This window comes from Camelus ferus, chromosome 21 (genome assembly GCF_009834535.1).
Source record: "Camelus ferus isolate YT-003-E chromosome 21, BCGSAC_Cfer_1.0, whole genome shotgun sequence".
Taxonomy (NCBI): domain Eukaryota; kingdom Metazoa; phylum Chordata; class Mammalia; order Artiodactyla; family Camelidae; genus Camelus; species Camelus ferus.
Window position 1 is genome coordinate 11968023 of NC_045716.1, and position 133731 is coordinate 12101753.

The following is a 133731-nucleotide window of genomic DNA, read 5'->3' on the forward strand; positions in this document are numbered from 1 at the left end:
TTCTGCATCTTGTCTCTGAATTCTTTTTTGCAACAAGACAAGAACCTAATCACAGGCAATAGTAGGAAGCAAAAACTCATAGGGGCAGCCCAGCCTCTTAGGGACAATAGGAATATTGAATGGTGTGATTTCCTTAGTATTGCATAAATCGTGAACACTCTACTACAAACACAGACCTATACTCAGGTTGCTTTGAAGGAGGAGTTTCAGGTGAAGTTCCTGCTTCCTTAGTTGGGAAAATAGCAGATATGAAGGAACAGCCACAAAAAAGCAAAATTCAAGCAAAATATTTTGGCAGAAACAAAACATTTAGAAGAAAATCAGTACCACGGTGGGCACGAAAATTAAGTTCTCTGGGAATTTTGAGAACTCTTGGAGAGGGTTTGGGGCTTCCACAATGATCAGTATTTTAATTCATTGTACCATCTATTAATAATAATCCACAAAATCTTGATTTTAAGGGGCAGAGAGACCCCACGTGACATCTGGGTACATTCCTCATAGCATTAATCTTTGGCCACAGGTATTATTATTTCCATTTCAAATTTTAGGAAACTGAGGCTCAGAGACATTAAATAACTTGTTTAAGTCCATGTGCTTGTAAGTATCTGTTTAACAGGTAAGGAAAGGTGGCATTAAAAAGAGCTGTGTGTCTAATGCTGAAGAGAAAAGAGAATTAAAAAATTACTCAAAATAGATTTGATTTCAAAAACTAATGCTGGGCTGTTTGGGCAAGTCAAAAGAATATGGCCATTTCCTAATTCACAGCAAAATCAGCCAAGAAAGTGATCTTGAGAGAACAGACTGTGTCTCTTGATTGCAACATCCTTAGAACTAACCTCTATATCTAAAGGACAACTGATGCTCAAAATGGTTACTGAGTCATACACTACATGGGTATATTTAGTGTGAAGAGAGACTGATGGCATGGGATTGTGGTTTTCAACTAACCAATTAAATAAATACCTACTAAAAATTCACTATTGTAAGAAATGTTAACAGAGGCTGTGGACATACTGGGGCCGAGTCCTGCCCTGAAGGACCCAGCGTTGGGAGGTGGAGGGAGGAAAATCACCTCTAGCTGCACAGTGTGTGTAATGGCATGTGGAGCGTGCAAGCTCAGAGATGCTGTGGTCCAGGGGAGGGAGGTGCCCCTTCGCAAAAGGCAGCAGAATTTATAGGTAAAATTAGATCTTGGGTGAGGTCTAATTAGAAACCAGAAGGTGAGTTAAATATCTAAGACAGCAGTATTGAAGTCAGAGATGTCAGACAGGTTTATTGGCTTAGCCGAGAATCAGCAATGAAAAAGGCATAGAATAGCTTTAACCTCCAGACTAACACTTGTGACATTTACTTGGTAGTTGCTAGGAAAATTTGAGGGAAAAGATCACAGTGATATTCTGGGAAGATCAATGTGTCTGAGGGTTTAGGAGTGGAGAAAAACAGAAGCAGGGAGACTGGTCAGTAAGTGTGATCATTCAGGCACGATGATTAGGGCAGGGCCAGGAAGATTCCAAAGTGAAGCATTGTCAAGGCTTTGGTCCTTGACTAGTTGGGGTCCACGGACAAGGAGGGGGATTGCAAGGGAGTGTAACAAAGCATTCAGAAAGGAAAAACATAGAACAAAGACTCTGGCTAAAAATGGTTTATGCAAATATTCTTTTTTTTTTTTCTCAAAGATCTTGTAGGAAAGTCCCTCCTTTGTTATAGTTCCTCTGCATGAATGTATCACCTTTATTTATAATGTAGGATTGAGTCAAGGAGATGTCAAAACGGCTTTGAATTCATGAAGACAAATGATGGAGACTGAGGATGGAAAAATTGCCCTAACTAACGGCTCTTAAAGATGTGGGTTTGAATCAATTCTGACCTCTTAAATGAAAGCAATCTGAGTTTAGTTTCCGAGATGCAGTTTTGACAGAACTCTCAGGCAGACTGGCCTCCCCTCAATGTGCTTGGAACCTGTCCATTGGGCCCACCTTTGACTGTGTGGTCAGTTTTGAGTGGATTTAGAGTTAACGGGCAGGAGGCACGTTTGATGGTGCACATGGCATGCACAACTGAGCTAATTACTTCTGAAGCATTGTATAAGTGTTCTAGAGAAATCAGTATCTCTTTAGAAAGCATATACACACAGGAGTAGTTTCCAAACTTTTCTATTATGAGGGACACTCATTCAAGTTTAAAAAATTGCAAAGTAGTAGTTATTTTTACTACCCACTAATTGAGAAAATACAGATATATAAATATATATGGATGATAAAAATAAAGGTCTCCTTAACCAGAGAGAAGTTTAGGCCCGGAGATTAGAAACTACTGCTTGTTCTTACACTGCAATACGTTTAAAGGGCCCAATTTTACAGATATCAGACCTCTCATTATCATCAGACTGTATATTCATCTGCAATCCCCATGCAAAAACACTAATGTTTGCTTTCACACACGTGTATAGAATACTTCACTCAGCAATTAACCAACTGTATTACACATGGAACATGTACAGATATAGATCATATAACAGACTGTAAAGCAAGTGTCAATAAATTTTAAAGAACCAGAATCATACAGATCAGAGCCTCCTCTGTTTGTTATAAGTTAACAAAAGGATAAATTAAAAAAAAAATCCCAGCATGCTTAATAATTTAAAAATATTTAAATAACTCCTAAGTTATTAAATAACTCAAAAAATCACAAAAAATGAATTATTATAATTTAGTAATATTTAAGATACTACATATCAGTAATTGGGGAGAACAGCAAAAGAAAAGTCAAGGAAGCTTCACTTTAAAGCCTATCTTAGAAAAGCAAAGAAGGCTAAAAATTAAACACCTAACTTAAGAAGTTAGAGAAAAAAATGATAGAATAAATTATAAGACAGTAAAAAGAGGAAAATAATAGATTTAAGAGCAGAAATTCATATATAAAAACAAAGAACAATAGAGGATCACGAAATAGACAAACAGATCAAGAAAAAAAGAAAAATGGTATAAATATGCAAAATTAGTACAAAAAAGATAACATCTAAAGATATCACAGGTGATTTTTCTTTAATTAAATATGAAGAAAAGTTAATGAAAATATATTTGGCAATAGTCAAAATAAATTTGCTGGAAAAAATGAACTTGCCAAATTTATTCCTGAAGAAATGGAAAGCCTGAATGGTCTCCGATAATCATTAAAGAATTTGATCCTGGAGTTAAAACTCTTCCTACAAAGTAAACATCAAGCTCAGATAGTTTTACAGGTGAGTTCTATCAGTTGAAAAAAAAAAAAGATGTTTTACAAATATATTCAACATTTTCTAGAGATATAAAATGAAGAATTATTCCCCAATTATTCTATGAGGCCAATGTACCTTGATTTTAAAAAACAGAAAAAGACTTTTTAAGAAAAAGAAATTACAGTCCAATCTCACTCACAAACATATGTAGAAAAATCTTAAACACAGTATTAGCAAGCCAAATATAGCACAAAATAAAAAATATAACCTCATGCTCAATTTAAGTTCATTTCTGGAATATAAGGGTAGAATTTACATCAGAAAATTTCTAACCATAAATCACCATCTTAATAGCTTAGAGGATAAAAACCACATAATAATTTCAATTAATATTGCAAAAAAAAAATCATCGTTTTTAAAAAGGAAAAGAAAAGCTTTTAGCAAGCCAGAAGAGGGAATTTCCTTAACGAAAAAAGGATACCTAGTAAACACAATGACAAACATCATCCTTAATGGGGAATTGTTAGACGTGGTTCCTCTTTAACTGGGGGTCAAATCAGTGATGCTGACCTACTGTGGTAACCGAGAAATTCATCACTCAGATCTCTTGTGTCGGGAGCCAAGGTGACTGACAATCCTAGCTGCTACCCCTCTGGACCCACCACCGGATTCATGCTGAGTGTACACATCCCTCAGGCTGCTCTCAGTCAATGAGTGGCAACATTTGTGATATCCTGCAAGCCGATCATGTGGGTGTGGACCCTTCGAATGGGCAACTTTGCCTCAATAGTTTCCCCACTGGCCTGGCTGAAGCTGTCTCAGGGCTGTGCGGCCGTCTGAGATGCTTCCTACCCACTCCTCCTTCTGCCCCCCTTTCCTTTTATAGCTGCCGTGCTTATACCCCGTCCTGAAGGCCCTCCCTATCTACCGTTGCTCTGTTCCTGTTACGCTTCATGAGTGTTTCTTTTAAAGAAAACATTAAGAACAACTTAATGTTCAACACAGTTTTTGAATGTCTGCCCATCTAAGCGCCTGTTCCTTGGAGAACCTGAACTAACACTCTACCCACCACGACTTCTCTTCACCGCTGCACTGCACCCTGGCGGTCCGGCCAGCACAGTTTCTGAACCTTGACTTAGGCTCTAGACACACTAGACCGTGGGGTGCTTTTTCTTGAATTCACTCTGTGCTTTTCTGTTTCCAGATCTTTACTTGAGCGGTTGCCTCCACTTTCCCCAATCTCCATTTATTTAAGTCTAGTCTAACCTACAAGACCAAGCTCACAAAAGGGATTTTTTTCCCCTAAATTCCCAAATTGAAGTAATCTCTATGGAAATACAGCAGCACTCTGTGAACGTGATCACAGTCTGTCACACGTAACTCATTTATGTGTATGATTCTTCTACCAGATGATTAACTCCTGAAATATTGGCTACGGCCGGATAATTAACTCCTGAGAATTGCTGGCAGCTGTACTCATAAATGTTAGAACTGAATCAAGATCAAAACCTAATCCACTGATTTATTCCTTGTAAATAAAAATAAAGACATACTAATACAAAACATTTTCACTTATTTGACATTTCATTACAGGGATAACAGTATAAATGTCAGCGTGGATCCAAACCCTGCAGAGTTTTGGTCAACTACAAGATCATTTTAGCTTTTCTTCTTCAGGAAGGAACCCTACACAGTTCTTCCCTGAAAAAAATAGTTCCAACGTGTAATTGAGTATATGGGAAGTTCTTCTTTACATCTAATTTAAATCCCTCTTGCTGCAACCTCAGTATTTTTTCTGTTCTTTGTGGGAAATGGTGCAGACAGATGTGATTGACAGATTCTTCCACAAAGAGAAAGCCAATATTCTAGTAACAGTCAACCCAAGATCACTTATTTTCCCGAGACTTGAGCGCTTTTAAAATTTTTAATAGAATCTGGTGGTGGTCCTGAACTATTCCCACTGGGTGAGGGTCTGCTTCACCTGGTTAGGGTTTGCATTTCTCCCATGGGTGGTACTGTTCTGGGCTAGACCACTTCGCCAAAGCAGGAGGGAGATTGGGGTGGGCCATCTGGAAATAATCCAAGGTTATAGGCCACCACTTCCCCTTCCTGTTCTATTGAAATGCAATGCCCAGGCTCTGCCAAGCCTCCCTGGCCAAACCCTAGGGAGCCCCCAGTTTGGCCCTTTCCTGCATTAACCTATGACTTACTCATCAAACACTTTCAGGTCATGCCCATCAGAAAGGCCTGGGAAAAACCTGTGCGCCAGGGTCCTGATTCACGCATCCACAGCAACAACAGCAGATGTAAACAAACAAGGCATTTGGGCCACAGGGTGTGCTGCTATAAGTGAAGACAAACTTAGCTTTTGGCTTTGTAATGCTAATAAGGAACATGCCAAGAAACTCACTTTTCCTCAGAAGCAATTTGTTATTGCCAAATATCCTGTTCATCTGGCTGGAGAGGAGGTTCTCTTTCTGTAACGCCATCCTGACTGTGGACACCAGTGGAACATAATCTACCCCGGGATGCAGAAGGGAGATGGGGCACAGGATGGAGTTGATATCCTTAGCTCTCGGGCATCTGGCAGACGTGCAGTGAATGGTAAATAAGCAGATAGCTCAAATGTTGACAGTAGTTTTTTCAGAGTTTGCTTTTCTCTTCTTTCTCTGTCATTGTATTTATTGGGTTTTACAGAATAGTGAACTTGGAATTTAAAAGGTTTGAGCCAGGTCTCAAGTTTATAGCGACATCTTATTTTCCACGGCTTTAAAATGAAAATATCACCGCAGAAGGTCTCCCCAGCTATTGTCAACCCTAAATTGTTCTTTTGGATCCCAAGAAACATCCAACCCTGAGAGACTCTTATAAAGGGCTACTTTGTAATTTTTATAAACTGCAAAGTATACTGTGGATACACTCGAGGCTCCTGCATGGACTATTCCAGGGGACACCATTTCTGTTGAATGTTCTTGTGACTCCTGCCCCTTTGAGTTATGCAAAGCATGATAGCTCGGATACTATAATGTAATATTTATACAAGAAATAGTTACTATTTATTGCTAAACTAATGCAATTGTCTCAAATTCATGCAACAACGATTGCGAGAAGGAATTGTTATCTCCAGTTTATAGATGAGAAATCAACTCAGAAGAGTTCAGTCTGTTGTCCCCCCACCTCCACTGAGAAAGTCAATAGTTGAGGATGAGGAACTAAGGTTTTGAAATCTGTTTGTCTCATTCTAAAAGGTGGCCTTTTCCCACTATTCTGTCACTGTCAAATACCTTAGCAGTAAATGGGTATCCCTTCCTCCATGCAACGGATGTTTCTTGAATACCATTAATAATAATAGTCAACAACTATTGAACACACACCAGGTACCAGGCTGAGGATACAAAGTGGAACGAGACCGACACTGTCCCCGCATGTGTGGAGCTCAGTGGAAAGAAACATTAAGCAAGTAAGACAAAAGCTAATAAATACATTTGGGGTTAATACATGACAGACATTGTTCCATATGTTCTACATACATTTATTTAAACCTCACACCAACCCTGTGAGATAGACATTATTTTCCTGTTTTATGGATGACGAAGCTGAGGAACAAGAGTCATTTGCCCAGGATTACATAGCTGCTTGATGAAAGATCTGGGGTTAAAGTCCACGGAATTTAGCTCCAAAGTGCACTTAACTACTAGTGATATTAACAATGACAACATAAATCCTCATTTCATGACTGCTGGGATAAATGCTATACAGTAAAGATCAAGTGTTACATCATATAATACTGCATTTATTTTCATTCAAAGGGCATTAACCTCTCAGTTTTTATTAAAATCTATACATGCATTTCTACAGAGAAACATATAGGAATATGTGTGTGTGTGAGGGCATTTTTTTATATCAAATTCTTAACCACTATTTTCTAGGAGTTCAAGCAATTAAAAAATTTGTATTATGTATGATTTTTGGTGATATAATTTTTAAAAGGGATACTATATTAATTTTATCATTATAAAAAATGATAGAGCTCTTTGAATCTTGGAAAAATGCCCCATGTGCTATAAAAACCAGGTTTTGATTAAGAAATTATCTCTTAGTGGGGCTGAAGGAGATGTCCTTCATATAGGGTTTAGCTTAAAAATCAAAATATAAAAACAAGACTTAAATCTATTTTTGTCGAAAATTTATTTGTGAATATATGAATTTAAAAGTTCTGAAAGCCTATCAAGTTTACAGTGGTTGTCTCTGAGAGGATGATTATCAATTTTTCTTTTTGCCTTTCTGTATGGTATGGATCTTCTGTAAGAGAATATATTATTTTTATATTTTCATTTTAGCAAAAGACAATTTTTCTTATGGAAATTTATTTTAATTACATTGACAAATGAGCTTAAAAATTATAGTTTTATTGTAACAACAGAATAAAACAACAAACTCTAGCTGTAGAAAGAGAAGGAACACTTATTAAACACAGTTTAAGTACAAACAAGTCACCCAAATTAAAATCTCAAATGATGCGTTTTCCTGTCTCTTCATTGTTAAAAGGAAAGTAAATCCCTAAGAGGCTATTATGCCTCTTGGTAAGACAATTCCCTTTTATCAGGAGCCAGGCGCCTAGAATTATTTGAAGATGAAAAAATTGGACTTGATTTGATTACTTCCAGCTAAGTGACTTTATACAGCTCCTATTTTTCCGATTCTTTATTATAATCTACTGTTTAATGCCACGGTGGGAGTTTATATGTATTTTCAATTAATTACCCATTTTGATAACAAAGATATTTACAAGAAAGGGAAGCAATTTTTAAGCATATTTGTTAATAATTCTGAAACAGTTCAAAATTGCCTATCCTTACAGGACTCACTTAGGGACTCTCAGGCCAGTGGAAGGTACAATTAAAGTTGCATTAGTCCTATTCACACCTGGGGAATCTGCACCCTCTGTGTAAGAAGCAAACTCTTAGTCCCAACCTCAGAGCAGAGACATGGTTCAGGAAGCATTTGCAAAAATACATCACTGAATCTATCTGTCAAAAAAAAAAAATCTAGCGTGTCTTCAATTCTCTGTATTTTTGTCAAAGTGAAAAGTTGTGTAGGGGGGAAGTGTGTGGTGGGAGAGGACATGAGTTCTTGGCTCTGACTGCAAGGACATTCTATGGGCTAGCAGGAGCCATGGAGAGGGCGCCGGTGCCCACAGGGCTGTGGAGAAGCAGTGGTTTTTTACAGGTAAAGGAAATACCACTGCTCTGAGTGGACGGCTGGCTGAGAGAGAGAGACCCTCAGATGCAGGGAATCTGATATGACTTCAATTGGTCTTTAGTGAGTATACGAAGAGCCAGAGGATATAAAAACAACTAAGACATGGTCCTTGAATTGGAGAAACCCTTGCGGAGACTGGGGCCAGGCCCAACTGGCAGAGGCAGTAACAGGGTATTTGGCACCCAGACAAAAGGCCACAGCCTACCTCTCCTGACAGAGCCTGCAGCTGTCTGTGCAGCCTTTGCCCATCTGCCTGTCCCATGCCTGCCATTTCGGGCTCTGCAGAAAACACAGCTCCTCTTCCACACAGCAGTCCTTCAAGTAACTGAAGAGCGACTGCTGATGCCAAACCAGCATCACTTGCCTTCCCCAAACCCTTTGCTAAACTTTCCTTTCAGAATGAAGTCGATGGTGTTTCCTTTTCTGACACTCATCCAGACCTTCCTGAACGTAAGCCAGGCTGACCAAGGAGGGTGCTGGGCTCCCCACTTGCATTGCAGTCTGTCCACCCACAGTCCCTTGGTCTCCTCTCCCTTTCAAGGCCCCACCTCCCCTACTCTTAAGCCTGATGCTGTCTGTGCTTCCACGGTCTGACTTCTGACCTCCTTCAGGATTTGGCCCCAGACCCTCCTGTCTGACCCTTTCCTCTCAGGGCCTCTGTCATTCAGTTCCCTGGGACATAACCCTTAGCTGAAATTGGCCAGGCCTTGGCCCCTTAATGGGGTTCAGAGTCTTCCTGCCAGTACAAGGCAAAAGTCTTAAAGAAGATCATACATTTTGAGTCTGAATCTAGGATACTATCATAGGGGAATATATTAAAGAAAACGGAAAAATTCTACATTCACCAGACTCATAAACTCATTACAGTTAAAAATAACACTCTTTAAAAAAAAAGTGTGCAGTGTGTGTGCGTGTGTGTTGGGAGGAAGTGTAGAATGCATTTCTGCCTGCAATTCCTCTCTGCTTAATCTGAAGTTGTTGAATTTCTAAAACCTAAAAAATAATAGCATTTTAAATACAATTGACCCTTGAACAACATGGGTTTGAACTGTCAAGGTCCACTTAGACACAGATATTTTTCAGTAGTAAATACTATATAGTACCACAGGTCTGTGGTTGGTCGAATCTCCAGATGTGGAGGAACCCAGGATACCAGGGGGCCAACAATAAATTACATGCAAATCAACCCCTACATTGTTCAAGGTCAACTGTAATAGAATTGGCTGTCTGGGAACATTCACAGCTCTATGGGGAGCCATGGGAGGCTGACCTCATATAGACTTGCGAGGTTGGGGCAGAAAGCACAAGACGCACCTCCTGTTCTGTATCTTTGGTACCAGCTCCCTCTCTCCCTGAACCCTGGTTGCCCTCTCATCTGTCTCATGTAGGCATTTCTCCTTTCTTTGCATCTGACTTATATCTCTAACCAGACTGAAAGCACCTAGAGCAGCTTTCCATGTAGATTCCACAGACGGAGTCTCACGCCTTGTGAAGTCCCAAGACCTAGAACAATGTTCTATGTGTAACAGACATTCAACATATTGTTGTTGACTCTGCTGTTACACAGACAGATGTTGGTCTGAGAGGTCTTATTGCAAAAATTAATTAATCCTCAATTAAGCGAAAAGCTGAATTAACTGGAGGGGCACTTCTCTAGATTCATCTTTAATTAACAGAGATCTCAAGCACGGAATATCCACCAGAAAACCAAGGGAAGGGGGTCACCAGGACTTCTTCTTTTTCCAGATAGTGCACTTTGATGAGTTTAATGGAAACCCCACATTTTAGCGTAGTGTCATTTCAGCCAGACTTAGATTTGAATCCCGTTCTTTTTCATTTATCAGCTCTGTCATGGTATGAGAGACATTTAACCCCGCAAGCCACAATTTTCCTTTTTAATGAAATGTGTATTGTAATAATCTCTGAGTGGATGAGCCACCTGCTACAGATGGAACCTAACTCATAAGGTTGTTGCGAGGATTTAAATGAGATGCAAATGCTTAGCACAGGGTCTGGCTCAAGAATAAGGGCTCCACAATGGTAGCTCATAAATGTAACAATGTCTCTGCTTCCCTTCCTCAGCGACTTTGAAAGAGTCTATCCACAGTGTTCATCTACACACAGGTCACCCGTTTAACTTCTAGTGTTTAACTGGAGGTGATAGCCTTTCTGCGGTTATCACAGCCTTCAGGTGATCAAAGGGCCCCAGACACAATATGCTCTTGGAAGGACAAAAGTACTTCTAACACAAAAACCACTTCCTAATTCGTCTGCTGAGTTTACAGTATTTTCTGTGTACTCATGTCCAACCTCTGAGCTTGCACAAAAGAATCTGACTTAGTCTACTCAAGCTCAAGGGTCAACTCCTCTAAGCATCCTTTCCAACTACGTCTCCACTGCCGCCATCAGACTGAGTTAGGTGTGTTCTCATGCAGCTCACACAAGAGCATGCGCACAATACACCGTCTCCTCCGTGTTGTTACAGTTATGCCTCTAGCCCATCTCTTCACTAGTCTTTGAGCTCTTTCAGGACAGGGACTGCATCTTATTCATCTGTGTGTCTCCAGAGTGTAGCTTAGATGGTAGCACAGAATAGATCCTTACAAAAATGTGTAGAACAAATAAATGAACCATGGATGGAGTTAAGGGAGCATAAATATGGTAATGAGGAGTGTCCAGAGAATCTGATTTCCATTTAAGGTTATGCGGGTGGAGAGTTTTGTGAAAGTTCATGTTTACTATTTGAGACCTTTGCCCAGATGATAGATTCTCTTGTCTTTCCTTCCCTTTCAAAAACTGGAGAGCAGAGATAGAGAAATGAAATGCTTGAGTGTAATACCACAGACCAATTTAAATAGAACTTCAGCAGGAAGAGTTAGCAGTTCATGACGATTGTGTTAGATATCTTCCGAAGCTGTGTGGGGAGAGCTGACATCCTTGTCTACCGTGTCAGCCATCTGGAGAATGACAGACACTTGGGGTTTTTTCAGTTGTAACTAGAGCAGAAATATTACATCAGAATGGTTTATGATATATTATCAAACGAGAAAAGCATTGTACTGAATATATAACATGATTCCAATTCCATTGGTGACAGCATTATGATTTTTTTTCCTTCTCTGTAATTTTCTGAATTTTCTTTTCTTTACAACAAACGTGTACTATATGAACAATAAGGGGGAATAAAGCTCTGTGTTCTTTTTTTGAAGTTCTGACTTGTCATCCTATAGACTAATATGTAGAAAGTTCCTTAGTCTTCTCTGAGTAGAGGGACCAGCTATGCAGGTAGACCTTCCCAAGGAATTAGCTGCCTTCTCTTTGACCTGATGGCAGAGGCTACACACAAAGACACAGCCTTGACCCGGCCTGGGTGACTGGCGTGGTCTGGGCACTCCCTGACTCCCCAGCCTCCTTTCCCACCCTCCTGCCTGGCTGTCTGGTGGCTCCCAGCCTTGCGGTTAAGAATGTTCTCCCACATCATCTTCTTTTTCCCTTCTTGCATTTAACTGTGTGGTTCTTATCTAATGTCTAACACCACCCCACAAATAAAACAACTGTGAGCTCCACAAGGCACTTGCACATTATTGAATCCCTGGTGTTACCACATTGCTTGAAGCCCTGAAGGGGCTTAAATATTTCTTGTGTGTATGAACGCACCACTGAAATAAGATAGATAGAATTCAGAGAAGAAGATGAAAGGGAGCACTTTTACTGTATCTACTTAGAGCCATCAACCTAATCAACAAATCAACAAGTACTTGTTGGAAGTCTGTTTGCCCTCTGCTAGATACTACAGGTGAAGCAAGACCAATATGAAAAAGGGCCCCTGCCCTTTGGGAATTTGGAGCATGATGCAAAGAGATGAGAAAACATATATGAAAGAGGTAAATAACACTACTAATTAAATTATATTGGAATCATCATGTTTTTAGTGGCCACTTAAATAGAAACAATCTAAATTTTCCACCTAGATTAAATTCACATGAATAAATGGTATTCGGCCTGCACAGCTTTCTTGATTTCTTTCTTTCTTTTTTTTTTTGGTTGGGGGAGGTAATTAGGTTTGTTTGTTTGACTATTTTATATTCATTCATTCATTTTTAACAGAAGTGCTGGGGATTGAACCCAGGACCTTGTGCATACTAAGCTAACATTCTACCACTGAGCTACACCTTTCAAACAGTCTACTGGTATTTTCCTTTCATTCCTAGTCCTCGGAATCTTTTTCTACTTCCCTGATATTTCCTAAAATTGAACATTATTCTACTTAAAACACAGTGTTGGTAAGAACCTATAATCTACATAGCACCTTCCCTTATATCCATCTGAGAAATTGTTTTTTAAAAAATGAGGCAGTGTCAGGAAGAGCGTCTAGAGAGTGAAAATAAGAACAGGAGGAAGTACAGGCAAGTCTTATAAAAACAATAGCCAGCACATCCCCTGCACTTAACAGGGCGCCAGGTATTGTTCTAAGCACTTCACATGTAAATCCATTCAATTGTCCTAATGCTTCCATGTAATGATAACTGGTGACTATTACGTTTATTTGCTAACTGAGCTGAGGGAACTGCCCAGGTCCCACAGCTGACAGACGGAGACAGGCAGTCTGGCTCCGAACCCCCGCATTACGCTGCCCGAAGTCCCCCGGTGCTTCCCTCTCTCTCAGCATCCCCAGTCCCCCCACTACTATTCCTCCATCACCACCTCCTTCCCCAGGCTTTTGATTTCTACTATGTAGTCCCTTCCTCTTCAACCCAAATTCCTAAGTGCAAATGAAGCTCCAAGCACCTTAAATCATCTTTATCTTTGGACTCTCTCCAGATTTTCCCTTTTTATTCCATTTTTAATCTACCCATGAGATGCCTACCTACATGTTTTAGTAACCATAGAGTGAATGAAGACTAGCACTCACTTCTGCACGCTCAGAATTCTAAGAGGATAAATTGGGGTTATGGTTTTCTCACTCGACGCTAAATGCTGGACACTTGATTTTGCTGTCTCTTCAGCGAAACGGAAAAGTAATAATAATGGCCTACATTTGATGAGTTCCAACTGTAATCCAACTGTTTGCCAGATATTGTTTTAAGCACTCTCCATGTATTAACTCAATTACATAACAATCCCATAGGTAAGTTCTGTTATTACCATTCTGTTTCACAGTTGAAAAAAACCCAGAGTAATTTGCCTAATGGATACTCACACCTGGAGCCAAGACAGGTGGGTCTCAGGCAGTTTGATCACAGAGCCCAAGTCTTAACCACTATGTCACACAGTTTTTTACTCCCCTACATTAACCCCTCCATTTTTATATCTTTTTTTTTCTGATTTAAGAAGCAAAATTTCCTTTCTAACAATAACCTGTGTTTGGTTTATATTTCACTTCAAAACTCTTTCCAACAATCCCCCCACACCAAACCCCTGCCTCCAACTGCCAGAAAAGCCCCCTGGCTTTTCTCTTTCCCATCTAATTATTTTTTGTTACTATTTTTTGCTCCTTATCTCTCAAAAGGCAACTGGAATAGAAAATATGCCCTAAGATTTCACGATAACTGGAAAATTTACATGGAGACATGATTAACACAAAGTGTGTTTTATGAGTATGTGACCTTAAATTGGGGCTCAGAATAATCAAAGGAAACCCGACCCTTGGGGTTGTGGGTACTATCCCTGCACTACTCAGCCTGGGATATCCAGGAGTGATTCACACTTGCCCCATCTCCATGACCCCCTCCCATGGAAGTAGGTGACCCACCCCCCACTCCACCCCCACCCCCGCACACCTCCTCTGGTGACTATTATTTCAAAGCTGCCAGCTCTGCTCCCTGTATTATGATTATTCTAACTTCATGGGAAGTGATGTGGTGACTTTCAGGAAAGTGAATAGGAAGTTGCTTTTCTAAACAGCGTGACAGCTGAGGAGAGGCAATAAGACTGTAAGAAGTCTCGCTTGGACAGAAAGCAGAAAGCCAGCCGAGTTGCAGAAGAGATGGTGAGTTCATTTCTCTTTGCTATGGGAAGTGGCTGGGCTGAAGTGGTTTGGGGCTGAGTCAGGCAGGTAAAGGTTCCGAAAATGAGGAACAGCAACAGTCATGGGGCTTTATGTTGAATAGCCTTTCCGAGTTTGTAAGCATTTCAAAACCTGCTGTCCACTCTGACCTTCTCAGCATCCCTGTGAGTTTAGGTTGCTATTTTCATGTTCCAAATGAGGCCACTGTGCCTTCCAGAGGCTGGGGGCTTTACCTGAGGTGTGCTGTTAGACTGGATGTTGTCTGGATCTGAACTCCCTCCCTCCGGCTCCACACCTGCTGTTTTTCCTTCTAGGGCTTTCAGAGACTCTCTTGGAGCAGATCTTGGTAAACTCTTAACCCCTTCTCCAGGATTGCTCATCTGTCTGAGTTGAATGTGAGGCTGAGCCAGTGTCCTGGGCCTTGACGACAGTTGAATGGTTTCTCATCTCCAGCCCTTCTATTTCTTTCTCTGAGCCCCAGCAGCCTACTGGGACCCATGTGGAATACTCACATGGTTCCCATTTCTGCCCTAACTCTCAATCCTTTTAGTGACTCAGTGTCCTCATCTGTAAAATGGATAGGATGATAGTACTCTATTTTATAGTGTCATTGTGAGGATTAAATATGTTTACATCGAAAAGCATTTTGAGCCTAGCACATAGTTACTGATTAGTAAATGCTACCTGTTATTGTTACGGGAAAGATGAAACTTCTTGGGGTTGAGTGGAATTTGGGATCTCGGGAAGATCCAGAGAAAAAGGAATTTTTCCCAATTGTAAGAAATTTAATTTGGGTAGGATATTTTAGGGGAAAAAAAAATCAAATGTCACTTACACTGCAAATGTTAGTTACAACTGAGTATCTGTGAGATTCAAACTCTGCAATAATGTAACTTCTTAAAAAAGCAACTTTATTGTGGTATAATTTCTGGGCATTCCTGAACTCCGTGACCATTATCCTAGGTAAGACAAACATGGTTTTACCAGGAGTGTCTCAAACAGTCCCAGGGTCCAAAATCCTGCCCTCTATGGCTAGACACTGTCCCTGTTTTTGAGCCCCTTTCTGTGAGCTACCAGAAGAAAAGTAGCCCTTATACCTGGTTAACTCCATCTCTTTGCTTTACTATAGGACACTTTTCAAATACTTGTAATGAGAATACTTTTGTGTTGGGGAGGATAGGGATAAAAGGATGATGAAGAGAAGAGGAAGGAGTTTGAGTCTGTCCTGAGTTTGAACTCTAATGTACATAAGAATGGGATTACTTTTGTTATCTCTTACATATCATCCTTCTCCTGAATTGGTCAACTTAAATGAGTGAGCAGTTATTTCTTTCTTCCTTCTATTCTCTTTGGGATCTTCCTTCTATTTCAGAGGGATGTTCACATATTGAATCATAGACTTGTTTGAGATTCTGATGAAAGGCACAACTCCTCTTTCCAAATGAAAATGCAGACATCCACATAAACACTGAGCTTTACGGACAACCGCAGGGGGTTCCCAGACCTCCACATGGGTCCCTGGTTAAGAACCTCACCCTATGGCCTCTTCTGCTTTATGCTCAGAAGTTTCTCCAATGGCATCCTGAAACTAGGCTGGAACACTGCAATGAAGTACTAAGAAGTCCAGCTCTGGAATTCTTTTTCAGTATTCCAAAGACAAGGTCCTTTCCTTTGCTCCTGAACACACGTGGCTCTTGGAATTCAGGAACCTCAAACTCTGTATGTAAACTCGACTTCAAGTTCAGAGTGGACTCAATTAGCCTCTAGGGCCTGAGGAAAGATATTAAGGTTTATCTAGTGGGGTGTTTTCAATCAAATGGATCTCAGAGGGGGAGCTCAAGATGGAGGACTTACAGTTAAATTATGATGATGTTAGTCAGGGGCTGAGTGGGCAAGGGGGCAGGTACGGTGTCACTTCCATTCACACCTTTTAACCAGCTTAGGTCTATTGGTTCCAATTCTTACTCTTCCTTCCATTACCTGTTTTTCAAAATGTAATTAAATGGTTCTCACTCTCCTGGGCTTGAGAATTTTGTAAGTGGAAGGTTATCGATCAAATCCTCATAAATCAAAGTGACTCATTACATAACAGGTGGTACTGGGAAAAGAGCCTGGACTTGACCCCAAAGAGTAGGCACATGGTGGTTTCATGAATGACATTCGTTACATTGTCTTCTAAGGGTCTCACTTCTCTGACTGAAAAGCAAAACAGAAATATTGTGAAGTCAAATACCAAACAAATCCTTTATATTTGTAGAGATATACCTCAGTCATGGTCCAAAAGACTTAAAAAATTTTTTTAAGCATGCTACTTTATTTTTAATGATATTTCACCCTAAATAATGGTGATCAGTAGTCTAATTTAAATATATGTATGCTTTAATTCTTAAGTGTTGATGTTTTGGGTTCACTCTTGTCTTTATTTCTAATTTGCTGTTCGGCTTAGAGACCCCTTTTTTCACTGTTTCATTTTCTACCTTTAGGCTGGGGCTACTAATCTCTGTGCTATACCACCACCACCACTACCCTGCAACATAAGGGAAATAATATGATGTCAATTGTATTGTCTTGAAAATCTTGACTCTGCCAACAACAAGTTGTATCGTTCTGCCTCCTTAATGCCTCCCTCATCTACCTCTCCCTTTTGCATTCCCACTGGCCCTCTTTAACTTTCTTTTTTTCCCCAAAAGAAATTTCTAAGCCAAAGGAAACTGATTTTGTAGATACTATAATACCCAATATTTGCAAATATTTATTCAGTGGCCCAGCATGTACCTTGTAGTGTGCTAGAAGTGTATCTAAATAAATGCTCGAGATAATTAATTTAGAACCACTTGTAAACTTGCTGCTTTTTTAATTTGAAAGACTACCGATGATAATATTATCTCAAATTAAAAAAAAATACCATTGTTAGATGCATCTGTTCAGGACCCTTCTCTGTTCAGAATCATGGCAATTGGATCCCTTCTGCAACTACCATTTCAGACTCACACCATCTGGCCCCAACCTACCTCCTTTTCAGTTAACCTCTAGGACCTCCCACTTTTCAGCATTAGTCAGACCACATCACTACCTCTCTTAAAGTCCTCTTGCTGCCCCACTTCTTATTGCACTTATGACAGTCTCACCTCCTTATTTTGGTTCCCAAAGCCCAGAGTGGTCTGTCACCAGCTTTACTCACACTCTTCTTCCCCTCGCTCATTCCTTTCCAGCCACACTGATATCTTCGTGTTCTTTGAACACTCCACACTTTCCTCCACCTTAAAGCCTTCACATTAGTGTTTCCTTCTGTCTTTAATGCTCATCCTCCTGCTTCTTTTTTCTTTTTTAATTTTTATTTAGCTATTTATCTTTAATGGAGGTACTGAGGATTGAACCCAGGACCTTGTGCATGCTAAGCACGCGCTCTCCCACTGAGCTATACCCTTCCCCCTTGCTCCTGCTTCTTACTGGCTAGTTTCCTCTGGTCATCTGCTCTCAGCTTGAATGTCACCTCCTTAGAGGGGTCTCCTCTGATGGACATGTTTATCTATGGAATGTCTTATGTCACTCTATCACATCACCCGGCTTTAATTCTCTGCCTAGCACTTATCACTGTCTTCTATTTTTTGATATTTACTTGTTCAGTACTGTTGTGTATTTATTGGTGTTTGTTTCATTGTCTGTTTTCCATAGAATGAACATCTCATGAGGACAGGAATTGTGTCTGCTTTTATCATTTTAATGCCAATACCTAGAACAGTGTCTGACACATGGTAGGCACTTAATAAATCAATAGTTATGCAATTAAGTAATGGGAAAGAATGCAGGTGATAACAAGGGTGCACCTCTCTTGGAGTGGGGGAGAAGGGACTGGTTATAGGGAAGGCTCTGAGGAGGAGGAGATTTTTGGACTCATGAGCTAGGCACCCATAGAAGGAGAGGTGCTCTGGGCATAAGAAGAACATAGGGAAGATACAGAGCATTCTGGAAAGTACAAGATGTTTTGTTATAAATGCACTTTAGAATTGTGGTAGGGGCAGGGTTAACTAAGGAACAGTGGTTGGAGAGGAAATAGGGGCAAGCAAGTTAAGAAAACTGAACTGGAGAGGAAGGAGAGAACTCAGACAGGGCTAAGCAGAAGACAGACGGTCTAGGGAGGCACATTGTAGGTTCTGACTCTAAATGTGCAAAGCTGTGGTCTACAACATACCCAGGAGAACAGAATCTCCTTTCTGTGGTCCTATTCCTGCCAGCTTTGTAAGCCACCTAGGATGCTGGCAGCCAGAGGATCCCTACTGGCATCTACTATCTCTTTCTATGCAAAGTAACGTGGAGGGAGAAACACTTACTCCTCCTACTTTCTCTCTACCCTTCTCTTCATCCTACAATCACTGTTAGTTTCTTGGAAAGTAAAATGAAAGATAACCACGGTGCAAAGCAGCCTTAATGAAGGTTTATAGAGGTGCAGGATGTTATTCTAAAGACCTGGTCTCAGACTTCTTCCCAGTGACTTTCAGTTTGAAGCCAGCTGCCAGAGAACATTAAAGATTAGCAGAGCACGTGGCTGCTTCTCCTAAAGAGGCATTTCCTCTTGGGTCAGCATTTAACTTGCTTAGTAACAAACACAAGGACAGAGTCCTTAACTCTTCAGCATCCTAGATCCAGCACTGTCCTGTCCTTAGGACGACACTGAGATCAAGAGCAGACGTGACAAAGCTTGCCCACCTCAAGGAAGTTTCCAAGGAAAATGATTACTCGGAGGAAGATTTTGAAGCATCATCCGTCTTCCACATCCACACACAAAACCCTTGTCAGTTGTCAACATGTTACAGTTAACACAGGGATTTGAACTTTTGGGGTCCATTAAACACGGAAATTGTCTACGCATTTTCAAGTGTGCATTTTTTGAAGAATCCTGACTATGGCTTTTATCAGACTTTCAGAGAAGTTCACGAGTCCTATGAGAGTAAGAATCACTGTGTTAATCCGACATACATTCTGGTGAGCAAGTTTGGCAACTCAGATGAACTCACTAAGTCTCAGTGATGGAGAGTAATTCTGAGCATTCACGGTCCAAAAGACCTGCTGAAGAATGCTAGGGAAATGCTCCATTGATTGGAGTAATCCTACAGCTCGCAAATATTCTAGGAGAGGTGATTCTCGGTATTTGGTGATTCTAAAAAAACAGTTAAGTACGGTCAGATTTAAGCAGGGACACACAGTGACTTAGCATTTTCCTTTAATTAGATGTTGTACCTTGATCAGAAGCACCTATACGTCCTCTAACACTTTAAACTGTTTAAAATACAGTTTGCCTTCTCTCTTTCTCTCCACAACCCCCCTTGTCTCTCTTTCTCAATTTTGTTTCACCCAAACCATATTTAAAAGTTTACACGTGGGGGAGAAGGGTGTAGCTCAAGAGGCAGAGTGCATGCTTAGCATGCACAGGGTCCTGGGTTCAATCCCCAGCACCTCCTCTAAGAGTACACAAATAGGCTAAATTACCTCCCCCCACCAAAAAATAAAATAAAATAGTTATTTTAAAAGTTTACACAAACAAGCAAGTTAAAACATAAAATAGGCCTGTTGGGACGTGGGTGGGTGGAGTTGGGGAATGGGGATAGGGGATTCGGAGTCTCACCTCTTCACCGGTCCCAACACACTTCCTTGAGCTGGCCCTACAGCCAGAGAAACCCCTAGGAATACTCTGTGCAGGACGAAAGCCCCTTCTAAGGGCACAGGGAGAACACCACTAGCTTAAAAACACTGCGATCCTCTCCCAGTTGATCTGAGAAGAAACCCAGCTCAGGTTTGAAGGCAAATACTGGGGTCCCGTATATGAAGGGTAGATTATTGTGCTCCTCAGCCCCAATTTTTTTGCTTCTGTACCTGAAAAAATATTCTGGAAAATTACATAACCTCTAAGTGGAGAGCTAAAAAGTTTTTAGAGTAACAAAAGATGGGATTTTCCAGTCCATTGTAAAAATTGGTCTTTTGCGATAAATCAATGTTACAATATTTCCTAAAGTTTATTCAATGGAATTAAATAACATAGTGATCCAATCAACAAGCTAACCCTTATCACTTAAAAAAAAACAAACTAGTCCCTTAAAAATAGGAAGTTTTACTTTCTCTTCTTTAATACATATTTCTATTTCACTTCCTCTACAGAATTTTAGCCCAATATTTTTAAGCTTAAAGTCTTTTCTTGGTAACTATATCACACTTCTTTACAAAAATAAAAACATAATAGGCTGGAATGTAAGATTCAATTTTCTGAAACCATAAATCTCTATGTGTTATAATTTTTCATTATTGATTTAGTTAACATAAAAATTACTTTTAATACACAATTAAATAAAATAGTCTAAACATACTACAAACAATTTTGATAAGAAACTTAAACTTTCATATTTAAAATGCTACTTAAGATGCAGCTCTATATAAGAGGAAGGGCTTTTTTCCTACTCATGTAACTTGTATGAGTATTATGTATTGATACAATCAAGCAAGTTCAACATCAATTCTATCCCTGAATTTCATTTTGGAGGATTTAAACACTGAGGAACTTTATTCATATGAATAAATAAATTGGAATGGAAGCTTATTAGAGCATTATCTCTCAATTCTTTGAACTCCTTTCAAGTTACATGCCCTAAAGTACAGAATGATTTATTATCAACATTTAGGCAATGGTCTAGCATCTGACAGCTTAACTGGGTCTCCATCAAAGTTGATGAAAGAAGAGAAACAGAAACCACTGGGCTTGAAAGGATTTGTCACAATACCATTGGAGCATTCAAGTTCTCAAGATCTAAACCAATATTTTGGATGGTCTATGTTTGGCACACCAATGTTTATTACATAAAGGGGCAAGACCCCATAACAAATAAGAGTCAGATTTAGTAAAAGGTGTGATTTCTTTTGTAAAATGAGAGAAGATATATTCTTAAGCAGACTGGCTTTAGGAAAGTGTACATGGTGAGTTGGGAATCTGAACACAGATTTACTTAAATTCTCCTTGCTTGTTTACCCCTTGGGAAGCCAGGCTTATCCTGATTTAAAGATTTCTGCTATAGAACCTGGTATGGTACTTTTGGGGTATTGAATAGAAATATGGTGCTAATAATAGCTGGTGACACAATACAATCCAGAGAGGATTCAGCTGAATTAAGTTCCCACTAAGAGATTATCACTACATTTCCTGTGCAAATCAACAGCACCATCAATCATGACATGATAGTCTCAGTGTCTGACCATAGGTCCTGCGGAGGCCAGTTGATTAGTGTCCTAATTCATAAGAACACAAAATACATTTACTTATCCAAGCCAATATTCAGAAACTCTCGGATGAAAAAGTGCCAGGCTTCTTGCACAAAGATAACCCCACTGTCTAGGAGTCATGCACTGATTTGAGTTATCTCCACTTCACTATCTGGTCAAGCTGTAGTCAATAGGGCATGTGCACTGTGCACACATACACCATCACAACCACCATCACCATCACCACCCCATCTACCCTACATCATCCATCACTGGAGCCTGGTCTCTGGCAATTGAGAATTTCTATATAGGAGGGGATTGGGGTAGCAGTTTGGCTGGAAGAGTAATAAAGCTTCAGTTATAAAGCAAACGCACTATTTTAATGTTGGTGGTTATGCTGGTGGCTCTGGAGGGACACAGATGGGTCAGCTAAGCTTGGGTGTGTCACATAAGCTATCATCTACAACAACAGCGCAGGACGGATTTGGAAGCCGAGGATTATGAAGGCAAAACAGTAAAGTGGAAAAAAGCTTTTGTTTCAAAGTCAGACTCTGCTTCTGTCCTTTGGAATATGTATTTTAAGACTCTCCAAACTTCAGTATTTTCATATGTAACATGAGGGAGTTGGATGAGCATTTTGAGAACTTACTTGTCTAAAACTACTTGAAAAATGTTAACAGATTTGATGTAATCCCAGCAGAAGGGAGCTCATGAGAAATCATACTTGCTATAGATCTAAGGGGAATAAGTTTACTATACATATATGAATGAATATTACATGTAAATGAACATACACATATATTAAGCATTGAATAGTATTATAGATACATGGGAAAGTGGTAAAGCAAGAAGAGAAAACATAGAGCAATAATACAGAATAGACGGCATAGCTCAGCACAATTAGCTGATGTTCTGTGCATCAAAGTGTAGGTCAGACAACTGTGTGGATCAGGGAGTTTTCACGTGACCTCCTAGTTTTCCTGGGTATGGCATACCGGCTGTTACAGGGAGATTACTGCATAAAAATAATGACAGTGGCGTTTTTTACGTGTATATTACCAAATATGTCATAGAAGAAAAATACGAGTGGCACAAAGCAATTACTCAATAAATTTTTGCTGAGGGGGGTGGGTATGGCTCAGTGGTAGAGTGTGTGCTTATCATGCATGAGGTCCTGGGTTCAATCCCCAGTATCTCCATTAAAAAATTAAATAAACTGAATTACTTCCCTCCCCCCAAATAAATAAATAATAAAATGTTTGTTGAACGAGTGAAGAAATGAATTCTGTCCTCAGCCTTGGTGCAGTGTCCAACTAGGGCAGGACCAACAGATCAGTGAGAATTCAAAAAGGGAGCAGAGGGCTTCAGCCATCCCATAACAGAAACAGGCAGGATTATAACTCAATATAATGATTACTAACTCAATTTTTTTGGCCACATTGTTTGCACAGAGATACTAAAAAAAAAGTTTTCTTTTCTTATTTCAGGCCAGCTGCCTAAGAGCCATCTGGAACTGGAGATTTCAGAGAGCTGGTCTTCAGAACTGTCCAATTCCTTTGCTTCAGTGTCCTCATCACTGGTAAACTTTATGTGAACCCTTCACCTGGCCCTCAGTGATTAGGGTAACTTCTCCAAGTGGGAGATGTTAAGGACGTTAGCCAGTTGTGAGGCACAGGAAAACTGTCCAAGCCCAGATTCCTGGAGGGAAAATGCGTCCAAAACCATGATATTGGTAGAAAAGGCTTCATGAGGAACAGAAACAGATCTGTCCAGACCCATCTTATCCTTTAGGCTCCTTGGGCACAGGCCCACCTTACTCTGAGGGACCCACAAAAAAATGTTTAATTTCTTTAAAAATCATTTTCTGCTTGGTCAAAAAACATGGTTTAGTCTATACTGTTAATATGTTCATTTTTATTGCAATACAGTTGTAAAATGAAGGACGAAGGGGACTCCAAAGGCAAAACTGCCTGAAGTTCACACCAACAGAAACGCAGGCCCAGGGGGATCAGAAAAAGTCTTAACAGCAAAATAATGCCATCGAAGTGCCCACGAGGAGAAATAAAAACAACCTACCCTTGTGCGGGTAGCAGAGGAGAGGGGTGAATAGGAGCAAGACTTTATAAACAGGAAAGAGCCATTTCCAGGTCTGATGGCTTACACTGTACACCTCTCTGTGGGCTGGGGGCGAGCGCCCACCGGCTACAGTAACAATACCTTGCATCCTAGTTTACTTGATCCTCTGGAAGGGCACATTCTTTATTTCATTTGGTATATATCACAACTATTTTTTTTAAAGGCCTGTGTTAAGCCCAATTTTAACAAGTGAGTAAGCAGAGATGAAGGAAGTAATTTATCAAAGAGGAACAGCCAAGAGCAGTGGAAAGAATGTCGGACAGCAAACCAGGAGATCTGATTAGCCTCCCTAATCAGACCTGAGGTGTTTCACAAGTGTTCACTGAATGCCTGTTAAGTGCTAAGCTCTATTGGTGTAAAGTATCTGGTGGTAAAAAGAGACCCCCACCAGGATGCACAGTCTAGCAGGTGTGGCCCACATCATATGAATGGATGTCACAATACATGGCAGTAGGGGAGGTGGAGGCAGACACGGGGTGCGGTGGGAGCCTGGAAGCAGGAACACCGAGCCCACCTGGGGAAGTTATAAGAAGGAGGGGGACGAAGTTTACCAGGTGGAACTGGGATGGGCAGGCAGAATTGCAGGAATAGCACGTGCAAAGGCATGGAAGTGGGAGTTCTGTTTTGATAAAGAAGCAAACATGGTGGGTAATGAGGCTGTGTCAGCAGGTAGGCTCCAGGTCATAAGGCATTTTATTTTCCATGTGAAGAGGTAGTATCTGTAGATATGAGGCAGCCATCAAGACATTTTACACGTCATTTAATGTGGGCTTGGGCACATTATTCATAGATCTCCTCCAGTTACAGAAGGAGAAGATTAGACCATCTCTGAAGTCCCTTCCAACTCTGGGATCTTACGATTCCAAGTCTTTAACACCAGGGATCCTCAGAAGGGGACATTTTCTTATACTGACGTCACGTAGACTTTTAAGTGAAAGATGGAAACCACTCTTTTTCCTTAAAACAAGTAGATTAGACATAAAACAGTCTGTTCTCAGTATTGTCTTCCAGTCAAACTCATCATAAGTACATCGAAATAGACTTATACCCACAGCCTCCTTCTCCCCGGAGACGCTAACCTGGCCCTCTCTCTCCTCTGCTTAGAACTAGTGAACCAGAAAGGAGTGGCAGCATGGACCTACAACTACAGCATCAAACCATATTCGTGGGATTACTCCCGGGCCTACTGCCAGACGTTCTACACGGATTTAGTGGCCATCCAGAACAAAAATGAGATTGCTTACCTCAACGACGCCATACCTTACTACAGCTCTTACTACTGGATTGGAATCCGAAAGATAAACAATAAGTGGACCTGGGTGGGAACCAAAAAGACGCTCACCGAGGAGGCTGAGAACTGGGCTGACAATGAGCCCAACAACAAGAACAATGAGGACTGTGTGGAGATCTACATCAAGAGTGTGTCAGCCCCGGGCAAGTGGAATGACGAGCCCTGCTGGAAGAGAAAGCGGGCGCTGTGCTACACAGGTAGGGACTTCTCTTCTCTGAAATCTGCCTGCTTCCAAAAATGCCTTTCCCGGTCCTTAAGATAGCCCCCTGAGTCGCGAAAGTCAGGGACCTGAAACCAAGAGTAAACTGTCAATTGAGCAGCGTTATTGAGCACCTTGAAGGACAGAAGATCAGGATTAGAGAAAACTGGACTTTTGAAACCAGAAGGAAATTTTAATATCATCTGGTTCACCCTTCTAATTTATAACTGATGAAATAGAAGCTCGGGAAGCTGTAGTCTCCTAAAATTTATGCCCAGAGCTTTTTTGCACCACGGTGCCCTAGTATAAGAGACAGTATAAGCTGAGAGGGAACTTGGCCTTGCCTCTAGGAGACACAGCTGTAATGCCTACGGAATATCAGTAATTGTGATTAGTTCATGCATCGTTAGTCCATTTAATGTTAGTTGCAATGCAAAACATTGTCTGTCTTTGCATTCCTAGAGTTCTGAGATCCTGAGGAAGCTACAGCCGTGGTCCAAGAGCATAGGGCAGGCAGATACTGCTACTGTAAGGCATTGGTGGGTCAAGGTGAATAGGATGGAAGACGTGGACCAAACCTCTATCTAGGAGCTACTGCTGCCTCCTGCATCTTCTCTTTACTTGGAACCCTTCCCAGGGCCCCAGCGCAGCTTCACCAAACCCATGGGAACTTTCTGCTGTAGAACCTTGCATGGCTTATAGATTTACAGCATCTCAGAGCTGAGAGAGAACACAGAGATGACCTAGCACTACCAGTCTACATGACATACAAATTTCTTCCTGTGATGGCCCCAGTGTGGACCAGTGTGTGGCCAGGCTCAGGAAACAGCACCAGAAAACAGCTTGGCCACAGACCTAGCCCTCAACTATGACCTCAACAATAAAACCATTCTCTGTGCTTTCACAGTATCCATTCCAGTACTAACCTGCCACCAAGGGCATAGTGCCTACTTGCAGGAAAGAAAGCCTGGCCCTTCTCTGTTCTGTCACCTAAGTGTCACAGAGAAGGGACTGAGGGGTCAGTCATGCTCTGCACCATCGAACCCTGTCATATTTAAACCTGAGACACATCTACCCATAAGGCTGTTTGTCCTTGATCATGATTAACTCTTAAGCATCTTATTTAGCTCCACTGTATCTCCACCATGTGGTGCTGAGGGTAGATTTGAAACAAACAAAATGTGGAAGGGCTTTGGCCCTAACATTAAGCAGGTTGGGCTCAAAGAAGTAACTTGCCTGAGGTCATATAATAGTGGGGAACAGAGTGGATTCTGATCATCTATGTGTGACCTCCTTACCCACATCGGGTTCCTAACCTCCATGCTGTAATATCTGTCATAGAAGCTTCTGTAATAATACAACTCTGAATGGTCTTGGTTAAAAAAGCCACAACATATTTGTGCCACAAAGAGGAGTTTCTCCGTCTTAACATCTGTTGGTGGCTGCATTTGTCCCTCTGGGTCCATAGGAGGCCATCCCTCCTTAGGCAACACTAAATGCAGTGGAAAGTGGAAAGTGCTCAGTGCTCCAGCAGGCTCCTGCAATGCCCTTCACAGAGAACAGGCTGGCTCTGCAGAGGATGCTGGGGTTTTCTTCTGTCTAGCCAGCTCAATCTTACCCAAGTGGGGCTAAGTTTGCGGCTTGGAGCAAGAATCCAGCTTTTCTTTACATCTCTTGGGATTGCCCAGGATTCTGACCCTACTGTATACTTGCAGCCTCCTGCCAGGACACATCTTGCAGCAAGCAAGGAGAGTGCATTGAGACCATCGGGAACTACACCTGCTCCTGCTACCCTGGATTCTATGGACCAGAATGTGAATACGGTGAGGGCACTATTTTGTCAATGTTATTGTGGTCCGGTCTTGTGTTAGAGGTGATGCAGCGGACTGAATCACGTTGGAGACTCTCCAGTGAGTCAAGGCTAGTCCTAGCCCCTCTCCATGCCCTCTGTCAGTCTGCCTCATTCAAACTGTTTGAGACACACTCTGCGTTAAAAGACTTTATTCTTTGAGTGTTTGCTTGTAAAATCTCAAAAGGTAAAAGGCTACTTTTGCTTGTTTGAAGAAAAAAAAAAAACAGTGGAAGAATAATTATTTCTCCAAATGCAGCCAATACAAAGGAACCAAGTAAAGATGACAGGTTGGGTGAGAAGCCTAGTGAGATACAGTTCAGAGGATCATACAAACAGCTTCCAGCTTTCAGCAAACCTGACCATTGCCTTTGAATCAGCTAAGAAAGAAATCAATATTTTGTCCCCACAGTCAAAGAGTGTGGAGAACTTGAACTCCCTCAACACTGTACTCAAGAACTGCAGTCACCCTCTGGGAAACTTCTCTTTCAACTCACAGTGCAGTTTCCACTGTGCTGAAGGCTACACATTGAAGGGACCTCGCGAGCTGGAATGTTTGGCTTCTGGAATCTGGACGAATAAGCCCCCACAGTGTGTAGGTCTGTAGACTCAATCCTTACTGATAACTAGAATTTCAGAGGGGAAGAATAATCTTCTTCCATTAAAAAAGAGGAAATAATGAGGATCTACATTAGACGGGAAATTGTGGTTATTACGATTACCCATCAAACAGAGTAAGGCTAAGTTTGATTTTCATGGTATCTTGTATCTGTGGAATGAGGTAGTCAATTTAATTCTTGATTCTCAGGCAAAAGTATTACAAAGGGATTCCTCTCCCTTTGTTAATTGCAAAGGGAACAGAGTAGAATAATGATTTAGGGCTGGATATCACCTATCTGATTATTTTACCTTGCTTCTTTAAAAAGTAAATGAAAAATAAGGGTGTTTGGATCATTCCAATCACTAGAAGTACTATTTAACCAGCCAAGTTCATCACCTTGTCTGCTGTTGCAGCATCCTAAGGCTTCCAAGGTGCTGGACATAACCCGAGGTCTCACACCATTGCTCTGTGGTTGTTTTTAGCTGTCCAGTGTCCACCCCTGAAGACTCCTGAGCAAGGAAGCATGACCTGCCTCCACCCTGAAGAAGCATTCCAGTACCAGTCCAGCTGCAGCTTCAGTTGTGAAGAGGGATTTGCATTAGCTGGGCCAGAGGTGGTGCAGTGCACAGCCTCAGGGATGTGGACAGCCCCAGCTCCAGTGTGTAAAGGTGAGTTGCAGGCAGCTGCAGGTGTAGACTGTCCCCTGCACCCGGTTCTTGCTGAGAGTACAGATGAAACTAACCAGCTTATGGAGAAACACCTGAATCGCCCTAAGTTGATTCTCCTTTTATCTACCACTCAGCTGGACTGGGTACATCTAAGGTAGGAAGAGTGGCATGCTCTAGATAAATAACAGGCTGATTTTACTACTGATTTTAAACAAAATTTAAAAGTCCTCCTTTCCCGAAAACTCACTGCCCTCAAGCAGTTTCAGAAGGACTTCATTCATAAATTTCACAGAAGAGGGAAAAGGTGGCATCCTAGACACTCGAAGACCTTCCAGGATGGTAGCAGTAAAGGGAATAGAGGACATTAGAAAAAGCTTGAGGGAGTTTTTAAAAAAGAGGTTCAGGTCACCCTGGGGACTGGTACTCTTAAGTCTGGGTGAATATTGCTCAGGTCCCGTACCCTTAGAGATTTCTCGCTCCACCTGGATTTCCAGAGGCTGTTCCACCATTGCTCTCCAGCTGTGGGCACAGTTTTTTCCTTCCTCAGTACCTTTCTTTCTGTCCTCGGTTCTCTCCAGCTGTGCAGTGTCAGCCCTTAGCAAAGGAACCGTGGACTGTGTTCATGCCCTCACTGCCTCTGCATGTGGCTCCAGCTGCAAATTTGAGTGTGAAGCTGGCTATGGAGTGAGGAGCTAGGACACACTCCACTCCATTCACCCTGGTCAGGGGACCACACTCTTGCCAGCCTGTAAGGGTGGGATATTTTTTTAGCAGTCCTCAGTCCATCTGGGAAGGAGTCATGGCACAGTAGAAAGATAAAGGGCTCTTAATATCAGGATGACCTCCTCCGGGCTCTGACACTGAAACGGGTTGTTCAGCCTCCAGGAGGCAAGATTTTTCTCCTTTGTGAAATGAGCTACGAGTCGCAGGGAGCTTTCCTGAGGATGAAGTATATGAAAAGTATACAACAAAGTAGCATGTATAAAGTATCTAGCGAGAGCTGAGGAGTTGATCCTCCTTTGTTTCTGCCTCTTTTCTCCCTCCCTGCCTCACTGGCATATAGAAGCCACTGGGACAACATCCTATACCTGAGAGAGAGTCAGAACAGCGGCTATTAGGACAAAGAGAGAGATTGCTCATTGAGGGCCTTGGAGGTAGCCTTTGACAGAGAAGCAAAGGAACTACTGCATTGAAAAAGAGGCTGTGATACAATCCTAGGCAGTTACATAATCCTGCAAAACTGAATTCTGTGCAATTGCCTCACACCTTCATGTTGCAAAGCAGAAAGGGGGAATAGTATAGTGGGAAATTCCATGTTAAATTAGTGAATTCCGGGAGTCCTGGATTATGAGCCCAGCTCTACTACTGTCTAGATATCTGACCTTAGGGTTGTCACTTAACATTTCTGAACCTTCCACTTCTCATCTACAAAGTAAGAGAGAAACCCTAGAGAATCTTTGGTTCTTAAATGCCCTGATCCTATAAAAACCAGAGGTCTAAGGTCACAGTGTAAGGGTAGACTTTATATTTTGAAACATCCCCCTCCCCGCCGCCGCCGCCCAGGAATAGCCTGGAGATGAAATGCTTTATCAAGGAAGAGCATGAGGAAACCAGTCTTTACCAGAGTTGAGGTCACTTAATTGTGCTCAGGAACTGACCTTGGGCTGTACTCTCTTAGCAATAGAAGTCTGATTAGGATGACATCCTGTGTTTCAGAGATGTGGTTTGTTGGGGACCGTTTTATAGGGCTAGGTAGTAGAGTGTCAACAATAGCTGCATTCTGCCAGCTTTCTCCTTAAAAGTCCAGCCTGTTCAATTTCTACTCTGTCCAGATCCAATTTACAAATATTGCCAATAAATATTTAAAGAGCAACTTCGATATCTCAGCCACTGCCAGGCTCCTGGATACCACTAGGAGAACTCAAGGAGGGTGTGATCTAAGGCGCAGAATCACGATGGTGTATGAACAGCTCAAGAATGGGGGCTGTGGGAGCACGTTGGAAGAGCTTGTACCCTGAGCTGAGGTGGGCAGGGAAGGCTTCTTAAGGAAAGTGAAGTCTAAACTGAAACTTGAAGGGCAGGTCAGTGGTCCAGGTGAAGAAGGGCATGGCAAGGTGTTCCAGGCATATCCCCTTCTGGGAAAGGGAGGATTTGGGGTTCTGAATAGACTGACAATGTGGGTCAGAAAGATGTAGCATCTCTCAAGAGCTCTTCTGAGAAGGAACTGAGCCCTTCCATTACCTGGTTTCTAATGATCACTTTTTCCACTTAGCCATTGCATGTGAGCCACCAGAGAGTCCTGCCCATGGAAGCATGGACTGCTCCCCATCTTCAAGAGGATTTCAGTACAACACCAGCTGTAGCTTTCGTTGTGCAGAGGGTTTCAGGCTGAGGGGAGCTGACACAGTTCGATGTGCTGACTTGGGACAGTGGACTGCGCCAGCCCCGGTCTGTCAAGGTACTGCAATGTCCTAACGTTCCTTCTGTGCCTCTCAGCTTATTAAAGTTATCAGCATCTGCATTTAGTTCTGTCATTCATTTGTTATTCAGATATTCGCTAAGAACCTACTATGTGCCAGGCCCTTTGTGCTGGGCACTCGGAACGAAGTGGTGAGCGAAGGCAGGCTCAGACGCATGTATGGGACAGCACACTGAAATACGGGTGATGGTGGCATGGATAGACACGGATGTGATGAGTTGGAATGAGGGAGGATTGGGAGGAAGGAATGATGCGCGAGGAGCAGTACTGAATCGTGGAAGAGTAATGGACAAGGTATTTAGTCCAGTTCTGCCGTTTCCCGGCAGCAATTTGTCATCTCCTCTCTCTGAGGCTCAGTGTCATTTGCAAAATGAATACTATTATTTGCCTTATCTACCTGCCTCACTAGTGGTGATGGATTAATGTGTGTAAATAAAGCTTAAAACTGCTATAAGCTTTACAAATGCAGCTAAAATAATGATAATAACATCACCTTATAAATCATGTTTCTGATTTTACAAAATGAGCTTCTTTAAATAGTTCATGGTTTCAATATTTTGCTGTTGTAGAAGAACTCAGGCATAGGGAGGTCACTAGGATTATTTGTTTTTACAAAGGGTACCCCCCACAGAATTCATGTCCCAGAAGTGGAATACTGGCCTTTCACATGAGCTCCCTGAGCAATTTATGTGAATCCTCTGGGTCTAAATTTTAAAATGAGGCAGTAGTTTGAAAGCAAGGTTTCAAAGGGAGATTTATATATCCATGTTCACAGCAGCATTATTCAAAATAGTTAAAATGTAGAAGTAACCCAAGTGTCCAACACAGAGGAATGGATAAGAAAAGTGTATCTACATACAATGGAATATTATTCAACCATAAAAAGGAAGGACATTCTGACACATGCTACAATACGGGCGAAATCTCAAGGACATTATGCTGAATGTAATAAGGCAGGCACAAAAAGACAAGTACTGAATGGCTCCACATATGTCTTAAAGTAATCAAAATCACAGAGACCAAAAGTAGAATGGTGGTTGCCAGGGGGGCTGGAGGGAGGGGGCAGAGATAGTTACTGTTTAATGAATATGGAGTTTCAGCCTGAGATGATGAAAAACGTTCTGGAGATGGATGGTGGGTGATGGTTGCACAAAAATGTGAATGTACTTAATGCCACTGAAATGTACACTTAGAAATGGTTAAGTAGTAAATGATCAGTTTTATGCTATGTGTATTTTACCACAATAAAATATTGAAAAAAAGGGGGGGGCAGTAAGGGGAATAGATCATTGTGCACCATGTTGGTGGGGCTTAGTGGGGGTAATGGGATGTATTGCGGTGTACTGTCCGAGAGGCAAAGACACAGAGAGCCCTGGGACACGCTTAAAAAGGGGTGATCTTGGGGGTCCACTAGAGCCATTCTTGTCTCCAGGCAGGTGACATCTAATCATCTAGAAGAAGAATTGGCTCTTCTCTTAAGTATCCAGACATGTGGTTTCAATTACCCCCTTGAGAGGCCTTCCTAGCATTTTCCACCCTGACAATCGAGATCTGCACCTGATGCATAGCTGTAGCGATTTCATGACTATTGCTGCTGCTGCTACTATTAATAATAGTAATAATGGCAGATAATATTTATTGAGCATTTTAGTCTAACTCCAGGCGGGAATTAAAATTATTGCTCCCATTTCAAAGATGAGAAAAGACTTAACATGTATGGAATGCACGTGTTCTGTTTACGGTCACCTATTTTATGGATTGAGTTCATGGTATAGATATAATTTTTATTCTGCTTTTTCACTTAATATCACACATTGAGACACCTCCCATATCTTTTCAAAGTGAAATATATAATTTTTAGTGACCTTTAATATTTCTTTCATGGACCCAGCATACTTAATTTTCTGCCTCTTAATTCGTGGCATTTATGTTTGTTTTTAACATTTTGCTCTCACAAATAATATCATGATAGAAAACTCTGAACTGATTTTTGATATGCATTTCGTTTACATACTAAGCATAGATTCTTGGGTCCAAAAGTATGACATTTTTTAAATTACGGATACATTTTGCCAAAATTCTTAACAATGGCTCAGCATTTTCCTCATAAAGTCCTTCATTTGGCATTGTGATTAAATGACACTTTTCTCAACCTCCAGGTTAAACCGGCCCAACTCAGAAATCCCTCTTGTTGGCACTACTAGAAAGGGTCAAGGGGTTGAAATTAATGAGTACTTGTATATCACTGTTTCCTCATTCCCTTACTTTCTCAATTCCTCTCTTCCTAGCATTGCAGTGCCAGGATCTTCCAGTCCCAGACAAGGCCCGGGTGAACTGCTCCCATCCCTTTGGTGCCTTTAGGTACCAGTCAGCCTGCAGCTTCACCTGTGACAATGGCTTCTTGCTGGTGGGAGCAAGTGAGCTGCAATGCTTGGATACTGGGGACTGGAGTGATCCTTCTCCGGAATGCCAAGGTAAGATTCTTTCCAGCGTCTCAAAAATAAGTTGTAGGCTTATTGTAAAAAGCTATATTTTAGAGGTGGTAACTGCCTAGGGGACAGAAACTTGAAATGGACTGGAAAATTAATACACACTTCCATCACATAACCCAGGGATCCCAAATGCAGATGCCTTTGGGGGCTAGGCAGACACCACAAGTGACAGGAAGTTTTGCAACAGGTCATGGGGAGTGGCCCCCTGCCAACTCTGTATCTGACTTCACCAGGACCTGAAAGCTCCTGTCATGAACCAAGAGAACTGTACTCACTTGCCTAAAAATAGTATCTGGAAAGAAGACCAGAGGAAAAAGTAGCCTCAGGATGGCTGTCCCAAGGCTGACTGGGCACTTTCCTCCTAGGAAACATGGAGTATAATTCTGGAATAGGGGGCAACTAATGGGTTGAACAATGGAATGGGAGGGGCAGAATTTACAAGTGCCTGGTTGCAAACATCTTCCAAGGTCTGTGTAAGATTGAAGAAGTATAAAGTGAAGACTGATGAAAAGAGGAAAAACTAATCTATACATGCAAGGTTGCAGGGTCCTCAGAAGAGAAAAAAGTGCATATTCAACATAAGTCTGTATATCTGCCTTGTGCTTGACATAAGATAAAGCAGTTATTGTGTGAAATAGAACTGGGTCTAATCATCTGCATTTGCCAATCTAAGGACAGGTGCATACTATTTATACTCCCCACTCTTTTTTCTACTCAATGTATCCAATTATTTACTTATATTTATGGCAAATACTGCTTTTTAAAAATAAGATTTTTATTTATAAAAGCTACAGGAAAATAAGAAAATAGAAACAAAATATTCTCTTAAGTACCTCCCCTAAAATGCCCCACCCTAAAAAGATACTGGTTATGTTTTTACATTTCTGTATGAATTCTTCCAGTATTTTCCCTATTCACTTTTTACTTCACGCAAATGGTATTTTTATGTGCATATATATATACAATTTTAATAATAAAATGAAATAGGTAGAATACAAGGCAATTCTGCATTGTTTGCCTTTGCCTTTGCATTTCTCTTTGTACAGACTTCCAACATCTGAGTGAAAGCAGGCAAACCCATGTTTCTAATAAAAAGTAAACCATTGGCTATTCAGGTCACACATACCCATGCACACACTCACGGACACCACTGTTAAGTTAGGTCAACAGGGAATGAATGAATGAATGAATGAATGAATGAACCAATGAACAAATTCAACAGAATTTCATGTCCTCTATCCTCAGGCAGCAGAAAGCATGGCAAGCCACTGGGGCTGGGGCTGGGCACACCTTCTGAGCTGGGTCTGCAGAGACCCGGGTGAGGCTTTTGACCTTGGCCCCTCAGCTCTCACCCTGGCTACACTGAAGCCCAGATATACTGCAAAGTCTGCCCAGCTCTGGGGAAGAACTTGGGATCCCTGGGGAGGGTGTTACAGTGATGGGACCCCTTCTGGGCAACCTTGGGCTGTACAGGGCACAGATTGCAGTTCATTGCCCCATACTGCCCTGCCTGCTGGGTGTGTCACAGCAGGGAGGCTATCACTCACCACGGCTTCCTGTGACCTTCCAGTTCCCTTCCGCTTTTGGTTCTTTGTTTACTGTGACTGAACTTTCTCCTCCTGCTGTTGGGTGAGCATCAAGTGAAATACCCAAATGTGGTCTGGGCAGGAAGGTACCAAGAGGCTTGCAATCCACTAGCTGTTGTAATACTTCTGAGAGAGTGCTATCAGACATTTTTCCTTTTCAGTGTCCTCCTTGCCCCTGTATCCCCAGCCCAGCCATCAGAAGGCAAGGCCAGAAAAGAGCTGCAAATGGGCTCCAGGGCTCCAACACCCTCCTGATTTGTCCTTACAGTTTATAGGCTCCTCGGCTTGTGTCCTCTCCCTGGCCCACCACACACACACACACGCACACACACACACAAACATACACGCACTGAATACAGAAAGACCCAAGTGGTAGAAAATAACTAGGTCTTTGGACAAACTGATGAGATTAGGGAGAATGAAGCTGGAGAGGGGAGGGGATGAAGGGAATAGAAAGGTATAGAACATGCTCTTGAAACCTCAAGCAGTTCAAATCTGTGGCCAAAAAACAGCCCTCAGTTTATCCATACCACCACCATCTCTTGTCTAAAGCCACATACTACTCAGTCAGGCTGAACAGTGAAGAAGAAACACCCTAAACCATCCACATGTTCTCTTAGTCTTCATTTTTTTATTATTATTATTTTTTAAATGGAGGTACTGGGGATTGAACCTGGGACCTTGTGCATGCTAAGTACACACTCTACCACTGAGGTATACCCCCCACCCCAGTCTTCATTTTTTAATGTCAACATGTTTAACCTAGTTTTATTTCATTAACTGGCAGAGGGATATCTTGACAGCTATTAACATTTGTTTACAGAGTGTTTTCACTTTTGAGCCTTGTAAAAATCATAGGAGCTCTGTAATGCTATTCTCCATATTTTAAAGGTAATGCTATCGAGATTCAGAGAGGTTAAGTGACTTGCCAAAAGTCACAGAACATGATCTCCAACCAAATCAAATCCTCTAGCACCACAAACTCTACATGTACAAACTGTGACAAAGAACCATGAGGTCTCATTTACCTCTTTCGTAAGTGAACAACTTGGGGCTGGTCACTGTACCACTGCAGGAAGAACATCTGCATTGCACGTGGCCAATTACATTGTGTCCCTACTTTGTGTCAGGATTTTAAAAATATTTTTAAATTTAATTTTTACATGTGATTCAGTTAACTTATTTTATATAACTGAGGATCACTGCAAGGCAAGGATTATTATTTTTCCCATTTCATAGATGAAGCAACTGAGGTTCAGAAAGCTTATTGTCCAGAGATGATACGTTGCTAGTAAGTAACAGAGGCAGGATTTGGACCCGGATTCTTTCTACCACTTGGTTGGGGGAAGGAGCTTTTGGAGGGAGAGAAAGTATTTCACTCTAGGTCCCTATTTCCAATCATTTGTCATTGTTTTCTGGCAAGGTCCTTAGGTCTGGCTCTGAATTAGGAATCCAGGAAGTAGCCATTCCCACTCCTGCTCAGGGCAACTGACATGAGCCGCATCACTACCTTTCCCAACTGAGCACCAGCTCCCCTTTAAATCACCTCTAAAGCTCTTTGTGGGTGAGCGTTTCAGGATGCCAGTCCACTGTACGCTGCTATGTTACACAGCCACGGCCTCTAACTAATGATAGAGCACTATGAAAATCAAACAATCATTTCTAACCAAATATTGCCTTTGTGTGTTAAGGACACACACACACACACAAACACAAACACAAACACACACACAATCATTTCAGGTTGCTGTGTTCTGAAACAATCTCCTCTCTCCTCCTCTGCCACGCCCACGGTAGCCATTACCTGCACACCTCTGCTAAGCCCTCAGAATGGAACAAAGACCTGCATCCAACCTCTTGGAGATTCCAGTTACAGATCCACATGCCACTTCATCTGTGATGAGGGATTCTCCTTATCTGGGCCAGAAAGATTGGATTGCACCCCATCCGGACACTGGACAGGTTCCCCACCAACGTGTGAAGGTAGGATCATGGGTCTGTCCTTTTTTATGGCTTCTTAGATAACATTATAGAATGGAGATTCATGTAAAACTGTTCTTAACCTAAAGAGAGCTTTCTCCACAAAGCATAATAATCTAGATCAACATCTCTCTCTCTGAATATTCTCGTAACAATAACTTCAAACATTTCACAGTTGTGTAACATGTTTGAGTGTCATCTGATGTTTACCACAATTCTGGAATAATGAGGAAAGACAGGATCATCTCCATTTTATAGATGAGAAAATAGAGTTTCAGAGAGATTAAGTAACTTGTGGAAATTCACGCTGTCAGTAAGTGACGAAGCTCAGCTATGTTGCTGGGACTTTTACTTCATTGTAGAGAATTTCTCTACTGTGCTCTTACTCATTCACTCCTCCACTCACCCTCACTGAGCACTACCAAGCCCCAGACACTGAGCTCATTCAAGGATGGATGTGATTTCGTCCCAGCCCCTCCAGGATCTCACAGTCTGTTTATGTGCGACTCTCCTTGCTCCACTTCTGTATGGATTATGAGCTCCTTGAGGGTGGGACTGTGCTTTCTTCATCTCTGCATTTCCTGCAGCAACTAGACAGAATAAAAAGTGGGGGTGTGACAAGTATCTGTTGACTTGAAGCTTATCATTTGCCAATTAAATTTTCTCATGCTCAAGCCCTCTTGACAAGGAATTAGCAGCCCCTTAAAAGCAGGGGCCAGATCTTATCTGCCTGTGAGTCCCCTAAAACATCTGTCTGATAGTATCCAGCATAGATTATGCTCTAAGTGTACTGAAGTTGTTAATTTATAGCTCATGTCTACTTTCAAAAGTCACCATTGTTCTAACTTCCTGTTCCATGTCCTGCACTCAGTAAAAATAAAGCCAGCAACAATAGCTAATATTTATTGCTTGTGTAAGTACCAGCTATTTCATATGCATCTTTGCATTCGATCCATACAACAATCTTTAACATGGTTATTACTGCCCCCGTTTTAAAGATGAAGAAACAGAGGCTTTGAGACGATAAATAGCTGGCAAAGATCAAATAGCTAGGAAGTATGGAGTTAGGATTCAAACCTAGGTGTCCCTGGAGTCTGGCTAGTGCTTTTATCACTGCACTACACTGCCACCCAGTGGCGGGTTTCTGAATCCCGGGTCAGTCGCTTGTAATTTGACTCTCTTCCACTGCGCTTTTCTAGTTGCAGCTGTAACCGGCGAAGTGAACTTTAGAGAAGGCAGTGCCTGGTGATCAAATGAGAGGATATGTTGATAGAAATATATCAGTGTTATATGAAAAGAGCGAAACACTTATTCCTTCCGGTGGAATGAGCACTAGATTAATATCCAAAGACCTGTGTTGCTCTTCCCCGAAGTCACATGTCATGTAGATCATGTTCACACCCCTGGTTTTCCCCATTCCCAAAGGGGAAGAGTGGGCAAGATCAACTCTGAGGTCTCTTCCCTGGACAAGAATTCTGTAGGTTAAAGGACATAAAATGATATTATCTGCCGTCAAAAAGATATACTACAAGCCACCTGAGCAATCTAGAACATTTACAGCTGATATCATTAAGGTTTGTGTTTCATCACTTATTTCTCAGTCACTCATTCATGTATTCTATGGACAGTTATCACGAGCTCTGGTTTTCCACATTAAGTTTCAAGGCTAAATAATAAAACAATCCCTAAGAAGTATCTCACTAAAGTTTTAAATCACATATGCAACCAGCATGGTTGTTAACTCTGTAATCTCTAAAGCCCCTGTTCCCCTCACTCCTTTCTAGACCCCTTTTTCCACAAGAGGCAGCAGTTGCCCCCCACCCTGCAGGTATAGCCGCACTCAGTGTCTAGAACCAACCTTGCCCCTGGGCAGCAGCTGAAGTCAACAATGGGCCTTGGAACTGTCAACCTCGTCTGAGCCTGATCATCAGCTCTGGATCTGCACCTGTGTTTCTACCGCATTCTCCAAATTTACTCTCTGTATTTAGCCAAATAGTTTCTCTTCTTTTCCCACACACCAGAGTCTGTGAATTTTTAACCCTTCAGAACCCTGATTTTCACATGGTGTTTTGCAGAGTCCGAGGCTATATCAGAGGGGCTTGAGGGCCACCAAGTAAGCAGGGGTGGTGGGGCAGGTGGAACACTCAGTCTCCACTTCACAGTGCAATGTGAGGTTCCATCTTTTGAGTGGTTCCATAGACCGTTCCTTTTTAGTTAGAATGTCAGTTCCCTGTCTAGGACTTGATCTCTGCCTGTATTTCCCAGTCTCCTCCCTGCCTTTGCCCTCCAGGACCTGAATCCATTTCCCTGAACCTAAGTGGTGCTGAATTGCTTGTCTCTGGTTGCTGTGTCCCTCCTGCCCCCGCCTGTTGGGACACTATCCTGATGCAGATTACTGATCTCCCATTCACTTTGTCATTGACACTCTGGAGACCCAACTCCTAATGGCCAACCTCACCTTGGTGGGGAGAGGTGGGTCCTGGCACCAAGTCCCAATCCTAGCCCTGCCCTTCTGCCATGTCCCTACTCATCCAAGTTCTAAAATATAGCAAATGTGTGCCCTTGAAGCCCTGGCCTGGCTCACATCTATAGTTTACTTCTGCATTCCTCTGATTCCATGAAGACTCCTAGTCTTTATTTTTATCATTTGAGTTCAGACCAGCCGACTCATTTAAATTGATTATTTATACTATATCTTTGCAAAAAAATCTTGATAAAATTATATCCAACTCAAGTAAAAAGAGATTATACAAAAGAACAGAGGAGAATCAGCTAAATAGGTTGTAAGTTGATAACTGAGTGTCAGTGAATCCAGTAACTTACGAATTCACATGCAATCATGCACATCTACTTCATGGGTCACAGAAAAACATCCCTGAAGACCTTTCCAGTGGACAGCACTGCCTTGAAGTCCATGAAAATGGAGCATTAAGTATGGTGATAAAAACAACCCTTATCAATCTTCTGTTCTTTTTGGAGTGACTCAGTTTTTTGGCAGTTTTAGAGTAGGCTCAAGAGTATGACGACTTTCTAAAGTTACCCACAGATGTGATTCCTTGGTAAAAATCTCTTCCTCTACATCTGCACTTGGCCATTCCACTCCAGCAGCTCCCTTGGTATCACTACGAATTTAATTCAGCCCATGGTTGCTGGGTGCCCACCATTCACCAGATCTGGGTTAGGTTTCCATGTACCTCACCACACTGCCCTTCAGACAGGAAAACATGGTTCCCTATGTGAGTTAGTCAAATCCTTATTAAGGGCCTTAGATGGGACAGGTTAGTGTTTACAGAAGAGGGTTCAGAGCCTTTCATAGGTAACAAAAGGCTGTATCTATAACCCTGGCAGAACAAGACTGACGAAATTGAGACCAAAGCAATATCCCCAAGTGCATTTAATGCTGTAGTAATTCTCTGTGTATACTAGGAGTCACTTAACTCAGTTTTTTAAAATAGTAATGCCTCTTGTTTATTTTCAGACCATGTAAAAACACTTGTTAGAACGCATCCAATTTAAATTGTGCTTACTGACTTATTCATTCATTTGACAATTATTTTCAGACCCCCTTCCTTGGTGCCAGGCCCTGTTGCCTGGGATACAGTGTTGAAAAGAGCTGACAAGTTCCCTGCTCTCATGTGGTTGACATTATGTATTTTCTTGGGCTTAAATATGAAATTCTGGGAGATTCTGAAGAAGTTATTTTAGTGAAAATGTTCACTGATGATTTAATGTCTATGACTTACACCAATAGGTATACTTAATAAATGTTTGATAAATGGAGTTTATCTGCCAGATCCATGGATTTATTAATTACTCAAAAAGTTGAGCATTTCAAACTAAAATTCAGTATGTTAACTGGGCTATTTGTATGGATTCATACACTAAGGACCCACAATTGTCTGATGAGCAGGGGGGAGGGTATAGCTCAAGTGGCAGAGCACATGCCTAGCATGCCTGAGGTCCTGGGTTTAATCCCCAGTACCTCCACTGAAAAATCAAATAAGTAAGTAAACCTAATTACCTACCCCCTGCAAAACAAAAGAAAAAAAAAAAAAAAGAAAAGAAAAAAGTTTTAAAAACAAAAACAAATAAAACAGGTGGGCAAATACATAAAAGCCAATATATATTACTTTTCCATGAGGCATCACATAGGACTTCAAGAGGTTTTTTTTTTTTTAAAAAGGAAAATAGCTAAGCAAAATGAGCCTTACCCAATTAAAGCATTGCTTTGAGATAGCCTTGGATTTAAAGAAAGAATAGTCAATCAGTTTGTCAATAACCCAGCATTTGTTGATAAATAATAGACTATGTCAGAGAATTTAATGGTGAGAAAGACAGGATCCTAAGAGAAATACATAATGGCAATAATTTGTAGAAACCGTTTTTGAGGGAAATGGTAAATTAAAAATTCATTTCCTCATCCACTTGGCAAGAGCACCACCTCTTGAGATCCTGCAGTGTGAACTGTGGGAGACACAAAGATTTCTGGTTCTTGGGTTTTAGGAGCTCCCCATCCAGCAGGAGAGGGAAGAGATGACATGAGATATGACAGCATACGAGTTCAAGCAAAAAAATGGATGCCTTCAGGGGAGGGGACTTCAGGCTGCAGAGATCTGGAGAGGCTGTGTTCAGTTGGATCCTAGAGGGCAGGTGGGATTTTATTCAGTGAAAATAGAAAGAACTTTAGAGCAGTGTGAGCCAGGAACCAGAGGCAACAATACATGAGGTCAGTTCAGGGAATTCCTGGGGACTAATCTAGCTTGACCAGGAGGTTTTGAGGTTTCCTATGCTACAAAACTGTGGTTAAAAAAAACAAAAAACAACAACAACAAAAAAAGTGGGGATCTAAATGGAGGAAATAGTATTCTAGGACAGAAGATGATCGTCACAGTTTTAGATGTGTTGGGTTGAATTTGCAGGGACACCAGGATACTATAGAAAGTAGTCTCAGGCAGGAGGAAAGGGCAAAAATGAAATCCTGGGCTGCATTTACACAGAGAGGACAGTGAGAGTCAGGGGTGGCTGCAAGGTCTCTGAAGCAGCGGGTGTGGAGGGAAGAGGATGAAACTGAATTCTTCAGTGTGACTTCTACCTACACTCCTCTCTGCAAGCCCACCACCCTTCTCCCTGCCCTGGTACTTAACCACCTGTTGTGTTTGTTGGGAAATGCTGGCGACCTAGCAAAACACCAGACTTAGTGGGAGCGCCATCAGGATTTGTTGAGTACGTGAATGAACAAATCTGGTGCAAAACCAAGCTTCCACATCAACTTGGAGATCGTGACATTCTTGATTTGATTCTCCAGCCATCAAGTGCCCAGAACTGTTTGCCCCAGAGCGCGGAAGCCTGGATTGTTCTGACACTCGGGGAGAATTCATCGTTGGCTCCACCTGCCATTTCTCCTGTAACAAGGGCTTTCGGCTGGAGGGGTCCGACCACGTGGAATGCACAGCTTCTGGCAGATGGACAGCCCCTCCACCGACCTGTGAAGGTAAAGTAGGATACCCTCACTGAGACAGCTCTTTTTCTGGAAATTCCTTCAGCAAAAATAACACACACATACACTCTTCTGATGGGACAGGTACATGTTATATTATTATTCTTGTGAGAGCTCCACTTCTTGTCATTAAATGGGTTACCTATTGGGGTCTAGGAAACACAGCATATGAGTCAAAAATTTATAAGGAGTGAAAGGACTTTTTCACACTTGTGGATAAAAGATACACTGATCCTTAGGCACACATTTTCTTTACTCATTTTGGCCTCTTTTTCTCAAAGAGCTTTGAGAGTCGATTGAATGGTCTCCGTTGCTTCACTGCCAGGAGGGAGTACTAGGGTGCAGTCACTGGTCCAGTCTTTCAAATCAAGGAACTGAGGCTTAGAGAAATCAACTGTCATCTTTCTGCCACATGGCAAGTTAGTGACAAAGCCAGTGGCATCATCCACACTTCGTATTTCATGCCGACTTTTGGCCAGAGGACAATGCCACCTCTTAATGAGGCAGCAATGGGCAATCAATTGGCCTGTGCATATTTTGCTTTATACGGATTCTTATATTCCTGCACCAATTATTCTGGTTTTGTTTTCTTTTGTTTTGAACGTCAGTAACACTGATGTCCCCTCTCTCCCAATTTCTTCTGGCCAGGAGAATCATCTCTCTCAGGACAGTTTTAAATCACTGTTTTCGCCTGGTTTTCCACACCTGAGATGAATGGTTTTCCTTAAGTTCCTTGAAGAGCTATTGCTAGAGCCTCTCTGATTATGAAAGGAGTGCAAGTTGGTTATTCCTTGTCAGTCTTAACTCTGTTATGCTCTTTTTAATGGGAGGCTCTCTAAATTGCAACATTTTCTCAAAACAGACATAGTAGCAGCTTCTAATCTGGAGGTGCAATGTCCAGCCCTCATTCCTCCAGAGAAGGGAAGAATGTCCTGCCAGCATCACCTGGGAAACTTTGGTTTAAATACCACTTGTCACTTTGGATGCAAAGCTGGATTCACACTCATGGGAGACAGCACTCTCAGATGCAGACCTTCTGGACAATGGACAGCAGCAGCGCCAGCATGCAGAGGTAATGTGAAAAGAAGCAGGCAGTCCTGATGCTATCTTCTAGCAAGCTAGTCATTGTGTGTGACTGTCGAAATTGCATCCAACTCCAAGACCACTTCTAGCGTCTGCTTCTCCATGAAACTCACATCAATCCCAATTAGAAGGGATGTATAGCAGGCATACCGCTTGTCCCCTTCCTTATGTCACAAGCTAATGGCCTGGTACTCAAAGACCTAAAGGAGGAAACATTTGTAACTGTCCAAAATGTGTTAGAACAATAAGCTTGCTGAACACGAAACCAGCTACATGAAATGTGAAATACAAGTTGCGATTCTGTTAATGATGCAACAGTGTAGACATCTCATATTTTCATAATTGGAACCTAAATAAAAAGAGAAATCATGTATGATACCTCTTGAAGACCTGTCGCCCTACGCATGAAGCACGACGTCTCTTTGATCATTGCATTCCCTGTGAAACACAGTACAGCACTTTGCAAATGGCATTATGACTCAATAACATTTATTTGGGCTAAATTCAGATTTCCGAGTTGAGTTAAATTTGAGTAAAATTTAGTTCCCTATCCACAAATTTGGGGGAACAACCTGAAATTCTCTGAAAAATAGTTTAAAGAGGGTGGCAGTCTCTACTTCTTTCAAACTTTCAGAGGCCAGCTGTGCTGAACACTTATTACTTTAGAAAACATGTGTTCACATGACAGCTAATTGCCAATGGTAGTAATGATAACATTTAGAACAGCATTTTTAAGGAGCAAAATTTTGTTTTTTAATATTTTTTTCTTTTTTGTATTTTTTTTGTTGGAGGGGAGGTAATTAGGTTTATTTACTTACTTATTTTAAGAGGAGGTACTGGGGATTGAACCCAGGACATCAGGCATAGCTAAACATGCTCTCTACCACTGAGCTATACCCCCCAACCCTGAAAGGCAGGGATTTATTGAATGTTACTATGTGCCCATCCTCATCTACTGGCAATACTAGCCTGGTTTCACATGAAACCATAATCTCTTTACTTTCATTCTATGTTTGTTATTCATGCATTCTTTTTTTCTGCAGCTGTCAAATGCTCTGAGCTACACATTATTGAGCCAATAGTGATGAACTGCTCCAGCCCCTGGGGGAAGTTCAGCTACGGAACAACCTGCAGCTTCTATTGTCCAGGGGGTCAATCACTTAATGGCTCAGAGAGAACAGCCTGTCAAGAGAATGGCTGGTGGTCGACTTCTGTGCCAACCTGCCAAGGTATATTTCTCAGATGGGTTAGGAAGTCACTTTGATATGGGAAATAATAAAATCAGAATTTCTCCTCTGTGTATTTTTGACAATGGTCTCATTTTCCATCACTGGGTTTCCCCTGCGTTTAATAAGTGCTTCACAATGACTCAAACGGAAGCTCCTTGCCTTATGCAGAGCAGTGGGAATCAAATTCAGTGACTCTGTTGACAATCACCATTCCTTTTTCAAAGCTCCAGCTTGTGAAATGAATCCTCTCATTTCTTTACAATCTGTGTGTGTTACACCTTGAAGTTTCAAAATGTTTTAAACTGGAGGTGATTTAAGGCAGACTCCTAATTTATTATCTCAGAAGACTTTTGTTTACCATATTCCTCTACCATAGGCTTTCTTTAATTAAGCTCCATCTGTTTGTAAGGTTTATTTCACCCTCCTCCCATTTTTTTTTCACTTTTTTTCTCCAGCAGCTTGTTTTAACTACTTTTTCTTTCTTTCTTTCTTTTTTTTGGGCACAACTGAATCTTCAATTGTCCCCCGTAAAATTACCTACAGTTTCATTTATCGAAACTTCCACTTATTCTGTCTATCATTTAATCACTGAATTCCTTCTGTTGGGTCCTTACCCTGACTCCTTCAGAAATTATGTTTGATATTTAAGCATTAGGAAGAAAATTAGGCCCTGTGTCCCATTCTGTTGCAGTGATTTTATGACTTCCAGATCTTCTTGTGCTGGGCTGTTAGCTCTGCCAGGAATCTTTGATGACCTACTTCATCTCACCTCTTAGAGTTCTGGGGACCCTCCTGGGGGAATGATGGTCTTCTGCACAATACACTTCTTATGTCTTGCACGTGTGTGTGTTTGCTTTACAGCAGGGCCACTGACTGTCAAGGAAGCCCTGACTTATTTTGGTGGAGCAGTGGCTTCTACAACAGGTTTAGTGGTGTGTGGGACGCTCCTGGCTCTGCTAAGAAGGCGGTGCAGACAAAAAGGTAAATAGGAAAGAGTATTCTTATTTTCTTCCCTCATGTGATTTTGGGTGGGGCAGTGAAACCACAGCTTCAGTAGTACCTGTCTAAAAACATTTGCATTGAAAGAAAACAAGACTAAGATAACTGATCTTGAGAACCAACTGCACATCAGAACCTTTTAGAAAAATAGAGAATTTTTATAAAAATATAGGTCCTCATAATATGGAGATCTGGTGATGGGCCTATAAATCTGAATTTTTCAAAAGCCCCCCGCCCCTCCACCAGATTTTGATGAAGACAAGTTGCACGTTGGCATTTGGGGGCCTCTGAGTTACGGCCAAAACTAATTAGAAAGGAGTTACTCTTACTTCCTTCACTCATTTTTTCATGCAATAGCCATTTATTGATCATCTGTGTTAGGTAGTGAGACACAGAATGATGGTCCCTGACGTTAAGGAATGTATAATCTAGTAGGAGAGATAGACAAGTTAAATCAGTGCTAACACTGAAGTGTAGCAAGTGTGTTTGGGCAAAAATACAACCCAAGTTATTACAGGAACACAAAATAAAGGAGTCCTAACCAACTGATAGGGCAGAAAGACTCTTTTAAGCTTACCTTTGAAGAATAAGAGGGATTTTTCCTAAGAGAGAAAACTGAAAAAGAGCTCCAGCAGAAATAATGGCATGTGAAAAGACCTAAAACAGTGAAATAGCTAGAAAAGTGCTATGTTCCACAGTTTTTTTTTTTGCATCTGAATCAGAAAAAAAAAAAAAAAACTGGTGGAGGAAGTGAAAAACGAAGCTAGTGTGAAGAGCTGCTGCTTTATCAATGATTTAGTATGAAAAGCTAAGAGATATATACATGCTCACGAAAACTTGTGGGGCTACTTCAGGCTTTAAGCAAGAAAGGGACCAAAATGGATGAAGACCTTCTATAAGGGAAACTGTGTTTACCAGACTGTTCATCAAAAAATAGATCTAGCCTAGGAATAAAAAAGAGAGACTCATCCCGTAAGGGTTACAACATCCTTTCACTGCCTGCCCCAGATGTTGGGCCTGCCCATACGCTGAGAAACCTCTTTTAATAAGACGCTGGGGACCATCACTATTCTTCATGGAAAGTAATGAGGGGTGTCAGAGCGGTCAGGATGCTCAAATCCAAGAACTGAAAGTGGCGATGTTAATAGTACCTGACAGCGTTCTCATGGAGTTGAGGAGTTTCAAGACCTATTTTTAAGTGCTCGGCGGAAGAACCCCTGGTTCCCTCCTCACATGCTCTCTTCCTTCACAAAGGCACCATTGCATTAGGCTGGTTTTCTAAAGCTGCTTCATACACTCTGTAAGTGGGTGAATAGGGCAATGGACAAACAGCAACACTGCTTCAAGATCAAAGAGCTACAACCAATCCCTCCATGTAACATTCGTGCTTGCTTAACCAAATCCAGAAGCAGAGGCGAGAGCTCCTAAGACCTGGGTCTTAATTTCTGCCACTATGTAGGAGTCATTTTCCCCAAGTCCTTTTTTTCCCTTAGTTTTGAGACATTTCCAGGGAACCCTCTGAACCATGCAGAGGGACCAGCAGCCACCCATCCTCTAATATCTTTATACGAAATAAATTCCTTTGTAGGGAGGGGGAATTTTCCCTTGACCTGTCCCAATTTGATTTTAAACTTTCTAGGACTCTATGTTCCCACACTAGGATAATGCTGTATACTATATCCCCCTCCTGCAAATTCAAAATGCACATTATTAGCACATTGAAGGCTCAATCATCCCCTGGAATAAATATACTTGTTCATCTTCACTTCACTTAATATTTTCTAAACTTATTTAGCCAGGAGATGCTTTTCTCCTTTTATCTACCCATGGGATGATTGACAGACTTGCTGCCATGTTTGAAGCTTCCACTATCAGAGTCCATTGTTTGGATTAAGACAGAAGGCCCCTGATCACATATGTGACCAGGGAAGGAAAATATCCACTGTTATGTCGACTTGGATTTGTTTATGTGATTATCTAGTCCCACTAATGGCTGAGGGAGTGTGACAGGATGCAAAGATAGGGGCCCTCAAGTGCCAAAGAAATGGATTTCGAGAACCAATGATCTCAACAACCACCAAGAGTAGCCAAGAGACTGAAGGCAGGGACCAGAGGTAGGAGAAGAGGTTGAAAGGGAAGAGGGAGAAAGACGAGAGGTCTCTGGAGTTACATATTATCAAATATTTAACTTAGCCTTAAAAAGGTCCTAGCTCTCAGGGGGGGATTGTTCCCCATACGTCCCTTATAATGAGCCCATCTGAAAATCAGCCTGCTGACTTTCCCCAGTAATTCCTATCACTGATGACCTTTCTCCTCCATCCCATTTTTTTCTTTTAAACCAATCTTTTGTGTCTTCTTGCTTATTTCAGATGAGGGGGAAAGTCCCTTGAATCCTCAAAGGTAAGATGGAAAATTTTCATGATTAAGTGTTTCTAGTTTGGCTTTTTAATTCACTGTAATATGTCAGAAGGATTATACATACACTACCACCTCTCTTCTGCAACAGATCTTTGGCAATGTCCCCTTTACTAAATTCTGGAGCAAAATATACACATAATATATCTTAACAACACATGATGTTTGTAAGGAACAGTAAGTGCCCTAATCATAATATAAAGGAGAAATACAAGGGAAAGTGACTTGTAATAGAAATAAAATGCGAAAGCTGGGGCATCTCACTGGCAGACGCTGTGAGGTTATCAGAGGCCTGCACCTTCGTTCAATTAGAATCACTATGAAGGCAACAACCTTAAAGGCCAACTGACAAGAATATTCCACTTAGTGACTCAAACAGTATCAGAAGTGTTGCCAGAACCAACCTGATTTTTCAAAATGATGAGAGACTCTGGTAAAGAGTTGGAAAACCTGTCATTATCTTCCCTCAGATGGCAGGTGCATTTTTAAAGATGCACCAAAAAACTAACATTTATGTATAAAGCAGTTAAGTTCCGGGCTCAGAGATTTTTCGCCTCCTTGAATATTGAGTAGAAATTCGAAAGTTACATGGAGTGTGCAAGACAGTTCTTTTGTGGCCCATGCCTATTAGACCATCCAGCACCCCTGGCCCCTGCCCTAATGTCAATAGTAAGTCTTGATCACTATGAAAATTAAAAAAAAAAAATGCCCGTAGGGAGCAGTAATACCATTCTTTGAAAACTATAGCCAAAACAACACGGATGGGCCTGGAGACTGTCATTCTAAGTGAAGTAAGCCAGAGAGAGAAAGAAAAATACCATATGACATCACTTATATGTGGAATCAAAAAAAAAAAAAAAAAGACAAACGAACTTATTTACAAAACAGAAACAGACTCACAGACATAGAAAACAAACTTAGGGTTACTAGGGAGGAAGGGCATGGGAGGGGGTAAACTAGGAGTTTGAGATTTGCAGATACTAGCTAATATATATAAAATAGATAAACAACAAGTTTATAGTGTATAGCACGGGGAACTATATTCAATATCTTGTAGTAACTTACGGTGAAAAAGAATATGAAATGAATTATATGTCTGTTCCTATATGACTAAAGCATTGTGCTGTACACCAGAAATTGACACAGCATTGTAAACTGACTATACTTCAATAAAAATATATTTAAAAAAAAACCCATAGCCAAATGATCAAGTATCAAGGCTTGAATTTTGTAAGGATTTCCTCTCACCAAGAAGAGGCTGCAGTAGGGGGGATAGCAGGTGCTCAGGACCTAAATCATCAACACTAATTTAACCTGGGTATAAGCTGCAGTGCAAATTATCCAGGGCTGTTAAGTGGGATCTAGAAAATTTCTTTGGCTATTCTTCTCCTCTAAAAGCAGAGCATTCCAGGGGTGGGGTGGTAATCCACAGTCTCTGGAGGAACTCTGTGCAGGATTGTGGTCAAGAACTGAGCATCATATGGAAGGTCATCCTTGTGTTTCTGTTCTTCAGCCACCCAGGAAAATATGGAGTTTTTACAAATGCTGCCTTTGACCCCACCCCTTAAGGTAAGTTACCTCTGAAGGTATTTTTGGAGGAAATAGAAGAGTAGGGGAAAGAGGAAGAATATAAAGTTTGACTTTTCTTTATCATGAGTTAAATTTTAAGTGTGTATTATATTTCCAAGCCGTGGAGGAAGCTGTGGTGGCAGTCGGGGACAGATATGGCAGTGGAGTGACAGCATTAAGTGAGTTCATAGGAGGATTTCCATTTCCTCCAGGATAGAAATGTTCTAATAAGATGTAACTTATTTCAGGATGTATGACATCTCCGTGAGATGGCCCGTAGGTGGTACTGACACTGTGACCTTGCTTGATAACCAGAAGTCATGACTGCTGGAAAGAGTTTATGGAGTCAATTCCCTATGTAGCTTTCCGGGAAAACAAAGATAATCTGACCCCTCTTTCCCAAAAGCTCCAGGAGTCTTTGAGCTTCCAAAGGAAAGTAGCCCAGATGGCAGAGTATCTAGAATCTAGGAAAAAATTATACTGAGCCTCAGGGGGTACATATGAAGAGAGCTTTTTCTTTTTTTAAGGAAAATATAATTATTTTTATTTTTTGTCTCATTTTCAGAGAACTGTCCTCTTGGTCACCTCACTCAACCTCTACAGGATCCTAGTTTTGAACTTCAGGCTTCCTGATAGACTTGACTGTAACTGTTGCATATTTGCTGCAGTTTTCTGTAAATATTTGTGAATAAAGGACATGGAATTTCCTTTAGAGTAGCTCTGGAACAGAGCAGAAGGATTGTACCACAAGCCCACCCTCTCCACCCCCCACCCCTTCCTGCTTCATTTCCTCTTCCTCTGACATGAGCCTCAGAAGCTAGGACGGAATGTTTCCTTGGTTGGTCTGCGGGCTTTGCCCCAGCTGTCACCTGAGATACTAATTAGCTAGAGCCGGGAACATCTGACTCACCAGAAGACCAGGCTGTGTAAAAATAAAATTGCCTCTTTACTTTGGGGTTGGAGGAAGGCATCCTCTACTTTGTTGGAAGGCAGGTGGCGTCTCTGACTTGAGGGAGTTTCTGGAGGATCTCCTGGGGTCTTCAGTGCTTGCTATTTGTGAAGTCTTTTAAACCTCTGCTGTAAGGTTTCCAGAGAAGCCTCTGGATGGCACCAGAGGCTGCAGATGACCAAGAATTAAGACAGGGAGGTACACATCACTCTCCCCCAAAGAACCCAAAGACTGATACTTCAAATTTCTAAATAAAATGATTCACCCAAATGCCATGTTATATTATTTGATGCTTTGTTCAATAAGGTCTGTGTCCATCAGTCTGTTTACATCAATGTAATGAATGCACAATTACATTTGTCCCAATTACAACTCAGCCCTTCAGCCAGCAAATATATACTGTACCATCCCCTCAAACACACAAGAAGAAAACCAGAGAAGCAGAAAAAGTCCTCATCACCTGAATGTTCTATAGGAAAGAAGAGTGGGGTTTTACTCATTCTTTAAATCTCATGTTTAATAAATAGATTGTTGAAAGTTACATACTGGTTATCTGAAACGGATGCAAAAAATAGAGAGCCAATGTAACTGTCGTGGCTCTGTGAAATGTGAGGCAATGAACATGTCACAAAGACTAGGTAAACATGCAAATAAAATGCAAATAAAACATGGAAATAAAAATGGTGAAACAGTCCAACTAAAGGTTACAAGAATTTTGCAAGAATTTTGGTAGAAGCTTGGGATTTAGGGACACATTGCTTTTAAAAAGCTTCTCTGCTATACTGTCAACAGCATCTCTAACTGCTAATTTTATGCCAATCGCTAAGCTCGGAATTACAGGATGATGATTATCAGCCCTGTCTCCTGAGTCAGAATCTACATTTTGTAAAATCTTCCCAGGGAATTCTAGTGGTTTACCAGCTTTGTGAACCACTGATATTATAGATACAGAAGAAAAAGGCACTGTTCCTGCTGTTGACTAGTTTATAATCTAGTTGGGGATACAACAGACACCCAAATAAAGTGACAGAGGGTAATCAACATGAGCATATTATTGGAAGAGTGTGGGAGGAATTCATAAAATGGAAAAGTCAGTTTGGTTCAGAATCAAGGAGAGAGCTAGAACTCCGACTGGACTTTAAAAGAGTGGACAGCCAAGAGGAAAAAAGAATGGCATTCTAAGTTGATCAGATAATATCAGACCAGGGGCTAAGACAGAAGACTGTGTGTAGGAGAGCAATGCTATTGAGGAGACTGACATGATGGAGACCTCACGTCAGGTGCTAGATTACAATTTATTCAATCTGTTGACACAAATCTTAAGACAGAAGATTGGAGGCATGCAGATTCAGGAGACCCGCGAAAGTCATGATGATGCTTCAGATGATATAATTCTGAGATTCCCTATAAATAGCAAAATCATATCTTACGGCCGTGTGAAACAGTCAAATTCTCCAAGATATACAAGGGGCCCTGCAGGCAGGAAAAACATAATCATAGTAATAAGTACGTGCTGTGTGCTTTCCAACTGCTAGGAATTATACACTTCACAGTGTTCTTTTATCCTTCCAGCAACCCTTTCGGGGAAAACTATTTATCCCTCCTGATTTTGCAGATGTCAAAACTGAGCTCCAGACAGGCTGTGTGACCTATCCAAGAGAACACAGCCAGTACAGTGAAATTGAAATCTGGTCTCATTCTCTCAGTGAAGAATCTCTAAGCCCTCTGCTCTGTCGCTGCCTTTGCTGGCCACAGGCTTTTACCAAAACAGACCTGTGCGTGGGTAGAAGTCAGCAAAGTGGGGCGGGCAGCAGACCCCAGTTCATGTGCTCATCCCCTTGCCTCCTCACCACCTGAAAATACAGTATTTCTGTGCCCTGTAATAGGGCACAATGCCCTTTCCCAGATCAGAAGGAGTGGTGTGGTTAAGGGTTTTGGGTCCCATTACACTGGGAAGTGCAGAGGGTCTGGCAAGTGTGCACTTTGCCCCAGGTGGTTTTTATGATGGCTGGTGAGGGGCTAGTGCTCCGTGGGGTGAGCAGGGGGAAGCGTGGGAGGACAGTTCTGCTCCGCCTGCTGGAGCCTCTGATCTCTGCCCTTTCTTCATCTGTAGTAAAACAGTCACTAGCCTGGTGGCCCTCCCTAATCCCTCCTGTCTTCTGGGGCAGTGACCTAGCCAACCCCTAGCCTGGAAAGGTCCCGGGAGGTGGGGACAGCCCCAGGCTGCAGCTGCCGCAGCGCCTGGGGGAGCTGAAGGGGAGGAGGACGCTGCCACCCGCAGCCTCCCGGAGCGCACTGCAGCCCCGACGGTGGACAACCCCGAGGAGCCGGGGGACGCTCGCTCTGCTGAGGCAGCCCTACTCACCCCTGGGTGGTGGCGGCGGGCAGGAGCAGGAAAGGAGCCATGCTTCCAGGTTGCCCTTGCCTCTGGGTCCTCCTGGTCTTGGGCACCAGCTGGGCAGGCTGGGGGAGCCCAGGGGCTGAGGCAGCGCGGCTAAGGCAGTTCTACGTGGCTGCTCAGAGCATCAGCTGGAACTACCACCCTGAGCCCACACACACTAGGTAAGGCAGGTGTGGTGTCCGGGTGGGCTTCTCTAGGGAGGATAAGCCATTTCTTTTAGAGAGCACTCTTTGCAATTCCACGGCTTTTTTTTTTTTTTTTTTACACTTCAAGTAAGTAAATACAATTAATAGGAGAGCATAGTAAATAAAATAAACTTGGTGGATGCCACTCTTGCCTCCAGTAATACAGTTTATCATTCTGAGGATATAGAAAATATTCAGTTTGATGGCGAGATGCTGCTTTCAAGAGTTTGTTGTTGATAAAGTTTTGTTAGTATGATTGATTGATGGTTAAATATATTAATTGATTCAAAAGCACCAGGCAACTACCTCCTCATTAGCCCTTCCTGCAAACTCCTGTTCCAGATTTTTAGTATTCCAGTGTTTTTCTTAAACTTCTAGTTACATCTTAGTTTTTTCATTGTCCACATAGCTTTATCTTCTAAAACTAAAGATGTACACCTTGTACTTTATTATAAGCAGATTATTTAACAACAATTGCCATAATTTTGTTGCTTTCTTATAAATGACTTTCAAAACATCATCAGTCCATAAAAATGCAACACTGTTGTTCTTTTACCTTTTTTCTGCTTCATGTGACAATTTTTCTCTCATTCTTAATCACTTTTTCAGATATAGTCTACTCTGGCTGTTTTGGTAGAGTCACTATTAAGGCACATATAACTAAGAGGGGGGTTAAATTATAAAACTATATTTGAGTTGCAAACTATTCTTCCTAATTGAAAGGTTAAAAATAAGACTTCTCAAAAATGTAACAAATCATAGGTTCTACTCAATATTTCCAGTTACTCATATTTTTATTTAGTTTAATGGTAAACCTCTTAGTGTGGCTGAGTTTTTTTTTAACTTAGCATTACAGTTTAAATGATTGTGAAAGATGTGTTCCTCTTTTACAATTTCGAAACAAAAGCAATCTGTCAAGAAAATAGTGTAATATTTTAAGTCTTTTAATGTATCACATCAACCCTTTTAAAATCTTTTCCTTATAACTGGGTTATTTTGAACGGCATTACATACTACACATACTATGGTCTTGTAATAATAAGAAATCCCTCTTTTTAAAAAACGATTTAAAATATTGCATCTCAAGGTGATAATCTAGGTCACACCCTCACCGTTAGGGAACTGCCACTAGCTAAAACCCCAAAGGAAATAACAGTCTTTCCAACATTAATTTTTCTTGCTCATGGGTAGAACTCTAACTTGGTTGCTGGCTTTCCTGTGTCATGCTGTGCTCATGCTCATGCTCAGAGTTTGTTCTTTCTTCTGTAGTTAACGCTGAGAATAACAAGCAGAATACTGGAGGCAGAACCACAAAGGGCAGAAACCTGATTCACATGGTGAATTCACATAGGGAGCCATGACTGGTCATCCTATCCTCTCAGTTGAGTTTCCAGAATTCTTGATGAGCTGTTCCTCTGGTATCAATACTGAGTCAAAAATCATACAGTGATAATCCAGAACAAATGTCAATGTTTTTGAACCTCAAATGACATAATTTATTTCTACTATTTGTATGTGAAAAATCTAACCTGTATTTCTGGCTGCTTAAACTAAGAACTTGTTCTAAATTATCCTACACCTAGAGCTTATGATACTATAAGGAAATCAACACAGACAACTCTATTCTTTGCTAAAGTATATTTTAGTACAAAGCAAAGATTTTTCTTCTGATTTCATATAATGTTAGCAGGACAATGCCTTTTAGAGGTGAAATATATCTTTTAGTCTTGCTCCAGGTCTGGAATGAATATTTTTGAAAATTTCCCTAAAGAAACATGTTCAATCACGTACATGTACATAGTAACAGGTATTGAAAATATATATATATATTTTTTTTCCCTCTAGGATTCTAGTTTATATGATTTTTATTATGAAAAATCATCTTTAAATAGTCCTTATAAATGCAAAATTAACATGTATATATAGTTTGAATTCATATCATCTTTAATTTTCTTTTCAGACAGATTTTTCAATAGCAATTCAATTGTTCAAATCAAAATAAATATACCTTAGTATGCACATACAATATACACAAGGAAATATATTAAGAAACATACCTCTATTAAAATTATTCCACATAAAAGACTGATTTTTCTTAGTAAAGATTTTACATCATCACCTATATTCCTGTATTTAAATATTTAGGGTTAGGGAAGGGAGCTACTTTTCAATTATACCGAAAAAAAAGACAAATAAATAAAAATAGATGTCCATGTTAAGGACACAAGCTAACATATAGAGTCCTATGGTTTTTGGGCTATAAAACTCTAAGAGGTTGTTTAATTCATTTTCAACTTTCATGTTTTAACGTCCTACTTTTCCCCACACCCTAAGCACCAACACCCCTAGCAAAGAGTTGTCTAATTTCCACTTGAATGCTTCCAGTGACTGACAACCCACTACCTTCAATAGCTAGCCATTCCCCAAATACTCATGCCTCCTTTAATTCTGCCTCCAAATATTAACACATTTTAAAAATTATGAGAATTACTACAATTACAGATTTTTTTTTCTGCGAGGAAAACCTGAAAACCAACTTTTGTTATACTTTTAAAATATTATTAGCTAACAAGCATTGAATATTTACAATATGCCAGCTCTAAACCCCTGCAAGTATCAATTTATTTAAAACTTGTAACAATTCCATGAGGGAGCTTTTACTATTATTCCCAGCTCACAATTTATAGAAACAGAGGCATAAATGGATTAAATAAACTTTTCAAGATTATACAGCTAACAAGGGGTAGATACAGGAGTCAAACCCAGACACTGAGTCTACTGCCAGTTCTCTTAGCTTCTGTGCTTCATAGACGTCATGGCACATGTGATTCGTATCCCTCTCTGTTATGCCCTAGTTAGGGCTGGGGCCATTCTCTGGATTACGAAGCATAACAAAGCCAATATGGTCAACTGGTTTAGATATTTGTAAGAAATTTCCCCCAATTCTCTTTCCTTTTACCTTCATCTTTGAGTTTAAGACAAGGATAGGAATGATGTGCTCATCTTTAGACACAGAAGAAAAAAGATAGGCAATTATTCCAGTACTCTCCCAGCCTCTCTCCCTCTCTCTCTGAATTCCTTTCCATGAAAACAGTCAGTCCTATGAATCTATGGAGGTGAAACCTGCAGATACGGAGGGCTGACTTTACTACTCTGTTTTATATAAAAGACCTGAACACCCACAGATTTTGGTGTCCACAGTGGGGGAGGGGGTGGTTCCTGGAACCAACGCCCCTCCTGCCCCCACCCCGTGGATCCCAAGGGATAACTGTACAATGGATTCACCTTTTCAAATCTTGCTCTGCCATTGATCAACAGTTTCTCCTCCAACAAGTTAAACTTTCCAAGACTTAGTTTGTTCATTTGTTTGTTTCTAATGCGAATTCCAGGGCTTTTACTCTATTAGCCATTTTCTACTTCCCAACTAGTAACAGTTCAGCAAATCAATAGTTCTTTACAATGTTCCCCACTAGCTTAAAACTGTATTTGATTGATGAGTTGAAAAATAGCTCACATATTTATCCATAAAGGATTTGGTCACATCTTTAATCATTGAAAATCTAAACCTAAAGTTTGGGCTCACACTATGATCTTGGGTTCTTTTTTAGCAAATTGATTCTGAGTAATAGGATTAGTGAAGGCAGACTAAATTTCTGAAAGAATGGCTATCACAACAGAATATTCTTGAAAAAACCAGTAATTATTTTAACCTCACTTATGGTTCATATTTATAAAATCTAGTTTCTAAAATGAAGTTAAAATTCTGTTATTCCTAGTACAAATCTGAGGACATGAGAGATCTATTTTTTTTTTTTTTGTAATGTGAGCAGTAGATGTCACATAAGCCTTTCAAATTCATTTGGTATTTGATTTTCAGTTTAAATTCTTCTGCAACCTCCTTTAAGAAAATTGTCTACAGAGAGTATGAAGCATATTTTCAGAAAGAAAAACCACGATCCAGAACTTCAGGTAAGCCTGAAATGTATTTTGTAATTTTAAAGAGAAAGCTCTATGGATAACTTGATATTCATAAAATGTACAAAATATTACTTAGTGACATTTATAGAAATGTGTGTTTTTATCCAGTGTGGCTGGATGGTTTGTAGGGTCCTTATTCATAATACTGAATTTCAAAACAGTGACAGCAAAGTATTAAGCCAGGCAGGGAGCTTTTCTGAGCGTGGGGCCCTGTGCAATTGCGCGGGTCACTTGCCCTTGAAGCTGGCTGTTTTCAACCTTGATAAAAAAGCTCAACAAAACCTTTAAGTGTTTTAATTTTATTCGCTCATCTAACAGACTATTAATGAGCACCTACTGTGTGCCGGGCACTGAACTAGGCACTACGGATGCCACAGTGGACAAGACACACACATCTCTTGCCTTCCTGGAGCTTACGGTCCAGTTTAAGGAGCACAGATGAGGCTTAACAAATGGTCTTTTGCTTCCATCTGGCTCCCTAGACTCATTTAAAGGAACTGTATGTGGCTGAATCTTTTGCATCTGTCTTTCCTATCTCTTTTGTTTTATTTAGTGTGATATACACAATAGCTATCACTTTTAAAGAAAAAAAATCTCTTCCGTTTCCCCCATCTCTTATTTAATGAAGAAAAGTATATTGAATGGGTTTCTGGGATCTTAAGTATGGTACCGTAGTCCACAGGGATGATAAAGGCTGTTAAGAGAACTTTTTCCAGTTGGTTCCCCTCGTTAGTAATTCACTCATTCTTCTGCCTAATCAGCCCTTTTTCGCTCCCTCCTCTTTGGAGATGGCCCGCACTCTGTCTATGGAGTGTGTACCTACTTTTACTTTAATTTGAGCACCCATTCCCGCACCTCTTTCCTTGCCTTTACACTCTATGCAGTATGTATCTCTCTAAATAAAATCTACCTTTACTCAACAGTGGCTCGCACTTGAATTCTTTCCTGCGAGAAGCCAAGGACCTGTATCTTATCCAGACTCATCCCTCTATCTCTCTTATTCATTTCATCCTGTCCTGCCTCCTCCTTGGATCTTCCTCTATCTTCAATCTTTCCTTTCCTTCTCTTCCATCAAAAATCGTCAACCACAAAACAGAATACAACTCATGTTCAGCTTACCCCCATCTAGAAAATAATCTCCCCTTGACTCTAATAGCCTTTTCTCTCCCTTTCTTTTACTACCAATTTCCTGTATGATTGATCCATTTCATTCTCTATCACATCATTTCTTCTCCTTACCTTTCCTCCCTAATCTGCTTTAATGTGAGTCCACTAAAATTACTCTCAAAAAAAGGGCACTCATGACCTCTGAGATGCCAGAGCCAATGGTTTACTTCCAGTTCTTTACACTTGACATTACTGGGAAATGTCTTTCTCCTTGAAACTGTTTATCTGGTTTCCCTGGTGCCACTTCTCTTGGTGAATGGAAATGAGAAAGAATGGAAGATGAGGAAATGGAAGCAGGAGGAACTTACATAGATAACTCTTTACTGAACCTCGGCTCCAAATGGGAGGAAAGGCAGGGTAGTTCTGGAAGGGAATGAGGGATTTAAGAGTATTTTAAGAGTTTAAAAAAAAAAATAGAATGAGAGTGACTTAAAATATCTAAGTGCTCAAGGGAAGAATTCAATATAAAAGGAGAAGATAAAGACATCTGAGGGAGAACAACTGATGGATCCAGGCTCAGAAGGCACAGGAAGTGATGGGATTCAAAGCTGGGCTGGATCAGCCTGAGGTAGAAGAGATACGGCCTTCATCAGGGTCTGCGTGAGGGGCTGGGCAAGGGGCCAGTGAGTGACCTTTTACTAGCAAGATGACTAATAAGTCTAAGTTTGTAGTTTCGGGCAGGAAATTAAAGGATCTCCTGTCCTCCGTCACAAAGTCTATTCGTTTTCATAGCTCCAGCTTCAAGCTTAGTGTGTACAATAGATACTTAAGAACTGCTTAATTAAATGAAGTTGTAGGCGGGTAAAGGGAAAATGAGCTGGGAAACACATTCATTAGGCCTGGGAAAAGAGGAACTGGGCAGATATTTAGAGCTCTACCTTTTGTGACTTTTGCCAAGTTAACTGAATTTGAATGTCTATGCTGTGCCCACCGTTGTGCTGAGCGCAATAAGCCACTGAAGGACCACTGCCAGGCTGCAGACTGTTAAGCAATACAGAGGCACTGATAATTTTGGAAGAGGAGAGGACTGTGATCAAAATCTTTTGAGATGATTCACTTTTGCAGTGGTGTCCTGATTCAACCTCGTCCGTTAGAAGTAAGACTTTGATAGCTGATTTATGTTTTAAGCACGAGGCACTTAAAATATTACCTTTCTGTCCACCCCTGTGAATCTCATATTTGTTTTATGTGAACTCTGAGCCATTTTAACAACCATTTTTTATGCAGCCTCTTCCTGAACTCGCAAAGTTGCTAAATTATGAACCCCTGGAGTAGAGGGGTGGTATCTTACTCATCTTTGTATCCCTATAGTAGGGGATATAAGGAGGCAAATCTGGTGTAAAGGAAAAGCCTCAGATTTTTAATATGATGTGGTGTGAACACTGCCATTGACTAAGTGGCCTTCCGCATTCTGTTGCCTAATCCCTTGTTTCCTGCTCCACCCAACTGGTGGGTATGATTTTAGCCATGTGCCCATTTCTGCAGCAAAGCCCAGAAGGTATTGTAGTAGCAGGTGGGGATAGGCTGCAAGACTAGAGATCTGAAGACACCTGTCCAGTGAGGTTTATGGACATGTGGACAGGTGGAGGGGCCAGGCTCTTTTTCAGGAATACTGTCAGGCTTTAAAATGGCTAGTATTGAGTCTCTGTGTATTTTCAAGGAAGATTATGAAATGTTTGCCCCAAAAGGGGTTTTATCACAGCAGCTGCATGGGCTGCCCTGTGTTCTGTAACTCATTATTCACCTGAGAGCAGGGAATTGGATTAGCTGACCTCCTGTAGCCCTCTCCAACTCCAAAATTGCGTGAAATTGGGAACAGGCTGTGCTACCCTCCTAGGATCTAAAGATAGGCCACTTCTTTCCCCAGTTTGGCTTTGGGCACTGAGGAGAGGGTGGGAAAGGTCTTAGACCATCTGGCTGATGAGAACTAAACGGCAGCTCAGACAACATTCAGCCATGTGTTTGCCTACATGCATGAAGGAATGTGATCTGCATTCAGAAAAACTGCTTGAAGTCTGAAGAAGCAGAAAGGGAGGCTAAATAAATATTCCAAACTACTACTTGCTGTAAGAGGTTAAATAACTTAGGAGACTTACTCTGGGCATCTGGCATTTGCAGCCATGTGATGCCAACAAACAAATCAACCAAGCAAAGCAACCATGGCAACAAAATGCAGTGCACAATGTGACAGAAGAGTCAGCTTCCCACTGGGCTCCAGGGCATTCCAGGCAGGTGGGAGTGGCCACTGAGGGCTTCCGTTGGGAGCTAGGACTGAGGGTAACAGCCAGAAGAGAGGGGTCAGTGGGCTGGTGGAGTCAGATGTGACCAGGAATGGAAAATGGTGTAGATGTTGTGACTATTCCAGGAAAGAGGACGGTCTGACCTGCCCTGCAGAAGGTGATAAAGAAAGTTTTGGTTCAGGAGTTCAGAGACCTAGTTTCAGAAACGCCACCCAATCACTGACGGACCTTAGGCAAGCCACTGTCCCCAACCCCTCTTCCCAAGCTTTGTAACCATCTCTAAAATGAGGATTAAATTATGTGGCCTCCATGGTCCTGTGCAGAACTAACATGAAAACAAACAAAAAGCTTCAGGCATGAGATCAGTATAAACTCTAGGACTGGGAGTGCAGTGAAAGGAATAAGACAACAGTGGGTGGAAAGACAGGAGTCAGTGAAGACAGGACCTCTATCTCAGAGACCGTATTTTCTCATTGCTAGCAGGAAATTATTTTCCTATTGTTGCTGTAACAAATCACCACAAACTCAGTGGCTTAAAACAACACAAATTTATTATCTTGCAGTTCTTGAGGCAAGAAGTCCAAAATGAGTTTCCCTGGGTTAAAATCAAGGTGTTTATAGAGCTCTGTTCCTTCTGAAGGCTCTAGGGGAGAATTGCTTCCTTGCCTTTTCCAGTTACCAGAAGCCACCCATGCTCATGGGTTCATGGCCCCTTCCTCCATCTTCAAAGCCATCGGGTAGCATCTTTCTACGTAATTTAGTTCCTCCTGTTTCTCTTTTGTGAGGACCTTTATGATGACATCGGGTCCCCTGGACAATCCAGGAAACTCTCCCCATCTCAACATGCTTAACTTAATCACATCCCCAGAGTCCATTTTGCCATATAAGGTAGCATATTCATAGGTCTCAGATATTAGGACATGGACCTCTCTTGGAGGCCATTATCCCGTCTGCCACACCCACAAACAAAACCCTCCCACAATGTCCTCCATTTCAGAGAATGGCACCCTCATCCTCCCAGCCCTCTAAGCCAGAACCTCACCAGCCATCCATGGCAATGTGATCTCCCTTGCCCTCCACCCCATATCCAATCCATCAAGTCCTGACAGTTTGGTCTCCTAAACAGCTCCCTAACATGTTTTCTCCTCAGTATCCCAAGTGCCCTAACCTTAAACTAAGTACTCACCAACATTCTCTCCTGGAGCCTTCCATCTTTTCTCTCAATGTTCACTCTGGCTTCTCCCCAGATCATACTCCACAAATGCAGCCAGAAATTTAAAAACCAATATATGGTTCATGTCGCACCTCTGCTTCCAGATACTCCTAGGTTAAAGGCCTTGTGTGACTGTATCTCTGACCATGCCATTGGCTTTGCTTTCTGCCTGTCTCTCTTACCTACTAAGCTCTACCTTCCTTATGGTTATCTGTCAGTTCTCTGAATAGGCCAAGTTTTCTGGCACCTCAGGGCCTTTGCACATGCTAATCCCACTCCCTGGAATGCCCTTGTCCATCCCTCAGCCTCTTTGCCTTTGGACTTCAGTTAATGCATTGCTTCCTCAGGGAAGTATTTCCCAACCCTAGTCCCCTCTCTTCCTCTAAGATATTAGATGCCTCCGTCAAATCTCTTCAGAGAATTCTGTACTTTTCTTTCATAATACAAACCACAGTTTGCAATTAAATATTTGTGTGATCATTTGTTAAAAGCTGTCTTTCCTTCTGTTTTATAAGCTCTAGAAAGCTGTATCTATTTTACTCACAGTTGCAATTCTGACATCTAGGATAAAGTAAGCACTGAATTAGCATTTGCTACTACACTTAATCTTAGCCAAAAGGCCGAGAAGTGATCAGTTAGTATTTGTTGAATAAATGAATAAATACAAGGTGGGGGGTGCAATACAAAGGGGTGGTTAAAAGCTCAATATCTAGAATCAGACAGATTTAATTTTAAATCATGGCTTTGCTTCTAATTAGCTACGCAATATTGGACAAGATATTTAAAACTCTGAGGCTCAGTTTCCTCATTAAATAAGGATCTTAATATCTACCTTAAAGATTTACTGGGGGGTTTAATGTAAGGATGTAGAGTGCTTGAATATATCAAGGGGGACAATAAGTGGAAGCCTTGTTATAATTACCACCAATGCAAACAAATGCCCATTGAACTCCATGCCTACTGTAATTTCCTTCTCCTGCTCCTGTGATTCTTAATGGGCAGAAGCCAACTCCAGAAGAGGTTATGGATGGCTTGGAAGTGAGAACAGTCAATTCCTGTCACTTGTCTGAAATAGGGCTTTGAGTGATAGGTTCTCAAGCTTTAGAGGACATCAGAATCACTCATGTTTAAAATGCACATTCCCAAACCCCACCTCCAGGGACTCAGAGGATTCACTGGGTCTGAGATAGTCCTTGGGAATCTGCCTTTAAAACTGCCCCTGGTGATTCTGATGCAGAGAATCCAAGAACTATACTTCGCGAAATTCTAGTATATGATTGGTCAGTAATCTGACTCAGATATCACCTCTTCCCCTAACTCCTCAGAGAGAATTGGTCCTTCATCCTCTCTGCTCCTGTAGCATTTTGCCCATATCTTAGCAGTAGCTTCTACCATATGTCTTATTTCCGAACAAGCTTGTGTGCTCCTTAAGGACAGGGACTGTGTCTTATTTATCCATGTGGCCCCTGAACCTAGCCCAGCGCCTGGCTTATAGTAAATGACACCTCACTGTTGATTTCTGCACCCCAACCTGCTATCTCTACTGTGTGTCCCATCTAAGTAACTGAAAACATTATTTACTCAGTTGCTCAGATCAAAAACTTTGGGGGTCATCCTTGATTTCTCTCTCTCTCCCTCAAGTGCTGCATCCAACCCTTCAGCAAATTTTGCTGGCCCTACTTTCAAAATGCCCAGAATCCAACCTCTTCTCACCATTTCACTGCTACACACGTTGGCCTAATACACTGGTGTCTCTTGTCTACACCACCTGATCTGCTCCTCTTGTCACTACACAGACTGTTTTCTGCACAACAGCTAAGATGAACTTTTTGTCTCTTTTCTTTTAGGATGAACTTTTAAAACATATCAGACCACATCTCTCTGCTGCACAAAGCTCCAGGGATTTCCCATTCCACTTAGAAGAAAATCCAAAGTCCTTATCATGGCCCATAGCTCCTTACCTGATGTGCACCCCCACCCAACCCCAACTCTTCTCACTCTGGCCACACTGTTTGTCTGACTGTTCTTTGGATACATCAAGCTCACTTCTGCCTCAGGGACTTTGAACTTCCCACAGGGCCAGAGAACTGTCTGATTTGCTCCCTTGCTTCATTTAGGTCTCTCAGGTCTCCCATTTCAGAGAGATCTGAAGAAGTCAGTCAACCTCCCTCACATCACCCTGTATAAATGAAAATGAACATCCCTCTTTTCTTGACCAAAGATAGTAGTTACCCCAGAAATGACAGTGGGTCAGAATGGGGTGGACATGGTCAGAACTATTTCTTCTAGTCTCTCTCTCTCTCTTTTTTGAAGTCTTTTTTTTTTTTAATGAATGGACTTGAGAATCCGTTTTTTGTTTGTTTGTTTGTTTGTTTGTTTTAAGGGTAGGTAAGTAGGTTTATTTATTTATTTAATTCTAATGGAGGGACTAGGGATTGAATCCAGGACTTCATGCATGCTAAGCATGCACCTTACCACTTGATCTGTACCCTCCCCAACTCCTACTCTCTTAACTGGTTTTGGGCCCAAGCCATGTATTTCTACCTTCCTGTCCTTATCTGACTGCATGTAACACAGAGTTAATGAGCTAGCATAGACTTCTAGGTTGAAGATAACTAGGTCAACTTCAGGACTGGGAGGAATAACAGCAATCACCCATGGGGTTTTCTGCATGTTTTTCTTGCTTAGCAGCTCTGTCTTGATAATCCTGAACACAGACATATTTTAAATCCTTGTTTTCACAGGACTTCTTGGGCCTACTTTATATGCTGAAGTTGGAGACATCATGAAAGTTCACTTTAAGAATAAGGCAGACAAGCCCTTAAGCATCCATCCTCAAGGAATTAAGTACAGTAAATTCTCAGAAGGTAAGAGGAATTTAATATCCTTCTGATGAGGGAAAATGTACAACTCTTTACCACCAGTGCCAAACATTCAAAACCATGTTAGAGAAATCTCCTTTCCTGCAACTGGTAATTATAAAAATGATTGCTTTTATAGATTTCAGAGAGGAAAATGAAAAAGTTATGGAGTCATCTAGACCTCAGTTTTTTTGCTAGCTTCTTATTTTTTAAAAGTTGCATGGGCAAGTTACCTAATTCTGAATTCTAATAAGTTCACCTGCAAAATGAGAATGGTGATGCCTATATTGTTAGATGGATTAAGGTGGCGGTCTGCAGAATTTTCTGTGAAGAGCCAGGCTGCAAATATTTTGGGCTTTGTGAGCCGTGGAATCTCTGTTTCAACTACTCAACTCTACCTTTTAGTACAGAAACAGGGATAGATGGTATATAAATAGATGAGCATGGCTGTGTCCCAATAAAACTTTATTTTAAAAAACAGGCTGCTGGCTAGATTTGGCCCACGAGCCATAGTTTGAAATACTGACATAAGATTAGCCTGACATAGGGCTAGCCTGGCACAAAGATGATACTTAATAAGTGATATTTTGTGGTGGTTGTGGTGATAGTAGTAGGGAAAGGAATATTAAAGGTTTGGACATAGTGAAGTGATTAAGAACATAAGCTTTGAAGGAAGATTTAGGCTCAAATTCCAGCTTTACAATTTCTGGTTCTGTGATCTTAGCATTTCTGAGCCTCATTTTTCTCATCTATAAAATGGGAATGGTTATACCCACTCTATCAGATTTCTTTGAGGACCAAATGTGATGACTTAGGTAATGTACTAAACATGGTTCCTGGAACCTGGTAAGCCCTGAATAAATGATGACAGTGATAATGATGATAATGATGACAATGATGGTGAAGATCACCATGATGGTGATAAAGTGACCACATCAGCCACAGGACAGTAAGTGCCTGTTGTTGATATTGTTCTGATTATTTCCATTATGTTGATGTTTCAGACCACAATATGCAGATGGAGTTCTGTTAGGAATTGATGTAAGAAAATTATATCCGTATTGTAATAGATATTGGTATAATAACATTTAAAGGTATAATAAACTTCAGACCTTCGATGATTCACAAATCATTTTTTCCCACGTGTTTCAGCCATTATACCTTTGAAGAGAAGAATTAAGTAGGACAGTGGTTTACAATGTAGGTTCTGGAACTAGATTCCTGGTACAAATCCTGACTCAGACACTTATTAGCTATGTGACTTTTAGAAAGTTACTTAACATCTCTGTGCTTCATCATTCTCATCTGTAAAAGGGGGATGATAATCATACCTACTTCATATAGGTTTGTTGTCATGAAATCTTAGAACAATGCCTAGCATACAATAGGCACTTGATAAATATTAGCTATGACAGTAAAGGTAATTCTTCAATCAAAATGTTTCCAAACTATGTTATATGTCAATTACATCTCAATTAAAAAATTAAAAATATGTCCAAATAATTTAATATTTATCTGAGAATATATGGATTAGAAAGTGGCCTTTACATGTATTATTTCCTATGTAAATTGTTATCAAACCCATTCTGACAAGGTATAGATGACTGACAATAAGTCAATGAACTAACCTCCCCAGGACTATTAGCATTATCATTTAATCTTTGGCTTGAGGGAAAACAATAAAGCAGTAACTGTGAAATTCCAGGCATCTTAAAGATCCAATTTGGCAAGACTCTGGGTGAGGCAGCATGCAGTGACACAGTGAACAACCGTTTAACCTATTTATGAGGATTCCAGATGGCTGCTTCGGGAATTCAGCAATGTCATGCATGAAGGGGTAATCTTCAAAATGTCCCATGCAGGTTCTATTTCAAATGTTGGAGGAGGTAGGTGCTGAGGACTTTGTACCCCAGCGAAGCTGTTTGCACAATGAATGAACCTTGCAACATTATCCCCCTTCCTTCTCTGTTTATTTGTCCCTACACTGCCCTACAGCCAGAATAATTTGTGAGCAGTTGTTGAAAATGCTCCCACCACTTCCACTGGCCACCTGGTTATTGCCCCTGGTTGCATGAGTCTGAGAAAGGTAAATACAGATTGATGAGGAAAGTCAAATGTTATCTTGGAAATGAGATGCAAATCTAGTATATAGATTAAAACTGTCTTTAGTGGTAAAAAAATAATAATAATAATAACAATTAAAAGTAAAACAAGCCTTCCATTCATTTTATTGTGCCTCCTGTTAAAATAAAACATTCCTATCTTCATGTCTGACATTCACCCTTGCTCACAGCTTCCTATGATTTGAACAATTTTTTCAGGAGTGGAGATAAACTAACTACATGCTGAGTCAGCTACACGAGAATCCAGATTCCTTTATCTCAGAGGTAGATATTTGAAAGCTAGTCAGCTAACTTTCTTATCCGGGAATTAATCCTTGAGCCCCACCACAAATTTAGAATAGAAGAGAAAAACAGCCATGGAAAGAATGCTGGCTTTGGAGCCAGAATGACCTGGATCTGAACCCTACGTTAACCAGGGAAATTTCCTTTACCTCTAACCCTCAGTTTTATATCTATAAAATGGGGATAGCAATTTCACTCATCTAAAGTTATTGCAAGGATTAGTCATAATATATGTAAAGTTTCTGGCATGTAGTTGCACACAATAATGATGGCTGTTGTTGCTATAGTTATTTCATGGCTATTTATAGTGCAGGCACTAAATTTTGTTTCCAGAAGCTTAGATTGAATGAAGGCCTTGGCCTTAGATAGTGCTCATCATTTTATTTCTACTCTAATGAAATAAAACTCTACTAGAACTGAGATGACAAAATAAACTAAAATTGCATAGAAAACTTCAGTTATCCAGAGCATATAAGAGTCATTTTGAAAAATTATGTATTCTGGATAGTTTGAGGTTTACTTTCTCAAGTGTAAGATATTTTCATTAAGTCACTTTGGCTATAAATCTTTCTAAATGTTATACTTACCCAGATTTTTTTAAAACAGAATATGAGTAAAATGCTAATCCCTTTCTAAACCATTACTTCAAGTCTACTATGAGATTTTTAAAATATTCACAAACATTAGAATTGTGTGCAATCTAAGAGTAAACAGACTCTAAATGAAGGCTCACATTGTTAGCTATGGTACTGCCTACAGGTAAAGACCCTGAGCTTTCATTCATGGATTTTATAACTTTTATTTTGGTTTTCCGGGAACCTTGTTGCTTTTTTAATTCTTGGTTATGCATTAGTTAGGAGATGATTGGAAATCTGAGTTCTGGCCAGAAAGATGTTACTGTTTTTAGTGTGGAAGTCTCATACTGGCTTTTTACCCATAAATTGGCAGTTTCATTATGAGTAACACACACAAAATTAGTTCTATAACATCCAGCTGTCTGCTGATAAGCCAACTCTCTGAATGAATGAATGAATGAATGAGTGAATGAATGAATTTTCCACCAGAGATTGTTCTTTGCACCTAAGTATCGCCAAATTCTCTTTATGAAAACTCAGTCTTCTAGGTTTTTCCAAACATCCCAATGCTTGACACAATGCAGTCAATTACATTTTTCACTTTGCATCTGAATATTCTCACCTTATTTAGACACTCATTTGAGTATACAATAAATATCTGAAACAAATTATAAGGGCTAATACATTAATTCTCAGAAATCTAAAAACTGTGAACTCTCCTTTGAAAGAGACTTGCATGCCCTGTGCAATGAAACCAGGCTCTTTACAAAGCATCGGCACTCTAATTTGCCCACTGCCTAAATTATAGCTTTTAAAAGAATGTTCTGAATCTGTGAATGCACACTGAAGCATTCACTAAGTTTTTTAAATGGAGAGGAAAAAAAAAGCTGTCCAAAAAAAGTAAGTAACAAGGGAGAAGTTCACAAACAAGCATCCTAATGGGTGACCAAAATGGCTCTTTATGGAACTTCACTTTTCCAAAGCTTGAACGTTCCATTTTACATTTGGAAAAAAAAATCCTGAGAGCCTTTTGGCAAATAATTAGTTCATGATGACAAGAGTAAACAAATTACAAAGCTACGGACTGAGCAGGAAGTGAACAGAATTGAGAAAATATAAATTGAAGGGCTGCCCTTGTGTAAAGAATTTATTCTAGCAAGAGGCTGAACAAGAATTTTTTGTGCTCTAGCATAATAGTCTTTCCTGTCCATTTATCCTCTTTTCAGTTGAGTTTTAATTTTAATTTTTTATTTAATTTATTAATTATTAAAGTATAGCTTATTTACAATGTTGTGTTAGTTTCAAGTGTAGACCAAAATGGTTCAGTTTGTCTATCTATGGATAGATATATATCTACATATGGATAGACATACTGTTTTTCAGATTCTTTTTCATTATAGGTTATTACAAGATATTGAATATAGTTCCTGTGCTGTAGAGTAGGTCTTTGTTTATCTAATATATATATATATATATGCATTTATTAATCCCAAACCCCGTATTTATCCCTCCCTACCCCCTTTCTCCTTTGGCAACCATAAGTTTGTTTTCTATGTCTACAAGTTGATTTCTGTTTTGTAAATAAGTTCATTTGTATCATTTTTTTAGATTCCCCATGTAGTGATATCATATGATGTTTGTCTTTCTCTGACTTAACTTCATTTAGTATGAAAATGTCTAGGCCCATTCATATGGCTGCAAATGGCATTATTTCATTCTTTTTATGGCTGAGTAGTATGCCATTATATATATATATATCTTCTTTATCCAATCATCAGTCAGTGGACATTTAGGTTGCTTCCATGTCTTGGCTACTGTAAATAGTGCTGCTGTGAACATGGGGGATGCACGCGTCTTTTCAAATTACAGTTTTCTCTGGATATATGTCCAGGAGTGGGATTGCTGGATCATATGGAGACTATTTTTAGTTTTTTAAGGAACCTCCATACAGTTCTCCATAGTGGCTGCACCAATTTACATTCTCACCAACAGCATAGGAGGGTTCCCTTTTCTCCACACCCTCTCCAATATTTATTATTTGTAGACTTTTTGATGATGGCCATTCTGACTGGTGTGAGGTGATACCTCATTGTAGTTTTGATTTTCATTTTTCTGATAATTAGTGAGTTGAGCACCTTGTCATGTGCCTGTTGGCCATCTGCATGTCTACTTTGGAGAAATTTCTATTTAGGTCTTCTGCCCATTCTTCAATTGGGTTGTTTGGTGTTTTTGATATTGAGTATGCACTGCTTGTATATTTTAGAAATTAATCCCTTGTCAGTCGTATTATTTGCAAATATTTTCTCCCATTCTGTAGGTAGTTTTTTCATTTTGTTGGTGGCTTCCTTTGCTGTGCTAAATTTTTTAAGTTTAATTAGGTCCCATTTGTTTATTTTTGCTTTTATTTCCATTGCTCTAGGACATGGATCCAAAAAAATATTCTTGTGACTTATGTCAGAGTTTTCTGCCTATTTAACTTTTTATTTTGATTACAGAGTCAAAATCAGATTTGCCAAAAACGTATTTCATAAATACTCTCTCTAAATAATGATTTATATTTCACATTTCATGTTATATAGTTTGTAAAATCAAAGATACAACATGCTTGTTTTATTCTAGACAAAAGGTAAAATAAAATACTTTAAAGTGAAAAGAATAAAGGCTTTGATAAAATTATCGCCAAACTATCTCATTAGTAATCCTTACTCAGTATATAATCACAGAATTTATCCCTTTATGCAAACCTATTTGTTTCAAGATGCCCATAATTCACTTTTTAGTAGTATAGTAAACAATTGAAATTACTCATTTAATTATTTGAAATTTATATTTAACTAACATATGAATGTGAAATGCTCAGTAATTTACTCTGGTAAATTAGGTGGACATTAAAAACCACTGTGTTCATATAAACCTGTATATGAAATTCTGACCATTTAAAAATAAGTTTGATATTGTTGGACAACCAGTTACACTACTATATCTAGCATGTGTTAGAGCCTCTTAAGTGATTCTTGGATAATTATATTGGTTGGTCTCATTACAGATGAACAATGTGTTCTGACTGGGGCTTCTCCATTGAGATGGCCCTAGAAGAAATCTAGAAGTGAAATCCATCTCAATTAGCGCACCAGCCTGTCGCCTATTATTAACTGGGTTGTCAGCCCTGCAAGGTCTCAGGCTGTCTTCTTTACGTTTGTGCCCTGGCACCTAACACAGAGTCTGGAACATAGACGAATGACGAAGATGATAATCATTACTGAACAAAATTAAGGGACTGAGGACTAGACTAGAAAGTAGAGACTATGTGATTTTCCCTGTGCTTGGAAACATTAATTTTGCTGATGATTGTGAGCATTTACCTAATCTTGTTGCCAGTTTTCACCCCCTTTAGAATAAATGCATTAGCCTTTCTCACATGTGTCAAGAGAACTTAAGAACACTTAATTGATCTCAAAGCTAGATGATGTTTCTTCTAGCTAGAATATTCTAGAATAAAAATTTAATCCCATAAATGTTGCCTTCAGATGTCTTCACTCTTAGATATGTTTATCATTTAGAGGCAGAGGGAGTATGTAAGATGAAGGCAGCAGGAAAACAGATAAAATTAAGGCGTATTGGGTTGATGGATACAAACTACTATATATCAAATAGATAAGCAATAAGGACCTACTGTACAGCACAGGGAATTGTACCCATTATTTTGTAATGACCTAAAATGGGGTAGAATCTTCAAAAATACTGAATCACTATGCTGTATGCCTGGAACTAACATAATATTGTAAACCAATTATACTTTAACTTAAAAAACCCAGAAACGAATAAATGTTACATGAAAAAAAAAGAACACTTAAGATATATCACATCAGAAGTAAAATATAAATCAAAGAGGCTATATCAATTATAAAATGGCTGGGAAAGAAAATAGACAAAATACTAAAGTGCATTACCACAGGTTACCTGAACACTGGTTACGTGCCAGACATTTTACATATACTTTTCAGTTCTCATAACCCATCAAAAGTGACAATAATATTGCTAGAAAGTGAGAATATTATCTTAAGTTATGTATAAGAAAACTGAGGCTAAATGGGAGGTTAAGGAACTTTCTCAAATTCACACAGTTAGCAAGTGGTACAAGCAAGAAATTTCATTTTTGGCTTCCAAATTCACATACTTTCTCCCACAGTCTAGCAGGAGAAAGTATCGTCAGTGATATAATTTCATAAATACTTAATTATAGTATCACCAGAATTTTAATTAAATATTTGTGAAATTACATGATCTATATAGGAGATTAGGGAATGAGTAAACTGACATTTACAATGACATCTAAAATATGAGCATGCACTTAGCCAGAGAAAGACAGGAAGAACTTTGAAAATTGTTTCTCACCCTAGAAGGAATATCACACTTTGTCCTACTGAGAGCTTATGAACGCCATTTTCTACTATAGGAACTCCTATTATGACAGTTGGAACAGTGGAAGCATTGCGTCCAGTAACATCACTTTTTAACATGAGGCCATAAAGCATGAAGCATTGAATAAGGGCCATTGTGCTTGATTCAGGATAGCCCTAATCAGCAACTCGCCATGCAAGTTCCAGTCAATAGACAAGTTCGACCTAAGAGGACAACTCTCCTTATCGGTCCTGTTTGTGCTTTGCTATCAAAGCTATTTTGCAACTCTCTAGAGATAATCCTTCCTGTTTGTTAGCAAAGACGCTTCCTTATAAACTCTTTTTTTTTTCTTTTTGATGTAGACTGGAATAATTTTATTACTCACAGGAAGTTATTTCAGCTTTTAACTCAGCTCCTGATTATTTTAACACTCAAAACCTTTTTATCAACAGAGTGAACGTTCAGCTTATCAAATATTGGTGAGCAGTGTCAAAAAGATATCTTTTGTTGGGGGCGGGAATATACAACAGAGTCCCACGTTAAGCTTTTCACTAGCACAAGGGTCACAAACTCAGATGCCTAGAAAAGCCAGGAAGGTAATTCAATTAAAAAAAAATTGAGTCCAGTAGGGACTGGTGAACAGATAGGCACTATCCTATCTGAAGGGGGCAGGCAGGACCCAGATCCAGTCAAATTCCAAGCAGGAATTTGATCCAATGTCACCAGATCTCCAGGCTTTATTTGTTGTTGTTGTTGTTGTTGTTATTGTTGTTGTTGTTGTTTTTAAGAGAAACCAACAATCCAGATTCTTATATAATATCTCCATACTGTTAATGTTGGCATTTAGTTTGTTTTAACATGCAATTCTAACAAAACACACCCATGAGCTTAGATTCAATGAACTTGCTTCTAGCCCATAGGACCTTAAATCTTATGAGTTCAGTAAACATTCACTGAGCACCTTCTCCATGCCAGGTAGTGTGAAAAGGCACCAGAGATAATAAGACAAATACAATCCAACACCTGTCTTTGCATTGCTCACATTCCAGTGACAGAAATGGCATGGTGCAAATAATTATTATCTAGTAGGAAAAAATGAAATTAATCATATAAGCTCACACATATTTAATTATAAATTGTGATGATGAGTACTGTAAAAGAAAAAATATATACAGCATAATCAGAGATCAGGGAAGAAGTAAGCTTACACTGAAGTTGACATCTGAAGGATGAGCACACATTTATCCAAAGGAAGAAAGGGAGGAAGAACACTGTAGGCAAAGGGAATAATATCTGCAAAGACCCTGAGCTCAGATGGCACTTGGCATGTCTGGGAAATTACAAGGTGGTCCAAGTGACTGACCCATAGGACGCAAGGGGAAAAAAGTCACACATTGATGAGAACGGAGAGATAAGCAAGGGTAGATTATAAATGGACTTATGGCCATGTTAAGGATTTTGTGAAATAAGAAGCTGTTGTCAGGATGTTAAGCAGAAACATGAAAAAGTAAGATCTGGGGTTTTAAGGGATCATCCTGTCCACAGACTGGGAAATAGATTGGGAGAGTATTTTTGTGCCAGAGTCCCAATGACCAGTTAATAGGATAATTCTGGAGTCTAGACTTGTCCTAAAGTGATGACTGTAGAGATACAGAGAGGAGTGCAAACTTGGAATGTATTTTAGAGATAATAGATTGCTGTGGAGAACAAACTGCACATGGCATAGAGGTCCAAAGGGAAATGACGCTGGAGAGGTAGACTGGGCGAACTCATGAGTGACTTCAGCTGCCACGGTAACAAACCTGGACTTTATCCTGTAGGTAAGACAAAACTCTTGAAAGTTTTATGGAATGAGTTGACACAGTTGGATTTGTGTCGTGCTAACAGTAACCTGGTTCAGTCTCCTGCCTTCAATAAAGAATTTATGGTCCATCCATAACTAGTCATTTTTTCCCCTATGCTGCCATCAACAATAAATTGGCAGCTTCTGAGGGTATTAAAGTCCATCTTTGTTTCCCATCAGCAAGGCAAATAAAATCTTATTTCTATAATATTATTTCAAGTTTGGTTGTATTATCTTCCATACACAGAAGATGATGCTCTGTCCTATGGAGAGCATGTCAATAAATCTAGATAAAAACTACTCAACTCTTCTCCCTTATGGCTTCCAGGCTCAGAACCTCATGTGGTAATGGATGCAGTAATGCATGTTGCTGCAGTGCCTGAATGCTCCCTTGCTGATGGATGCATACGCCTTGTTTCTCTAGTCATCTCAGCTTTCACCTCAAGGAATTTCTCAAGCCAGTATACTAAACAAAGAGAACTATATCCCAAAGAGAAGTTCAGGCACCAGCTGATGATGTGACACTTCCACCTAATTAAATGAGGAATGCCTCTGACAGAAGAAACTGCCCTTCCCACTTGCTACACATGATACCAATCTCTGCCCTTTCTGACCGCACTTGCTCCATCTCTAGCCACATCTTCCTTCTGTTGTTGAAAGCCCCACCCAACCCTCTGCACTTCTTTTAATCTTCAGCATCACAGTTCCCTTTCTTCAATAAGGAAGACAAATTTCTACATCCTCTCCCCTCCCACCAGTAGGGAAAGTTGAATACACATGAAAGTGTTACTGGTGGGTCTTTGGGCACACGAAGGACTGAAGTAAGACATGCAAACTTCAGAGGGTAGATGCATTTCATACTCACAAGGACAACTAGACCCTAAGACTAGGGGGCAAGAGTTGGGATGATCAGATGGTGGGGATGTGATAAACTGATGAAACAGAGCTAAGGGTGGTAGCAGTTGGAAAGAAGATACGAAATATAGAGCAAAACAATACATAAACAGACCTGAGTGTACTTACATCCCACACTAACAGGCGATTAGACATTAAGATGTCTTGTCAATTGCCATAGAGAAAATATAGCCCAGTCTCTCATTCTGAGATGATTTACTGATCTAAGGTGACTCACTTTTCCGATTTTATTTAAATAATAATTATTTAGATTGACTGGAAAACTAACTTGCTAAACTTTAAATAATGTACTAGTAACATTTCTTACTCACTTTAGGTCACTATAGACACAAAGATTTTATAATTACATAGATACAGAAGTGGACAGACGTGAGTCTCTCCAAATAATGAAGGTTTGCTATAGAAAGGCATATATAGCTTTAACAGAGATCCTATATTCCCCCAGACTTGAGAAGTGCTGAAAAAGTAGTCTCAGAACTATCCAGATGTTTTCATGGCTGTTGCTTCTCCAGGTGCTTCTTACCCTGACCACACATTCCCTGTGGAAAGGATGGATGATGCGGTGGCTCCGGGCCAAGAGTACACCTACGAGTGGAGTATCAGTGAGGACAGTGGGCCCACACACGATGACCCTCCATGCCTCACACATATCTACTACTCCTATGAAAATCTGATACAGGACTTCAACTCTGGGCTGATTGGACCTCTGCTTATTTGTAAGAAAGGTAAATAAAAAAAAATCAACAGCAAGAAAGATGTTGGACTAGTGAGGAGAACTATAATGGAATGAGGGTCTGGAGTGTCTTGGTATATTTTTGTAAAGCAAGCAGAGAGAGACGGTTGCAGAAACCAGATCACTGACATTGATACCTGAGGGCTTGGAATCATTCTCTGTTTCTTCAGCCCCTCCTTCATCTTGGTCCTGGTTCTGATACCATGCCTGTATGATCCGTAACATTTACCTCAAGGCCACATCTTTCTAAAAGTATACAGTAGCCTATACACTGCTGAGAGTCCTTGGAGAGAACTTTGACTAATGTGTCTGAGGTTTGGGTTGGTAATTTGGTCTGTAAACACAAAAAACTCCAGGTTCCTTTCTTGTAAATAAGCTGAACACATTGAGTGGTAGGTTTTAAACACACTCAGTTGACTTTATAAGAAATTTCATTGGCTGGGCTTCTTAAGAGCAAGCTTGGATTTTCATTTTACCCCAAAAGAATTCAGCCCATCTTTCATTAAAACAAACAACCTCAGTGAACTGCACTGTGGAAATAATGTGATGGATTCACCATCTGTCTATACATATACACATTCTATATCTACGTACATTCCTAATTCATTTATTCACTACTCACTTACATGTTTGCATTGCCTGGTATATAGAAGATACTGTGATGGCACTGAAAAAAACTTAGAACTTATAAAAAGCTCCTCTTTCATTTTACTATCAGCTGCATTTTTCACACATATGAGAATGGATTAATCTTGACCCTCTCAACCAATTCTAGTGTCTAGTGTCTAGTGTCCCGGTACATGGACTAGCAAGATGACTGTATTAAATTTGGAGTGTGATGCTTTTACCAAATGAGATACAATCCTTATGTATTGACTTATTGACACTGGAGGAAATGGATAGTCTTACTAAAGACTTGACAGTCACCAAATGTTTTCTCTCTGTTGCAGATCAAATTAACCTTTAAAGCCCCATTCCTCAAGACTACGAGGTGCCAGAGAAAACAATGTGGCACCAGGATTTGAATAAGCCTCCAATCACCATTTCTTGATAGATGCTATTTAAAAAAAACAAGAACATCTTATAGTTCTTATCATTTTGCTTGGCTGCTTATCACAAACTCTGCTATCTAGGAATAGCTAATGAGAGCCTTCTACCCGGGATACTATTAAAAGTATGTCTCTTTTCACAGGCACCCTAACTGAGGATGGGATTCAGAAGATGTTTGACAAGCAACAGGTACTGATGTTTGCTGTGTTTGATGAAAGTAAAAGCTGGAACCAGTCATCATCCCTAATGTACACAGTCAATGGCTACGTGAATGGGACAATACCAGGTAACATGTGGGCTGTGCACACTATCCAACAGTTGAAGCATTAGTACCGTTGGTCCTGTTGTTTTCCTCAAGGCACTAGGGATGTTGACCATACTCACTATTTTTTAACTCCTACTCTGAAAGGTACTATTATCCAGTTCAGTGGTTCTCAAGATTTTTTCATCTTAAAAAAAAAAAAAAAAAACTAGGAAGTATAACAGACAAATTAGAAGCTACCTAAGAGAAGAAGTGTGCAGTCTTATTAGATGTAGTGCTCTGAGCAGGGTTCACCTTGGGCTGCCTCTCCGGGACCTCCAGGATATAATCTTAGTCTCTTTCAGTGAGTTGTGTAGTCCCTGCTGCATGGTGACTACACCTTCTTCCACAGAAGAAGCCCTATAGACAAACTCCCAGGTCAATCCCTGCAGGAAGGGTCAAGCAGGAAGAATGCAATGAAGACACTTACAGTGAAGATGAATAGATTAGAAGAAATATGCAACATACAAAAATACTATTAGCATTTCAGAAGGTGATGGCTGAGCAACATTCAACTGCATATAGGATGCTTTTCTCTTTTCATTTGCATGTAGACTCTTGTGAACAAGCAAAACTATAACAATTGTTAAAAGAAAAAACAATTGGCTCCCACTTCTACCTCTTCTACTTCTCTCTGATAGAAATGACCTAGAACCAAAGCTCTTGTACGGGGAAAAAATTGGAAAAAATGAAAATATAACTTTATTAAGTAAACTATGCTTCAAAACACTAAGTTTCTCAGAGGCCATACTCTATATTTGAAAATCACAATGGCTTCTTTTACTAAAAATAACACTTCAAGAGTTGAGGTCTAAATGGTTGTCTGGGACTAAGAGTGGGATAGTGTTGCTGCAGAGGGTCATGAGGGAACTATTTGGGGTGATGCAAATATCCTAAATCTTGATTGTGATGATGGTAATACGGGCATAGACATTTGTCACAACTCATTGAGCTTTACACTAAGAATAGATGCATCTTATTGTGTATAATTTATACCTCAATAAAGCTTATGGGAAAGAAAAAAAAAGTTGAGGTCTAGACACTGCTTTTAAATTGCATTCTTCTATTTCATTTGATTCCATCTCTCCACCTAGGTTATTATAAATACAACCCAGATGACTCTGGGTTGTAATTCAGAGTTTTAAAGCTCAGTTAACTGACATCTCCCTTAGGACATCTGGGCTCACACCTTGCTCACTTTTCTACCTTAGTGTGGTCAATGTGCTTACTTACAAAAATGGATTAACCATCTATCCTGGTGCAGAGGGTGTTTAAGATTTTTTTTTTTTTTTTTTTTTTTTTAGATAAAATAGCATGTCTAGTACTATGGGCCTTAGAGGGGAGTGGTCAAAAGAGAAATTGTATCTGTATCCTGGCAGAGTGAATCATCTATGTAAATATAGAGAGAAGCCAAAAAATACACACAAAAGCAAAAAATTAATAACTCAGGATATAGAGTTCATAAATTTATAGTTGGAAAAGACAGAGTAGTTGGGGTTAATAAGGGCAAGGTAAGAAAATGTCATTAGTAGAAACTAAGAAAAGCTAATCAATGCCTGTAAAACTGCCTATGGAGCAGTGTAAATTGAATAAATATGATAAATGCTAATATAGATATATTAAATGCTGAGCCCAATATAAGCATTGATTTGGGGTAGATAAATGCTTCCACCTAAGCCTTCTACCTTCTAGCCTCCTGTTCTTACCTGTGAGAACAGGAATCTGCCTTGTTACAACAGTCTAAAAAAGGCACGCTCTTTGCCCCTCTTTGGGTAAGGGAATGATTCACAGCTTCAGGGTCTAGTATCTAATTATTATAGATCTGAAATTTAAAACCCAAGCCAAGGATAGAAGCCAGGGTTGGAATCTCCCACAGAGCAAATTAGCATTTTCTCAGTTGCTGTGGGAGCAAAGAAGGAGCAAAACAGCTTTTGTACTCAGTTCTCATTACTCCCTCCATGAAATGTTCCCAGCGGCCCAGCATAATGAGGATTTGTCCACTACATTTTAAGGAGATCCTATAACCCACAGAGTAGCTCGTTGCCTTGTCATTAAAACAATCAACAAGTAGGTAAAGAGGCAATATAAAATCCTTAAAGCATCTTCACATCTTCTTCCTCTTAGGATCAGGCCCTTTATAATTACAGGATTAGACCCTTAAACTCAGTCCTATTAGAGGCTCTGGTAACTCCCTCCAGCTGAGCCCAGATTGGTTTTAGAGTGGCCAACTTCTCAGCTTGCCCAGGACTTCCTCAGTTCTAACACAGAGTCCTGCACCCTGGGAAAGCCCTCAGTCCTGGGTAAACCAGGATGGTGGGTCACTACTTGCTTCTCTCTTGGGCCTAATTCCTTAGCAATCCCTGCATTTCTGAGCTAACACTCCCTGTCTCTGGGCTCTGTAGTACCACATATTGCAATGAGTTCTGGCTGCTTGTTTGCCCTCCTCTCAGATGTCTGCTTTTTTAGGGCAGGAACCACAATTGGAGTGTCTATACCCTCAGAACCTTGCACAATACTTGATGTATAGCAGGCACTCAATATGTATCTGGTGAGTGATTTTTTTTTTTAATCACAGACTGCTAATTGCCTGTTTTGGCCACCATCTCTCCCTCTCCTTCAGATATAACAGTTTGTGCCTATGATCACATCAGTTGGCATCTGATTGGAATGAGCTCTGGACCAGAACTGTTCTCCATTCATTTCAATGGCCAGGTCCTGGAGCAGAACCATCATAAGATCTCAGCCATCACTCTCGTCAGTGCTACATCCACTACTGCGAACATGACTGCGAGCCCACAAGGAAAGTGGATCATATCTTCTCTCATCCCAAAACATTTTCAAGGCAAGAAATTCTTCCAACAGTCTTGCTTATGAATGTAGGATCCTTTCTTCCTAGGCACAAACTCCCTCATTCTCCTTTGCCCTTTCAGTCCACCCACACTCCAAACGTACATGCCTTGGTCCCTGAGAACAGAATTTAGATACTTTGCTTTTAGACTTCTAATCCATTAGTTGGGAAATGGAGGAAGTAGAGAAATTGACAGATTTTTTTTAAACTGAAGCAAAAGCCAAAGAGGTCTCTACTTCCTTGAAAGGAGAAAGGAAACAAAAACATACATATATTCTTTCTTGGGGTATTTAATATGCAGCTAAAGCAAAAGAACTAGGTATTGGAACAAGTCAAAGATCTGCATATTTATAGAAGCACCAAGATACAGAAAGTGTAAAGTTTTAACATGAAAAGATTATCTTTTATAATAAGATAAGCACAAAGCCTGGCACAAAGAGGAACCCAAGATATGTATGTTGCAAGGAAAAAAAAAAATCTCTAACCAGCTGAGGAGTGAGCTTTAAAGAACATTGGTGAGTTCTGGTGGGGGAAAAAAATCAGCATAGGTTATTATATAGAATCACAAAAACAAACTAACTAATTATTCTATCACACATTTTTGTTATAAGACTGTTGGGAGGAGGGTTCCTGTAAACAGACTAAAATAAAAGTAAATAATATCACTATAGGAAATCATTGTGTTACCAACATAATGTGTATAAAAGCAAGACACATAAGAGGCACTTTATGGGGTCATTTCATTTTCCATTCACACTGAATAGTCAAAACTATATTTGAAGTAATGAAATTGTCACAATATCCCTGGGAGATAGAATTCCAGATAATAATAAAACAGTAACAACAAAACTAACACTATTGAGGTTAAGTGCTTTTTGTACTATCTTAATTTTAACAATAATTTTATACAGTACATACTAGCAATATCTTCATTTTATGAATAAAGGAATAGATGACAGGAAAAATGAGAAATCGATAAGACTTAAGTCATAAGGTATTAAGGATCTGGAATTATGAGAAATTTTCCTTCTCTGGAAGAAACAAAGGAAATCTTCCCAAGTTTTTCCCTGACCTACCCTCTCTTTCTTTTGCTTTTTATTCTTGTCCTTCTCTACTGTACTAAAAGAGCTCCAAACCAAAATGTTCCAGTTGCCTATGCATTACTTTCACTGCTATTATTTAAACCTTCCACAAATTTATTTAAAAGGTATGCATTTTGATGAGCCTTAATTTCTTCTCTCAAATTCTTTCGTTGTCTTTATGTCCTAACTCAGCTGGGATGCAGGCTTACATAGACATTAAAAACTGTGCAAAGAAAACCAGGAATCCTAAGAAACTAACCCGAGACCAGAGGCGGCACATTAAGAGGTGGGAATACTTCATTGCTGCAGAGGAAGTCATTTGGGACTATGCACCTATAATACCAGCAAACATGGACAAGTGAGTTTTGGGGGTTCTTACCAATGTGCAAAGGCTCAAGACATGTCCCATAGGGTCCTAGATACGTGGGGGGAGATGTCATGAATTGACAGCTTTCAAGATAATACATTTATTGGATTCCATTTGGGTCTTCCTTTTTTTTTTTTAACGAAGTACAGTTACAATATGTCAATTTCTGGTGTATAGCACAATGTCCCAGTCATGCACATACATACATATATTTGCTTTCATATTCTTTTTCATTATAGGTTTTCTTTCCTAATTTATTTATTTATTTATTTATTTTTAACTTTTTTAATTGAGTTATAGTCATTTTACAATGTTGTGTCACTCATTATAGGTTATTACATGGTATTGAATATAGTTCCCTGTACTATATGGAAGAAACTTGTTTTTTTTAATCTGTTTTTATATATAGTGGCTAACATTTGCAAATTTATCCCTTCCTCCCCTTTCCCCCAGTAATCATAAGATTGTTTACTGTGTCTGTGAGTCTGTTTCTGTTTTGTAGATGAGTTCATTAGTGTCCTTTTTTTTTTCTTTTTTTTTAGATTCCACATATGAGTGATATTATATGGTATTTTTCTTTCTCTTTCTGGCTTACTTCACTTAGAATGATGATCTCTAGGTCCATCCATGTTGCTGCAAATGGCATTATTTTATTCTTTTTTATGGCTGAGTAATATTCCATCATATAAATATACCACAACTTTTTTATCCAATTGTCAATGGGCATTTAGGCTGCTTCCATGTCTTGGCTATTGTATATAGCAGGGCTATGAACATTGGGGTGCATGTATCTTTTTGAATTAGAGTTCCCTCCAGATATATGCCCAGGAGTGGCATTGCCGGATTATATGCTAAGTCTATTTTTAGTTTTTTGAGGAATCTCCCAGGTCTTCTTTTTCAAATCAGTCTGGAATTACTCCAAACTCACCAAGAGAGCTTAGTATAATAACAGTAGTAGTAGTAGTAGTAACAATAATAATACTAATAATAGCAGCTACCATTTGTTGATTGCTTGCTATTGCCAAGCACTGTGTTAAACCCTTTCTAATAGCTTTGTTTTAAGTCCACAAGTTAGAAACAGCTCTTATGTATTTTGTAGATTAGAAAATGTGTCGGTGAGATTAAGAAATTTGGAAATTCCAATAGCTCTTAAACACTTGAAAAAATACTCAAGTTTACTCCCAGTTAGAGAAATATACAAATTAAGTTTCTCTGAAATACTGTTTTTCACCTGTCAGACTCACAAGTTCAGATGACATAATCTATTGGCAAGGCTGTGGGAAACAAGCTCTATCATATATTGCTGGTGAAAGAGTAAACTGGAAAAGCCACTTTAGAAGATCATTTGGCAATATGTGTTAAAATTACAAATGCATATATATATATCTTTCGACTGAGCAATCTCACTCTGGGAATTTACTATATAAATATACTAGTTTACAGGTGAAGTGATGTATGTATAGAATGTTCACTGCTGCACTGTTAGTAGTAGCAAAAGATTGGAAGCTACCCAAAATATCTGTCAATAGGAAATTAGTTTCATAAATCATGGTACATCCATATAATGGAATACTATGCAACTGTTTTTAAAAGTATGCAAACACTCTCTACGTACTAACATAAAAAGTTCTCCAAGAAATATTTTAAAGTTAGAGAGTCAAGGGAGCAAGATGATAGAATAGCAGGCCCCCCATTTGTATCTCCTCACAGCGAAAATAATTTGGCAGCCAAATTACACAATCACAAACACAAGTGCCTTTGTGAAAGCTTTGAGATCAAAGTGGGAACTTGCAAAATCCCAGTGAAAGCCGCAACCAAGGAAGGCTGTTTTGAAAAAGCAAACGCATGCTCAAATGGAAGGTACACTGACTGTGATCCCAGCTACAAACCTGGAAATAGTCTCATCCTCTTATAGGCTCAGCTACAGCCCCGCTTAACCTTGGTCCTGCCACTAGCACCACTTGACAAGGGATCCAAGATGAATCCCACCTGTCCATGACCCTGGAGGCTGACCTGCAAACCTCAGTCTGACTATGGACCTTAAAGCAGCCCCATAACTAGATCCAGCCCCATCCCAGCCATGGTCCAAGAGTAGTCCTGCCTGCTCAGGGGCCTGCTGACAGTCACACCCATTCATGCCCCTGGAGGCTGGCCTGCAAGCCTTGGTCCTACTACAGATTTTGAAGTGGCCCTGTCATCTAGCTCCAGCCCTCCAAACTGCAGTTCAGAAGCAGTCCTGCCAACTAAGGGACCCAGCCAGTGACCCAGGGGGAGCCCTCCAAAGGCTCAGATGGGAGTGACATCCATCTACACACCTCTAACAGGCTTACCATTTGCAAATCCAACTGTGAACCTTGGAGCGTACCGTTATCCCAGTGCCAGCTCTGGGACTGAGCAAGGTCTTGAAGGCAATTCCATCTTCCCAGGGATCCAGCCAGGGTCTGTGCCCATCTGAGCCCCTGGCAAAAGGCCTGCCAACCACAGATGCTGCTGCAGGCTCAGCAGCAGCCCTTATGATCTGGTTCCAAGCTCATGCAACTGTGATCCTAGAGGCAATTCTATCAACCTGAAAACCTGTCAGAAGAAGGTCTTTACCTGCCAAAATCTGTCCATAAAGACAGGAAGAGGGTAGTTTGCTCCTTCAAATGCATAGACACCAACATAAGGCTACATAAATCACAAAGAATCAGACAATACGACATCACCAAAGGGAGCTAATAAAGCTCCAGTAACCAATGAAAAAGAAATAGAGATCTACAAACTGCCTGACAAAGAATTTAAAATGATCATCTTAAAGAAGCTCAGTGAGGTACAAGATAATGTAGATAGACAACTATATGAAATCAGGAAAACAATGCATGAACAAAATAAGAAGTTTAATAAAGAAAAAAGGCATTTGACAAAATTCCACATCCTTTCAAGATTAAAAACTCTCAACAAGTTAGGTATTTAAGGAATGTATATATACAATGGAATATTATTCAGCCTCAAAAAAGAAGGAAATCCTGCCATTGGCAACAACATGGATGAACCTTCAGGGCATCAGGCTAAGTGAAATATTCCAGACACAGAATGATAAACACCACATGAGCTCACTTATATGTGGAATCTAAACAAGTTGAACTCATTGAAGCAGAGAGCATAATGGTGGTTTCCAGGGGCTGGCAGGTGAGAAGAATAGGGAGATATTGATCTGGATACCTGATACACAGTGTGGTATATTACTATAGTTAATAACATTGTATTGTATACTTGAAATTTGTTAAGATAACAGATCTTAAGTATTTTCACCACAAAATTAAAAAAAAATAGTACCAGATAATGTGATGGAAATGGTAATTAGCTTGATTGTGGTAATCACATATATATATATATAAAAATCATTATGTTGTACACCTCAAATACATAAATTTGTTGATTATACCACAACAAAGCTGGAAAAATGCCAAAAAATGTCAAGGTGTAGCACAAAATATATACATATCTGCCTTTTGCTAAAGGAGTGAGAGGATAATATTATTTATATGTGCAAGTCATATTTGCATAAAGGTGCTCTGGCATGATATACATGAAATTAGCACAAGTGAATATTAAGAAAATGCAGGGAGGGTTAGTGAAGTTAATGTTGAGATAAGAATCCAGGACTCTATAGCAATAGTCAGTGCTTTTCATTGTATAAAAAAATGCATAAACTCTATCATGGAGCTTCTGCTTTTGTAAATGAAGGCAATAAAAAGGACCAAAGGGGAAAGTGGTTGCCTTCATGTTTCTGCCCCTAAGTCATTTAGTGCAGTAGCTACAGAAAATTGGTGATGGCAGTTGGTTTACAATTGGCATCAGAATTGGGCAGATAGTAGAAAGGATAGTGCAACAGCACAGAACTATGTCTAATAAAGACAGTAAAAGCTTCCTGGAATACGAAAGTGCTTTTAGAGATTGAGAAATACCTGGGAAGCCAATAGATACCATAAATTAAGCAATAAGAAAGACTTAATATTCTAATAAGCCAGAAAGAGAAAGAAAAATGCCGTATGATACTGCTTACATGTGAAATCTAGAAAAAAGGACACAGATGAACTTATCTACAAAACAGAAACAGACTCACAGACATAGAGAACAAACTTATGGTTACAAGGGGGTAAAGAGGGTGAGAAGGGATAAATTGGGAATTCGAAAGTTGCACCTCTTAGGGAGTGATGGAGATGTTAGATATCTTGATTGTGGTAGTGGTTTCACTGCTGCATACATATATCAAAATTGTACATCTGAAATATGTATAGTTTACTATACAGAAACCATACCACAATAAAGGCACTTTTTTAAAAAACAGAAAGACTTAAGAAAAATTTGTAGTGTATCTTATCCTTTCATCCAGGTAGACCTTTCCCCAGAGATAGTTAATGTCTACTCTAGCAACCAGAGTAACAGGAAGATCTAAGTAGCTACTTCTAACCATAATTATGATTTTATCAGTGGTGGAGGAGACAGATCAGAGGTTTCCAGTTTTCCAGCCAGAGAGAAAATATCAGGACTTTGCAAACCACATGAAGTTTTTTAAAAAGAAAATTTAGCATTTTAGCTATTTCAAGAGCAGAACTTCTAAGCACAAGAGTTTCCCCATCCTATTTGGGGTCTCTACTTGAGAAGATAATTTAATTTTAAAAATTCCATTTCACTTTAAGAAAATATAGGTCTCTGCATTTGGATAATTTCTCAAACCAAATTGGAAAACATTATAAGAAGGTTGTCTACAAACAGTACCAAGATGAGTCCTTCACCAAACGCATCGAGAATCCCAATATCAAAGAAGATGGGCTCTTGGGCCCTGTTATCAGAGCCCAGGTCAGAGACACACTTAAAGTAAGTAACAGAAATACAGAACCATGGAAGAAATTAAACAGTGACTAACAGGTTAAAAGTACTGGTTATTTATTTACTTTTTAATGTGTCCACATAATTTTTAATTCAAATGCAGCTTTTCGTCTTTATTTAGTATTTGCAGTTATTATAGCCTGTCTCATAATACAAAGAATCTGAGACAGTTTATCAAATCATAAAGGAATAAAACAAAGAGTTGATGTAACTGGGGTGAAGGATAATATGGAGACAAAGAAAATAAAGTCAAGGATAAATATAATGAAACACATCCCATATGCTCCTATAATGTTGTCTGCAAATCTTGTCCTAAGCTTTCTAGCAGCCAAGGTAAAAAATGGAAATAAGTCAGGGCAAAATTCACAGTCGTCATAAAAGAAGCACAATTTCCCCTGACACTAAGACTGAAAAGGAATTTCTCCCATGGATCCTTACAAAGAGGATGCTGTGTGATGTAATAGGTGGGATCCTTGATTAAAATCCCTACGACTGGTACAATACATTTAAAAGTTTGTAAAGCTTTTTAAGATAATGTTTCTTACTATAGCTGAGAGCATAACCCAATTGAATGAAAGAAATCATCATCAGTGTAGTCTAGATATGTAGTTCTCTGATGACTGATCTCTGATGGAGGTAAATTTTGATTTACCTTTTGACATCAAGAGCACTGAACCTTCTTCAGTTTTCCTTAAATGTTGCATCACGTCATCACATTATCTTTTGACAAGAACTAGACAGCAGAGAATTGAAAGGCGCAATCTTTGGCAAGATACTAGAAAGCAGATAAGCTTCAGATTAAGGATGATTCAAATGCTTTGGCAAGCAAACAAGTAGAAGATAAGATTAAGGGTCTCTTTTGAAGCTTAAGGAGCCCAACTAGGACTCCTATGTGAATAAACTCCTCCCTTCACCTCTTCATAGAAATGAACTAAGAGAATGGCTGCAGACAAGGCCATTTCTGCTCACTTAAAGAATAACAAAAGGACAGAAAGCAGCATGTCTCTGTTTCTCTTTTCCTTTCCTCATTTCTGATCCCTTTTAGGTACTCTTAGCAAGTGTAAATATAGCTCATTGGAAATTCAGGATCTGTCTATTTTTTTGTCATGCCCCATCAAGAAGATGGCTTCAAGGACAGAGGTTCTGGAACATCTGGCAGGCTGGAGAAGGGGATCATGGTTTAGAGAAGAGAAGCAGCAGAATCAAAGGCAGCTGTGGTCCTAGCTGAAAGGGGAGGGGAAGAGGGATGAGGACCAACTTGGAGAGGGTGTTACACTATGAGGAAAATGTCACTTCTAAGATCAGACATCTCTTTCCATTTCTCACCTTACTGTGTGAGTGAAACTATCTCAAATGCATCTGTCAGGTGATGAGGAGAGGGGAGAGGTTGCCTCTCAGATAAACAAAATTAATTTGCATTTCACACTAACACACATACCCACACACCATCCAACAAGTGAATATACAAAGCTAGCATCCTCTATTCTCATGATTGACCTTAAATCATGAAATAATGAATTTGAGTTAATTTTGTAGATCGTGTTCAAAAATATGGCCAGCCGCACCTACAGCATTTATCCTCATGGAGTGACCTTCTCTCCTTATGAAGATGAAATCAACTCTTCCTCCACCTCAGGTTTGGACCTTTCACTTCTAATGAATGAAACTATTGACCTCAGAGAGGCTGCCAGAATTTTCTGTTATCCTCCTTGCCCAGTAGGATAACTTGTACAGTCAGGTAGTATGCATGGAGGGGCATCCTCAAAGTCACAACCAAACACTGCTAATAACTTCAGAAGGATTTTGTTTACCCTACTGATTACAAAATATGGTGTCCTTTGTTTGTCCCATAGCGACCTCTAGTGGAGAAACATCTAATAGCTACATGCTACCCAGAGTTCTATCAAGTGGAGCTTAATATAAAAAGAATATTCCTTTCCCAATATTAATTGATACTAACGAGAGCTCAATTATTTTTCATTAATTCATTAATTCATTCATTATTTATTTATTTATTTTCATGAAATAATTTTGAAAATGAAAATAATTTGACTATATTTTTCTTTCAGGCAGTAACACCATGATCAGAGCAGTTCAACCAGGGGAAACCTACACTTACAAGTGGAACATCCTAGAGTCTGATGAACCCACAGAAAACGATGCTCAGTGCTTAACAAGACCATACTACAGTAATGTGGACATCACACGGGACATTGCCTCCGGGCTGATAGGGCTACTTCTAATTTGTAAGAGCAGATCCTTGGATAAGCGAGGCATACAGGTACTTTGTCCTTGAAGTAACCTTTGAGAAATTCCAGGAATTTCTTCTGACTGGAAAAGATTAGTTTCTCCTTGTTAAATAATGGGGCTTTTGCTTCTAGAGAACAGAAAATATTAAGTAGTCCTTTTTAACAGGAATGTAACAATGTTTATTCCTTTGGTTACTTTTTTGTCTTGTCTATTTTCCTACAACTTCACTGGATAAGGCAAGTCTACAGTGTGATACTGTATTTTTGTTTGTTTTTTTCAAATTGAAGATCTGTTGGTACCGGCTATGTGATGAGCAAATCACTTAGCTTCTCTTAATTTCTTCCTTTCATCAAATGGATATTATCCCCTCCTAAAAATGTATAGGATTGTTCTGGGGCTCAATGAGATACCACTGGGTAAAAGCGTAAAGCTCTGGACTAATCCTTATTATTACAGGTTATTTGTGGAGACCTGCAATAGGGGGAGGAGAGATACACTTAGGGTCATAGCTTCTTGTGAAGTTGAACTCGGACAATGGTCTACCTCTAGTGAGACTAAATTATACAGAAGAATGTGAACAAAGATATGGATCTTCTGACTTTATCTCCATTGAAGAATAAAAGTCTCACATTATTAACTTAGAATTCCCAATCAGTCTTAGCTATAATCGAAACAGTCTCATCTGAAGGCATACAAAATATATGTCTAGAAAAATCAGAGCTATACATTTGGAAGACCCTCATTTATTGAGCTAGGAAAGGAAGCAGGTAGGGAGAGGTATAAAACTTTCCTACTGAACTCTTCTTTTTTATCCTTTGCAACTATTTGGAGCACATCCAAGCATTCAGGTTGAAAGGTCTTCATTCATAGAGATAAGCAGGATAACAGTTGCCATGTTGAAATGGAATTTTTCTGTTAGGATATTTTAGTCTGAATTTTCTGATCTGCCCTGTTTGCTTTTATATGCTACCTTTGGCTCTAACAAGGGCTCCGTACACGATACGCACTTAGAGATGCCTGAATTTTTTGGCTTCGTTGGCCCCAAGGGCTGTGCCCCTTTGGTTTCTGGGAACTCAAGTGTTGTATGTAATCGGCTAAGACATTACTCACTGACCACAGCACTTTTACCCACCAGAGGGCAGCAGACATTGAGCAGCAGGCTGTGTTTGCTGTGTTTGATGAAAACAAGAGCTGGTACATCGAGGACAACATCTACAAATTTTGTGAAAATCCCGAGGGGGTGATCCGCGATGACCCCAAGTTTTATGAGTCAAACATCATGAGCAGTAAGTTGGAGGACTGTTTCTGCCCATCAGTTTTTCACTCCTGTGGTTGAAGTGTGACTGTGCCTAGAGGCAGAGATGTGAATTAGAATCCACTTACTTCTTATCTTCACTTTCAGTGTAACGATTTGGTGATGAAATTACTGGGTGATGTTATAGCAAACTTTTTTCACAGCAAGAGGTCAAAAGTTTGTTATCCTTAGATGTCTTCTTGGTCTCCTATTTCAAATATGTGTGTATGCACACATATGCACCTACTCTGAGCAGGGAAGAACGGGGTAGGGTGGGGGCTGGTGAGGGAAGAGGCTATATAGGCCTTGGTCAGAGGTATCTGGGGATTTTAGACTGGGTGCAGCGTGAATATTCTTTATGACCAGGGCAGAAACAAGGTAAGTAATCCAAAGCTAGACTGTCAAATCAAACTAATGCAAAACGCAACTCGGGAGCCAAGAGCCTTGGAAAGTCAGTCCACAAAGAGGTGTGATGTGAGCGGTAAGAAGTTCAGAAAAGAAGGAATGTCCTGAGCCAAAGTCCAGGCATTTGTTGCAGTTTTAAAGTCAGTACCCAAAGCCACTGCTGTGGGAAGTCTGGGAGAGATTTCACCGAGCCAGCAGGAAGCCAACTTCTCCACGATGGTCGGGGGCCTTCCTCAGAGTTGAGAGTCACCATGATCACCTTCTCTGATAAGTAACCACAGATATGAGGATGATTTCTCCACAGTCTGTTCATAGAGCTTCAGATGACTGACAAGTGGGGATTATCAGACTTGGCAGAAAATGGTTTCAAACAGGGAGTTAGTCTCAGCTTTCTTGGCTTAATTTCATTTTGGCAGTGAATATGTCATAGTTCTAGACCAGTGCTGTCTGTCAGAAATTACGTGAGCCAAAAATATAATTTTAAATGTTCTAGTAGACATATTAAAAATTAAAAAGAGATGAAATTTATTTTAATGTTTTATTTAATACAATATATCATAAATATTATCATTTCAAAATATAATAAATATTAAAAATCATTGAGTTTTGTCTTAGTTCTTAATAAGTCTTTGAAGTCCAGTGTGTATTTTATACTCATAGCATGTCTCAATTCAGATTACCCATATTTCAAGTGCTCAATAGCCACTTGGAACTAGTGGCTTCCATGCTAGACAGCACAGCTATCAACCATTTAGAAAAGCTTCCTGAAGGAGGTATGAACTAAAAACACATTACGTCAGTTATTCGATAAATATTTAAGTCCTCACTGGTACCAGGCATCATCCTAGGACTAGGGCTAGTGGAGTAAACCAGACAGATGTGGACTCTGCCTCACAGAAATGTTATGTGTGATTTTATGACCATGCTTAATGTGTAAATAAATAATGAGACTGCCTAACGCTGTATCCCTTGGAAAGAGAAGGAAAATGTCTAAACTTGATACTTGAATGCCAATGATAGATTATATAAATGCTAAGGTGGAGCAATAAAAATTGTCATATGTGTTAAATAGGCCTCATTTTTAGGGACATTATGTCTTACTCAGTAACTCCTGAGTTGAGAAGATGAATTTCTTATATTACGCTTTTCCTCCAGGTAAAATTACTCTAGATAATATTCTAAGTTGATCTTCAGAATATCTTTAAAAGCAGAACCTGGAGTACAAAATATTTGAGATACATTTAACAAATGAATAATTAAATCAATATGAATGAAAGACTTTATCTCTATCCTGATGTTTCTCCCTTGGCTAACTTAGGAGAATGAGCTCTCATTTGAAAAGTCTGAGTTTGATCTTCCAGTCACATGTTAGATTTGGGAAAGCTTATCTCAGAAAAGCTGCTTTGATACAACCCAATTAACACTGGGACATTTGTCTTGTCAACATTGCCTTCCGTTGGCCTAGGCCTGATGTTTTAACAGATGTTACTCTTTCAGCTATCAATGGCTATGTGCCTGATAGCATACCTACACTAGGATTCTGCTTTGATGACACTGTCCAGTGGCACTTCTGCAGTGTGGGAACCCAGAATGATATTTTGACCATTCACTTCACCGGGCACTCATTCATCTATGGAAAGAGGCATGAGGACACCTTGACCCTTTTCCCCATGCGTGGGGAATCTGTGACCGTCCCAATGGATAATGTTGGTAAGAGCTTGGACACTGAGAGGGGACTCTCTGGTCTATGCCATGTGCGGCTCTCCAGACTGCCACAGCTCCTGGGTTTCTCTCTCTGATCCCTTGCAGGCTTTCCTCTCAATACTTCTCATGATTTTTATTTGGGGAATTAATTACTTAATGGGGTGTAGTCCTTTAATGTGGGTTCCATTTATCCTTCTTTGGGCTAAGTGAGAAGTAAAGACACAACAGTAGAAAGAAGGCATGACTTTGAGGAGAAAGAATGGGTCTTCAGCCACTGAAGAGCGTTTCTTTTATCAGAATGCCTTTTTCAGTTTTTTAAGATGGCCATCCCATCCTAGGGTTAGTGATCATCTGATATAGTGCCTTAGAGACTGGCCTCAGAGACACCAGTGTCATGGAAAACATGTGGGCTTTGGAGTTCATCAGACCTGCGTTCACATCCTGCTCTGCCCCTCGATATCTGTGTAACCTTAGACAAGTTATTCAACCTCACTGAGCCTCAGTTTATTCATCTGAAAAATAGAATAACAACACCTTACAGAGATGCTTTGACCATTCATTGTAATATATGCCAAGTGCCTAGGACTCAGTAGAAAATTAACATGTGGTAACTATTGAAGACTTCCCAGGAAATCTTCAGTGTGCCAGCAAATCATACTACTTCAAAGAGACTCAAAAATGCCCTGAATTATTTATTACTTAGAAATATCTAAGTGTCTCTTATTTGTCTGGATAAACATCATCACCCTCCCCCTAGCTCCAGCTGTCTGACAAAATGTGCAGCTCACAAGACGTTTATGATATTCAAAGTCCATTTCATTCTTGATACATCCTTGCTTAAATATATTCCAAAATAGTGACTCTCAATCTGTCTGTGCTGAAAGTTTTTTCTCTCTAATCTCCACTGACCAATACTTTTGGTCTATATTCTGTTAAATGATGAGTACACTGATCACATGCTTAGATGTCATAGAAATGTCAAATCGCTAAAAAATTTCCTACGTACTTTACTCTTTCCTTATGTCACTGTGGAGCAGTAACCAACAGTTCACAGATCATTGGTGGTCCACAGACCACAGTATCCCTGATGAAAGTTCACTGGAAATTACCTGCCACAATGGACTGCTGGATTTTTATATCTTTTTCTGTACTTAGAGCTCTCGTTCTCTGTCTCTTTTTTGTAGGAACTTGGATGTTAACTACCATGAATTTCAATCGAAGAAGCAAAAAGCTACGGCTGAGATTCAGGGACGTTAAGTGTATCCGGAATGAGGAGGATTCATATGAGATCACTTACGAATATTTAGCATCTACAGACATGACTACAAGGAAAATGCATGATTCTTTAGAAAACAAAGATGAAGAGGATGATGCTGATTACCAGAACACACTGGCTTCATCATTAGGAATTAGGTCATTCAGAAATTCATCACTGAATCAGGAAGAAGAAGAGTTGAATCTTACTGCCCTAGCTCTGGAGAACAACTCTGAATTCATTCCTCCAAGTACCAATACAGCTGTTGGTTCAAATTCTTCTTCCCCAGGCAACATCAGCAGGCTTATTGTCAATAACTTTGCAGAACCTCAGAAAACGCTTCCTCACCCAGAAGGCACAACAGCTGGTCCTCACCTAGGACACGCTGGCTTAGACAAGACCTCAGTTCTCAACTCTCCCACAGCAGAGCATTCCAGCCCTTATTCTGAAGACCCTGTGGAAGATCCTCTACAGTCAGATATCACAGGGATAAGCCTGCTTCCATTTGGTACAAAAGGATTAAAAAGTCAAGAATATGCTAAACATAAAAGATTCAAGGCAGGAAGAGACCAAGCAGCAAAGCACAGGTCCTCCCAGATGGAATTCCCAGCGCATAAAACTGGAAGACATTTAAGCCAGGACAACATTCCTTCCTCCAGAATGGGATCCTGGGAGAACCTTCCCAGTGATCTGTTACTCTTACAACAAAAGGATCCGTCTAAGATTTTGAATGGGAAATGGCATTTGGTTTCTGAGAAAGGTAGTTATGAAATAATCCAAGATGCTGATAAAGACACAGCCATTGAAAAGCTGCCAAACAGCACCCAGAATGCCTCAAGGACTCAGGCAGAAAACATCCCTTTTACAAAGAAGCATGGAAAGCAGAGTGATCACCCAAAGTTTTCTGTAACTAGACATAAGCCTCTACAAGAAAGACAAGATGAAGGAAATAGTAGATTGAAGAAAGGCCCTTTTTTAATTAGGACACGAAAAAAGAAAAAGGAAGAGAAATCTGCACACCATGTTCCTCTATCTCCAAGGAGTTTTCGCCCTCTAAGTGGACAGTCCAACACCCCATTTTCAGACAGGAGACTCAGTCATTCATTGTTACTCCATAAGTCCAATGAAACATCTCTTCCAACAGACCTCAATCAGACATTCCCCTCTATGAATCTTAGTCTGATAGCCTCACTTCCTGACCATATTCAGAACCCCACAAATGACACCGGTCACACAAGCTCCCCTCTGGATCTTTATCAGACAGTGCCCCCAGAGGAACGCTATGAAACATTCCCTATTCAAGACTCTGATCCAACGCACTCCTCTACTGTCCCCAGTCACAGATCTTTTCCTCCAGAGCCCAGCCAGGTACCCAACTATGACCTAAAAAACGAGGCCTTCCCGACTAATGTTAATCAAATGCTCCCCTCCTTGAAACTTGAAGTCTGGCAGACAGTCAATTCTCCAGAACTCAGTCAACCATCCCTCTCTTCAGACCTCAGCCAGACAACCCTTTCCACAGACCTCATCCAGGGGACTCTCTCTCCAGACCTCATCCAGGAGACTCTCTCTCCAGACCTCATCCAGGAGACTCTCTCTCCAGACCTCATCCAGGAGACTCTCTCTCCAGACCTCATCCAGGAGACTCTCTCTCCAGACCTCATCCAGGAGACTCTCTCTCCAGATCTCAGCCAGGAGACTCTCTCTCCAGATCTCATCCAGGAGATTCTCTCTCCAGACCTCATCCAGACAACCCTTTCCCCAGACCTGGGTCAGCTGCCCCTTTCCTCAGACCTCAGCCAGGCAACTCTCTTATCAGACATCAGTCAGACACCCCTTTCTCCTGATCTCAGGCAGACATCACCTCCTCTAGACCTTGATCAGACATCCTATACTTCTGAATCTAGTCAGTCACTGCCTCCACTAGAATTTGATCAGATTTTCCCTTATCCAGATCTTGGTCAGATGCCATCTTCTCCACCACATTCTACACTAAATAGCACTTTTATACCAAGGGAATTTAATCCACCAGTTGTAGTAGGGCTCAGTAGAGATGATGGAGATTACATTGAGATTATTCCAAGGCAGAAGGAAGAGAACAGTGAAGAAGACTATGTTGAAGATTATTACGTGGCCTATGATGACCCTTACCATACTGATCTGAGGATCAACATTAACTCCTCCAGAAATCCTGACAACATTGCAGCATGGTACCTTCGCAGCAACAATGGGAACAGAAAACATTATTACATTGCTGCTGAAGAACTGTCCTGGGATTATTCAAAATTTGCACACAGGTTTGGCCAATTCTCTCCTTTTATATTCTCATTTTTCCACTACTGCTAAAAAAATGTAACTACAACAGTCCAAGGAGATAATTCTGGGTGAGTTATACTAAGTATAATTTAAGCAAGTATAGTTCCCCTATTGCAACTTGGCCTATCCTATTTCCTTTGTCAATTCCAAGATAAGCTTCTCTACTTTAAGTGACATCTGGACAATGTAAGAGCAATCACTGTTAAGAAGTCTATGATATTTTGTAGTTAAATTAGCTCCCCTCATCTCTCTTCTTTTCTCACCACACATGTTCCTACACCTTCTTTTTGCCCCAGTGCAGAGCTGAACGTACCCATAGCCTTGCGAATCAATATGATTTCATTGAAGTTGGCTTCAATTCCAAATTTGTGATATAGAAATATCCTTTTGCAATTAACTTGTTTACCAAAAACATTTTTAAATTGTTTACTGATCATTGTAAAGTATAGAGCATCTTGGTGAAGTTTAATTCAAATTCCATGAGATTCCAGTAATAGGATATAAACTAGCTTAGAAACAAAAACCAAGTGTATACCCTCAACTGAGGCATTCAGTAGATAATGATTTATCTTGATTTAAACTTTTGTTTTAAATTGGTTTAAAGAATCACTCATTAAAACAACTCTTTAATGAGTGCTTATTCTCTCTTAGGCATTGTGCTAAGTGCTGATACTATAAAAGAGAAAATAAACACACCTGATGCCTGCCCTAATGGAACTTATGTCTAGTTGGCCAGGTAGATATGAACCAAGTGCTCACATAAATAAGTGTGAAAAATAACCATGGTAAAGACCAAGAAGGAAAGGCAGACACATGGTGATACGAGAACTGGGGAATCTGACTCTGGAGAAGCAGCATTTGAACTGAGATCTAAAGATGAATAGGCGTGACCTAGGCAGGAGGTGGAGAGGGGAGAGCATTGTAGACAGACAGAACAGCATGGTCAAGGCCCCGTGGAAGAAGGAAGCCCTGAAGCTGGAGACCTGCGTGGCTAGAACTCAAGAATAGGGTAGGCGGTAACAAAGCATTCGGCTAGCTTTGCAGGGATCAGAGAATATTTACTGGCTTTTTGTTTTTAGCCATTTATAATTCATTTGTTCATCAAATATTGACTAAATATTATCTCTATGCTAGATATAATGTTCAAAACAAGAGATAATTTCCTAAATTCTTTGAAGGGTCTTTAATTTGTTCTTTTAAGTGAATGCTATCATTACCATTTCAGTGAAGACGATGACGTTCCAAAGGACACCATATACAAGAAAGTAGTTTTCCGAAAGTACCTTGATAGCACTTTTACCCAACTTGATCCTCGCGGGGAGTATGAAGAGCATCTTGGCATTCTTGGCCCTATCATTAGAGCTGAAGTGGATGATGTTATCCAAGTAAGTCATCTTTTGATTTTTGCTAAGACCATCTGAGGGGTTTCCATAAGCACCAGAGGGTTTTAGAGGTGAATGTGGCAAGAGAGCTATAGGTGATTTATTTATTTTCCAAAATTAACAAGCAGCTACATTTCTTTTCAAGACTGCTTGTTAAGTAATTTGACACTCATCAAGAAAAAAAAGTGATCTTATAATTTTATTTCTCCCTCTGCTGAGCTCCTATTCATTCTATAAGGGCCAACTCTTTCTCCTAAGAAACTTTGTTTAATTCCCTCAACCTCTCCTCAGCATTCAACCAAAATGCTCTTCCCAGGCATTCCCACCTAACCCCATTCATACCTCGTTTACAGTGCCTTTTGTCTCCAGATTTTTAACAGAAATTCACAAGTGCATATCTCTCTGCACCAGTAGGTTGTAAGCGTATTGTAAGAACCAAGCCTCATTCATTTTTCAAATCTGTAGCACCTATCATTTCATTTCAATTTGTAGGTAATGTCAGTACTTCTGCTTTGAGCCTAAAAACAAACCCATTTTGGTGTTTCTGGGGTAAACTAGTAGGGCCCTATCTCACAGGATGGTTGTAAAAATTAGATGAAATAATATACATAAGTCAGTTTGCAATTGTAAGCCTTCAATACATCTTCGGTTCAATTTAATAGCCATCCACCTTGGCCCACAATGCTGACATTTTGGGATCTGGGTTTTGCTGAGCTTAAATACATCTGTAAATCACTCTTTCCTCTAGGTTCGTTTTAAAAATTTAGCTTCCAGACCATATTCTCTTCATGCCCATGGGCTTTCCTATGAAAAATCATCAGAGGGAAAGACTTATGAAGATGACTCTCCTGAATGGTTTAAGGAAGACAACGCTATTCAGCCAAACAGCAGTTATACCTACGTATGGCATGCCACTGAGCGGTCAGGGCCAGAAAATCCTGGCTCGGCCTGTCGGGCTTGGGCCTACTACTCAGCAGTGAACCCAGTAAGTGTAGCCATTGAAAGATTTTATCATGCCCCTAACCTTATAACCTGGGTCCACCAAATGGAAGGGTCAAGCTGATTTCTTATTAAATATCTGCCTTGCTTTCCATGAAAAATGGATAAAGATCATTGTCAACAGTCGACAGCAATCATAATCTGAATCATGTAGATTTCATTTGTCAGTGAGTAGCATTTGCTCACTGGGGAGGAGTGAGGATTACTTAAATGGCTGGCCCCAGTTGGAGTGACTACTTTTACAGGGGAAGATGTTTATTTGTAATTTCCTTGAATAAGTATTAACTTTCTTCTGCAGAAGAACTACAAAGTCCAGACTCTCTCATTTTGGGCATGGTAGAAAGAGCATAGACTTAGATTTAATTCCTATCCTGTTACTTACTGTGTGGCCCTAAGGAAGTTACTTGACTTCTCTCAGCCTCAGTTTCCAAAGTTAAAAATGAGATAACAAGATACAGCACATATTAGGCACTTAGTAATATTTGTTCAACAAATGAATTTATTTTTACCATATAGGATTGTTGTCAGAATTAAATAAGATACTATAGGCAAAATATTTAACATAGTAGATGCTCAATAAATAGTGTTTATTCTAGTATCATCATCATCATCATTATTACTACCATGTTGAGATAAAGGATTAATCAGAGGAAGACTACATGAATGTCACAGAATTAGATGATAAATATCCAGGCTTAATAAGCTATTCATTTATAATCTTCAAATTCAGAGCCTCTAAGGAGATCTCCTTTTCTATATAATCAGTTATCAGAAGAGCAAAGAAAACCCTGAGGAAGAAAGGATATGCACAGTTTGCTTTTTTTTAATCAAAGTTTCAATTTTTTAAATTATTTTTAGAGAAAGAGGTAATTAGGTTCATTTATTTATTTAGTTAGTTATTTTTTAATGGAGGTACTGGGGATTGAACCCAGGAACTCATGCATGCGAAGCAGGCACTCTACCACTGAGCTATACCCTCCTCTACTTTCAACCATGCTCTTACTCTCTTCCAGGAAAAAGATATCCATTCAGGCTTGATAGGGCCCCTTCTGATCTGTCGAAAAGGAATACTTCATAAGGAGAGCAACATGCCTGTGGACATGAGAGAATTTGTCCTACTTTTTATGGTCTTTGATGAAAGGAAGAGCTGGTACTATGAAAAGAAGCCCACAAGGTCTTGGAGACTCGCATCCTCAGAAGTGAAAAACTCCCATGAGTTTCATGGTATTTTCTTCTGACTTTGATCTAATCTCTGAACTAAATCACACTGGGCGACAGTGATACTTGCCCATAAGTCTTCACAAAATTAGACAGGAGATGTATCTGTGGAACCAGGAGCTCTAACTAAAACCAGGTCCTTGGATGTCTCCGAGGGCTGATGTAACCTGGCAGGTGACACTCAGGTGAAGGAGAGTAGACAAAGTCTGAAAGACAGCACACAATGGCTGCTGCCAAAAAAACCCAAACAAACCCAAACAAACCAACAAACTAAAAAGCCAGTGTGTGTCCGCTGGGAACATAAATTGAAAAAGAACTAGCACTATTCACAGTCTAAACCGTTAACAAAGCTCTCTCTTGATCTCTAAAGGATCAAGTACTTACATAGACGAAGTGATCTTGTACTTTCTAAACTAAGAATGATTGTAACAGCCCTCAGCAGTTCCCAGATGGCACCCAAAGCCTACAAGAATAAAATAGTGTAGGAAATGGGGTAACCAGGTAACGGGAGGAGCGTGCCAAGACATGGTTTGGGTGGGAAACACAGGAAAAGCACATCTACTCTGAAATCCACTCAGGAATTTTGTCCATAAATAGGCAATGGAATTACAGTTTTAGAAAAATGCAGAATTTAGAATCTAATGAACAGCAATGAATGACTTAGGGATCAGAAAAAAAAAATGAAGACGAGTAAGCTCTGCTTTTGGAGTTTGATGAATGGAGGTGGTGACTGCTGTGAGATTTCTGATCAGGAGGGACCTGTGCTTTGAGTAAGGGTCATTCACTATAACAGGAATAGAGAAAGTTGCCATTGCTTAAGGAATTTAAAAAAAAAAAAAAGACATTATATACAATATCCAGTCACTGCTGCAGCCTCCCCAGCCAGTCACTGAGGCTAAGCTGGTCTGTTCTTCCTCTCCCACCCCTGTTACACACTCAGGCTACCCCTTTTCACTTGATTGGAATACAATCCGACTTCACCTGTCAAAGAACTTTGGCGTAGAGGAAGGCAAATGATGTGATTTATAATCTGCTCCAAAACCCTGCTCTCTGGACTCTGCTGATCACAGATAATAATTAATAGATAATTAATTAATATAACTAATTATAATTAATATAGATAATAATTAATAGAATTTAAAATTTCTATTAAGCTATCTGGAATAGTTGATTGACAGCTGATCCACGGACTCCGAGCAGGGCTTTCTCTTCTCCTATCACCTCTAGGCTTTCAGCCCAGGGAGGGTGCCTGGTCTCAGAGCAGGAAGCACAGCCTCTGAAAACCTCTCAACCTAGTGGGAGAGCACAGACTGTAGAATCAGACGGGCCACGGGCCTCCCTCTTGGCTATGCCCTGCACCGGCTGAGTACCCTCGAGGCCCTGCTTCCCAATTCCTCAACGCAAGAGGAAAATGCATCTAGTATGGTCTGAGTTTTAAATGTATTGTAGTCTAAATCTCTATAATTTGGTAATCTTCCAGTGTAGTTCTTACCAGGGTACTTGAAGCAGGCCAGCTGTGCCTGGCCTCTGCAGTATGCGCTAGGTAAATACACGTTGGATTAGCAAACAAATGAATGAATACTATCACTCAACTCAATTTATCAAATGTTTACTGAGCACCTACTACTACTACACTGAGAGTCTTCACTTCGGTATCCTGATGTAATGGTTTAGCAATGCTAACCTAATACAGCTGAAGATGCCTTTCACTCCTAGGAGATCTGTTTCTTACACAGAAATTAAGATGAGGGGGTGAGGCTGATGTTATGATTATGTAGATAGGTGCTCTCATACCTGATACAATTTTAAGGGTGCCAAAATGATCTCAACTCTTCTCCCTCCAAAAATTCACTTGCTTGGTTCCTGAAATTCCACAGCAGTTCCTTTGACTTTGGAAGGATAAACAACCACCACCACAAAACTTCAGTCTCAGTTAAGTGCATGGTAGCACTAAGCTTTATTATGCAAATTTTGTATTATTATTTAAGGTGATCAAGTTTATCAAGGTGCTTAAAAAGACACATTTCAGTAAGGGGATAGTGGTTAAAGTCTGAGAACCCTTGACGTCCAAGCTGGGAAGGGGGTAGAGGAGCTCAGATGAATGAGAGAATAAACATGGACCTCTAAGCTGGGTGGGGACAGCAAAGATAAAGTCAGACTTCCTAATTTTGCCTGGAACTATCTCTGAGTTTAGGAGCACATGCTGCATATCCCCTTACTTACCCTCTTCCTCTAATGACTGGAGTGCTTTTATCTGCCCATAGGAGTCTCTACCCTTTTATAGCACAGGAAGATTCACACTATAAATGTAAAGAAAAATGGATAAAACACAGAGCAGAGGTGTAAATCGGGGGAGAGATAAACTCACCCACATTTCTGCTGTAGGCTCTGTTTCAGCCTCTCACTGATACTATGCCATATAGGGGCCCCTTGCTGTGTGTGGGTGGGCCTGAGCACAGCAGAGTAATGAAGAAGATGGGTGGTGAGTGGGAGGCCTCATATTTCCTCACCAGCCTCTCTCCTGGTAGACTTTCAATTGATTGCAACTCTCTGTCCTTTCAGCCATTAATGGGATGATCAACAACTTGCCGGGCCTGAGAATGTACGAGCAAGAGTGGGTGAGGCTGCACCTGCTGAACGTAGGCGGCCCCCAAGACATTCATGTGGTTCACTTTCATGGCCAGACCTTGCTGGAAAATGGCACTCAACAGCATCAGTTAGGGGTCTGGCCCCTTCTGCCTGGTAAAGATTTGGACAATGAAAAGAGGTTCCTGTTTTAAAAACGGCGAAAGCAGACAGTCTTAGCACCTGTAACTTTCCCTCCTTCCCTCCGTTGTGCATGTACTTCCTAAGAGGTCAAAGCATGGGTTCTGACATAGATCCTGGGCAAAGCCATGCTCCTAAACTGCATGCAGAGTATGCAAGAGTCAGCTAATGTCTACACTGTATGCAGCATCACACAGGCTAAATGTGTGGCTCAACTCGGTTCTGTGGAGTTGCTATGTTTAATGCGGGCTTCCTCCAAGCCATTACGTGTCATGCAGGCTGAGTCTTAAACAGATTACAGAAGGATCCCACGAGGCTCAGGCAGCTAAAGCTTTCTGTCAGGAGGAGATCAGAAACTTACCAGGGTTTCAGGATTCTTGAATTCTGCTCCTCATTCTATCACCCTGATAACATTGGGTAACTGACTACAGGAATCTTAAACTGACTCATGAGGCTGTTTGAAGGGGGGAATCATTTTTTTTTGTAATGATTAGAGAAGCTAAAGAATAACAAAGGTATTTAGAGCTTTTCATGTGCAAATTAATGATAAGGTTTAAACAAACTGCAGTCATCAAGGATTTTTATGTGCCAATAAGTTGTGTGTAGGTATGTATTGCAGGTGTGTGAGTCAGGGTGGGAAGGCTAGATGCCACTGGTTCTCTAACTATAGTGGGCATGATAAAAACCTACAAAGCTGGTTAAAATACGGATGCTAAGGAGAGACTTCGATCTGGCAGAACTTGAGCAGGGGCCCAGGGGTCTACATTTTTAACAAGCAGCCTACCTTCCACCAGTGCTGTCTGAGAAGCTAGTCAAGGCTAGTCAATCCCTTGACAGGCCTTTAGGTGGGGAAGCTGCTGTGAGAACCAGCCTCACATGTAGGCACAGAAGTCCAAATGGGCCTGATTTGGTTAAGAATAGGGGGAAAGAGGGTTCTTGTTTGTTTGAAACATGCCAGTGATTCATTAATAAAGTTATGAAGATCCATTCTATTAAAATCAGGGGCAGAGGGGTTTAGTCAGACTCACTCCTTACTCGTCACCAAGTGTTACCAGATCTGTCATCCTTTCCATGAGCCTGTGAGAAGGTGGGATTGGCGGGCCCATCTAAAGCTTCACACCTAAATATCTGCATTAGAGACTAGAAGGCTGGGGGATCTTTTTTAGTGTGTTTGAGGAGGATGACCCTTGGCTATGAACTTTTACTCACAATCTAGGAAATGGTCACAAATTATAGTCAGCAGAATTTAAGTATTAACTGGTCATAGGTAACATTAAATACTAGAATGGATAATCAGAGGTTTTAGAAATCTCATTCTTTCAGTGATTTTTCTAAAACAATTTTTGTACATCTCTATTCAAAACACAAACTGTATAGAAAAATTGAAACATGGGGAAAGGTTGTTTTATTTTAATTTTCTCATATAAAAAATAAAAACTATTGAAATGGAGAGAAAGGATACGTACAAAATTTTTGAGGCCCAGCGATGTATCATCCAAGGTTGCTTTGATATTTAGAACTATGAAGCCATATTATATACGGGTTAACTTCTAACATTCTATTTAGATAAATGAAAGCTTCTTTCTGGTAAGGGGTGTTAGAGATTTTTTTAAATTCTGGGGCCATTTATTTTTAGTAAGTGTGTGTATGTTGTTGTCCTTGTTTTGTTTTGATCTCTTTGGAATACCTGTAGTCCTGCTTAAAGAGAAACGGATAACTCTTAGATTATATTGCTAAGCCACTTGCCGTGCAGGGATTTTTAGGATTCTTTGATAACTGTCAACTAATATTAACCTGTTAATCTTTGGGTATGTAATTTTCTCCTTCACTCTCTATTTTAGGCTCATTTAAAACTCTTGAAATGAAGGCATCAAAACCTGGCTGGTGGCTCCTAGACACAGAGGTTGGAGAAAACCAGAGAGCAGGGATGAAAACACCATTTCACATCATAGACAGAGGTATCATCCAAGAGCCACATGATGTTTTTAGCAGGAGAGTGCCTGTTACTAGAATATTACCAGCTTTTAGGTTGGAAATATTCAACTCCGAGAACTCTGACATGACAGAGGCATAATCTGCAGTAGTAATTGCTTTAATTCTCACTTATGCTCTGACTACACTGAAAACATCAGTCAGCTAGGAAACTTAAACCAAATGGTTCAAACCAAAGGCATTCCTCTCAGTTGGGGAATCAACATAAAGCATCTTTCTTAATGATTTGCGGTTCATGGGAAAGTGCATGTAAGAAATTCTCCACACACCTAGAGTAGAAAAGGAGAAAGATACCAGGAATTCAAGTAGGACCGAGATAGTCACTGAACTTGACAATTCAGTATTCAAGAAACAGTATCCATCTACCCATCTGTCTGTCCATCCACCCATTCAGTCAGCCAGCCAGTCAGCATTTATTAAGCACCTGTTGAGTACCAAGCCCTGTGTCAAAATCCAGATAGCTCAGTGGCTGGTATTCCCTTCTGTGATCAGTGTAAATAACAGTGTAAATAACACTGTAACTTTTGGGTAAACTTTTGAGAACATATTCTTATGAGGGCTAGTACTTAATGTTGTAAAATGACTTATTTTAAGATACAAACAGACGGAAATCAGTTTAAAAAACTGTGTTCCAGGATTTCAGTTGTTTTCCTCTAAAGTGTCACTAATTTTAATTTCTATTAAAGTACCGGTCTTGCTGGTGCCTTTATCATTTTATGATCAGACATATTTAAGTCAGTGCCACGCAGATAGGTGAAAATATGTACTGACCCACCAGAGGTATAATCTATAGCCATGGAGATTTTACTTTGTTAGATGTACTTTAGAGGAAAAAAATTATTCATCGTTCTATTTTTTTGTAGAATGTAAGATGCCAATGGGACTAAGCACTGGTCTCATAGCTGATTCACAGATCAAGGCTTCTGAGTCTTTGGGTAAGTAGCCTGTGAAAGGCACCTCCTGCAATTGTGCAGTATACAGCCTGCAAAACCACACATGACAACTCTGCCTATTGAATGTATGAGTCATTGCTCCTCTCCTGGCTTTTCTGTACCACAACATAGTAAGGCAGCTTTGTCTGGGGTGCTAGTCTGGTGATGTTACAGTTTCCTCCAACAGAATCTGTTTTCCTGCCCCTTGAATCTGGGTTGGCCAATGGAACTGTCACAAATGTGACTCCCCCAGAGGCATGAATAGCATTTGTGCATTGGAACCCTGGGTACCATATGAACAAGCCCAAGCTAGTTGGCCAGAGGATAAGAAGTCACATGGAAAAGAAACAAGGCATCCCAGACTTCTGCTGAATAGGTTAATGAATGCAGATTATTGAGTAAGCTTCAGTCACGATCAACCAAGTCTGCCTTAGACCAGAAGACCACCCAGCAGACCCAGCCCAAATAGCCAAATTGTAGAATTATGAGCTACAGAAATGGCTACTGTTCTTAGCAAAAACAAAAACAAGGAAATTAGAAAATATTTCATTACTGACCCATTAGAGGTATAATCTCTAGCCACGGGGTTTTTACTTTATTATAGGTAATAATTATTCATTATTCTGTTGTTTTGTAGAATGTAAGATGCCAGTGGAACTAAACCATGTAACATTCTATCAGGACTCAAAGGGTCTTATCAGGCAGGTATTGCAGTCCCCATTAATAGGGCCCTTTGCTGTGTCAGCCATTCATCTACTCAAGAAACGTTGCTGATCACCCAGTGTGAGTCAGGATCTCCTCCTAAATTTTCTCCCTTTGCCTCAAACTCGTCCCAAGATCAAGAGGTCAATTGTAAGGGAGCATGAGGCTCCCGTAAATCCCTCCCACATCTTCCTGCTAGGCAGGCACACTCAGCAGAAACCACATGAATATAACTGAGAAAAAATAAATATGCCCTGTATGCAAAGAAGAGGGTAGATGGTATTAACAGCTGACCAACAACAGACCTGAAACCAGGATTTCATCATCAGGGACTGACTTAGTAGCTGAAGCCTGTGTCAACTGCCTGGTCTCCTAACTGCAGCAGAAGTTCCTCTAGGAATCTGGTTTTCCACTGGGAAGAAACTCTCTTGAGAAATTGCTACTTGTATTTTTTTTTAATTCAGAATAAATTTTTTTCTTCCTTTCGATTTAGATTATTGGGAACCCAAATTAGCGAGATTGAACAATGGTGGGTCATATAATGCTTGGATCACAGAAAAACCTTCAAAGGAAACTGCCTTTAAACCTTGGATCCAGGTATGTCTTATTAACCTGATAATACTTACTGCTGTTGTAATAATAAAGATGACGGTGATTTAATAATTTCTTCTTGTTACTCTTGCAATGGTGTTGGCGAAATAGTGATTACTAGGTGCTGGGCACCATTCTAAATACTTCACATACTCAAAATGAACCCTATGAGGTTAGTTCTAGTAATATCCCATTTTACAGATGAAAAAACTAAGGCACAGAGGGATCAACTAACTTCCCAATTTCACATACAATTAGTCAGCGGTTGAGTCTGGACCCAAGTCTCTATACTCCGTGCTCAAATATGGATTGCACCTAGCCATCTTATTATTTTGTTGGGTGTTAGTTCTTTGTTCTAAAGAAAGTTAGTTGTACAATGACCGTAAAACAGTGTGTGACTTGTTGACAATGATGGTTGTTTAATACCTTTGCTATGTTGCAGGTGGACATGCAAAGGGAAGTCCTATTTACAGGCATTCAGACCCAAGGTGCCAAACACTACCTGAAGTCCTACTACACCACCGAGTTCTGTGTTGCTTACAGCTCTGACCAGACAAACTGGCGGATCTTCAAAGGGAACAGCACAAGTAACGTGATGGTCTGTGTGCTCTATTGTTTCTTCCTGAGCTAGGGTTACTATGACTATGTTTTTTTGTATGTGTTTCTTTTTTTTCTTTTTCATTGATGTTTAGTTGATTTACAATGTTGTGTTATTTCAGGCGTATAGCAAAGTGATTCAGTTATACATACATATATATATATTCTTTTTCAGATCCTTTTCCATTATAGGTTATTACAAGATATTGAATATACTTCCCTATGCTATACAGTAGGTCCTTGTTGTTTATCTATTTTCTATATAGTATTGTGTATCTGCTAATCCCAAACTTCTAATTTATCCCCCCTCAACCTCTTTTCCCTTCAGTAACCATAGTTTGTTTTCTACATATGATTATGTCTTTTTTTTTTTTTTAAATCGTTCTGGGTGTTATAAATATGAATGGCTTTCTTAGTGCCTTAGGGAGGAAAGTGGTAAAATGATGTGTCTGTATATTACAAATTAAAGGGATAAGCCTGACTTCTGAATTTTTAAAACTCCGTAAGACCTGAAAGAAACTTCTTCATCATCAAAATTAATACCTAGACTTAGATTGGCCAATGGTACAGAGCAGAGTAGAATATCTGAGCTTGTGCTTTAAGGAGTTCATGCCAAAAATTGGCCACCAAGAGTTTGGGTTTTACTAACCTTTACATTTTATTCTGTTCTTTATTTCAGTGTAACTGAAGTTAAATAGTAGTATTAATATCAGTAATGCTCTGAGGCAGTGTGATTCACAGATTTGTTTTTCGCTGCTGAGGAATGACATTTCCCTGCTGGATCTTCCAGGGGCTTATCCAGGGTTATTGCCAATGACCCCATGGTACCAGCCTAACTCTTCCCCTCCTCCTTTGCCACCCTCTCAAAGAAAGCTACCTGAATGCAAGGAGTCAGTCCACCATTATTACACTGAAAACTTTGAATCAGTTTCATTTTTCCTGTAAATAATTTTTACTATTTTCTGTATTATTATTTGGCTATTTCTAAGAATAAATTATTTGTACTATATGTTAGAACAGGTCATGAAAATTATAAATTACAGTTCTTGCCAATCAGTATGGGATAGAGTATACTAATTACAATTAAGGTCTAGAACTTAAAGATTTTTGCATCTATGTTCATGAGGGATATTTGCATGTAGTTTTATTTTTTATACTGTCTTTTTTGTTTTAATATTAGAGTAATACTAGCTTCATAAAACAAATTGGGAGTGTGCACTTCTATTTTCTGGAAAAGGTTATCTAGTATTAGTGTTAATTCTTTAAACATTCGGTCTAATTCACCAGCAAAATCATGTGGACCTTTCTTTTCTGGGAATTTTAAATTTAAATTACAAATTCAATTTCTTTAATAGTTACAGGCTAATTCAAATGATCTGTTTCATATTGGGTGAATTGGGATAGTCTGTGTTTTCATTTCCTCTACGTTGTTAAATTTATGTGTACAGGGTAGTTTTATAACACTCCCTTATTATCTTTTCGATGTCGGCAGAGTCTGTAGTGATATTGCTTATTTCATTAAAGATATTGGTAATTTGCATCTCTTCTCTTTTTGCTTTGTCAGTCTTGCTAGACATTTGCCAATTTTAAAAAATCTTTTAAAAGATCTGGCCCTTTGTTTCACTGCTATTATCTATTGCTTTTCTGTTTTCAATCTTCCTGATGATGTCTGCTCTTATCTTTTGTTTTAGCTGGCTCTTTCTGACACTGTTCTGGCAGGGAAAGGGGATGGGGCACAGCCTCTTTACTGCCAGGTGGAGGTCAAAATCCATTCCCCACTTGGCCTTCTCTATTGACACCTCAGCTGGGACCGCTCCTCTTTGCTGCTGGGTGGGGATGGGGTGGTCTCCACTGACACTGCAGGAGCAGGAGTCTTATTAGGAGCTGGAAGGGATGAAAATCCTGAGTTTCTCTTTGGCTTTCTCTGACACAACCTGAGTGAGGAGGTTGGGGTCCCTCTTTACAGTCTCATGAGCATGGACATCTAGTCTCCCATTTGGCCTATGCTGCTGTGGGTGGAAGAGGAGACCACAGTGTTTTCTATGGGGTTTGGCTTGAAGTATAACAACTGTTATCTAAACATTTTGTCTTGCTAGGCTTCCCTTTCCTAGTTCTGAGGCTAGAGAAAGCAGGCTTTTTCTTTTCTTTTTTTTTTTTTTTTGTCTGCATGTATTAGTGTTTCTTGGTCCCTGGCTTCTTTTCTTGTAAGTCTGGGATATAAGAGGTAAAAAGAAAACCCAGGGAGCTCACCAACACGTTGTTCCTTGGGTCCTGAGAACCTTAGCCAGTCTGCCTTCTCCTCTCCATCTTACAGAGTCTTCCTATGTTTTTAGTTGTACTTAGCAGGAGGAATAGGGCAAAGGACCTCTATACCACCTTCCTGAAGTGAGAGTATCCCAATTATCTTTCAAGACCAAATTGATTTGGTTCAGGCCACATGAAAACTTAATATTACAATATTAAATCAGGTCAAATTTTACTATAAAATCACTTTAGACAATTGTTATATAATTAAACTTTCCTCTTTTCCTCTAGTATTTTGATGGCAATTCAGATGCCTCTACAATAAAAGAGAATCCATTTGACCCACCTATTGTGGCTAGATATATCAGAATCTCTCCAACTAGATCCTATAACAGACCTGCCCTTCGACTGGAGCTGCAAGGTTGTGAGGTTAACGGTAAGGAACACAGATGCCTTATTTTCTCCCTGCCACTCAGAAAACCAAGGTTTGGGAGGTATGGGAGGACGTGTAGAATTTTTAGTTCTCTTCTGTCTCTTAGGCTCCTAGAAAAACCTTTGTGGAACAGAGGTTCCACTCAGGTAAACTCTCATCATAATCTAGACTGAGACTGGTTCTACCAGCCAGAGGACAGGCATCATATCTCTGAACAGAGCCTGAATGATATGGACACTGCCCTGACCCTCCAAGGAAGGGCCCTAGCTTAGAATGGCCTCCATCAGCCTATCTGCAGTAAGAACTGAGATTCAAACTAGGTCTGACTCTTCCAAAGTCTCCCAGCCAGGTCACTCAGACTTAAACATAAAAAAAGTATCTAATAACATTACTAGTGTATGTTAGGTGTTTAATAAATGTTTTTGAAATAGAAATCTGCTTCCCAACTTCCTGTAGCCTTGCTTGCACTCTGTATTCTGCTTCACACTCTGTGTAGGCACCCAAGCCTTTTAAATGTAAGCTTCTATTTTTCAGGGGATGTAATGTGACCTGTGGTAGAAATAAATCTAGGTAACCATAAATGGTCATAATAAAATTCTTCTATATATAAATTCTTAAGAGTCTTATCAACTATTCTCCTTCTCTGACTCTTAAAGTGGCACTTTCCAAAATTTTTCACTTCAAAGCACATATAGAAAATAATATCTGTCTAGCAGTCTTGGGTAAAAGAATGAAGCAATCGACCCAGGGCTTGGCTGATCCAGGCACCAATTAACTGCTCAAGGGCTGAGTTGGGAGAGAGAGCAATTCATAGGCACACCTGAACTTGCTGTGGCATGCCTTCTCTCAGAGTTGAACCTTAGAATCAGTTTCTTATCAGAGTAGATAACAGTACAGTAAATTCTTGATGTTTATGAGGGATATGGAAATGGGCATTTTAGAATCAGTTTCTTAGAACCTTAGAATCAGTTTCTTATCAGAGTAGATAACAGTACAGTAAATTCTTGATGTTTATGAGGGATATGGAAATGGGCATTTTGCCAATACCCAGATAGCGATGCTATGTAACGTCTCCCACATAAAATGCAAATTTTGCACAGGCAGGAAAACTCCCTGAAACACCTCCATGAATCATTGCTTTTTTCTTTCCATATGGTATATGATATAAATGGTAGTTTGTTCAGATCATAGTCACACCACCCTAAAATGTGATATTCAACAATATGAGTCTATTTAAAATCTCTATTTTCTATACAAGAAGCATTACTTTTAAAAATATCTTCAATTTCTTGATATTTATATAATTAGTATTAGCAACAGGCGTTCTTCTTTTTAAGACTGTTTTTCACGGAGAAAGTAAGGTATCACTTCAAGAAAATGTCTGCATGATTTTACTAGCAAGAAAAAAGTGTCACAGAGATCAGGATGATGGGTAGGCAGCTGGGCTCACTCACGAGGTATGTTTCTTACACTCACAGATCAGCCTTGCTGCCTGTGACATTCAAATTCATGCCTTAGCAAAATTCTAATGGGTGTATAACATGAATCACCCTCGGAGGGCTGAAAACAAAATGTGACTGTCAAGCTTCACTATAACTTCTTCTTTGTAGCTTTTGTGAGAAGAAACAGAGTATGTTTTTACGTACAGATAGCTGAGGAGTACTGTGTACCTCAAAGCAAAGACTAAAGGTTCCATGACTTGCGAAGGAGGGAAATGAGTTTAGATGTTTAGAACATGGTATTTGATGTCAGATTTCCTGGGTTTAAATCTAGTTTCTGATTCTTCTAGCAGTGTTACTTGAGTCAAGTTACTTTTTCTTGCTGTGCTTTTGTTTTCTCATTTGTAAAGTGGAGATATTTAAGAGCATTAAGTAATACACGTAAAGCCTGAAAACAGGGTTTAGCACTTGGACAATAAGTGTTCATTGCTGTGATGGTTGTTTTTGTTGTTACTTCACAGTATTATTATTTCTTGTCTTCTCTGAAGTACAAAATGCCATGCAGGGAATGTCGGTGGTATGAAATTAATCACATTATTTTTCTCTTGACAGGATGCTCCACACCGCTGGGTATGGAAAGTGGAAAGATAGAAAACCACCAAATCACAGCTTCCTCCTTTAGAAAATCTTGGTGGGGAGATTACTGGGAACCCTTCCGTGCCCGTCTTAATGCCCAGGGTCGTGTGAATGCCTGGCAAGCCAAGGTAAAATATCCCCTGTGAAAGGAATTCTCTCAGCCTTTCAGAAGAAAACATAGGCTCTCATGACAGAGAACACGAGGGGCCTGAGGATCAGCTCCTACTTCTGCAGATAATGATCCTAGGTCTGAGAACTAGGATGTGTGTTGACTTGATAGCTTTAGCTCAAACTTGGACTCTGAGAGCAGTTATTTATTATCTCTGTGGTTTTTGGTCTAGTTTTGATATAAACTATGGGTGGAAAAATTTTTTTCTGCAAAGGGCCAGATAATAAATACTTTAGGCTTTGTGAGTCACACATTCTCTGTCATAACTCAACTCTGCCACTGTAGCAGGAAAGCAGCCCTCAACAATATGTAAATGAATGAGAATTGCTGTGTTCCAAAAAAAAAACTTTATTTACAAAAACAGGCAATGAGCCAGATTTGGCCTTGGGCTGTAGTCTGCCAATTCCTGATTGAGACAACTTACACTTAGCAATTAGCGATTAGTGATTTAGATTTATAACATCTTCTTTTTTTGTGTCCTCTCCCTCATAATTTAGCAGTATTTTTCATTTTCTGAAAAGTGTCATTTAAAATTTTTTGCTCACATTTTTTGAAAACTTTGTGACATTCCTTTAGACAACCATCAGCATGATAAAATCCTACAAAACTAGGTTTCTAAATCTGTGATCTAAGTTTAATACCATCTCACAGAGAGTTACATCGTCTCTGCTATTAGCCCATTGAGTTATTTGGGTGACTCAGTTCTAGGGTAACTATTAATAATTGACTCATTTTTATTTTATTCTTCAACTGACCTGAAAAATCAGAATGGCATCAGAAATCAGAACAAATCGGTCAATCAACTTAATCCAAGTCCCCTATTTTCTACCCTCCGAACTCCCTTCCCTGAGAAACCTACACTCTTAATTCCCTGGACTCTCTATAGAACTCCATGGCCTAATCTTAAATTCAGCCACCAGAAAGGAAAAGGAAATTGTAGTGCAAGTGGAGTAAACAGAAGAGTTTGGGCCCCATACAGATAGTCTTGGGAACTGATGTCTGTGCCTTGAAACTCATTTCTGGACTATTGTAGAATCACAGAATGTTAGAAAGGCAAGGGGTTTTACAAAGCATCTGGTCTAGATTTTCCTTTTAAGTCTAAACACAGAGGAGATTAAATAACTTTAGCTTACTCTGGTGGTATAGTCAGGAATGTCATTCTCCCAATAAACAGATAAACAGATCCTTCCACCATCTGAAGCAACCCAAACACCTCATTTTCCTATTTGGCAAAGCTGGAAACTGAGATCCACCAAAGTGAAAGTAATAAAAATAATAATGTTGTAGAACATTATATTTATTTAATTTCTATAATGTAAATAAAATTCAAAATAAAATAAAAAGTTAAACAGAGGATATCAACCATTTCTTCCCCAGATGACCCTTTAGATCTGCTCATACTGTAACCTTGTCACCCCCACCCTTCCTTTTACAGCCTTTAAAAATTTTTCTCTATATATAATTTGCTCTTAGTCTTTGTGATATAATAAAGGCTCCAGCAATAAAACACTAATTTTAATTTTTAATGTTGTCATTTTAAATCTGGAATTTTTGGTCAGAACTATTTATTTCACTTAACTTTCAATTATTATGAAGTGTCTTTTATAGAATTTAAGAGAGACTGAAAATCTAAGCCAGACATATGCTGGTATGCATGTAGACTGAGGTGTCTCTACCTCTTTTATGCCTCCAAAAATATTTTATGCCTACAAAAATCCTCTAGCTATCTATAGCATTTTGTATCACTAATACAACCTGGATTTGAAGACACACTAAAACACCACCAGATGTCATTGAAGAGTGTTACAAAATTAACCAAAATTATCTAATTAATACAATAATTTAATTCAATTAATTAGCTTTAAAAATACAATAACATGTGACATATATATGTGTGTACATATATACACATACAGACATGCATATATGAGAAAATATGTCAATATTCATTATTTCAAATAGAACTGAATGAGACTACAGGAATCATAAATCTCCTGAAGATGAAAATTCATCTCAGGTTATTCAAAACTCAGTGAGTCTTTCTGATCCTCTTTCTCCAAGTGCCCATCATATGTGATTAGGCATTTTGTTAGACCAGAGACAGGACAATTACTATGTCATCTCCAGCCCTGAGTATAGCTTTATTAGGTCTCTCAAATATTACATTCGTTTGAAATATCAGAAAGGAAGGCATTGGACTACTTCTCTTATTTGAATTTAGGACTTTTCTAAAATAAGTTAAATAGAGAGAGGATACTATCTAATTTTTCCCAGGTAACTCTTCAGCAATATTATCATAGTATTAAACAGACTTGATTAAGAAAAAGTATTTACAGCTAAGTCAGCAATTTAAATTTTTTTCTCAAATAAATTTCATTTATTTGTTCATTCAATGAATATTTGTTGAGTAACACTTATGTGCCATATACTGTGGTAAGTTCCTGGAAATAAACTAAGTCCCTGCCCTCAGAGTAGGGAACACTAGTAAAAAAATAATTATTGTACAATGTGTGAAATATTTTAGAAGTTTATATATGTGCTGACAATGAATAGGAAGCAACAGGGAAGGCTTCCAGGAGAAAGGGAATCCTCAGGAATGAGACAGAAAAGAAATCCTTTGAGCTCAATGCATTTCTGAGTATCTTGATTTAAAAAAGCAAAGATCTTAACATCTGTCTTATCCATTGTTCTTACCATTTTCACAGGCAAACAACAACAATCAGTGGTTACAAATTGATCTGCTCAAAATCAAGAAGATAACTGCCATTGTAACACAGGGTTGCAAGTCTCTGTCTTCTGAAATGTTCGTGAAGAGCTATACCATCCAGTACAGTGACCAGGGAGTGGAATGGAAACCTTACAGGGAGAAATCCTCTTCGATGGTGGACAAGGTACAGGGTACTATCTTGGCAAAAAGAAAACATTTTGAAAATTGCTATGATGAGAACAGTATCTTAAATTTGCAAATAGCTCTTTGCATTTGATAAGTGTGCAACAACATGCATCACTCTTTTAAGTCTTCTAAGTCCTAGCTCTGTAGATACCTGGTCTTGGGACAGGGACCTTGCACATTATCTTTCTGCTTTGGCTGAGCCACCTATAAAATAATAAGAACAAAACAACAGGGGATGGTGTGAAGCTTAATTAGCTCTGATTGAGAAAGATGGTGAAAGGGTTATCTCAGTCAGCTTAGGCTGTGTAACAAATGATCATAGACTAGTTGACAACAAACACTGATTTCTGATAGTTCTGGAGGCTGCAATCATACCTAGATCAAGGTGCCAGCGTGGTTGGGTTTTTGGTGAGGGCAGTCTTCCTGGTTTTTGCCCTCATATGGCCTTCCTTGGTGCACACAGAGAGAGAGATGCCATGAGGGCCCCACCCTCATCCTAGTCCTAATCATCTCCCAATGGCCTCATCTCCTAATATTTTCCCATTGGGGATTAGGGTTTCAACATACGAATTTTGGAAGCAAACAAACATACAGCCTGTAACAGGGGTCTAGAAAACCTTCTACCATATTAGCATTAGCTTGGATACACTTGTTATTCATGGCTTATCAAATCCCCATGGCCATATGCTTTTCCATGTCATACTGTTATTAAGCAGAAGACCATTGCCATCCTTACTGATAAGGAGACTAATTTCCTGCACTTATACTCCTAAATTCCTAGTTACGTGGTTTTAAAATATTACCAGTGGCAAAGCTAAGGAGGTGAATCTAATATTCCAGGAACGGGAATCGGGCTGAAATCAGTAGGAGGGACAACAAGGATGAAGGGTATGCACATTTACTGAATGCTCATTGTGGGCTCAGCACTTATCTCAGTTAATGAATTTGAACCTCTCTCTTTAAACCCCTGGGTTTTTCATTTGTTTGTTTGGTTTGGTTTATCTCTCACTGCATCAGGATGTCCTCACATCAGGGTAAGCATCACTGTTGTAAACAAATAGTGATTTAGCTTCTGATGTGTGTAAATCTTGGGGAACTTGCTGGGGATTAAAAAAAATGGGCCTAAAATACAGGGTTAGTTGAGGATATAGGGTATATGACCTAAAGGATAAACAAAAAATGCATGGTTGCATTTTATTTTACATGTTAGTAATAGCTAACCATTTATTGGTGCCCATTATCTGGCACTTACTAAACACTTGTCATACGTTTACATATTTAAAAAATCTTTACAGCAACTTCCATAAGGTAAAATTTATTATCACCTTTTTGTCAATGAGGAAATGAAGAATCAGAGACTATAACTAATTTGCTCATAGTCACACAGCAACAAAGGGGCTAAAGGCAGAGATGGTTTTGCAGCTTCTTCACAGCACCATATCAGATTTCTTTATTTTTCCCTATTTCAACTCAGATCACTGGTGAGGTGATATCCCTAAAGAGTTATGTGTGGAGTGTGATTTCATAATTGACTGAGGATCATTTTTGTGTCAATGTGTTCACTGATGCCCACAGTTTCAACTAAGAGGATAAAAAATTACCTGTAAGGTTTTTTATTGAAGTATAGTTAATGTACAATATTGTGTTTGTTTCAGGTGTAAGATTTGTATACCCATTATACCATCATTAAAGATTTTCTCATATTTTGCTTTCAGATTTTCGAAGGAAATAGTAATATCAAAGGACATGTGAAGAACTTTTTCAACCCACCAATCATTTCCAGGTTTATCCGCATCATTCCTAAAACATGGACTCAAAGTATTGCACTTCGTGTGGAACTCTTTGGCTGTGATATTTACTAGAATTGAATATTCAAAAAGACAGGTGGAACTCAAAAATATCAAACCATTTAGAGTGGGGCAATGTATTTTATAGCTATTTGAAATGTTAAACATGTCCCACTATTTCCTTTTTTTCTATCAGAGAATAAAATTTTATATGTGAAATCTTTATGATGTAACTCCTTACAACCACTAAGTGACATCATGACTATTATTTCTGCATTAATTTGAATATAGATGGGAAAATATCAAGAACCAACAAGAAAAGGCTTATCTTTCACTGATTAAGAATGCTATATAAAGTAATATTCATGTACTTAAAATTCTTCATTATAGTCCTTTTAAACCCTGTGTGCATTAATAAAAGAGATATTACTTTTTTAGACCACTTAGAAACTTGGATAACTTTTATTCCTACATTTTTCTTTAAAAGAACTATAATGTAAGAGGATAGCAAACAAACAAAATTTCTAAATGGTTCGTTCTTCTTGACAGTGGAGAGGAAAACAATCTTCCTATATGAAATGACAAGTGCTTAAAATATTCTCTTACTGACATGACAATGATTTTCCTGAACTTCGACTAGTGAAAAGGTAAATAAGCATGTTTTCAGTAGCCCCGCTGGGCTTGTGAATCTGACCTGGTCTCCCTTGGGACTGATTGCACATATTGATGTTCAGGGTTGGAGGTCATTAATAGAACAGAACTAAAATAACCACAGGATGGATGAACATGTAACCTTGGCTTCTTTCTAGCTGGTACTGCATCACACATTGAAAACATAGGCTCACCTAAGGGAAAGCTAATACTTGTAAAATAGAGCATTGGAACCACTGGCCCAAACGCTGCTGTTCCTACTAGAACTGGCCCCTGGCCAAATTGACAAACAGGTGAAATTCTCTTTCAGTGCCCTTCTCTCTATGGCTCCATTCCACCTCTCCCTTCCCCTTTCAAGCACTCAGTTCCCTGGGAACCTGGCATCCAGTGATTCTATAAGACATTGTGAAACTGGGGAGCCTTCTGACATCCTTTAAGTCACATAAGATAGACTGTCACTGGTGAGGCCATCTATTTTAGTGGAACAAACCACCCCAAAACTCAGTGCTTAAAACGACCACAAATTTCTTATCTCCCATGATCCTGTGGGTTGACTGGGCACAGCTGTGTGGTTTTACGGCTGGTTTTATTTGGGGTCTCTAGTGAGTTTACAGTCAGACAGTGACTGTAGCCAGAATCATCAGGAGGATCAAGTGAATGTTAGGACAGCTGGTCCTCTGTAGCTTCTGCAAGTAGTTTCAGACTCTTGTCTCACTGCATGGTTCTTCCACATGGTCTGTTCACTTGGTGTCTCCAACAGGTCTGCTAGACTTCTTATAGGGTAACAGAGGCTCCCAAAAGTAAGTGTTCAAGAGGTAGGATGCAGAAGCTGCCAGTCCTATTAAGGCTAAGCCCAGAAGTGGCACAGCCTCACTTCTGCTGTATTCTGTTGGTTCACACAAGTCACAGGCCAGCCTAGATTCAACGTAGGATGGAATGACACAAAGGTTGTTCCAGGAGACATAACTCACTGGGAGCATCTCTGGATACTACCAGAGTTACCAAGTGCACCTATGGGTGGGGTAAGCACTGTGAATGTATACAGGAGCTTCAAACATCCACAAAAAACATGGGCTTAGTTTTTTTTTTTTTTAATGTTTTAAATTTTTCAGCTTTTTTCAGGCATAATTGAAAAATAAAATAGAAATATCTTTGAAATGTACAACATGTTGATTTGATGTATGTGTGCATTGTAAAAGGATTCCCACCATCAAGTTAATTAACACATCCATCACCTCACATAGTTACTTCTTTTTAACAAGGAGAATACTGAAGATATATTCGTAGCAAATTTCAATTATACAAAAATACAGTATGATTGACTATAGTCACCATGCTATATCGATGATCTTCAGAATTTGTTCATCTTATACAAAGTTTGTACCCTTTTACCAACCTCTTCCTGTTTCCCCAATCAGCCAGCCCCTGGCAACTACCATTCTACTCTTATGTTTCTATGCGTTTGACTTTTTTCTTTTCTTTTTTTTTTTTTTTTTTTTTTTTAGGATTCCATGTATAAGTGATACCATGCAGTACTTGTCTTTCTCTGTCTAGCTTATTTCCCTTCACATAATACCCTCCAGATTCCTCCATGTTGTCATATATGACAAGATTTTATTCTCTTTTACGGCTGAATAATGCTCCACTATATATATATATGGGCCACATTTTCTTTATCCATTCATCCATTTACAGATAGATAGGTTGTTTCCATATCTTGGATTTTGTAAAAATGCTATAATGAACATGGGAGTACAGATCTCTCTTCAAGCTAGTGGTTTTCTTTCCTTTGGATATATACTTAGAAGTGGGATTATTGGATCATACGGTAGTTCTATCTTTAATTTTTTGAGGAACCACCATACTGTTTTCCATAGTGGCTGTACCAGTTTACATTCCCACCAACAGTGTACAAGGGTTCCTTTTTCTCCATGTCGTCACCAATACTTGTTATTTCTTATTTTTTTGATAATAGTCATTCTAACAGGTGTAAGGTGATATCTCATTATGGTTTTGATTTGCATTTCCATGATGATTAGTAACACTGAGTATCTTTTCATATACCGGTTGGCCATCTGCATGTCATCTTTGGAAAAATGTCTATTCAGGTCCTTTGTCCATTTTAAAATTGTTATTTGGTATTTTTGCTCGAGTTATGAGTTCCTTAAATATTTAGGATATTAATCTCTTGTCGATTATGTGATTTGCAAATATTTTCTCCCATTCCATAGGTTGCTTTTGCATTTTGTTGATGGTTTCCTTTGCTGCACAGAAGCTTTTTAGTTTGGTATAGTCCCATTTGTTTACTTTTGCTTTTTGTCTGTGCTTTTGGTGTCATATCCAAAAAATCCTTGTCAAGACCAACATCAAGGAGCTATCCTATATATTTTATTCTAGAAGTTTTATGATTCCAGGTCTTACATTAAAATCTCTAATATATTTCAAGTTGATTTTTGTGTATAGTGTAAGATAAGGGTTCACTTTCATTCTTTTGCATGTGGATGTTGAGTTTTCACACCATTTATTAAAGAGACTATCCTTTCCCCTTTGTGTATTTTTGGTGCCTTTGTCAAAAATTAATTGGCCATATATTCATTGACTTATTTCTGAGCTATGATTCTGTTGCACTGGTCTTTGGGTCTGTTTTTATGCTGATATCATACTGTTTTGATTACTACAACTTTATAATACAGTTGAAATCAGGAAATGTGATGTTCCCAACTTTGCTCTTTGTGTTCAAGATTGCTTTAGCAATTTGAGGTCTTTTGTGGATCTGTAGGAATTTTAGGATGGTTTTTTATATTTCTGTGAAAAATACCACTGGAATTTTGAGAAGGATTGCATTGAATCTGTAGACTGATTTGGTAATATAAACATTTTAAGAACATATATTCTTGCAATCTATGACAGAAAATATCTCCCCATTTAATTGTGTCTTTGATTTCTTTTCTCAATGTCTTATACTGTTCAGTGTACAGGTCTTTCACTCATTTGAGTAAATTTATTTCTAAGTATTTTATTCTTTTTGATTCTGTTGTAAATGGGGTTGTTTTCTTAATTCTCTTTTCAATAGTCCATTGTTAGTGGATAGAAATTTTTAGACCAGTTTTTGTACAATGATTTTGTATCCTGCAATTTTGCTGAATTCATTTATTAACTCCAATAGTTTTTTTGTTGAGCCTTTAGGATTTTCTACATATAAGATCATGTCATCTGCAAATAACAATTTCACTTCTTCCTTTCAGATTTGGATACCTTTTATTTTTTCCTTGCATAATTGCTCCAGCTATAACTTCAATATGTTGAATAGAAATGGTGAATGTGGGCATCCTTTTTAAAAAATTCCTGATCTTAGAAGAAAAGGTTTCACAGAGTCTGATGTTAGTTGTGGGTTTGTCAGATATGATGATCTGTAATATGTTGAGGTACATTTCATCTATACCTAACTTGAGAGTTTTTATCATGAAAGAATGTTGAATTTTGTCAGATGCTTTTTCTGCATCTATTGAGATGACAATATGATGTTTATCATTAATTTTAATGTGGTATATCATTTTTTGATTTGCATATGTCAAACCATCCTTGAATCTCAGGCATAAGTTCCTCATACATTTGTTAGAATTCAACTGTGAAGCCATCTGGTCAGTTTTTGGATATTCATCTTGTTCTTCTGTATGGAATATATTTCCTTGTTTCTTCCTTGGTTCTCTGCTTTTTTTCCTGTGTGTTAGATAAAACAGCCACCTCTCCCAGTCTTGACAGACTGCCTCATGTAGGAGAGGAACCTCATCAGTCAGCCCAACCTGAACTCCTGGTTGCCTCTCAAAACTTTGTGATTGACCAAGCCACCTTCTTTGTTCCTGGTGGCTCCCAGTAGATTAGGGTGTGCCAAGACTTGCTGCTGTCCCAAAGGCATTGGGAAATGTCCACATGGCTGTTTAGGATCCTGTTACTATTATTAACTGCCTGCCCTATTATTAACTACCTATCCCATCAGCTCTCTGATGCAGGCTAATTGGAAGCCTGACTTTCAAGCAGCAACTAAGAAAGGCAGGACATTAGATATGCAGTATAGACCCTAACAGGGAGAAACTTGGCAATGGCTGTTTCTGCCTGCTCAGTCTGTGCTGAGCCAGAGGGAAGAGTCTCTGTAGTACTTGTGCACCCATATAGAGCCACCTCTTTGTTTTCTGTGGTCCTGGGGGACTAGTAAATGCCAAGCCCCATCAGTACCCAGAGCTAGGTGATTTGGGAGCCAGTCCCTCATGTGGCAGCCCTAGTATCTGGTGTGCTACATCTGTGAGCATGCTTCTTCCAGGGAGAAGCTGGAGGCTTGGTTTACTGCTGTAGCAAGAGAGGGGAGACAGCAGGGAACATGCCCAACAGCTCTCTGAAGCTCCTGGGAGGATCCCAGTCAGCTTTCACATGCAGGCTGATTAGAAGCTAGAACCTCAGACAGCAGCTGGGAAAGTATACAGTCAAATTTCTTCTAGGGAGAAATTGGGAGGTGAACATTTTCGCCTGTTCCCTCTGTGCTGAGCCCTGGGAAGGAAGAGCTGTGAGAAGTGCTTGCACGCCTAGTTGAAAACTACTTTTTAAATTTTAATATGGAGATTCTGACTGCCAGGCCCTGTGGGCTATCAGAGCTAGGTAATTTGAACACCTATTTCTCAGGTGGCAGTTTCAGAAGTTGCACAAATTTCAAGGGAGGAGTTGGCGACTTGGTTTTTGTTGTTGCTGTTGTTGTGAGCCAGAAGGAGAATGTCAGGGAAGTGCCCACCAGCCTTTTTAGACTCTCAGGGGGATCACAGTCAGCACCCAGATACAGGCTGATCAGAAGCCAAAACTTCAGGCAGCAGATGGAAAAGTAAGCAGTCAAATCTCTTCTAGAGAGAACCTGGAGATGGGAGTTTTTGACTGCTCCCTTTGCACGGAGCTTGGGGTACAGCTGCAGGGAGTGCTCACGTGTCCCTTTAACAACTCCTTCTGTTCGCTATGGTCCTATGGGACTTGGGAATGCCAAACTCCTTGGCTTTCTGAGCTAGGTGATTTGGGCATTCTTGTCCCTTGGATGGCAGCTATGAAAACTGGGACACTAGGTGTGTGATCCAAACCTTTGCTCAAAGGGAGAAGCTGGGAATTTGGAGGTTCCCTCCTAATTGAAAGGCACTCCACTGGAGATGGTATTTATAGTGAATGTGTGTCTCAGCCTTTCCTACCCATTTAGAGGTGGGTATTTTCTCAGTTACCCACTGTGTAGGAGTCATTCAATTTGTTTCCGGATTTCTCACAGAGGAAATTAGCCCGTGTGTAGCTGTATATTCAGGGAATCTGTGGGAAAAGGGAAAGTCTGGAGCCTCCTATCTTGCCCTCTTGGTCAGTCTAAAACACTGACTTTCTAATATAGTATTCCCATTATTGCTTCTCTTTAATTACTCATGTCACTGTTCACCAAAATCTCTTATTTTCATTCTGTTAAGAGCAAAAGAGTATGTCTAAATGTGAAGGAAAAATTCCTTTAGTCTTTCCAGGGCCAGCCTCATGGGTATATGATCTGTTCAATTATAAAGAGCCCCCATTCTCAGAGGGATCCCATGCTCAGAGGAGTCTCAGGCTTAGTTTAATGCTCTGTGATCACCCTCCTGAAATTCTTAATAACTTTTTTTTTAACAAGGAGTGTAACAGTTTCATTTTGCAATGGGCCCCACAAATTACGTAGCTGGTCCGGGGTCTCTCTACTGCACAAAAGGGCAAGATCTCTTCCAATCTAGAATCTACTGAAGTATAATAAGGGCAAGAAAATGTGGAGTAATAGGCAGGGGAAGAGAAGAGAATGCAGCATGAGGTCCAACTTCATTATCTTATGAACGAAAAACTACAAAGTTCAACAACCTGCCTGACGCTACTGCTTGTTTATGTCAGAGCCGAAACCAGAAACCAGATGATCAGAATCCCAGTCTCTCTTTCAGTCTGGTTTCTCTTCCTTAAAATGGAAACTATAATGTTTATGATTCATTTCCACAGACAGGTAGACATGACTATTGATTAATAAGAACTACTGATTGATCTGAAATATACCTGTTTGGGGATCAATGAGATGTTTGGGTTGTATCTGATATTGTGTAGAAATATTAAAACCCCTCTTATTTTTAAATAAAAAGCATTTCCATATTTTTATTCTTCTCTTCGAAGTCATTTAGCTAAAATTGCAACTTTTGCTGTACCATATATCCTCCACTGACATAACACAGTTTACAACTTGTTATATCATAACTGGTTGGTATGGAAAGGAGTTAAATGACTCACAGTAGAATCATGACCTGAAAGGAGAAAACAGTTGATAGAATAATTAATAATGCTTAAGATTATAGTTGAGAGCTGGAAAAGAGGGGCTGTGCATGTATCACAAATATGAAGAGGTCAGAGGAAATATGGAATTGGTTCTCCAAGATTTTTTCAAGTTGTTAAAAGAAATTACAAACTTCATGTCACTTTTTAGAATAACTTTGAATAACCACACTGTTATGAGTTCAGGACCATTTTGGAAAACTCGAGGAAAAAGCATTAATCAAATAGCGTGGATCCTCCAAAGAGCCATGAGTGTTCCACCATTTACTCCTCTGGATGGACCAAGAAGGAGCAAGTCGTGGGGCAGTAGATTCTGGTTCTACCGTTGGCAGTGGGCCTAACACACACAGAAAAACATTTGAGAGTTCCATACTACCATTTTCATTGTGTGTGTGGTTGTTTTCGTTTTTCTAATAGACAATTATTTTATTGAAAATTCTGAATGTCTGACTTTTCCAAGTTCTTATGTTCTCACAGACTAGAGATAGGACAAACAGAAGGACACAGGCAGATTAAATGACTTTGGTTCAACTGTACCTAGCCAGAGTTCTGAAGACTTTCACACAGAGGTAAAGCCTTAATTATCCAAGTTAAACAAAGAACTAAACAGCTTGTGTTGACTTTTGTCAGTGGACTTAACTGACCTAATTATCTTTTTCTCAGGGGTGGGGACTATTTAACATTAGTTTACATTCTGAGTCCACAGGCCTAGTTTGGGATTCAGAAATTACTGTGAATTATCCACAGACAAATTGGATAATTTAAACAGAATTTAGTAAAAATTTACAAGACAAATCAACTGGTTGCCAACTGGAAGAAGGCTTGAAAGAGGAAGTTGTAAATCAAGTTGTGCCAGAGTCTAAACTAAGAAGAATGGTCCTCATGCTGGATTATAGTATGTATTGTGAAGGCTACAGTTTTCTGTAATGCACCAAACAGGTCTTTAAAAATTATCACCTGGTGACGATGGTGTGGTTTGATTCCTGCCAAGTATTATAAAGAAACTTCTGTCTTTTTAACAGATAATATTCTAAATCAAGATTCTCATATTTCTCCTGGGAGCAAATTAATTGGAAAGCACCATGCTCTTAGCAAAAAATAAAACTTAAATGACTAAACGTAACATAATTTTATGTACATATGAATGAATATATTTATGAATTTCTCATCTTGTTCCCTCCAAAGATTTAAGGTTGCTTAAAAGAAAACATAAAATACTGCTATGTAACATATGTTAGAAGTAGGAGAGAAAGCAAAAACAGAGGCAGGATGAAAATGCATACTATACAGCCCTTCTCCCTGCTATGGGCAGGCAGGGCTGGATTTGGCACAAAGTTTGTAAATACCAATGCAAAAGGAAAACCTTATCGGTTACACAATATAGTGTCCCCTAAAAATGTCCAGAAGAACACTTCTGTTGATAGTGAAATTGAAAAGAAACTTCTCCCAAAGATCCACAGAAAGAGGCCACCATGAAAGGTGAAGAGCATCTTGAACAAGAGCAGATGTCTTGGGCTGTTTCCTGTGTGTCCCACAGGAGAGGCTGATGGATTCCCACCAAAGCACACTTCAGTAAAAACAAGTCTTCAAAGGCGAGAGCCATGTGATCCAACTATGTTGCTCTCTGCTGTTCTGGCTTAAGCCAAAGGCAGATTTTACAGTCTCTAAAGGAAAACTGTTTTCCTTCAGACAATAGCTTATATTATAAATATTGTTTTTTCTAACTCATGATTTTGATAGTAATTTGATGGCAATGACCCTAAGATTAAACACTAAACTAAATTTTTTGCAAAGTTGTTATGTTCTTGCACCAGATTCTACTACAAGCAAATTGTAGTAGGCACCAAATATTTCAGAAAAATTAATGGGGAAAAAAATGCAAATTGAGAAAATTATTTCTATTAATCTAATTTTTTCCTATAATTTTGGACTAGAGCACCATTCTATTTTGGTAGTAGGACACCTTAATCCAGTGCCCAGAAGAATAACTATGGTAAACACATCAACATTCAAATATTATATGTATAGACATAATCTGTCTATTTAGTACAGATTAATCATTTCTAATGATCAACTTTCCTAAAAATGAATATAATATGTTTGGAGTCTTTTAATTCAGTTACACAAATATTTGTTGTTAATCCATTTATAGACCTCAAAGAACTAATAGATTTACAAATTTCTAGTTATTAAGGCCTTGTTTGAGTAAATACACATTGATTTCTTCTTAATAGCTAACTTAATATTTTATGGTGGGTTGTTATATTAACACTCAGTACAGTAGACTGTAAACAAACAGTTTACCCTTTGAAATCTTTTGGACTATAGCCTAGATTTTGAAACATAAATATGTTATGAGCTCCCTGGACAGGTATTTGCTTTAAGAAAGTACCATTTAACAAGATTAAAGCTTTGCAAACAAAACCAGGTTTATATTTAACTACCTTCCCTCATTTTCCTCTCCAGCACACACCCTTATCTCCCTATCTCTTTATGCACTATATTTTTTCAATATTCACAAGATGTAAGTATTTTTCCCTTTTTCATATTAAGAGAACTTCTTTCGAAGTAATTATTTTTATTGTCTACTTTACCAAAACATATCTTGTCATCCTGTGTTTAGCCCCCTTTAAAGTACTAGCCTACTTAAACCTAACGCCACAGTTTAAAAAATATCCTTTCTGATGAAGTTCTGCAGTTTCTTACAATCTAACTTTGTATGGATGTGGAGGGATGTTAAATTCAATTGCAGGCTTTTCTGAGAATATATACTTGAAGTGCAAGGCTTCCAGCTGATTTCTTAAATCCTTACCCTGCTCCCTCATTTCTACCTTTGATTTTTGATCTGTCTGACTCTGGACTATTAAGGATCTGCTAGTAAATATTAGTAACTTTTCAGTTTTTATTTTCTTCTTTCTTTTTTTATTTTCTCTCTTTTTCTCTAGTGAAAATGACCTTTTTATCATGTTTCTTTTTTCTTTGTCTATCTAAGCTTGGATTCAACTAAAACTGAATCTCTCAGGAGCACATCTCTCCTTAGTCAATTCACTGATTGCATATTATGTGCCAGGCACTGTTCTAGGTACTGAAGAGAACAAAACGGACAAAATCCCTACTCTAATGGCATCTACTGTCACGTTGAAAGAGACGGAAAATCAACAATAAGAAAAACATATAGGATGTCAGACAATAAGTCCTAAAGGAAAAATTAATCAGAGGAGGGAACGAGGTATGTGTAGAAAGGAGGTCAATACTAAATAGGATGGTCAAGGAAGGCCCTATAGAGAAAAGTGACATTTAAGCAAAGACCAGAAGGAGGTGAGGAAGTAAGCGACACAGATACATGGAAGGAAAAATTAGCAGGCAGTAGAAACGGTGAATGAAAACATCCTGCAAAAAAGCCATGAAGGGAATGATCCAGGAATAGCAAGGAAACCATTGAGGCTGAAGCTGACTGAGCAAGGAGGAGAGAAGATGCTCTCAGAGAGTAAAATGGGGGGGAAGAAGTGCGGGTGCAAGGGGGTGGCTGTGTAGGTTTAGAAAGCCCCCCCCTTTTTTTTGCTGAATAAGATGGGAAGTTACTTGCAAGTTTTGAACAGAAAAGTGCTATGGTGTGAGTTATGCTTTAAAAGAATCTTTCTGGCTGCTGTATTGAGAACAGACTACAGGGGTACAAGGATATTCATAGAAAGACCAATTTAGATGCAATTGCAGATATCCACACAAGTGACAGTAATTAGGGTGGTAAAACGTGGTTGGATTCTGGATATATTTTAAGACAAACAGGATTTGCTTATGGATAGGACAGTGCACAATGTAACAGCTGCTCACCCAAAGACTATGGGTAAAAATCCTCCCCAGTGAAACACAGGCAACACTTTTTAAAAGCACTTAGCAACTGTCTAAATGATCCTCTTTTGTGTGTTTCCTACCAGTGGTTACCAGATGACTTTGCATTCCACTCTACTTCAGTAGACAATGCCTATGAATACCATCTGAACCTTGTCATCTCTCAGAGCAGGTCCTCCTGTGGAATGTTAAACCTCACAGGCCAGAAATTCCTTGTGGATCTGGTAAATGTCTACCCCACTCAGTCTTTGATTTCATTGAGGCCTCCTGTTCTCTTATCCCCTCCACTATCTCCTGCGTCTCGATCCCTATTGGCTTTCCTTCCTTCTCTAAGCAGCCAGTACCGTGGTTCAGCAGCGCTACTTACAGCCCTCAGAATACTCTTGCCTCCATCCTTCTGTCCCTCCTCCCTGTGCCCGTGCCCTGGGAAATCCCCAACCTTGGATTGGTCTGGCCCCTGCATTCCCCATGGCCAGGCTGTAGCTCACAGTCAGGCTTGCTGGACTGGGCCAACTCCATCATGTTTCTTGTCAGCTACCCCTCACATAAGCGATTTCAAACTTTAATACTCTGTGGGGGAGCCTGTCCCATTCCTGTTTACCTTTGTCTCAGCACATACCTAACCTCCTACCATACAGGACAAATAGACAACATTAGGCAGCGTTTTCAACGTCACATCCACCTCTACCTAGTGCCTATTTCTCTCCATATCCATCTACCTCACCTCCCTCCTGAGTGGGGAAAAAATCTCCCTCTTTCTTAGTCAAGGCCAAACCCTGCATTTCAGTTCTAGACCCAGGAGCTCCCTGACCTCAGAGGTCCTGCAGACCTCTGAATCTCATAGTGGTAAACATATGATTGTATATATTTGTCAAAACTTATTGAACTATACACTTAAAATGGATGATTTTATTGGATGAAAATTATACCTCAAAAAGATTAAAAATTTTTTAACCCTGAATCTTTTCTATTCCTTTTCCCTCTGCTCATAAATATACTCCAGTCTCTGAAAAAAAAAAAATAAACAAATGCTAAATTCAAAAATCTGCTACCTGCACAAGCATTAGAAGAGTTTCTACTGTGTCTGGGTCTCTCCTAAGTACTTGGAAGCTGACCCATGATGGTACTTAGAAAATAGTAGATCTCATTTTTAAAAATTTTACATTCTTCTTTTTACCTTTTTAAAAAAAAAGTTTACTTTATTTTTCTTTTCTTCTTTTTTTTTTTTTTTTTTTTGGGTGGGGAGGTAATTAGGTTTATTTATTTATTTTTTAGAGGAGGTACTGGGGATTGAACCCAGGACCTTGTGCATGCTAAGCTTGCGCTCTACCACTTGAGCTATACCCTCTCCCTCCCTCATTTTTTAAAATCAGCTTTGTGCTAAGTACTGTGCACAGTACCTTATTTAATCCTCCCAATCGCCCTAAGAAGTAGGTATTATTATCTACACTTTTCTTGACAAAACTGAGCCCTAAAAGGGGATGGTATCTTGCCCAAGGTTGCCAAAAGGTGCAGTGGGGGGTGGACCCTACACCCATGCCTGACTGATGCACCTCACCACTGAGCTCTTCAAATAATAACCCAGGTAAAGAGGTTTCAGGTAGGGTGGAGTGGAGAGTTAAGGGATCAGAACGAACAGCTGCTCACAAGTTTCATGCATTTCTTTATCCTGTGTGAAGCCCCTGTCCTCCTTGCTGGGGGCACATCAAAGTACTGCCAACCAAACCGTCCCCTGCAGAATAAGAAATTAAGGCACAGAGTACTTGGTGGACCATCAGACACAGTATCCTAAATCTGTAGGTCCTCTCTTGTATTTCAAAGTAGGAAGAGCTTCGTTCTTTATCACAGGTGGAGAGCTAGAGAAGGTAAGGTTAGAAATATAAATTGGTATGAGTTATAGGCAAGAGCGTAAGTGCTCTCCTTAAAGGACATTCAAACCCTAATACAGAGATAGGCCTTTTCCCCCTTGTGGTCCTTAGCATCCTTTAAGTTGGTTCTACCTGAAATCAAAATAGATCTTCACATCAAAACAGAAGAAGTGGGCTATGGACATAGAATACTTTAGTTATAGCTAAGTGTGATGTTATATTACTTGTGATGTAAATAAGCATTCATGAAGGTTGGAAGTCTACCTCGTGAGGTCTGGTCCGCCAACAAACATCTATTGTACAACTCCTATGCTAAAAACCACCAAAGTAAGTAAGTGGATTACAAAGATAAAGACCACATTTGGGTTCTGATCACAAATAGGCCACAGTTAGTGGGAGAGAAGTCATGTATCTAAATACCAGAAATTATTTATCAGGCAGGAGATGACAAGGGCCTAGCACAAGCACATGTGGCTTGAACAGTCATGTCCCCTATACCTGAATACCTCACCAAGAACTGAAAACATCCTCTCTGTTAGTAATGATTCCAGGAAAAAAAAAAAACTCACCCTCAGAATAGGGAGGAAATAAAAGGTAAACATCTTAATGGGACTTTGGGGTTATAAGAACCTGGACAGGAGGTTCTGAATTAGTATTCAGATTAAGAGTTGGGAAGAGCATTTCCTTACTCATATCTTCTATCTAGGTAGACTTCACATAAAGTGTTTTGAGCCCTTAATTTTAAAGTATTCTAGAGCATTTTAAAATTCACCAAACCAGATGGCGAATACATACATAAACAAATGAGGGAAGAGAAAATAAGTGTGTGATTGTGTGTTTGTGTGTGTTAGTACGTTGTCGAGGGGCAGGAGGACAGTGACACAGAAACATTTTAATAGATGTGGACTGACCCTGTGGCTGTGGGAATCTCATAAAGCATTCCATCTATTCCTCGGCCGATTATGTTGCCATGAATGAATATTAGACAAAAGAAATCAACACACCCTTAATTTCAGTTCATTCAGGATTTCCTAACTTATGACTCATTCACATGTGACTGCGAATGCTCTTTTGGGAGACTGCTGGAAGAGGCTATGTGCTTTTATTTACAGGACTTAACACATTTTTCTAAAAAGTTCTACTCATTCTTTGAAAAAGATCAACTATATTGGAAAATAAATTATTTCACCACCTGGTTTGGCTAAATAGTCTAGGCCATTCTGGCCTCAGGTGAAACCCCTGTCTGGTCTGTCGGACATGAGGAGGCTCTTCAGCTGAGTCACAGACAGGACTTTCAAGGCTGCCACCTCACAAGGCTGCAATCTCCAGAAGTCCCTGGGAACTTCCAAAGAGCACACCCTGAATGCTGGGCCACATTAATTGGAGTTCTCAGAGAAAAATCCAACAGCAGAGCTAAGACAACCACCAGAATGCTGGCAGGTTTTCAGTCTCCTGATTAACCCCTTCTCAGCTACACATATTACTTAAACCATCCCCTCCCATCTTCTCCTCCTCTTCCATCAATGCTGTAAGGTTGAGGAAGGCAGTTGTCACAATAGAATCAGGTGTGCAAATGGAATTTGAGGCTTGGCTCCAGGCTCTGCCAGGTGTCAGACTCTGTCCATATACCCTCCCTTTGCAAAACACAAGATATATTCCTTTCCCAGACTCAGTTTATTCCTGCCACTTGGGTACAGTCTCCTAGCTGAATCAACTGCTAGATCTTTGAAGCTGGAAAAGCTTTTGGAGCTCATCTAGTCCCAACCCCTTCATTAGACAAACCCAAGAAGCAAGGTGCAGTCACTTATCCAAAGTCCTGGATCCTGTTTGTAGAAAAACTTGAGCTACAACTTTGGGCTTTCAACTCCTTAACCAGTGCTCTTTCCCACTGTTAAGTTTTATCCTTAGATTGGCTCCTGGAGTGTGTATGAGGTCCATAGATCTGTGCCATCCAGCCAGGTGATTAAAGTCTTGTTCCTAAGATCATTAATTTAATTTGCTTATTGAATTGCATAAGTATTGGTATTTGTGACATGACCTTCATGTTAGAACTGTCACACATTAGCTTCAGGTGTAATCACCATCCAAGTGATTTCTGGAGGCCCAACAAAGGCCAAAAGTCCTTAGAAGCAAAATTTGAGAAATAAGGTAACCTGGAAGGTAATTGTTTTTACATTTTTGCCTTAGGCATCTGTATTGAAATAAATACCTGCATTTGGACCCAGTGTAGGCTTCTGAAGATGGGATTAATAAATGGCTCATACATGTCCACCCTAAAATCTCCAGTGCAGCTGTATCATTCTGTTTCTTCCACCTTCATTCATTTTATACATTTTTTACCAGATTAGTGCTGGGTGCCAGGAAGAATATGAAGATGAGCAAACATCTGTCTTTGAGGATTTTACAGGCTAGGAAGGGGTTAGAGACAAAAGTTACAACAAAATGTGATAGCTATAGTAGAGGTATATGTGTAGCTTCAATGGAACAGAGAAAACTTGGAGGTGTTAGGGAAGTGTGCAGAGAGGAACTGACACTTCATTCAACAAATTGAGATCCTATTGTTGGCAGGTACTGTTCTGGAGCAGCAAACAAAAATAAAGTCACTGCTTTTATAGAACTCTCATTCTAATGCTTATTATAGGAAATATGCAAGTAAATAAAGAAATATATAATATTGCAAGTAGGGGGTGAGTACTAAGATGAATAAAGCAGGGGAGAGAGACAGAGTCGTCCCAGGATAAGACTACATGCTATTTTAAAGGACAAGGTGAAATATGAAAGCTGTGAGAGGGGGCAACAAGCAAGTACCTAGGAAGAGACTGTTCCAGGCAAAGGGACAGCAAGTGCAAGGGTCCTGAGGTGGGCATGTGCTTGGTGCATACAAAGAATAATAATGAAGCCAGTGGGACTGGCCCAGAGTGGGAAGGTCGAGAGTCAGAAGAGATGAGGACAGAGATATACCAAGGTAGAGTAAGTATATCAGGTAGGGCTTTACAGGCCAGTTTCTTAGGATTTAATTCCAGATGGAATGGGAAAGCCATTGGAGGGATTTCAGCAGAAGAATGGCATGATTTGATTCAGGCTTTTGGAAGATCACTCCAGCTGCTGTGCAAATAGACTACAGTCTGGGGAAAACTGTGGTCAGAAAAACAAGCTAAGGGTCTAGGGTGGTATCTTGGAGAAGAAATGGCAACGGCTTGGACTAGGGTTGTAGTGATGGAGGAAACAGATATCTGAGTAGCATCCTGAGAAATTGGTGAGCAGCATATAGCTGAACACAGGGAGTGCCTGCACCAGTAGTGAAGAATGAGGTTGGAGGGGTTAGCAAAAGTCAGAAAGAAGAAATTTTGCCTTTATTCAGTAAACACTCAAAATTCTTAAACAGTCAAGAGTTAATAACAAGGGTAATATTTGATTCTAGGAAGATTATTCTGACTGTGGTGTGGAAACTGGCCTGGGCTAGGGAGAGACTAGAGGTAAGAAAACTAACAATCAAATAAATGCAAGTCAGAGGACAAAGGTAGAGGTTTAATGATATTTGAGTTGTGGTTAACAAGAGATTTGTTCTCATACGATGTACTAACTTTTCACAAAGGGTGGAATTTTTTAAATTGGTGAGTGGTGGCAGTATTCCAGTTTAGATGTCAAAGGATGGCAGGAGACAGGCAGAGGCAGGAGGGAGGAATGCTTCCACAAAATCAGTACTGGGCAAACCACTGAGCACTTTCCCAAAGGGCCTTGCTGGTGCGGCAATGCCTCATCTACACAGGACCACATCCCCGCCCACACAGGCCCAGCTGGCTGATGAGTAGGCAGCCCTTTGGACGGGCTGCTCCATGACTCGGCTCAGATGCAGGGCGATGTCTCAATGACTATATACAAAATTCTGGGTCAAGTATTCAAGAAACAGGCAGGAAAGTCACTCGTGAGCTGAGTTGGCCTTTTACTGCATAGCACAGCAGTCATTTAGTCTATGATTACTGTCAGGACACAACATGCTTCTGTTTATGACATAGGTCATCAGTTTAGGGGCATTTCAGGGGCAGAGTCTAGAGTATGACTGATTCACTGCTGATCCTTCATATGAGCACTTTAAGGCTGGGACTGCCTTACCATTGTTTTCTGTGGCACCAAGTACAAGGCTTTGGACAATAGGCTCTCAAACTCATGCTGAGGGAATAAATGCCTTAGAAGGACTGAGGTTCCCTGTCACTCAGTGTTCCGACTTATAAACCAAGGAAAATGTCTGTTTGTACCTACCATACTTATAGGAATGAAGTAAGAATGCAAGTTCTAATAAATACATTTGAAAGGTATTTCAATACTCTTTTTTCGAGGAGAACTGCTCTGTGGTGTGCTATACTGAAAAGTAAAAAATTATTAACTAGCAGAGAATATAAAATACTTCATGACATGGAGGATTATATTGGACTGTGAGTCTGCACAATCAAAGATTGCTTTGAGTTTGCTTCTAATTCTCTTGGTGATCTTCATAAACTGATTTACATTTCTTGGCCTCAGCCTCGATATTTCTTCCAAAATTAAGAGTCTATGATTTTACCTGTTTTTCTGAATTACATCATTCTTTCTATTGTAGAACAAAGTTCGAATTGGGCCAACAGGCATGTTTCCAATTTCATCATATCATATCTCCTAACTTCTCTGTAACTTGGAGTCTTCCTCTGGGAAGTAATGCAATAGACAAGTTGATCTTAATTCTCCCTTTTGTGCTAAAGTTCTATATTCCACACAATGGGTATGAATCTATGTTCCTTTCCTACCTGTGCTACTACACCATAGATTCTAAATGTTTGACTG

At 39.8% G+C, this 133731-nt stretch overlaps 2 protein-coding genes and 2 non-coding genes across 4 annotated transcripts; 3 read left to right on the plus strand and 1 right to left on the minus strand.

Annotated features, from left to right (window-relative positions):
• Positions 1 to 14453: 14453 nt before the first annotated feature.
• SELP (selectin P) lies at positions 14454 to 51026 on the plus strand. Its single transcript, XM_032463776.1, is given in 18 exon segments — positions 14454 to 14471; positions 23222 to 23266; positions 23268 to 23313; positions 24975 to 25358; positions 27076 to 27183; positions 27622 to 27656; positions 27658 to 27808; positions 28293 to 28478; positions 30751 to 30936; positions 33246 to 33431; positions 36833 to 37018; positions 42321 to 42506; positions 43375 to 43584; positions 44639 to 44824; positions 45686 to 45805; positions 48193 to 48223; positions 49752 to 49807; positions 50373 to 51026. Coding segments are annotated over 17 exon segments (2304 nt in total). The 5' UTR covers positions 14454 to 14468; the 3' UTR covers position 49807; positions 50373 to 51026.
• TRNAD-AUC lies at positions 22862 to 22933 on the plus strand. The gene has a single exon. It is a non-coding gene; the product is annotated as a tRNA-Asp (tRNA).
• A 1904-nt stretch (positions 51027 to 52930) lies between the features above and the next one.
• On the plus strand, positions 52931 to 116651 carry F5 (coagulation factor V). Its single transcript, XM_014556032.2, has 25 exons — positions 52931 to 53318; positions 57220 to 57311; positions 64685 to 64807; positions 75453 to 75665; positions 76866 to 77009; positions 79645 to 79866; positions 81147 to 81312; positions 86004 to 86181; positions 87730 to 87829; positions 88263 to 88474; positions 89579 to 89729; positions 91640 to 91852; positions 93031 to 95398; positions 96643 to 96802; positions 97548 to 97784; positions 98812 to 99022; positions 101579 to 101758; positions 103624 to 103740; positions 104638 to 104709; positions 105902 to 106005; positions 106442 to 106597; positions 109132 to 109276; positions 111325 to 111476; positions 114223 to 114408; positions 116126 to 116651. The coding sequence occupies exons 1-25, from the start codon at positions 53161 to 53163 to the stop codon at positions 116270 to 116272; spliced, it is 6207 nt and encodes a 2068-aa protein (XP_014411518.2). The 5' UTR covers positions 52931 to 53160; the 3' UTR covers positions 116273 to 116651.
• Positions 98706 to 98777, minus strand: TRNAA-CGC. The gene has a single exon. It is a non-coding gene; the product is annotated as a tRNA-Ala (tRNA).
• Positions 116652 to 133731: the final 17080 nt, after the last annotated feature.

Bases quoted from the DNA above. Each gene is read 5' to 3' on its own strand.
- F5 (XM_014556032.2), top strand. From the start codon at position 53,161: ATGCTTCCAGGTTGCCCTTGCCTCTGGGTCCTCCTGGTCTTGGGCACC. The intron at 81,313-86,003 runs GTGAGTTTTGGG...TTTCACTTTAAG, and splicing joins ATACCAGCAAACATGGACAA to AAAATATAGGTCTCTGCATT. The intron at 99,023-101,578 runs GTATTTTCTTCT...CTGTCCTTTCAG, and splicing joins AAACTCCCATGAGTTTCATG to CCATTAATGGGATGATCAAC.